Raw genomic sequence first — 142,994 nt, forward strand, 5'->3', positions numbered from 1 at the left:
AGCTTTGCTATACTTAAAGTAAATTTCTTGTCTTGTAGAAGTACATGTTACAGGTCATTTATACCTCAGCAAAAAGCTGTAGTATTAGTACCTGTATGGGCATGTAATGCTCATGCCTACCTCGTGTAAACTGAAAATACTTACTATACTTTTCCTGTAAACATTGTCTCAAACAGTTGAATTTTGCACAATTGAATGTTTTCATTATTCAGATATGCTGTGGGAGGGGAGGTGGGGTAGACGTTCTAACTGCACCATACTGCCAGACACCATTTTTAGCTGACAAATGAAATTGGGGTTTCATCAGGCAGGACAGATGTGGGGAGGGGAAAAGAAAATAGATAGATGGGTGTGGTGGTATGTGTAGTGGTGTGGGCTTGAAAACAGCCACTGGCTGGGCCTTTAGCATGACACAGAAGTAGTTTGCCCAGCCATAGCTGCCATTTGAAAACCTATATAGGAGAGGGGGCAAATAGACAATGTAGGTCAAGGTAGGGAGATGGGAGATCGAGATTCCAAAAGGCTCCCAGCTTGCATCTGCCAAAAATGGCAGAGGCCATAGGATACCCAGAACAGAAGCTAGCATGGCAGTATAGCATAATAGTAAAGATAGATACTTACATGTTGGGGTTCTTTCAATAGGATCTGCCTCCTCAGTCCTGGCCTGGTTTCTGGCTAGGAATTGGACTCTTCTACACAGGCGCCGTCAGGGTCCTGAGTCTCAAAGTAATCCTGGCTTTCCCAGGACAGTTAGTTTGTTGACCTCCTTGTGTTCCTTCTCTGATGACTCTTGCTGGTTGTTTTTTGGGATGGGGATGGGGGGAGGGGAAGCAGGGTCAGCCTCCTTGGGTTCACTAGTAGTACAATTGCTCAAAATCCTGTCCAGGTCCTCAAAAAAAAAAAAAAAAAAAAAAAAAAAAAAAAAGAGGGGGACAGGTTACAGTCCACTGCCAAACTGTTTTTGCTTGTAATCCTTGGTTTAAAAGTAAGTCCTCCAGAACTGTTTGCTCTTTATCTGGCACTGGTCAGAGTCCTGACTGAGGCCCCTCGCAGACATTTTGTAAGGCTGCTGGAGTAATATAGCAATGCTGATATATTCCAAGCCAGGAACAAATGGGTAAATTTTAGCCTCATGCCATTTTTTAAACAGGCAGGGGAAATCTGGTCAACTTGACCCCAGTGCAGTGGAGGGCACAGGTAAACAGATAGGTCAGTAATGGACACCTACCAAGCAGTGTGGGATAGCAGATGGAGGACTGCTAAAGTAGTGTGCAGCAGCATTGAATGCACACTAACAATAGACCAAATTAACTCCATTTGCATCAAACTTAGTAAACTTGGAAAGAGGATTCCCAAGTTCACAATAGATGCAAAATTAGTGCACTGTAATGAACTGTCAGGTGTATGCAGGCATTTTCACACTGAACTAAACTCCCCAGGTATCCAGGCCCACAGGGAATTAGCCAGGTGACTTGCCAGCAGAGGAAGGCAGGGACACAGGGGTTGTTTTTTGGCTCATAACTTGCAGATACTCTACATGGATGAACCCTCAATGGGAGGAAAATGGCACATTACCAACACCATTACCAACTCTTCCTCTGCCTCCTTGTGTGGGGCCTCTGGCCAAACAGGCATCTTGATCCTGGAGGCTTCTACCCAGGTCCTGGACTTGACTTGGTAGGAATGCAGCCTGTGTGTCTCTGCTGAAGAAAGACAGGTAGGGGAAACCATCTGGTGTGAGAGGTGTCTGTTGGGGGAGTCCCCCAGAAAGCAGGTAAGAGCTTTAGGAGGAGGTTGCTTGTCTGCATAGTTTCTGGAAGCCATGAACTTTGATGGGCTGCACATAGAGATGTCCAGAATGAATGCTAGCTAGCTGGAAAAAACTACAGCAGAACCAAAGGAGGCATGAGAACCAGCTGCTCTGCAGGGAGATGACTGGCTGCTGGTCACCTTGGGTAGTAGACAGTGCTTGACCCCACACCCAGGTCAAGAACTGGTACACTGTACTGACAACAGAAGGACAGGCGCAGACCCCAATGGCTGAGGAAGAGGAGTCACTTGCCCCCAAGGCTGGGAGGCTCACAGCCACCACATCCAAGAGGAGGAAAGGTAGGTGCTCAGGGACTCCCATCTGAGGGGGGCAGAGGCATCCATCTGTTTACCTGACATGTCCCAGGAGAAGTGCTGCCTGCCTGGAACCCACATCTGAGATGTCACAGAAAGGTTGTCAAGACTCATCCATCCCTCTGACCACTACCTCATACTGCTCATCCACATGGGCACCAGTGATATTGCCAGGGATAATCCTGAGCAGATCAGCAGTGATTACATGGTCCTGGGAGTGAGGGTGAAGGAGTCAGGGACACAAGTGGTGTTCTTGTCCATCCTGTCAGTTGAGGGTAAGGGCCCAGGCAGGGACATGCGCATCCTGGAGATGAATGTATGCCTGTGCAGACTGTGTCAATGGGAGGACTTTGGCTTCCTTGACCATGGGATTCTGTTCTGGGAAGGAGGACTGCTGGGAAGAGATGGGTCCACCTGACCAAGGAGGGGAAGAGCATCTTCACACACTGACTCGCCAATCTAGGAAAGAGAGCTTTAAACTAGGCTCAAAGAGGGCAGGCAGCAAAAGCCTATGCATAGGAATAACAAACAAATAAATTAAAAGGTGACTAAGTGCTAGATGTTAGGGGAAAATGGAAAATTACAATAAGCTTACAGGAGCAACAAGAGGAAAAGCAGTGGGAGAATCTGCTCAACATCTGATGTCTATAAACAAATGCAAGAAGTATTAGCACATAAGTTATTACTTAATTGGCATCACAGAGACTTGGTGGGATAAATCTTATTACTGTAATATTGGTATAGAGGACCATAGCATGGCCGGTGGGTAGAAGAGGCTTGAGGAGGTTAGGCCTACCCAAACAGGGCAAGAAATGCTGGATGCAGTGCAACTCCAAAGTATGGTGACCAGATGTTATGTGGAAAATATCGGGACCGCCACAGGGGGGGGGGGGGGCCTTTTAATTGTTACACTCACCTGTCCGGGTCTTCGGCGGCAATTCGGCAGAGGGTCCTTCAATTGCTGACGGTCTTCAGCGGCGGGTAATAAACCTTGCGCCAAAGGCAGAAGCATCCACTGCCGAAATGCCACCGAAGACAGTCAGCGACTGAAGGTCCTCCACCAAATTGCCGCCAAAGACCCAGACGGGTGAGTGTAACAATGAAAAGGGCGCCCCCCACCCCCCCGTGGCGGTCCCGATATTTTCAGGTATTAACAGGTGAGTTAAAAAAACAAAACAAAAAAAAACCACACACACACGGCGTCCTGACCGTACTTCAGTTGGGATGCAGGACAAACTCCTCAAAATCGGGACAGTCCCGATTTTATCGGGACGTCTGGTCACCCTACTCCAAAGCCCCACCACTTTTGGAGCACCATCGCCGAAAGCCTGCACCAGCGCCCCATTTGCACTCCGTTCTGAGGCCCCGCGCTCACTAGGCCTCCTCCCCGAGCCCCCCCCACCCCGAGGCCCTTCCCTTGCTCCACCTCTTCATGCCCCTCCTCCACCTCTTTCCCCCAAAGCCATCCCTCACCTGCTGCTCAGAGAGGAGGGGAGGGGGCAGAGAGGTAGGGTTGCCAACTTTTTAACTGCACAAAACTGAACACCCCGTGGCCCCCCCCCACCTAGGATCCGGACCTGCTGGTCACTTATGGGGCGCAGCACAATGCCAGAACAGGTAGGAACTAGCCTGCCTTAGCCCAGCAGCACTGCCAACCGGGCTTTTAACGGCATGGTCAGTGGTGTTGACTGGAGCCACCAGGGTCCCTTTTCGACTGGGTGTTCTGGTCGAAAACCAGGGCATCTCGTCACCTTATGGAGAGGAGCGGGCGGAGGGGCCTCAGGGGAGGGGAGAGAGGAATGAGCAGCGGGTTGGTGAGGGCCTCTGGGGAAGAGGCACAGTCAGGCTGGGGCAGGGTACAGGGCCACAGTCTGGGGCCCCCCCCACTTCTAGGGAGCTTCTGGCGCTCGCACCCAGCCTCCCCAGACGCAAGAATCACATGCCACCTATGGACCATAGCTTGTTCAGGAAGGACAGGTTGGGGGGGGTGGGGGAAGGAGGTGTTGCATGGCTAAAGAGCAGAGTAAAAGATGGTAAATGGCAAGAATGCCTTTAATAATAGAAAGTCAAATCCTACTGAGGAAAATAGAAAGGAACATAAACTGACAAGTCAAGTACTTTTTTAGCCTGCCTAATTATATTTGAAGAGCAGCAAGCAAAAGACAAAAAATGGAATAAAATAAAATTAAGTACATCAGAAGCGGGAATCCTTCCAAACAATCAGTAGGGCCACTGAACGATCAGGATGCTAAAGGAGCACTCAAGGAAGACAAGGCCATTGCAGAGAAGCTAAATTAATTTTTTGCATCTATCTTCACTGCAGAGGATGTGAGAGATTCCTACACCTGAGCCATTCTTTTTAGGTGACAAATCTGAGAAACTGTCCCAGATGGAGGTTTTAATGAAGGAGGTTTGGGAACAAATTGATATATTAAATAGTATACCCAAGAGTTCTGAAGAAACTCAAATACGAAAATGCAGAATCACTAACTGTGGTATGTAACCTATTGCTTAAATCAGCCTCTGTACCAGATGACTGGCGGATAGCTAACATGACACTGATTTTTAGTAAAGGCTCCAGAGGCAATCCTGGCAATTAAAGTCTGGTAAGCCTGAAGTCAATACTAGGCAAATTGTCTGAAACTATAGTAAAGAATAGAATTATCAGAAACAGATGAATATGATATGTTAGGTAAAAGCCAACATAGCTTTTGTAAAGGGAAATCATGCTTCACCAGTCTATTAGAAGTCTTTGAGGGTGTTGACAAATGTGGACAAGGTTGATCCAGTGGATACAGTGTACTGGAACTTTCAGAAAGCCTTTGACAAGGTCCCTCACCAAAGGCTCTTAAGCAAAGTAGGCAATCATAGGATAAGAGGGAAGGTCCTTTTATGGATCAGTAACTGGTAAAAAATAGGAAACAAAAGTATAAATATAAAATGGTCATTTTTCACACTAGAGCGGTAAGTAGCAGAGTCCCCCAAGGATCTGTGCTGTTTAACATATTAGTAAGTGATCAGGAAAAGGGGGTAAAGAGTGAGGTTGCGAAGTTTGCAGAGGATACTAAATTACTCAAGATAGCAAACTGCAAAGAGTTACAAATGGATCTGACAAAACTGTGACTGGGCAACACAATGGCAGATGAAATTCAATATTGATAGGTGCAAAATAACGCACATTAGAAAAGATAATCCACAGCTATCCATACAAAAAGATTGGTTCTAAATTAGCCGCTACCACTCAAGAATGATCTTGGAGTCATTGTGCATGGTTCTCCGAAAACATATGCTCAATGTGCACTGGCAGTCAAAAAAGCTAACAATGTTAGGAACCATTAAGAAAGGGATGTATCAGTGATTCTCGAACTGAGGGTTGGGACCCCAAAGTGGGTCACAAACCCATTTTAATGGGGTCACCAGGGCCAGCATTAGACTTGCTGGTACACAGGGCTGAAGCTGACTCCCAAACTCCTCCTGCAGGCCCCTCCACCCGAAGCTCGGTCTCCACCCTCCTCTTGGGGTCACGTAGTAATTTTGTTGTCAGAAGGGGGTTGCAGTGCAATGAAGTTTGAGAACCCCTGGGATAGAGAATAAGGCAGAAAATATCATGTCACTGTAAAGCCATGGGACTCCCACACCTGGAATACCATGTGCAGTTCTGGTCACCCCATCTCAAAAAAGGTATTAGAATTAGAAGAGAGAGAGACGGGCAACAAAGATGATTGTGTTATGGAACAACTTCCATAGGAGTAGAGATTAAAAAGAATGGAACTGTTCAGCTTAGAAAAGAGATGACTAAGGGAGCTTTCACCATCTCTTGGTATGGTCTTTTGAGGGGTCTCAGTTTCTCTTGACTGACCATCCTTAGTTTGGTCTCAGGTCTCAGTTCCTGGACCCTCAACTCCAACTAAGTCTATCAGCTGGTACATTTTTGGGCTTGCAGTCTCCTGGCTGTTTTCTTGGAGGCAGCCTGTTGCAGGGCTGTTACTCCTTTGATCTCTCAGGCCTTTTTGCCTCCCTCTCCATCTCTGTACTCATCTTTATAGCAGGTCTTGTTTTCTCTGTTGGTTGCAGCTGTGGGTGAACTGATTGGCAGTTCTGGCAGCTGTGGGGAGTGTGATCAAGCTGCTTGCTTGTAAATGGAAGACACTCTGACTGAATGCACCCCTGTATTCACACCCAACACTCTACTGTAATAATCTTTGTACAAACTATGCCTTGAAAAGTATCACTTGAAAACTAATAACTCCCTGGTCAATAATATAGTGAAATGTATGTAACACCACTATATGTACAGTTATGAACATAAGCTGAAATAATGACTTGAATGGGTTTACCAGAAAAGTCTTTGGAGGGGGTCAACCTGTTCCCCAAGGACAAAGGACAAGCTGATGCCTCTAGCCAGGTGTCAAAGTTGATTGTCAATCACATATCAAGTGGCTATTCTCTGCCAGAGAAGGGGGGCAGGAACAGATTGATCTGCATTTTAACAAATAACATGGAACCTCTTTCACCAGGAGACTCCTTGTCTCCATTCTCACAACTGGAAGGAACTTTATCTAGGGGTAACATTAGGAAAATGCCTTTCAAAGGGTGACTGAACTATAAAAGTGAGGGAGAGAGCCTGGAGTGTTTTTGCCAGTCTCTCTCTCTCTCTCTCTCTCCCTTTCACCTACGACGACAAAGAAACCAGCCCTTGGACTTTGGGAGAGATCCTGACCTGAAATTTGGTCAGCAATACAGCTGGAAACCTGTGATAAGGGATTTTTACCTTGAACCAAGTCTAGTTTGGTAAGTCTTAACTACTAGGAAGCATTTTTCATCTTTATTTCTCTTGAAACCATTGTACTTGTTCTTACTTAAAACCTCTCTGTAGTTAAATAAACTTGTTTTATTCTTTAATCAAAACTAATCCAGTATTGTGTTTAAACTGAATTGTTTGGTAATGTCAATTAAAGTAGCAAGCGGTCATACATTGACCCCAACAGACCTGTAATATCTGAACTGTCCAAGAGAGGACTGGACAGTGCAGAACACATCTGTGGGAAATTTGAGAATGGGAGTGTTACACTACAAGTGGTAACCGAGACTGGTGGAATCCAGAATGTGACTGGAGTGTGGCTGGCAGGCTGCAGCTATACTCAGATGCTCAGGGTGTGGTGTGATTTACTCCTTCACATAACACAAGAACGAGGGTCACTCAATGAAATTAATAAGCAACAGGTTTAAAAAAAACAAACATAAGGAAGTGCCTCTTCACAAAACACAGTGTCAACCTGTGGAACTCATTGCCAGGGGGTGTTGTGAAGGCCAAAAGTATAACTGCATTAAAAAAAGAATTAGATAAATTCAGCCATTTATGGACCCATCCTGGATATCAGCCAAGGCAGTTGGGGCACAACATGCCCTGGTGTGATGTTATTGACATGAACTGTGACCATGTAGATCATTGTTGCAACCAAGGTCCTATAGTGGAACCAAATTGTGTACAAAGGAGATCAAATAAGTTATCTATGGAAAGGTTGTAATTTGCTGGTTATGATTATGCTGTCTGTATGTGTGTATCATTTTTGTATTTGAAGTTATGAATATTGGCTATGTACTTGTATCTCAATGTGTTTGATTCTAAGTAGCATCAGTAAAGCATTTAGTCAGCTTCTTGAGAAAGGACTATTCTGAGTAAGTGCCCAATCAAGAAACACTTAAGTGACAATGGACCTTGGGAGACTCCAATCCACATCTGCGGAGCCTTCCTGGGAACATTCAAGGTAGCACATGAGCAATGGCTGCCGCCTGCAAACTGAGTCATGCATGGACATGTGACTTGCCCATGTGACTCCAAACTCCATCTTGTTGCTGTGATTTTCCACAGTAAGAACAAAGGGGTCCTTCCACATGGCAGAGGATATAAAAGGCCCTGGAAAACCCTCCATTTTGTCTTCAGTCCTGCTTCTGACCTTTGGAGGAACGTTGCTTGAAACTGAAGCTCTGAACAAAGGACTGAATGACCCATCCAGGCTGGGATGTTTGTAGTCCAGAGACTTGATTGGTTTAAATCAGTAGTAATCCCATCAAGCATGAACTAAGAACTTTGCAATTGTTGTATGTATTTAATTCCATTTAACCAATTTTAACTCACATTTATATTTCTTTTTATGAATAAACATTTAGATTCTAAAGGATTGGCAACAGCATGATTTGTGGGTAAGATCTGACTTGTACATTGACCTGGGTCTGGGGCTTGGTCCTTTGGTATTGTAGCGGGCCTGGCACCGCAGCACCCCTTTGTGGCAGGGGCCGGAAGGGTGCTGGGGCCTCACCTCTCTCTAGTCTCAGTGTTTGCCTCTCTATGGGCCGTCTGTTACTGTGACTCGGTCGTACACTCTTCTCTCCCCCGGTAGGTGCGGTAGCACAACCTGGCAGGCGGAGTCTATATAACCCCTCTTATGGGTGGGGTGGCACAACCTAGCAGCCAAAGTCCATATAATCCCCTTTGCAGGCAGGGTGGCATGGCCTAGCAGCCAGAGTCCATATAATCCCCCTTTGCAGGTGGGGTAGCACAGCCTAGCAGCCAGAGTCCATATAATCCCTCACGGTTCAGGGTGTGGGGGTAGGAGAACTCAGGCCCGCCCTCTCCACCGAGCCCCAACCCAGGGCCCTGGTAGCAGCAAGCTCTACTTGCCGCTCGCTCGGCAGGGATCCACCCGCAACACACCAAGCGGTAATACAGCTTTAACACCATTTATCTCTACTTTTCCCCTGGGTCACTTCCTACCAGGAATGGCAGTGCTTCTGCAGAAAAGGGTCCTCTGGTCTGTTCCTCCCCTGAGTCATCCTCCATCAGGGTCTCCGGTGGTGCCTCGGCAGGGCTGACTCCCAGATCCTGGCTCACAGGCCTTCTCTCTGCAGGAGCTAGCAGCAGCAGCATGCATTCTTCCCCTCCAGCAGTCAGCCCAGACTGAGCTGATCTGCGAGCTTTTATATCTGAGCTCCAGTTGGCGCATGCCCAGCAGAACTTCCGGGGCGGGGCTTCCTCTGCCAGGAAGAAAGGGTTAACCCCTGCTATACCAGTTCGGGGCCGCTCTGCCCCATCACAGGGATCGGGAGAATCTTTTTTCTTTTTCTGGGGTAGTGGTTTTCATAACCATTCATCCCCATAATAAGTGGTGCTGGTGGTGATTGGAAAACTGGAGTGTCTGAGGGAATTGCTTGTATGACTTCTGGTTAGCCAATGGGGTAAAACTGAGGTCCTCTCTGTTTGGCTGGTTTGGTGTGCCTTAGTAGTGAAGGACCCCAGTCTTAGGCTGTGACTGCCCTGCTCTAAGCAATTTGTCCTGAATTGATACTCTCAGTTATGTCCCACCAAAGGCTGCTTTGTTACACCTGGGTATCCCTAAACCTCTACCTGCCAGAAGCTGAGACTGCACGATGGGGGATGGATCATTCGACAATTGCCCTGTTCTGTTCATTCCCTCTGAAGCATCTGGTACTGGCCACTGTTGTAAGACAGGGTACAAGACTAAATGGACTATTGGTTTGACCCAATATGAACATTATGTTCTTAATATACACTAAGAATATATATACACTTGTTCTGAGATCCAGAATGAGGTGAGAGGCAGACCACTTGAAAGTCTGAGTAAAGGTAAAAGGGGAAAAAACAGGGGGAACGTTATGGATCACCAAATCAAGAGGACGAGGTAAACGAGGCATTTCTAGGACAAATAACACAAATATCCAAACACAAGACGCTGTGGCACTGGGGAACTTTAGCTACTGAGGCATCTGTTGGAAAAGTAACATGGCAAAAGACAAAATTTCCAATAAGTTCTTGGAATATATTGGAGACCAATTTTTGTTTCAGAAGGTGGAGGTGGAAATAAAATGGGGCAGTCATTTTAGACTTGATTCTGACTAACAGGGAGGAATTGGTTCTGAATCTGAAGGCTGAGGGCAATTTGGATGAAAGTGAACATGAAATGATAGATTTCATGATTCTAAAGAAAGCTAGGAGTGAGAGCAATAGAATAAGGATAATGGACTTCAAAGAAGCAAACTTTAACAAACTCAGAGAACAGGTAGATAAGGTCCCATGTGACGAAAGTTTAAGGGAAAAACGAGTTCAGGACAGCTGAGTTTCTCAAAGAGACAATATTAAAGGCACAACACACTATTTCATGCTAAAGAAAAATAGGAAGAAAAGTAAGAGGCCCATATGGCTCAATCAAGAGCTCTTTAATGATCTGAAAATCAAAAAGGAATCCTACAAAAGTGGAAATATAGACAAATTGTTAAGGATGAGTACAAAAGAATAGCACAAGCACGTAGGGACAATCTCAGAAAGGCAAGATACAAAATCAGTTACACCTAGCAAGAGACATAAAAGGTAAGGCTGCCTGTCTGTCACGGAAGTCATGAATTCCGTGACTTCCTGTGACGTCTGCAGTGGCCGGTGCTGGCTCAAGGGCTGCCCGAGCTCAGCAGCCCCTGGGCCAGCAGCAGCAGCTTGGGTGTGTGGGAGGAGGCTCAGGGCTGGAGCTCAGGGCTGAGGTTGGGTGTCTCTTGCCGGTGGGAGCCGGGGAGCCCCCCACCCCCGGTATGTCCCTCCAGCTCCTAGGCGGAGGGGCCAGGGGACTCCGCACGCTGCCCACACCCACAGACTCCGCCCCTGCAGCTCCCATTGGCTGCAGTCCCCAGCCAGTGGGAGCTGCGGAGCCAGCGCTTGTGGCAGGAGCAGTGCACGGAGCCCCCCTGGCCGCCCCTCCCCCTAGGAGCTGCCGGGACATACCGGTCAGAGCCGGGTAAGGAGCCTGCCAGCCCAGCCAATCCTCCTTCCCTCCCCTCCCCCCCCCCCCCCCCAGCACCAGATACTGGAACAAATTATTAAACAATCAATTTGTAAGCACCTAGAGGACAATAGGGTTATAAGGAATAGTCAGCAAGGATTTGTCAAGAACAAATCATGCCAAACCAACCTAATTTCCTTCTTTGACAGAGTTAGTGGCCTAGTGGATAGTAGAGAAACTGTAGATTTGATTTTAGTAAGGCTTTTGGCACAGTCCGACATGACAGTCTCATAAACAAACTAGAGAAATGTGGTGTAGATGGAGTTACTATGAAGTGGATGCACAACTGGGTGAAAGACTGTACTCAAAGAGTAGTTATCAATGGTTCACTGTCAAACTGGGAGGACATATGTACTGGGGTCCCACAGGGATATGTCCTGGGTCTGATACTCTTCAATGTTTCCATTAATGCCTTGGATAAGGGAGCAGAGACAATGATTATGAAATTTGTGGATGGCACCAAGCCAGGAGGTATGGCAAGCACTGTGGAGGACAGGAGTAGAATTCAAAACGATCTGGACAAATTGGAGAGTTGGTCTGAAATCAACAAGATGAAATTCAATAAAGACAAGTGAAAAACACTACACTTTGGAAGGAAACATCAAATGCAAAAATAAAAATGGAGAATAACTGGCTAGTAGTACTGCTGGGATCTAGGAGTTATAGTGGATTACAAACAAACTGAATACGAGTCAACAATGTGATTCAGTTGCAAAAAAGGCTAATATTCTAGCGTGTGTTAATAGGTGTGTTGTACATAAGACACAGGTGGTAACTGTTCTGCTCTAGCTGGTACTGGTGAGGCCTCCGCTGGAGTACTGTGTCCAGTTCTGGACACCACACTTTAGGAAAGATGTGGATCAACTGGAGAAAGTCCAAGGAAAGCAACGAAAAGAATAAACAGTTTAGAAAACTTGACCTATGAGGAAGTGTTAAAAAACTGGGGTGTTTAGTCTTGAGAAAAAAAGACTGAGGGGGACCTAATAACAGTCTTCAGATATATTAAGGGTTGTTATAGAAAGGACAGTGATCAATTGTTCACCATGTCACCTCAAGGTAAGACAAGTAGTAATGGGCTTAATCTGTACCCATCATATAAAAATCAACATGACCTTGCACAGAGGTTCTTAAACTGGGAGTTATTACGTGGGGGTCGTGAGCTCTCTCTGTCAGCTATGTGAGGGGCTGACAGCCCCAGCCCCCGTTAAATTAAATTAAAACCCCCATTTTTAATTTATATTCAGAGACTTACCATGTGAAAGGGGTCACCAATATAAAAAGTTTGAGAACCACTGCTCTACTGCATTGCCACCAGCTGGCAGTCACAGTATATTTTTCCAGTGTCAGATTCTCAGTTAGTGTAAATCAATGCAGCTCTATTGACTTCAGTGGAGGTATTCCAATTTACACCAACTGCTGATCTCAGTACCTGTGTCTTCCTTAGCCTTTGACATCCAAATGGCTCCCTAAATCAAAATGTAACATGCCACTTCTGTGCTCCCTGCAACTACATATGAGCATCTACTCAGCCTAGAATTTTAACTCAACCCTATATAAGAAAACAACCTGAATCCTCAGGTTATATACTAAGATGATGCGTGCTAAACTAGTAGATTAGAAAGGTCCTGAACATCCTCCAGAGGACTGAATATGGGGCTGCAACATTAGAACTCTGGGACCCAAGAATCTCTTAATGCCAACTGGCAAGGGAGTGCAGAGACTATGAGAGATACTGTCTTCTTAAACTCTGTGTATGAGGGTTGGTCACCAGCAAAGGTGAAAAATTAGGTTTCTGTCAGACAAGAGCTGTTTAGCCATGTATCTGTTTACATGTAAAGTGAAACCAACATGACATTTGCTCTTATCACATTGTTCACCCTGCTTGTATGTTATACCTCTTCCCCTACTCTGTATCTGTCTTGTCAATTTAGATTATAAACTCTTTGGGATAGAGACAGACTGCTATAAAGTTTGTCCAGTACAATGGAGCATTATTCTTGGTTGGCCCTTAGGCACTATTGTAACAAATGTGATTGATAATAATTCTAATGATGGCTTTGACACTACTGCTTTGTGTTCTTGAGCAAGTCACTTAAACGCTGACCGGGATTTTCAAAGGAACCTACAGGAATTAGGTACCCAAATCCCATTGAAATTCATTTGGAGGTGGGGACATGACTCCCATAGTCTCCTTTGAAAATCCCAGCCTCTGTATGCTAGGTTCCTCATCTATCACCTAGGGATAATAGTACTTATCCACCTACCTCACTGGAGTGTTGTGAGAATTCATTAGTCAATGCTACTGCAATGCTTTTAAAATGTAAAGAGCCTTATCTTTTTTTTTTTAATTCTTCAAAAAATTTATGTTTACTGATTTAGTCAGTTGGTATTTTCATAGCATTGAAATCCAAAAATTCCTTTGACTTTCAAAAGGCTACCAATTCACATCATAAAGTAGTTTAAGGGACACAATCTCAGAATGAGATTCTGCCCTCTCAAAAGTCTAACCTATTACTTCATTCATTTTTTGTGTTTCTAAAACAAGCTGCTATTGAATGGGCAAAATCATTTTCAACGGATCCATGTTGCTTGCAGGTACCATGACTGTGCCATGTGCAAGTACAGTGCTCCTTACTACACAGCCAACAAATCAAATTATTATACTGTGGGTCAGATTCACCAGTACTTTCTGGCTGCTTTGTGCCTCTTCAGGAACACTAAGGAGCAGTAAATCTAATGTACCCATCTGTTTAAATTATGTTTACAACTACTTTGTATTGCTGGAATGGTGGAAAAGGACTAAATGCACTGGTTAATCTAGTCCAAAGTTCTTGGATTTGAATGCTGTCCGCTGTTTTTTGCAGAACTTTCAATAAAACAATATCCTGCAGTTCTTTAATATCTTCCAGCTTCCTTGACAGGAATGAATTAAATCTTGCAACATCCCAGTGAGGCACAGTAACACTGAACATTATTATGCCCATTTTACAGGATGAAAAGGAGGCATTATTGAAGAAATTGAGGATTCCTAGACCCCTGTTCTAACTATTAAACTATGCTCCCCCTTTCTATGTTACTCAATTTTATTTGTTGGTTGCTACATTCTGAAGTGCAAAACATAACGTGCTATTTCACTGTTATACATGAAGAAGCCAAGGGGTATAATAATTAACTAATCAATAAAAGCTCCCAAATTAAGCATAGCCATCTATACTTCTGAGTCATATTTAGTAACAATTAGAGGAGTTTTATGTGTGCAGTACAACATATTACCATAAATTATGTAAGACTTGACAGAGGGCTTTTTAGTCCTACAACATGCTCTCAGTAAAAATTAGGATTGTGTGAGTTTAGGGCCGTCCTTAGCCATAGGCAGAACAGGCAGCCGCCTAGGGCACCACTCTACCTGGGGGCACCGCTCTGCTGGGAGCCCAGACAGACGAAGCAGTGAAGCATGTAAGAGCAGGGCTGCTGGGTCCTAGAGAGAGCCGGATGCAGCACAGTCTGAGGGAGGGGATTGGCTGCTGGGGTCTCAGGGAAGGGAAGGGAAGGGGAGGGGTGGGGGAAGGAACTCACCTGTGAGTGTGACTCTTTTCCCGGCGTGAGGTGAGGCAGGCTCGGCGGCTCTGGCACCAGTATCCTTTGTTGTCCCCCATAACGTCCATTCTTCTCCCCCCCGCCCCATGCAGCACCCCCTTCCCTCCCCCCCCCCCCAAGGAGCACGCCTCTCTCTCTCTCCCCTCCCCTCCAGCAGGGCTGGGTTGGGTGAGCTGCTGGGGGCGAGGGGGGAGGCTGGCTGGCTGCCTGCTGAGGAATGAAAGTGAAAGTGAAAGTAACTCACTTCCTCGGCAGCCAGCCAGGATTGGAATGGTCACACGTGGCTGGGCAGGTGATAGCCAGATAACATGTGTGAAAAATCAGGATACGGGGTTGGGGTAGGGTGAGCAGATGTCCCACTTTTATAGGGACAGTCCCAATTTTGGGGTCTTTTTCTTATATAGGCTCCTATTACCCCCCCACCCCCTGTACTGATTTTTCACACTTGCTGTCTGGTCACCCTAGGTGGGGGTAATTGGTGCATATATAAGACAAAGCCCCAAATATCGGGACTGGCCCTATAAAATCAGGACATCTGGATCTGGTCACCCTAGCTGGGGAGCGCGTCTCTCCCCCGGGCTAGCAGCGATCCATCTCATCCGGGGGAGCTGCTGTGGATCCATGGGTGCCCCGAGATCAGATGCTGTGCTAACTTCACCATGGTCCATGGTGCTGGCGGTGGTGCTCATTGGTGTGTGATCGGACCTGAGGGTTTTCTGCTGCTGTTGCCACTCTGCACCCCAAGAGGTGGATTTTAGGGTCCTGCAGTTTTCCACCTATCTCCTCCTCTACTGCAGCTGTTGGACCAGCAGGCTGGGGGTGAGCCAAGCATGAAAGCAGTACTGTGTTGCCATTTAGACTGTCATTTAACAACTTTGTTTGCCAAAAATGCTTGCTAACAATCCTGAATTCAATTTCAATATTTTTTTTTTAAAAATCAATATCTTAGCCAAAAACAGAAAATTAAGTTGTTGACAATGATTTGTGACAAGTTTGGTATGGGGCAGGGAGTGGGCCAGTTTTCATCAGAGAAACAAAAAATGTTGACTGACTTTCCTATAGCCCTGTTACTGCTAAATAGAGCCCTCCAACAACTGTAATATGCTCATCTCCTTACTAGTGTATAGAGCAGGGGTCGGCAACCTACGGCATATGTGCCAAAGGTGGCATGCGAGCTGATTTTTGATGGCACGTGGCGGCGGGCTGAGTGGCTCAGACCACCGCCGCTCTGGGGTTCCGGCTGCTGCCCCATTGCCAGCCGGGGTCCCGGCCGCCGGCCCCACTCAGCACCCGCTGCTGGCCTGGGAACCCCCAAGGAACCCCAGGCTGGCAGCGGGCTGAGCAGGCCGGCGGCTGAGACCCCGGCTGAGCCACTCAACCCGCTGCCGGCCTGGGGTTCCATTCACTCAGCCGGCAGCGGGCTGAGCGGGGCCGGTGGGGGGCTGAGCGGGGCCGGCGGCCGGAACCCCAGTGCGGCAGCAGGCTGAGCCACTCAGCCCCCCGCCAGCCCCGCTCAGCCCGCCACCGGCCCTCTCAGCCCGCTGCCGGCTGAGTGAATGGAATCCCAGAGCAGCAGTGGGCTGAGCAGAGCCAGTGGCTGAACCCCAGTCCAGCAGTGCGCTGAGCGGGGCTGGTGGCTGGAACCCCAGACAAGGATCCCAGGCAAGGATCACACTAAATTGATAAGATCTGCATTTTAATTTTATTTTAAATGAAGCTTCTTAAATAATTTAAAAACCTTATTTACTTTAAATACAACAATAGTTTATTTATATAATATAGACAGAGAGAGACCTTCTACAAACGTTAAAATGTATTACTGGCATGGGGAACCTTAAATTACAGTGAACTTGGCACACCACTTCTGAAAGTTTGCCGACCCCTGGTATAGAGTGACCATATGTTGTACTAAGATTCTCTTGCTTTTTTTTCCAGTGAGTCAGTATAGCTTTTGCCAGCCCAGAGGTTGGGCAGCCAATGTCTTACGTTTTCACAATGTTTTGTCCAACTTTCATAAAGTAAATACATGGTTAATATGAGTTAAAAAGGCCAGGGACATTTCCTTGTGAAGAATCTGTTCAGCAGATCATGCTAAAGCTGTGAAAATGTCAGTTTTTGATGGAACTTTAGAGGCAGTGATTTATCATGTATTTCTGGCAGTGCCCAAAATATGCTGCTATTGCTAATGTCTTTCCAAACAAAAATAAGGCACAATAGGACTTCTGTAACATTTCTGTGCTACCTTAATCTAGATGAGATGATTCTGTGCTGACTTCATTTTGGTCACTTTGTGCTTTACCTAGGAGTAAAACTAGGGTTATTTTTTCCCACTGCTTGGAAACCCAGCTTATTAAACTGGATAATGCCATTGATCTATTATTCACAGTATAAGGTTGATACAGAGTTGTAACTAACATTAAGACTGATGCCCACAATACATTTAAAACTAAAAAGTGGCTTTGTAAAAATGACATGGGTTTCCAACTCTACTGTGTCTCAGTCAGGGCGGAGCGCCTTGTGAGGTGTCTTCACACTAGCTCAAGGTCACAGTGCAAGAACCTAGAGAGCCTCCTGAAGCACGGTGATAGTTTTGATTTAAATGGACTTGAACTGAACAAAGATTTGAGTACACTGTCACCAGTGTTGCCACATGCAAAATCGGTGATGGACATTGTACAGTTTATTCATACCAGCAAACTTGTTGACATATATCCTAATGTGTACATTGCCACTCGTATGCTACTGACAATTCCTGTAACAGTAGCATCAGGAGAACGGAGTTTCTCAAAACTAAAGCTCATTAAAAACTATCTCCGCTCTACAATGAGTCAGGAAAGCTTGACTGGTCTTGCTATTCTTGCAATCGAACAAGACATCACTTTGTCTTTGTCATACAATGACATTATTACTGATTTTGCAGCCAAAAAAGCCAGAAAGATTGCTTTTAATTAAAAACAAATCCTTGTTTCAATACCTCTTCATATAAATTTCCAATAAAATGTTGACAAATTAAAAAAATTATATTATGTGCATCATTCTGTCAAATCAGAATTTTTTCTATAGTGCTACTTCTTTAGTGCTAGTCCATCAGCATTACACTGTGCTTAATTAAGTTAAACTGGGTTTAATAACGTGCATGTGGCAAGTTTTTCAATACTGTAAGCTTATGTTTGTGCTGCTAAGAGCAAGTCAGGCACAGGGGCACCAGTTTAATAATCCCGCCTAGGGCACCATAAATCCTAAGGACGGCCCTGGCTGCCCATTATCTGGTGGCACACTCATTCTCACAGGGGAAGTTCGTTGACCTTTGCTGTGACCTTCCCTGAGCGGAGCTCTTGTTCTCTATCATGCTTTTCTTGTCACTCTCTAGCTGGCTGGCCTCCTGTCACATAGACAAACACTCACAGAGGCAGATATTAATCAGAAACTTTATAGTTCATTCATGGTCCCTGATTTATGTCAATGCTCCATTCCTGCTCTGCTCCTAGTTTCTCTAAAGCAATGCAGGAGGTGGGAATGAGATTAGCAAAAAAGGCCTGAAGGAGGGGTCATCTGTGTATCAAGGGTCAGTAAACTGCTGTGGGAAAGACTAGTGCAGCTGGCAGCCAAGACAGCTTCTGGATACAATGAAAAAGGCCTCTATAAACACGATGGTACTTTTTCAAGAGAGCTCCTTAAACGTTCATGTCCTATGCAGCTATATATTGTTATGCTTGGAAGCTCAGCAACCATGCCACCTTGTTGAAATTGTTGAGTATGACAGCTGCCTTCATTTCAGGTTAACTGAAGGAACAATTAAATGCCCTTTGTTTAGTGATAGATGAAACAATGGAAAACCTCTGCCTAAGATCTAGACTGCAAGCAAGTCTGGGTAGTGGGTAGGCTATGCAGTCCAAGGACTTTTCCAAGCGATCGATAACAAATGCAGGGGTGGGGGATTGATCTGATTGGAGCTCTGTGTGTGAGACAAAGGGTATGTCTACACTACGAGAGTACTTCGATTTTAGTTAATTCGACTATGTGGAATCGATATTACAAAGTCGAACGTGTGTGTCCACACTAAGGACAGTAATTCGACTTTGTGAGACTTTGTGAGTCCACACTAACGGGGCAAGCGTCGACATTGGAAGCGGTGCACTGTGGGCAGCTATCCCACAGTTCCCGCAGTCCCCGCTGCCCATTGGAATTCTGGGTCGAGCCCCAAATGCCTTCTGGGTAAAAAAATGTGTCGAGGGTGCTTTTGGGCGCCTGTCGTCATCCGTCCGTCACTCACGCCCTCCCTCCCTCCCTCCCTGAAAGCGCCGGCGGGAAATCAGTTCGCGCGCTTTTCTGATTACTGACAGCGCGGACGCCACAGCAGTGCGAGCATGGATCCCGCTGCGACCATCGCTGCAGTTGTGGCAGTTCTCAACGCCTCGCAGCTTCTCATCCACCTTTACCAGAGGCAGCTGCAGATAAATCAGGAGAGGAGGCTACGGCACCACCGTGACGGCATGAAGTCGGACACTAGCTCCGACCTCTCAGAAAACATGAGACCCAGCGCCCAGGACATCTCGGTGTCACTGGGTCTTGTGGATACTGTGGAACGGCGATTCTGGGCCCGTGAAACAAGCACGGACTGGTGGGACCGCATAGTGCTGCAGGTCTGGGATGAATCCCAGTGGCTGCGCAACTTTCGCATGCGGAAGGGGACTTTCCTCGAACTGTGTGAGTTGCTGTCCCCTGCCCTGAAGCGAAAGGACACCCGGATGCAGGCAGCCCTGACTGTCCAGAAGCGAGTGGCCATAGCCCTCTGGAAGCTCGCAACGCCAGACAGCTACCGGTCAGTCGCTAACCACTTTGGTGTGGGCAAGTCTACCGGGGGGTTGCTGTCATGCAAGTAGCCAAGGCAATCGTCAAGCTACTGCTATCAAAGGTAGTGACCCTGGGAAACGTGGAGCTCATCATAGATGGCTTTGCCGAGATGGGATTCCCAAACTGCGGTGGGGCTATAGATGGGACTCACATCCCTATCCTGGGACCGGACCACCAGGCCAGCCAGTACATAAACAGAAAGGGATACTTTTCCATGGTGCTGCAAGCACTGGTGGACCATCGGGGACGTTTTACTAATATCAACGTTGGATGGCCTGGCAAGGTTCATGACGCTCGGGTTTTCAGGAACTCTGGTCTGTTTAGACGGCTACAGGAAGGTCTTTACTTCCCGGACCACAAAGTAACTGTTGGGGATGTGGAGATGCCTACAGTCATCCTCGGGGACCCTGCATACCCGCTCATGCCCTGGCTCATGAAGCCCTACACTGGCGCACTGGACTCAGGGAAAGAACTCTTCAACTACCGGCTCAGCAAGTGCAGAATGGTGGTGGAGTGTGCTTTTGGCCGTCTCAAGGGGAGATGGAGAAGCTTACTCACTCGCTGTGATCTCAGCGAGACCAATATCCCCATTGTGATAGCTGCTTGCTGTGTGCTCCACAATCTGTGTGAGAGCAAGGGGGAGACCTTTATGGTGGGGTGGGAGGTTGAGGCAAATAGCCTGGCTTCTGATTACGCCCAGCCAGACAGCCGGGCGATTAGAAGATCCCAGCGGGACGCGCTGTGCATCAGGGAGGCTTTGAAAGCCAGGTTCCTGACTGAGCAGGGTCTCCAGTGACTGTTTACTTTGTGGACACAGATGCTGAACCTGCCCCCGTTTCTTTACCCAGTTACTGTTCACTATCCTTCCAAGTTACATACCCCCTTCACCACCTTCCCAACAAATAAAATCTGTTCCGTTTTGTTAATGAACAAGGTTCTCTTTCTTACTGTTTTCGCGGGAATGTTTTAAACCGGGGACGCAGACTGTGGCGGGGGGCGGGTTTAGTGTTTTGATGCAAATGATGCTTCTAAACTCCTGGAATGACAGGCTCCGCAGTGCTGGATTGGTTGTTTCAACGGAGCCTGCCAGCAGTCCTGGGCGGGACTGCGTGTATGTGTCGGCCAAGTGACTTTCTGGCAGGGGGCGGAGGGTTACAGACCCCCTGCTGCGTGGCTCTGTGATCCAGGATAAGGACCGCGGCATAAGATCTCTAACTGCCCTCCCCCGCCACAAAGTCACAGATCAACCCCCCCACACCCCAGAACATGAAAACCGCCTCCCAGACTGACCAGGGTAACTGTTGACTGCACTGTGTATGTGTCCTGATGCTGGACCTGCACCCGCCTCTGTAGCCTGCTAAAGGTGACTGTCCTGTCCAAGTAACAAACCCCTTCCCCCCCTTCAGACAGAATCCCCTCTAAAAGACACTCTCGGAAACAGTACTTAACAGAAACAGATGTTTTATTATGAACCGCACATGAAAAGGGGGGGGAGGAAACTTGGACGGGGGCTTGTGTGAGATGGGTAGGAAAGGACTTTTCAAACTTTGTGGAACGAGAGCCTTACATTGCTGCAGCAGTGTGCAGGGGCTGACTGAAAGTTTTAACGGCCCTTGCCGCCCCTCCTTCTTTGGACTTTTGGTGAGGGGGGTGTGGGACTTGGTGGCGGGGGAGGGCGGTTAGAGATAGACAGCAGCAGGGCTCTGTCCTCCTGCCTCCGGTCTTGCAGAACATCCACTAGGCGCCGGAGCGTCTCCGTTTGCTCCCTCATTAGTCCAAGCAGGGTTTGAGTAGCCTGCTGGTCCTCCTGGCGCCACCTCTCCTCCCGTTCCATGACTGCTCTGTGCATTTGTGACAAGTTCTCCCTCCACTGTGTCGTCTGGGCTGCCTGCTCTTGTGAGCAGTCCATAAGTTCATAAAACATGTCCTCACGCGTCTTCTTCTTCCTTCTCCTAATCTGCGCTAGCCTCTGGGAGTGTGATGCCAGGCTGGGTTGGGAGACAGTCGCAGATGTGTCTGTGGGAATGGGAAAAAGGGAGTGAATTCCTGAGACAGATAAATGAAGTTGCTAACAAAGAACATAGTCTTTCTCTGTGAACAACACCATGCACTGCACCTTTCACATGCGCACTCAGGACAAGGTCGAATTTTCGGCCCTCGCCTTCAGTGCCTGGGGTCTTGCAGTTGCGATCAGAGAAGCATTGCAGGACACCTCTACTTTTGTTGCAGGAAAACATGGTAAGCCGTAGACTTGTGGCAGCTTAAAAATATAATAGTAGCACTGGGCTCCTTTCGCACTGAAAGCAAGGCCACTCTCTGCTGGCAGCAATCAGGGAAGCATGAGCTCTGCCCCTGTCCCACCACCTCGCGGCTGTCCCCGGGAAAGATCCCTGTATGCTGCCCCTCTGCCGCCTCCACCGCGTGGCTGTAAAGCAGTCCCAATACTAACATTCCCCTCCCTAATTTAAAGCAGGGCGTCATGTGCGATATAACTCTGATGAGGATCTCGGAGAGCGAGAGGGGACGGATGCTTCAGGAGAGCATGCAGAGGCCAGGGCCGTATGCCGCCATGCTGTGCCGTGCCATGATCCCGGACTACTTAATAGACTCATGGCGTGGGAACGTGTGTTACCACGGTGGACCGAACAAGATCGCCCTGCCACGGAACCTGATGCGCATGCTTGAGCGGTACCTCCAGGAGAGCTATGCAGAGCTATCCCAGGAGGACTCTCTGTCAATTCCCGGGCATATTGACCGTCTTTTCGTTTAACTGCAGTAGAAGGGACTACAGAGTGGAGCGTCCTGTGGTGGCCTAATCATGAAAATCCGGACATTATTTGATTTTTTATACATAGTTGGGACTAAATAGTTGAATAAGCCAAAGAAATCATGAACACCCAATTGCTGATAGAGTTAATATTCCTGTTTTGTTATAAATAAAAGTTTCTATGTTTACATGAGTGAATGAAAAGCCCATTCTTAACAATATAAATATTCCAGTTATGTTAAAATTAAATGTTTAGATGTTTAAAGCACTCACTGCTTGATCCTTCCCCTGATTCGGTGTCCGGGGTAACGGCTGTGGACGGTTGGTAGGGGATCTCGGTAAGGGTGATGAAGAGCTCCTGGCTGTCGGGGAAATCAGCGGTGCAAGCGCTGTCGACTGCCTCGTCCTCCTCATCTCCTTCCTCATCTTCCCCGTCCGCTAACATTTCCGACGAGGAACCGGCCGTGGACAATATCCCATCCTCAGAGTCCACGGTCAGTGGTGGGGTAGTGGTGGCGGCCGCACCTAGGATGGAATGCAGTGCCTCGTAGAAACGTGATGTGTGGGGCTGGGATCCGGAGCGTCGGTTTGCCTCTTTGGTTTTTTGGTAGCCTTGTCTCAGCTCCTTGATTTTCACGCGGCACTGCGTTGCATCCCGGCTGTATCCTCTCTCTGCCATGGCTTTAGAGATCTTCTCGTAGATCTTTGCATTCCTTCTTTTGGAGCGCAGCTCTGAAAGCACGGACTCATCGCCCCACACAGCGATGAGATCCAAGACTTCCCGATCAGTCCATGTTGGGGCCCTCTTTCTATTAGATTGCACGGCCATCTCTGCTGGAGAGCTCTGCATCGTTGCCAGTGCTGCTGAGCTCTCCACGCTGTCCAAACAGAAAATGAGATTCAAACTGCCCAGACAGGAAAAGGAATTCAAATTTTCCCGGGGCTTTTCCTGTGTGGCTGGTCAGAGCATCCGAGCTCGGACTGCTGTCCAGAGCGTCAACAGAGTGGTGCACTGTGGGATAGCTCCCGGAGCTATTACCGTCGATTTCCATCCACACCTAGCCTAATTCGATATTGCCATTTCGAATTTAGCGCTACTCCTCTCGTTTTCGAGGAGTACAGAAGTCGAATTTAAGAGAGTTCTATGTCGAACTAAATAGCTTCGTGGTGTGGACGGGTGCAGGGTTAATTCGATGTAACGGCGCTAAATTCGACATAAACTCCTAGTGTAGACCACGCCAAAGAAGCAGCCGAAATACCACAGAAGCACACAGTGACAGAAGGGAGCAAGGAAGCCCCGGAGACAGCCAGACACTTGTAGGGTGACTCTGAGAAAGAGCTAAGAAAGAGGGCTTTTGGGTAGAGCACTGACTGGAAAGAGACTTGGAACTGTGAGCACAGAAACTGTCTCCTGTTGTGTTCAGGGAAACATTCTTTCTAAATATCCAGGATTGCATATAAGAAATACCCGACTCCATCATCAATTCTCGCCTAACAGAAACAATGTGCAAGACCCCATTTTATAATAAAAGTATTTTAAACTATTTATGAATATTTAACTGACACATTAAAAGATACAAACTTCCCTGCACAGGACGATGCATTTGTAAGAATTAATGGATTAGTCTCTGCCTGGGTGTGGTGGCCTGGGTGAGAAAGATCATGATTATTTTATTAATATGCCCTAGAAGTTAGGGGGTGAAAAATCCTGGCTCCTTTGAACTCAATGGGAGTTTTGCCATTGATTTTAGTGGAGCCAGGATTTCAGGCATAGTTTTTGTCTTTAAATTTGTAGGCATGACAAACATACAGCCTTAACCATAGTACCATATTAACTATATCCTTTTTCACTCTACCTTAGAGATAACAGATAAAGCTGTGTAAAGATAAGTTGTCAACATTTTAAAGTTGAACAGTTTATTTTCTTGTAATTTGTTTTTAAAACAGAATGGTACTAGATAGAACTGATATTAACAGATTTTAGTTACCGTATATACTCGTTCATAAGCTGAATATTTTTGGTAAAAAAGTGACGCATCAAAGAGCAGGGGTCAGTTTATAAATGGGTCTACACCAAAATTTGATGATTTTAAACTCTATGGAATCATTGAATTGAATATCTAATACAGGGATCGGCAACCTTTGGCCCGCGGCCCGCCAGGGTAAGCACCCTGGCGGGCCGGGCCTATTTGTTTACCTGCCGCGTCCGCAGGTTCGGCCGATGGCGGCTCCCATTGGCTGCGGTTTGCCGCTCCAGGCCAATGGGGGCGGCAGGAAGTGGCAGCCAGCACATCCCTTGGCCCGCGCCGCTTCCCGCCGCCCCCATTGGCCTGGAGCGACAAACCACGGCCAATGGGAGCCGCGATCGGCCGAACCTGCGGACGCAGCAGGTAAACAAACTGGTCCAGCTCGCCAGGGTGCTTACCCTGGCGGGCCGTGTGCCAAAGGTTGCTGATCCCTGATCTAATACATTTTCATTTTGTTTACCTGGAGCGTCTGCAGGCATAGAGCCCCTCAGCTCCCTGTGGCCGTGGTTTGCCGTTCCCAGCCACAGCGAACCATGGCCACAGGGAGCGGAGGGGCTCCATGCCTGCAGATACTCCAGGTAAACAAAACGTCCCGACCCGCCAGCAGCTTACCCTGATTGACCAGGAGCCAAAGTTTTCCAACCCCTGAAATATAGGGTCGGCCTATGAAAGGGTCATACAGTTTGTGTTATTTTTACCTATCCATTTTGGGAGGTCAGCTTATAAACGAACAGGCTAATGAACGAGTATATATAGTATGTAAAATTAAACACATAGAAATACTCTGATCCAAATGGGGTCTATACACTCACTGATGTTATGATTTACTGATGCTAACTGTAGTTAGTAGCCAGATCTGGAAGTGTACAGATTGATTTAAAGCTTACCTTTGCATGCCCCTAATTCTGGTGCTTCTCAATTTTCTCTAATGGCTATTCCAATTTACACTGAATGTGAGAGGAGCACTAAAGTCAGCAGAGGACTGTGTTGCACAAGGGTGTCTCAGTCACATACTCTTTCCTTCAGAATCCCTCCTTCTCTCCCCCTTTATTTTGCTACACCACCAACAGGGAGTAAATGGTGTAAAATTCCTATGTTGTGTTCTACATTACTGTAGGATCACCTTCCCTAGGCCATTTAAATCAGTTTTAGGCCAGATGGGTGGTGGTGTACAAAGTGGCTACACTGTTTCAGAGGATCTGGCTCTACATGTGTCTCCACTACAAGAGTCAGAGAAAAGATTAATAATACTCAATCTTCTCTGTCCATAAGAGCTGTTAAATATTTTTAAGAAAGCATTTAAACCTTTTCAGAGGAGTGATTATGCCAAAATGCAATTAATTCATAGATTCACAGATTCTAGGACTGGAAGGGACCTCGAGAGGTCATCGAGTCCAGTCCCCTGCCCTCATGGCAGGACCAAATACTGTCTAGACCATCCCTGATAAACATTTATCTAACCTACTCTTAAATATCTCCAGAGATGGAGATTCCACAACCTCCCTAGGCAATTTATTCCAGTGTTTAACCACCCTGACAGTTAGGAACTTTTTCCTAATGTCCAACCTAAACCTCCCTTGCTGCAGTTTAAGCCCATTGCTTCTTGTTCTATCCTTAGAGACTAAGGTGAACAAGTTTTCTCCCTCCTCCTTATGACACCCTTTTAGATACCTGAAAACTGCTATCATGTCCCCTCTCAGTCTTCTCTTTTTCAAACTAAACAAACCCAATTCTTTCAGCCTTCCTTCATAGGTCATGTTCTCAAGACCTTTAATCATTCTTGTTGCTCTTCTCTGGACCCTTTCCAATTTCTCCACATCTTTCTTGAAATGCGGTGCCCAGAACTGGACACAATACTCCAGTTGAGGCCTAACCAGCGCAGAGTAGAGCGGAAGAATGACTTCTCGTGTCTTGCTCACAACACACCTGTTAATACATCCCAGAATCACGTTTGCTTTTTTTGCAACAGCATCACACTGTTGACTCATATTTAGCTTGTGGTCCACTATAACCCCTAGATCCCTTTCTGCCATACTCCTTCCTAGACAGTCTCTTCCCATGCTGTATGTGTCAAACTGATTTTTCCTTCCTAAGTGGAGCACTTTGCATTTGTCTTTATTAAAGTTCATCCTGTTTACCTCAGACCATTTCTCCAATTTGTCCAGATCATTTTGAATTATGACCCTGTCCTCCAAAGCAGTTGCAATCCCTCCCAGTTTGGTATCATCTGCAAACTTAATAAGCTTACTTTCTATGCCAATATCTAAGTCTTTAATGAAGATATTGAACAGAGCCGGTCCCAAAACAGATCCCTGCGGAACCCCACTTGTTATGCCTTTCCAGCAGGATTGGGAACCATTAATAACAACTCTCTGAGTATGGTTATCCAGCCAGTTATGCACCCACCTTATAGTAGCTTCATCTAAATTGTATTTGCCTAGTTTATCGATAAGAATATCATGCGAGACTGTATCAAATGCCTTACTAAAGTCTAGGTATACCACATCCACAGCTTCTCCCTTATCCACAAGACTCGTTATCCTATCAAAGAAAGCTATCAGATTGGTTTGACACGATTTGTTCTTTACAAATCCATGCTGGCTATTCCCTATCACCTTACCACCTTCCAAGTATCAGAGGGGTAGTCGTGTTAGTCCGAATCTGTAAAAAGCAACAGAGGGTCCTGTGGCACCTTTAAGACTAACAGACCTTCCAATGATTGCAGATGATTTCCTTAATTACTTGCTCCATTATCTTCCCTGGCACAGAAGTTAAACTAACTGGTCTGTAGTTTCCTGGATTGTTTTTATTTCCCTTTTTATAGATGGGCACTATATTTGCCCTTTTCCAGTCTTCTGGAATCTCTCCCGTCTCCCATGATTTTCCAAAGATAATAGCTAGAGGCTCAGATACCTGGTGACTTGCAGGCATCTAATTTTTCTAAGTGATTTTTAACTTGTTCTTTTTTTATTTTATCTGCTAAACCTACCCCCTTCCCATTAGCATTCACTATGTTAGGCATTCCTTCAGACTTCTCGGTGAAGACCGAAACAAAGTAGTCATTAAGCATCTCTGCCATTTCCAAGTTTCCTGTTACTGTTTCTCCCTCTTCTCTGAGCAGTGGGCCTACCCTGTCTTTGGTCTTCCTCTTACTTCTAATGTATTGATAAAAAGTCTTCTTGTTTCCCTTTATTCCCGTAGCTAGTTTGAGCTCATTTTGTGCCTTTGCCTTTCTAATCTTGCCCCTGCATTCCTGTGTTGTTTGCCTATATTCATCCTTTGTAATCTGTCCTAGTTTCCATTTTTTATGAGAGTCCTTTTTATTTTTTAGATCATGCAAGATCTCGTGGTTAAGCCAAGGTGGTCTTTTGCCACATTTTCTATCTTTCCTAACCAGCAGAATAGCTTGCTTTTGGGCCCTTAATAGTGTCCCTTTGAAAAACTGCCAACTCTCCTCAGTTGTTTTTCCCCTCAGTCTTGATTCCCATGGGACCTTACCTATCAGCTCTCTGAGCTTACCAAAATCCGCCTTCCTGAAATCCATTGTCTCTATTTTGCTGTACTCCCTTCTACCCTTCCTTAGAATTGCAAACTCTATGATTTCATGATCACTTTCACACAAGCTGCCTTCTACTTTCAAATTCTCAATGAGTTCCTCCCTATTTGTTAAAATCAAATCTAGAACAGCTTCCCCCCTAGTAGCTTTTTCAACCTTCTGAAATAAAAAGTTGTCTGCAATGCAGTCCAAGAACTTATTGGATAGTCTGTGCCCCGCTGTGTTATTTTCCCAACATATATCTGGATAGTTGAAGTCCCCCATCACCACCAAATCTTGGGCTTTGGATGATTTTGTTAGTTGTTTAAAAAAAGCCTCATCCACCTCTTCCACCTGGTTCGGTGGCCTGTAGTAGACTCCTAGCATGACATCACCCTTGTTTTTTACCCCTTTTAGCCTAACCCAGAGACTCTCAACACTTCCGTCTCCTATGTCCATCTCCACCTCAGTCCAAGTGTGTACATTTTTAATATATAAGGCAACACCTCCTCCCTTTTCCCCCTGTCTATCCTTCCTGAGCAAGCTGTACCCATCCACACCAACATTCCAATCATGTGTATTATTCCACCAAGTTTCAGTGATGCCAACAATGTCATAGTTGTATTTATTTATTAGCACTTCCAGTTCTTCCTGCTTATTACCCATACTTCTCGCATTTGTATATAGGCATCTAAGATACTGGTTCAATCTTGCCTCACAGTTTTGCCCTGACCCTCCTTTCTCTCTGCCATTATAGCCCACACTCCCTCTTGTTTCCGACCCATCTCCCAGGTCTCCATGTTCCCCACTTACCTGCAGGCTTTGCTCACCTGTCCCCGTCGAACCTAGTTTAAAGCCCTCCTCACTAGGTTAGCCAGTCTGTGTCCAAATAGGGTCTTTCCCCTCTCGAAAGGTGAACGCCATCTCTGCCTAGCAGTCCTTCCTCGAATAGCATCCCGTAGTCGAGGAAGCCAAAGCCCTCCTGGCGACACCATCTTCGCAGCCAGGCATTCACCTCCATGATGCATCTGTCTCTGCCCGGGCCCCTACCTTTGACAGGAAGAATTGAAGAGAATACCACCTGCGCTCCAAACTCCTTCACCCGTACTCCCAGAGACCTGTAGTCACTCTTGATCCGCTCAGTGTCACACCTCGCAGTATCATTTGTGCCCACATGGATGAGTAGCATGGGGTAGTAGTCAGAGGGCTGGATAATCCTCGACAATGCCTCCGTAACATTTCGGATACGGGCCCCCGGCAGGCAGCATACCTCCCGAGATGAAATGTCAGGGCGACAGATGGGCGCCTCCATCCCCCTCAGCAGAGAGTCTCCGACCACCACTACCCTACGTTTCCTATTCGCAGTGGTGGCAGCAGACCTCCCAGCCTTAGGGGTACGAGGCTTCTCCTCCTTTACTGCAGGGGGTGATTCCTTCTCTCCTGTATCAAGAAGAGCATAACGGTTACCTATTACCACAGCGGGAGGGTTCGGAGCAGGGGTGGAGCACTGCCTGCTGCCAGAAGTAACCAGCTACCAGTGTCCACCCTGAGCCATCTCCTCCTCCACCAGTGGTGTATCAGCAGCAATTATTTAAGGAGAAAGCTTTCAGGTAAGGTAGGCTTTCAGAATCACTATCATACACTGGACATAACTATATAAATGTTTTGGGAAATTGTCACAAGTTCATAGAATACAAGAAGAAAGAACAGGAGGCATGGATCAATCATAGTATCTCATGGAAGTTGACTTAAGAAGATATGGCTAAACCCAAACTGAATGAGGTAAACGGGAATGGATGAATAACATGGAGATATGCTCACAAGAAGATTTTCTTTAAAACATAAGAGTCCCATAGGTATATACTGTAACATAGTACACAGAGATTAATTCACATATCTCCAGATGCATCAAGATGATAATACATCCCTGTGTTAAACTAGCTAATCATATTTAAAAGGATGCTGTCAGCTTTTAGACCCACAGTGTTACTTACCTTTAAAGTTGTTTGTGTCTCAGCAGCCAGAGACTTGTCAGGTACTTCTAGTTCAAATCAATATTGCAAGTCACAAGAAATATAAAAAGTAAAAATAAAAAAAAACTGTGACTGGGAGTTTGTTCTCGACACAGGATCCCGGTTCTTATACTCTTACTCATGTTGAATATTGTAGTAGTCTATGCATAATCCCATTGATGTCAACAGGACTACTTGTAGATTAAAGTACTATTCAATTTAGGCCTGATCTACACCTAATACATAGGTCAACCTGGCTACATCACTCAAGGCTGTGAAAAATGTTATGCCCTGTGAGACATATTTAAGTCAACCTAACCCCAACTGTAGATGCAGCTAGGTCAATTCTTCCATCTCCCTAAATACTGCATCTCAAGGGGGTGGATTTCTACAATGATGGGGAAAAAAACCCTTCTATTGCTGCAGTAATTGTCTATGCCAACAGTTCTCTAAATTTAGCAACCCAAGGACCCCCATTTTGATTTAAAATTTTTCCAGACCCCCTAAATCCCCCTGCTCAGTCCCAGGCCCCTCCCCCACGCCACCCCCCTTCACACCCCTGGTCCACTCTTGCCCCTCCTCTTCCCCCCCTCTTTCCACCCCTCCCCCAAGCGTGCCTCATCCCCGCTTCTCCCCCTCCCTCCCAGAGCCTCCTGCACGCCGCTGAACAGTTATTTCCCAGCGTGCAGGAGGTGCTGGGAGGGAGGAGGAGGAGGAGTTGAGAGAGGGAGGGGGAGGAGTTGATCAGCAAGACCAGCGGTCCCCCGGGAGTATCCTTGCAGACCCATAGGGGTCCGCGGACCCCCGTTTGAGAAATGCTGGTCTATGCTGCAGCAGTGTAGCTGCAGCTGTGCTAATTTAGTGCTTTGTGAAAGCCCTGGTGCCTCCTTGTGGCTAGGCATGTCATAGCAGCTCTCTCCCCACTGGAAGTCTCTTGTCGACAGCTGCTCTGTTTCTGCAGTGACTTGCCTCTTCCTGTGACTTGGCCTTCCAGCCAGGTCACTTTAAATCCTCTTTCCTTCCAGGGTAGTCCATGAACAAAAAGCAAGGGGAATTAACACCAATCAACTGAGTTAATAAGAAGTAGAGGGAAATGAGTCCCTCTCAATGGGCATAAGAATCTGGCCCTCTCTTCCTTCAGGGAGGGGCCGTCAGCCTGTGGTTATCTGGGAAGCTCCTCTCTTCAGTAAGCCCTTTCCTCTTGTCTTTGAGCACAAGCTCATAAAAATTCACCCTCTCCCTCAATGTGAAGAGAGATATGCAGAGCTTCTTGCCCCTCCCCAGATATGGATTGCACAAACTGGGTTATGTTATAAACAAGAAATAAGAATATTACAAGACAGTTTTTAAGTGATTATAAGGGGTAGCAAACAGAACAAAACAGATTACTAAGCAAATAAAACAAAACACACATACTAAATTTAAGTTCTTAAAGAGACTGGTTTCAAGAAGTAATTTCTCACCCTAAATGATGTTTTAGGCAAGTTGCAGAGATTCTGTAGCTTAGAGTTGCAGTTATTTCTTCTTATAGACTGGACCCCTGTCTCAGTCCCTGTCTACACTGGCAAGTTTCTGTGCAGTAAAGCATCTTTCTGCGCTGTAACTCCCGAGGTGTACACACTGCCAAGCCATTTAGTGTGCAGAAACTGTGCAGTTGTAGCGCTTTAAAAATAACACCCCAACGAGAGACATAGAGCTTTCTGTGCCAAGGCTACAGCGCTGCGGTGCCAGTGTAGACACCGTGGCGATTACAGCACTGCGACTGGCCTCTGGGAGGTGTCCCACAATGGCTGTTCTCACCTCTCTGGTCATTGGTTAGAACGCTACTGCCCTGCCCTCAGGTGACCAACTGTCAGCCCCACCCCGTAAATTCCTTTGGAAATTTTAAAGTCCCCTTCCTGTTTGCTCGGTGATGCGTGCAGTGGTCTCAGCGCATCTTTCCAGGTGGACATGCCTGCTCCACGCCCCAGGCGATCCCCTGCTTGGAGCAATGCCTCATCTGCATTTGGGGAGAGGAGGCTGTGCAGCTGGGCCCCATCTGCATTTGGGGAGAGGAGGCTGTGCAGTCCCAGCTGCATTCCAGCCGTAGGAATTATGATACCTATGGACAGATTTCACGATGCACGATAGAAAGGGGCCATGACCGGGAACACATTGCAATGTAGGGTAAAAGTGAAGGAGCTGCAAAACGCCTACCAGAAGGTGCAGGAGAAAAACCGCAGCTTCTGTGCTGGGCCCACGAGGCGCCGGTTCTACAAAGAGCGATACTCGGTGGCGACCCTACCTCCACTGCAAAGGCCCCTGTGGAAACTTCGTTGGCTCGCGTGCCAGTCAAAAGTGGACCGAGCCAGGAGGAGGAAATCTTGGATGAAGAGGGGGAGGGGGACCCAGAGGCAGAGGATGACTCGGAGGCCAGAGATGCATGCAGCCAGGAGCTCTTTTCTACCCCGGAGGAGCCTGGGCAGTCACAGCAGTCGGATCTTGGCAAAGTGCAAACAGGGAGAGGAGACTCCTGGTAAGTGGATCTTATTTTGGGAATTGCTGAAGCGAGTTGTTGGGGGCAGGAGGGTTGCAGAAAGCAGGCTTGTCTCCCACCGCATGCCTATTCTGAGCGGTGAAACAGGCTGTTGATTGACTCCCTCACTTCACAGGAATCTCCCTCAGAGATCTCCAGGAAACTCTCGTGGAGATTCTGGGCAATCTGCTGCCGCAGGTTCTTCGGCAGAGCTGCTTTGTTTCTTGCCCCATTAACGGTAGCTTTCCGGCGCCACTCTGCTGTCATGGGGAGGGACCATTGCTGCACACAGGTGAGAAGCCAGGGCGGAAGCCGCAGGCTTGGAGAAGACCCTCCCTTGATTCCCTGCTCACCCTCAGCAGCGAGATACCTTCCATTATGATCACATCCTTTGGAAAGTGTGGGGACAGGAATGATTATCAGGCCACTGCTACAGTGCTGGCTGTCTCCAAGAGCCACATGTCCAGTGTACAGCAGGGTCCAGGAAGAGTAATTTACCCTGCCCTTGCGGCTACTCACCATTTTCGAGGGGAGTTCGGGGTGATGGTCAGGGGGCAGGGGTGTGGATAGGGGGTGGGGCGGTCAGAGGGCAGGGGAACAGGGTTGAATGGGGGCAGGGGTCCTGGGGGGGCAGTCAGGAAGGAGTGGGGGGGTTGGATGGGGTGGCGGGGGGGAAGTCAGGGGCAGGGGTTCCGGGGGCGCTCAGGGGACAGAGAGAAGGGGTGATTGAATGGGGCAGAGGTCCCGGGGGGGCAGTCAGGAATGAGAGGAGGGGTTGGATAGGGCAGTGGGGGGCAGTCAGGAGCAAAGGGTCTGGGGGAGGTCAGGGGACAGGGAGGGGTGGATGGGGCAGGAGTCCCAGGGGGGCCGACAGGGGACAGGGAACAGGGGGGGTTGGATGGGGCAGGAGTCCCGGGGGGGCCGTCAAGGGGTGAGAAGCAGGGAGGGACGGATAGGGGGCGGGGGTCCGGGTCAGGCCTGGCTGTTTGGGGAGGCACAGCCTCCCCTAACCAGCCGTCCATACAATTTCGGAAACCCGATGTGGCCCTCAGCCCAAAAAGTTTGCCCGCCCCTGTCCTAGACTGTAGCTTTTATGTTAGATTTAAGGAGAAACATGCTTCTAATTTTTCCCTTGCCTTGCACCTGCTGAACATAACTCTTGACTTCCCAGAGTTTGAGCACCAAGTTAACTAAATCAATTTAGAATCAATAAGAAATCAACTTAAACAACATTGAAATAGGATACGCAATCCAAAATAAGTGTCCATGGCAGAAGGCAGCACTGATTTACTTAAATCAGGGCTCATATTGTATGTAAACCAGCCCTAAGGAACTGTAATTAAATATGGAGAGAGGACACCTAATGTCACTTCCCTCAAAGCATGCTACTGTCCCCATCATGTATGGATCAGAGAGATAAATGTTAGTCCTGAGAACTGATAAAAAATAACTTAAGAGTTATATACTGGTAGCCTATTCATTTGGGTCTGTAGGAAACTTCTGTGACATTTGTCATAACTTCTTTTGTCATCATGCCAACATATACAGATGTAATTATTTTATTCTTTCCTAAAAAGTTGGTACTTCCAACCTCATCTTTCTTTTTGTTGGTCTACTCTGTATTGCCTCCAATCTGTCAACATCTTTCTGGTACTCAGAACTGTAGTATTCTAGGTGCAGTCTCATCAGTGCTATAGAAAGAAGGATGTTTCTGGTGACATGATGCCATTGTGTATTTAATCTAAAATTTCATTGGCTTTTTTTGGCTGCCATACCATTTATTGCTAAACCTATGTTTGGAAATAATTGAATAATACCTGGAAATATGACTTTTTCTGGTGAATAAAATAGCCTTATAAAATTCTCATTTGTCCAATTCTCCACTGAAAAATGTTGTTCTTACTGAAGTGATTTGTTCATGCCCAGTCTCAAGCACATGATAGATGTCAAAAGTGGACTTGTTTTTTTCAAATCACCCAATATGTGACCGATTGCCATGAACAACAAGCATTTTATTTATTTCATGTAACTTGCATGATTAAGAGTTCTCTTCACAAAATAATGCAAATGACATTTAGAAAGTGGCATTTTTTAGTTTTTATTTCCTTATTTTGAGCAAAGCAGTTGCATTTGATTTTCTTGCCATTAATAATAAGTTAAGAGCAACAACGCTTAAACTGGCCCTGAGGAAGTGGGAAGGCACATCAGCTAAACACCCAAATACTCTGCAACTGTCTGGACACAGAAGTGTAGAAATATAATTTGATGAACATGACTTATTGATGAAACACACACATAATAATATAATAAATGTAATAAAACATGATCTTGTTGAATTACATTATTTCCAGTATGAGACAAAGTATAATGGTTGAATTTGATATGGGGTTTAAATTCTTACTATATTAATTGCATGCAGTAAATTTGGAAGATAGCAGTGTTAGCTGAAATATTGTCTTTACATTCTTCTGTACTCAGTTCTTTCATATACATAAACGTAGCTACTTAGGGCTTGTCTACACTGGCACTTTACAGCGCTGCAACTTTCTCCCTCAACACCCCCCTGAGCGCTGCAAGTTTCAGCGCTGTAAAGTGCCAGTGTAGACACCTCGTGGAGGAGGCTCTCTCCCAGCGCTATGCCACGACAACACAAGCCATGTTAAAGCGCTCCCATGGCAGCACTGCTACAGCAGCACTTTAACGTTGCCAATGAAGACGTGCCCTTACATTTCTTCCAAAAGATCACAAGAGTGCTTTGAGGATTTGCATGTCTGCATCCTCTGAGCACCAGGCATATACTTTAAGGTGGGGTTTAAAAATCTTCTATAAACATATTATTATTCTTTCAATCCTGATATAATTGCAATAGAACCATCCCCATAATTCTACTGAGATTACACATACAAAACATGAGATAATCTGAAATACTTCAAAACAGTGTACTGTATGATTTAATAAGGCCTCATCCTCTGGAAAACCACAAAAGCATTCTCCTTGTTGAGTTTCCACTCGATTATCTGTTTGAGGAAGGTGGGGTTTGTCCATCTGTGAAATAACCAGGAGATTCTGCCCCAAAATCCACACATTTGTCAGAAGCCAGGATTTTCTATGCCGCAACACAGTGTCTCCTCTCCCCACTTCCTCCAGGCTCTTCCGGGCTCTGTACCAGCATGCCCCCACCCTCCAGCTTCATCCACAGAAGCCATGCTGTCTGGTGTTCCTCTACCTGCTGCTGGTCCCAGATACACCCCTTCAGGAACATAACATAAGAACGGCCGTACCGGGTCAGACCAAAGGTCCATCTAGCCCAGTATCCTGTCTACTGACAGTGGCCAATGCCAGGTGCCCCAGAGGGAGTGAACCTAACAGGCAATGATCAAATGATCTCTCTCCTGCCATCCATCTCCACCCTCTGACAAACAGAGGCTAGGGACACCCTTCCTTACCCATCCTGGCTAATAGCCATTAATGGACTTAACCACCATGAATTTATCCAATTCTCTTTTAAACACTGTTATAGTCCTAGCCTTCACAACCTCCTCAGGTAAGGAGTTCCACAAGTTGACTGTGCGCTGCGTGAAGAAGAACTTCCTTGTATTTGTTTTAAACCTGCTGCCTATTAATTTCATTTGGTGACCCCTAGTTCTTGTATTATGGGAATAAGTAAATAACTTTTCCTTATCCACTTTCTCCACATCACTCATGATTTTATCCCCCCTTAGTCTCCTCTTTTCCAAGCTGAAGAGTCCTAGCCTCTTTAATCTCTCCTCATAGGGGACCCGTTCCAAACCCCTAATCATTTTAGTTGCCCTTTTCTGAACCTTTTCTAGTGCCAGTATATCTTTTTTGAGATGAGGAGACCACATCTGTACGCAGTATTCGAGATGTGGGCGTACCATTGATTTATATAAGGGCAATAATATATTCTCAGTCTTATTCTCTATCCCCTTTTTAATGATTCCTAACATCCTGTTTGCTTTTTTGACCGCCTCTGCACACTGCGTGGACATCTTCAGAGAACTATCCACGATGACTCCAAGATCTTTTTCCTGACTCGTTGTAGCTAAATTAGCCCCCATCATATTGTATATATGGTTGGGGTTATTTTTTCCAATGTGCATTACTTTACATTTATCCACATTAAATTTCGTTTGCCATTTTGTTGCCCAATCGCTTAGTTTTGTGAGATCTTTTTGAAGTTCTTCACAGTCTGCTTTGGTCTTAACTATCTTGAGCAGTTTAGTATCATCTGCAAACTTTGCCACCTCACTGTTTACCCCTTTCTCCAGACCATTTATGAATAAATTGAATAGGATTGGTCCGAGGACTGACCCTTGGGGAACACCACTAGTTACCCCTCTCCATTCTGAGGAGGAGCTCAATAGCACAATATTTTACCAAAATCTTCACAGGCCTAGTTAGGGGATGATGAGGGAAATGCAGAAAACTTTGAGATATAAAGGGTGATGGTTTAGCCTCAACCAAATTCTTACACAGCCAGCCACTATGTAATCCTTGAAAATAGGGATTTTGTGTGGGGCGGGGATGCAGCATCACTAGCCACAGCAACAATATATATGTGAAGAGATTTAAAAAATCAAATTCTGAGTTAGCTTCTAAGTATTTCCCAGTGAAGCACAGAAAGCAAAATCCTTCCCCATCCCAGAGAGAAGAGAAACTAACATACTGAGAAGAGATTATTCCCTTCTATTGGTGACAGGGCCGGCTCCAGGGTTTTTGCCACCCCAAGCGGCAGGGGAAAAAAAAAAAAAAAAAAAAGCCGCAATCCGAGAGGGACCGAGGGACCCGCCGCCGAAGAGCCGGACATGCCGCCCCTTCCCCTTGGCCGCCCCAAGCACCTGCTTGCTGCGCTGGTGCCTGGAGCCGGCCCTGATTGGTGATAAGTAATATCATAGTTGGATAGAGAGAAAGTGAGACAGACAGATATGATAGACAGACTGTCTAAATTTACATAGATTGTCTATCTGATTTTACACAAATAGATTAGATCAGTGGTTCTCAACCAAGGGATGTTTTCTGTGGGTCCATCAACTCATCTAGATATTTGCTTAGTTTTACAACAGGCTACATAAAAAGCACTAGTGAAGTCAGTACAAACTAAAATTTCATACAGACCATGACTTGTTTAAACTGCTTTATATACTATACACTGAAATGTAAGTACAATATATATATTCCAATTGATTTATTTTATTATTACATGGTAAAAATAATAAAGTGAGCAATTTTTCAGTAGTAGTGTGCTGTGACACTTCTGTATTTTTATGTCTGATTTTGTAAACAAGTAGTTTTTAAGTGAGGTGAAACCTGGGAGTACGCAAGACAAGTCAGACTCCAGAAAGGAGTACAGTAGTCTGGAAAGGTTGAGAGCCACTGGGTTAGATAGACTGTCGGTCTAAGGGTATGCAATACAATTGTAGCCGTGTCAGTCCCAGGATATGAGAGAGACAAGGTGGGCGAGGTAATATCTTTTATTGGACCAACTTCTGTTCGTGAGAGAGTCAGGGCTAGGAATGGTCCCTTACAACTATTTATGCTGAACAATCTGTTCCACTTGCATTTTGCTGTGATGCTAGGAGTAGCCTCTCCAGACCTGAAGAAGAGCTCTGTGTGGCTCAACAGTTTGTCTGTCTCACCAACAGTTGCTGCAGTAAAAGATATTACCTGACCCACCGTGTCTCTCTAAGGGTACATCTACACTTAAAACGCTACAGCAGTGCCGCTGCAGCACTTCAGTACAAACACGACCCACACCAATGGGAGGGGTTCTCCCCTTAGCACAGGTAATCCCCCTCCCTGAGATTTTTCACACCCCTGAGTAACACAGTTAATCTGACTTTATTTTCTAATGCAGACCAGGCCTAACCTGGCACGCAGAGTGTTAGCTTAGACCAGGGGTCGGCAACCTTTCAGAAGTGATGTGCCGAGTCTTCATTTATTCACTCTAATTTAAGGTTTTGCATGCCAGTAATACATTTTAAAGTTTTTAGAAGGTCTCTTTCTATAAATCTATAATATATAACTAAATTATTGTTGTACGTAAAGTAAATAAGGTTTTTTAAATGTTTAAGAAGCTTCATTTAAAATTAAATTAAAATGCAGAGCCTCCCGGACCAGTGGCCAGGACCCAGGCAGTGTGAGTGCCCCTGAAAATCAGCTTGTGTGCTGCCTTTGCCTACCCCTGGCTTAGACAGACGCTGTGTGTAAAACAGACAGACCAAGTGCCCACTGAGAAGGGAGTCTCAGTCTCCCCTTGACTGAGGGTGCCTGTCGTGCAGCGGGGCGGCTTGCATCATGCATTATGAGTGCAGACATCCCCCTGACAGGGGGCAGTGTCAGGCCAGACAGCACCGCAGTGCCTAACAGGGATTCAGACAGAGGAGGCTTCCAAGCTCCTGCAGTGACTGTGTCTGGCCGCGAGGGGTCCTTCCCTTCGGACACAGCCTGGCACGCCCCTGTCTGCCTCCCCCTCCCCCACGTGACTGTCTCTCTCCTGTGAGAGGAAGGCAGGGAGGGGGAGGGGCACCGGCCTCCTCCACTCTCATCCCCCACCCCAGCGACTACAGTTCCCAGAAGGCACCGCTCTCTCACCTTTCCCCGCCTTGCGCAGGCGCCGAGAACCTTCAAACGGCCGTGAGCCTCACGTGACCCGCTGGTAGCCAATCGGGTTTGAATCTGATTTTTTATCCGCCCCCTCCCCTCCCCGCAGCGCTTGTGTGCGATCAGATCGATCTAAGATGGCGACTGTGGAACCGGTGAGTGTTTCATTCCCTCTCCCTCGCGCCCTGATCCCCGCTCCCCTGAGCCCGGGCAGAGAAGGAGGCGGTGGGGAAGGAGGGAGCGCTCCCCCAGGGGTGGCGGAGAGGGGTGATCCCCGCTGGGGCGGGATGGGGTGAGACTGGATCGGCAAAGCTTTGAGTAGCGCACGCGCGTGGAGAGGGACGAGCCGGCCTGTATGGGGGGGGAGGGGATGTGTGGATTCCGAGCCCGTGAGTTAGGCGCGTGGTGGGGATTGTGCCGTCACCACCTGAGGCCCGCCCGGCGTGAGGCCTGGAAAGTGTGTGTGTGGGGGGGTGGACGCGAGGGGCGGCGCGTGCGTGAGGTGGGAGGGAAGAGGGGGAAGCCGGCGCGTGATGAAGAGGGGGCGCACGCGGCCTGGGCTTGGGGCGGGGGGGCTGCTGTGCTGGGGCCAGACACCGGGTGCCTGCGGTTCCTATTGTGCCAGCAGCTGCACGGTGCGTGCGGGGGAGGCCCGGCGCGTCTCCCACGCGTGCTTCCGCGCCGACTGACACAGCGGAAACGGAGAGACCCCCGTGCGCGCGCGCGCTTGGCCGCCGCACCCCGCTGGGAGCCAACCTCCCTGTCTCCCGGCGGGGTCGTGATGCGCCCGGACAGGACCGGGAGCTTCTGGTGCGCCCCTTGCGAGTGACCTTGGCGACCCTCTCCCGGTCTGCGCTCTCGTAGTCGAGGGGGGGGCGGAGGGCGGCGGCGCCGGAATGTGACCCACAGAAGAGTCTAGTGCCACCATGACTGTGGCCGGCCGGACTAGCCGCTGGCGGCGGTGGGGGAGGTACTGTCTGGTGAAATGTCCGTATTGCTGACCACCCTGGTGCGGCCAGGTAGGAAATACATTTCCTGGCCGCTGAGGTGCGGGACTAACAGGCTCCCTACTTCCTCCATCGATTTCTCTGTCTCTACCAAACTGCTCTGACATCTGGGCAGTTTAGCCCTGGATTGACCGCATGGCAGCCTACATTCAAATGTCGGGTAGGGATGGAGTGCTGAGCCATCCGCCGCATTGAAGTTACTCTTGTAAAGTGATCACTGTTCCCTTTCGGGTTTGAAGCATCCAAACTTAATATGGCTTGTTCCCTGACAAACCCTGGCACATACGTTTCACTTACCAAGCTGTTGCCACATTACTGGGGTAAATTCACGACGACTCTTGCGACATCCTGTGGCTTTGCACATATTTACTAAATATTTTTGATGTCCTTGTTTCAATTTTAAGTAGCAGAACTCCACGGAATATTATTTCTTAGATATTCTTTCAGCCTGCCTTTTCTTTATTTCTGTGTGCCACCTCCAGCCATTCTCCATGATTCATGTGATGCCATCTTTGATATACATGCTGATGTATCTCAGGGGATGGTCATCTGCAAGATTGGGTATTGGGGTCTGGAAAAGAAGGTGGGGAAGAGGTAAATAAGGCTTTTTTTTTTTTTTTTTTTTTTTTTTTTGAGATTTGTGATTTATTCTATTAAGTATTGAAAATATAATTTGAAAGTTGCTAAACTTACCTATTATCTCTTAAAAATCAAATAAATATTTTTTTTAAAGTACAACAATCAGTTTGTCTCATTTGACCTAATTGTAAATAAACTGATTTTCATAGAGAAACAGAAATAGTACTGCGTACAACAATTCGCTGAAGTTTTCTTACTGTTTTATGGTGAAGTAAATGTAGCTGAAAACATTATAGACATCCATTTCCAATTAATGGCTCTCTGCAAAGACCCAAATTACTTAAAATATAAGCAAAAGATGAGTGAATTTGATGTTTTTAAACAGTGTCTAACAGCCCTAGTAAATGATGTCATTGACTTATCCAAAGAACAGGAACAGACTAAGCAGCAACAGCATCAGTTTCCCCTTGTTGTTCACACAGTTTCTTCATGACTTGAGTTTGGGAGCAACCATTTCTAGGGTGAGAGGATCAGTGTCTCCATGTTCATTCACTTTTTTGGGAGGGCCACCAAGATCACTAATTGCTGTGATGTGGGCAGCTGTCCGCTAGTGACTGAACTGATACTAAAAGCATGCTTTCCTGAAGGATCCAAATAGCTATCAAATGGTAACCACTCTTGGTTACAACTGAACTTGAAGGTAATTTAAAGGTTCCATGCCTCGTCATAAGTCTCCTGCCTGTCCTCAATTTTTTTCTATTTGCTAAGCCTGGCCAGCATATTTCTGTACATAATACATAAAGTTTATAAAATGACTAGGGTGACACTTGTATGTAGTTGTGTTGTAGCTGTGTTGGTGCAAGGATATTAGAGACAAGTGGATGAGATAATACCTTTTATTGGACCAACTTCTGTTGGTGAGAGAGAAGCTTTCAAGCTCTTCTTCAGGTCTGTGCCCGCATAAGCTTCGTGTAAGCTTGAAAGCTTGTCTCACCAACACAAGTTGGCCCCTAAAAGATATTACTTCACCCACCATGACTTTCTAGGGTGATACTTGGCTATTTGTACAGAATTAAAACACTATTTACTGTTGTACAGTTAAAGAGGGAAAACTTCTTGTTGAGCAGATAAGCACTTCTGGCATTGGGGTTTCAAAATCTGGGACTACAGGCATATAAATCCTTCATTTTTCTGTAGTTCCTGTATCTCCCTTTCCAGTGTAACACAGAAGCATTTTATGGAGCTTGCAGTACCACCTTACTTTCCTCTGAGTGTCTTCTGCAGTTGAGGCAGGGAAGGTCTTATGAGATGGGAAGGGTGATGCCCTGTAGGGGGAAAGGGTGTTAAAGGAAAATCAAATCAAAGCTAAAGCAATTGTTGCTATTTGGTTTAATAAAAAAATCTGTGGACACCTTTCTTCAGGGTGAAAGCATGTGAGGTACAATGCAAAACATTAAAGCTTATTCAGTGAAAACATCTGTTACCAATGCAAGTATAATTCTACGAAATAACATCTGTAATGTTAGTGTTGAAACAACTAATTTCCAAAACATTTTTGTTTATAAATTTTCAAATGTCCAGAAAATCACTTTTCAGTAAGGATCTCTTCCCCCTGCCATGTTTGCTATTGAAAAGGGAAGAAAAAGAAGAAAACAAGGGCGTTAAAAAGCAAGTTTTTCCACACAACTTTAATTTAGGCCTCTTCTTGTTTGAAAATTATCAGCCAGTTCTAGTAGACATTAAAACACAAATACTCGGATGACATAGATTTCTCTGAAAATATTTAAAGAACTTAATATAATGCTTAAAATGCCTTTCTTGCTAACTGTAAAGATAATTTCAAAGCTGCATGCATCCGTGCAAGCTACATTTTGTAATGGAACTGAGTATATTTACTTTAGAGTTGTGCACTTGTACATTTTATTTTAGGGTTAGTCAACATATATGAATTTGTATTCATTTTACAGGCATTGTAAGTTCATAGTCAGAGTTGTAGTAAAGATTCAAACCCTAGCATATGTACTTCGTTTCATACTGATATGGGCGATTTCTCATTTACCTTGCTCTTCTTGCTCCAAAATCCATTGAATTTAGTGGTAACTTAAATATCAAACAAGGGCAATATATTGCATCTCGTGAAATGTAGAAATACTGTTTTGGTATGTCCCTCAAGCACCTCAAGAAAATGTAGTCTCGTTTTGGAACTTACTGTTAAATTGTATCTATAAGAAAAATATGGATCTATCAAACCTATGTACTTTTGATCATCTTATATGGATCTGAAGCATGGGTATTGCTTAAATAGGACATCAGGTGGCTGAAGGCACTTCATATGCATTGCCAGTAGCTACTGTTGGTCATAAGATAGTTTGGTTTGTTTGTTTTTAAATCAGTAATAGGGGATGTATTATTGAGAATTGACTTCTAAGAGGATTGAAGTCCTCCTTGGTCACCTCTGGCTGGCTCTTTGTGGTCATATGGCCTGCCTCGGAGACTAAGTCCACACACATCAAGTCCTGAAGATCGGACTTAATGATCCCTGCTGACCTTGCCTGGCCATGGACTGCTGGCAGCCACATGGTCATCTGCAGTTAACCTGGCTACATCAGATCAGTAATAACCCAGTGGCACTTTTAGTCGCCTGGAATACATTATAATGTGGTCATGGACATTCGGCTCTGCGGACACTCACTGTATCTGAATGTTCTTCTTTTTAATAAGAAAAGGACTGTTTGTACAAAACACTAAAGAAAAAGAAAGTCCCAATGTTAATGCTTTGGCAATATTTCAGGGGTTTCAACAACAGCCTACAGAAAATAACTTTAAAAATAAAATTCTGCCATGCTAAACCTATGAATGGTTTGGATAAATAACGTAAGAAGATAACTTACGTAACCTTGTACTCTTCCATCTCCCAAATTGCAAGCAGGTTTCAGTGTGGGATTTTGCTTTTATCATTTTGTTCTTATTCAGTGCTCTTAAATATATGTATTTTCTTAACAGTTGCATTTGTATAGTTAATTAATTCCACATTCAAAAGATCCTATCTTGAGCTGAAACTCTGTGTCTTAGCTGAAACTTTCATATCTGTTCTGCCATTTTTAAGTTGGCTAGTTGCATGCTATGAGTCAGCTTTGGTAAGGGTCCCAAGAGAGGTGGGGGAATCCCTGTCATTGGAGGTTTTTAAAAACAGGTTGGACAAATATCTGCTAGGGATGGTTTAGATTTATTTTGTCCTACTTCAGCTCAGTGGGGTGGACTTGATGACTTTTTGAGGTTCCTTCCAGCCCTACACTTCTGATTCTGTGCATAATTAAACACTAGTCTGTAGGATCTTGGCCCTTTCTAATGGAAATGGCAGACCTTGTAATGATTTATTTAAATTAAAAAATATGCAGCTGAATTATGGCTTGGAGTTTGTTAGTGTGTATGCTGTTATCAAAGCAGCTTCTAATTTAAGGATACATTTAAAGCTTTTTTGTAATTTTGACACTCCCTTTATTCTATGGAAAAGAAAATTAAACGGCAAAAGAAGCTTTGACTTTTGTTCTTAAACCTGAACTGCTTTAGGGCAGTAATTGGCCTTAATCTCTCTGTGACTAGGAATTTCTAGTGTCATTGTATCCGCTATTGGCAGAGTCCCACAGTATTAAGCCATCGTGTGATGAATTAGGCCACTGGTTCTCAACCAGGGGTAAACACAGATTTTCTAGGGGTACATCAACTCATCTAGATATTTGCCTAGATAAAATTCACTAGCAAAGTCAGTACATAGTAAAATTTCATACAGGCAATGACTTTATTCTATATACTATACCCTGAAATGTAAGTACAATATTTATCTTCCAGTTAATTTATTTTATAATTATATGGTAAAAATTAGAAGGTAAGCAATTTTTCAGTAATAGTCTGCTGTGACACTTTTTTTAACATCTGATTTTTGTAAGCGGGTAGTTTTTAAGTGAAGTGGAACTTGGGGGTACGCAAGACAAATCAGACACCTGAAATGGGTATAGTAGTGTGGAAAGGTTGAGAGCCACTGAATTAAGCAGTTTTGTTCATTATATTTTGCTTAAATATATTGCTGGTATTTCCCAACTGGGGATCAGTCTCAAGTGCAGTTGTTTAATAATGGAGAGATACTATAGTTGTAAAAGAGTTTAAGAACATAAGAACGGCCATATTGGGTCAGACCAAAGGTCCATCTAGCCCAGAATCCTGTCTTCCGACAGTGGCCAATGCCAGGTGTCCCAGAGGGAATGAACAGAATAGGTAATCCTCATGTGATCCATCCCTTGTCGCCCATTCCCAGCTTCTGGCAAACAGAGGCTAGGGATACCATCCCTGCCCATCCTGGCGAATAGCCTTTGATGGACCTATCCTCCATGAACTTACCTAGTTCTTTTTTGAACCCTGTTATAGTTTCCATCATAAGCTCACTTAAAAAAAAACAAAAAAAATCCACGCTAACTTTCTGAAAAAGTTTAGTCAGAAACGTACCTATATCATACTTCTCTTTTAGACCAGAGGAAAAGTTCTGGTCCATTTTAGATAATCACCCAAGTGATTTGAGTTAGTTATAGAACCTTGGAAAGAATTCAGATGTTTTTAATGTTAAGTCTTCTGAAGAGTTTTGTAAAAGGGTGTCCCGGACTGCGTGGTCTAAAACTTCAAATATCCATTAATCCTCAGTGAGAAGCAGTGCATAGGACCACCTATCTATGTTGGGTTTTAACAGCACTTTACATGTTATGTAAGTGCTATTGTAAACATTGAGTGCAAAACTTTGAAGTTATTAGATTAAAAAAAATAGGAACTTCTGCAGAGCTTCATGAAGATCTCTGTAAACATCATAAGTTCTAGGAGAGATGTAGTGAAAATTGTAAGAAATTTAAGTGTTTGTAGAGAGGATTACATTGTGAGAGAGAAATCATCTTACTTTCATGCCCTAGCTATTTTAAGGTTTTCTACTTACACATTTAAACAAAAACCTGTTTTTATTCCTGAATCATTTTCTCTCTTAGAAAGGAAAAACTTCTAAATAGAATTTTTTCATTTCTTGAAACTTTCAACTTTTTAAACATATTAATACAGAAGTTATTGTTTTAGAAATCCAAAATGTGCATTATTCATCTCTTGTCACATCCTAGTGCATAGGACTATTTGTTTTTAAGTTTGAGTTTCTACCTTTGGAGAAACTTGGTAAGAACTTGAAGTTCCATATGGTCTCTGCACACTTGATAAAGTTCCTTAGGTCTTGCAGTGTTTAAAAGCTGTTAAATAGTCCTGATTCCAAGGCACTTACAAATGGCTGCAGTCTTAGATTTTAAATAGTATGTATAGTGCAAAATTATACAAAGGCACAGGAGGTAGATTTGTTCAAATGTTAAACATTTTAAAAAAACTTTTTGTATCACGTCTTTTATGTATAAATCACAGAGCTTGTTTTTGTTTTTAACTTTAAACTAATAACATTATGATGTTAGTTAATAAACAGCGTGCTGACTTCATTTTCATGTGGTGAAAATGTAGCATCAACTTTCATTTATCAGTTCTATTTAAATATTTCAGCCTCATGATAATTAGAGATGCTTTATTTTATGTTCTTGGTAACTTTAGATTAGTGAGTCAACAAAGAAGAGATTTAACACATGGATGAAATTTTTGGGTATTGGTTGGAATGTTACATTATCTAATTGTTTAATTGCTAGCTTTAATAATTTAATCAAATTATTGAATTTACATCCATTTGGAAACTCATCAGAAGTTCACGACACGAAATACCATTATGTTGGCAGTGGCTTGAATCTATAATATCTAAAGTGAAGCCCTCCGTAATCCTGGTCCTCCAACTCATGAGACTTCCAGCAGACACCAGGGGCTATCTTGTTACTAGTAAACAAGATCATTTGGAACCCTCTTACATATTGACTATTGAAGAAACTTGCCTTATCCCCATATGCAGATTCCATGTTCCAGTATTAAAGGCACCAGCACATCACATGCTGGCACGTCTCGTGTAAGCAGGAAGTTTGGTATCACAGGGCAACCACTTTGTGCAACTAGAAACATCCACAAAGGTATTAACTTTAAAACAATTCTAAATACTTTGTAACTTGCCTCTTTTAGCCCTATGAAGATTGCAGCTTCAGTATTGGAAAAAGTGCTGCTCACTTTCAGGTAGACATAATCCCTTTTTAAAAAAGCTGTTATAACTGTTGCTGGATGGAAGCCAACAATAGTTGGTTTCTTAACTTCTTGAGGAAAATGTGTTAATCTTCATTTAGACGCTTTATTTATTCCTGGAAGGTATACTAAAAGCCTTCTTTCTGTTTATGCGCTTCCTTGCTACATAACCTTGTAACATCTCACTTGGGCTTCAGGTAATGTGTCATATTCCTGTTGTTACTGCTAGTCGCTTTCCTAAGATCTTTGGTTTAAGAAAATGTATACGGTTAGGATAGCCATTCCCTTGTACACATAGTTCAGTAGCTTCAAGTCACTACCTCTTTTCTTCCTAGAGCTTGATTAATTGCACAACTTTTCTTGATTTTTTTTTTTTTCAGCGTATCACGGTTAAACTACTAGACTATCCAATTAATTTAAACATTTTAATAAGATTTTGCCTGTGATGGTATTAGTTCAAGCTTTAGTGTCCAAACGAATAGCTACGGAAAGTTGCTGAATGATCATATAATATAATTAGATCAGAACCAGCAATTCTAGTTAACAGCTAGCTTTAAAATAGAATAATTCCATTTCTGAAAGTTCTGATCCTTTCATTTTAAAGGATTCTAACACTGTCAACACAACAGCTTAAAATATTGGTTGTATTTCTTGTCTGCCAGTCTTGGTGTTTTGCTTTGTTTTGTTTTTTTTCCAGGAAGAAGGCCCCAAGAAGTAATTAAAATGGAAACTTAAATATGTTGCATTGTCTGCTTAGTCAGGCCTCACCTATACTTAAAAATCTAGTACTGACATCTGTTCTAATCCAATGAATACGTAGTTGAATCTTGGTTCTTTTAACCTCAGCATAGCGCCTTTTGCTGTGCATGGGTTTAAGTGAATTATTTATATTGAGAGAGTTATTTTATTTTATTTTTTTTTGAGCTAGGTAGTTTTTAACTGTACTTTTTGGGAGTTGGCAATTGTGACTCTTGCAAACTATCTTACAAATCTGGTTGTTTGTCTTCCCATTTTGTTACGGTAAAAGCTTTTGTTGATGTCTATGTTCTAATATGCGTCTCATTACATTGGAAGCTACTCAGCAGCTGTTCTCTGGGTCAGAGGGCTGTGTGGGCACGTAGCTGTAGGTTTTGCAAGTGATGGTAGCAACCCCGATGAAGATGATTGAATCCAGTAGACAAAGCCTGTTTTAATCAGATGCTGTACACTTAACTAGAAAATCCACTTAATGTGAGAAATTCCTAGGCCACCTGTTTATTCCCAGAGATGTGTAATAGGGATCGTAATTATGGCCTCTTGGGATAAAAGTTACAGTTGAATATATCTAGTGGATTTCTCTCTCCTGCTATGGAGCTCTTAATTGCCAGAGTGTGGTCCCTGCGAATCTTTGTGACATCTGTACTAAGAAGAGTAGTAGATGCAGAAGAAATTCCCAAGATACAGAATCCTGTTACCATGTATATGTACTTGATATCTTTTTAAAACTGTGAATGGGATCGTTCTGCCAAGTTTTCCAGGAGATGTCGATATATCTGATTCTGTTCAGAAACTGTAATACACCTCTACCCCGATATAACGCTGTCTTGGGGAGCCAAAAAATCTTACGGCGTTATAGGTGAAACCGCGTTATATCGAAATTGCTTTGATCCGCTGGAGTGCGCAGCCCCCCCCCCCCCCCTCGGAGCACTGTTTTACCGCGTTATATTCAAATTAGTGTTATTTTGGGTCGCGTTGTATTGGGGTAGAGGTGTATATGTAGTGAGTACATTGAGCTGTCTGCTACAATGCATATAAGAGGAACAGGGTTGACCCTACAAAGGCTTCCAATTTAGCAGGTAACCAGGTTTGGATTTACTATGCTACCCTATTTGTATATCTGTGGGAAAAAAACTAACAAAACTAGAGAAGGCAGATCTTTAAAAGCAAGCTTGTACCCACTTGCTCATCCTAAAACAAATCCAGGTTTGAGAAATGCATTTAGTAATTGATAACAGTAAAATGTTTAGAAAATCTCATTTTAAATATGGTATTTTAAAAACTACTACTGCTAATGGTAATTTTACTAATAAAATATTTTAGGGCACTAGCAGTATGGGGATTATAAGAGTTTATACTAATCAATAACTGGCTTTAACAATCCAGCTGAAAGCTTTAAGCAACTTTTACTAACTGGATTTAATACACTGCACATTTGATTAATAATGAGAAATGTTTCACTGTGTAAACATTTGGTCTGATGGTCTGAGCAAAGGGTGGAATGTGAAAGATCAAAAGAAACTGTAACAAGTAGCATTAACAAGCAAAAACTAAAATTTTGTTTTACCCCAGCGTAGCTCACTCTGTTTTGCTCAACTTGATAGCATTTGTACTGAGCATAAACTGCTCTAGTTGAAAGTTAAACTTCTGTGTACCTGAAACTTATCCTCAACTCTGTTTTGAAGCAGAAAACTCCAGTTTCATGGAATAGATTAACTTTTGCAAGTGATAGCATACATAGCAGTGCTTAGACCCGATGGCATGTCTTGTATTGCATAACTATCTCATAACTTGATTAGTTTTTGAGGGAGTCATGTCATCCTGTGCCAAAAGGATCATAGTTGGCTATTGCAGGGCCTTTGAAGTGAGTGAGTCATTAGGACACTTGTGAATGACATCTTGAAAATGAACTTTTTTAAATGTTCACGTAAGTTACTTGGTATCAGAATTGCTCTAACTAGATGTAATTTGATGGGCTGTGGGGTGGAGTGGGATGTTTTCTATTCAGTTTTGGTCCATGCATGTGGTATCCATAAATACAACAAGCAAGTAAAAGATTTCTAGCACATGCATACCTAATATATTTTTCTAAAACTATTTAAAACTTGCACTTGCTTGTTATCACTTTCCTATTCCATTCCTAGTTAGTCTTGTACTCATCCTTCTAGCCTAGGTTGCACTGGACAACTAGAAAAGTAGGTGACTAGTCTAGTGGATTTAAAAAAAAAAATCTTAGATGTTGTTCTTTAGCTATTTAAAGAGCTGATTACTTAGTGGATCTGAGTAGGCTGCTCAATAGAAATAGCTACAGGAAAAACAGCAATTTTCAAAACTTCCCATTCGTACACTAAGTATTAAAACAGTCTTGATGAAGACTTCATTAGTGTTTGCAGAATTCTGTGTGGTCCTAATCTATTTGTGTTTAATAAAACAGCAGTGAAGTACTGTGAACAAAAGTCAGCATTATTTCAAAATATGAATACCTCCTCCAACCCCCAATTCTAGATGATAGACAAGATTTTGTTGCTAAAGTATAAAACCTAAGACTATATCAGATTATGAGAGGACATTTATTTTTTTAAGCTTGTTTACTTTGTGTATTTGACAGCATTTGTGTGTTGGCCATTTCATTTTTTTTTCTTTCACTCGGGGGGGGGGGTCTTTCACATGGCTTCAGGAGGGATAGTTCAATTTAAAAAAAATTTAAATGTGATTGGTCAACTACAAAATGATCAGGAGGCTAACGGGGGGAGATGGGAGGTAGCAGGGTACAGTTCCTGAAACTACTAACACTTGAATTTGGACATGATTTAATGGAGTGCCCCTTTTTAAAAGAAATTGTCATGTGAACCAGATCTGGCAACAGAATCTAAAATAGAATACTACTTTTGGATATTGTAGGGAAGTCTATTAGTATATTAATAATTTCTTAGTAAAATATTTCCGCAATTAAGGCAGGAGGCTGTGCTATCTGTATTGTATTTGAATTAGCAGTGAAGTCCTAAATATCAGTGCCTCAACAATGTTTTTCTGTGTAATCCATGTTGTTATTTGAAGAGCATTCTAGGTAAGATATGGTACAATATAATCTCATACTTCTTTAAACATCACAAAATGCTGCCACTTCATCTTCATGTTATCCCTTCAGGTCCACTCCACTTCTCCTCAGTTTTCCAGTAGCTCAGAAGCTGCAGGGCTATGAATAACTTTGAGAGGTGGGAAATCCATGTTCAAATCACTTCCCTTCAGGTGGGGTGGAGGGATTGAACCAATGTGTGCCTCATCCTGAGTAAGTACCCTAACCACTGGGCTAAAGGTTATAATGGAGGCTACTGCCTCCTCCTCCACCCTCCAGCTGTTTTGTGTGAAGTGTGCTTTGAGAACGCATATGGGGGTCTGTCCCCACAGGCAAGTTGGCAGTGGAATGGAACACCTACTTTCGCATGCTTTGGGGGATTGTACTGGGACTTGTGCATTGTGTGCATACCCAGAGGCAGAAATTTAGGGTCACAGGGGACTTTTACAGTGAAAGTTTAGGCACCTAGGGATTATAGGTGCCTTCAGGGTTACACTTAGCAGGGATTTTGAGGATCTTGGTGGTGCGTAACTCCCACTTCAGGTGCTGAAGTCCTTTTGACTTGTCATGGCTGAACTTAATCTACTTCTGCACTACTTCTCTTTGATCAAGACCGCAAAGTCTAAAATTTTACCTAGTTTTTAAATCCTTTTTTGTGACACTGGATTTAGGAGTGTCTAGAATATTTTTACATTTGGGTAGGTTTTGTTTTGTGTGGGGGGTGTAACTAAGTGCTGGTTATTGTGCAGAATCAGCTGTACACAGCTTTGTTTGCCCTAAATGTAGAATGAGCTGTCTTTCATCCCCTGTCTCTTGAATGTTACAGCAAGGATTGCAAATTGGAGTGGGATGGAGAGATGGCAGTAGCTGCTGGAAATGCTTTATTATGCTTTCTAAAGTTCTGAGGGAATGACTTTAATAGCCACAGTGTCATGTTTGAAATTGTAGAATTAAATGACAAGCTTGAAGAGCAACACACATCCTGAATTCTTTCTTCTCTACTCATGTTTTTTCCATATTCTGTTTTAAATGTAATAAATTCAGTGTATATTTGAGGTCTGTAGCACTTTCTCTAAAGCAAGTGTAGGATGATATTTTGAATCAAGGTGTATTGTAGTAGCAGGTGCTAATGGGTAACTTAAACTCATTGGGAAAGGTAAACTTCATATCTGAGAATTACTTTTAGTTAACACTACACTGCCATTTAGGGCACATATTTCAGCTCATACTTGCTTACGTTGGGAGTACAGGCATTGGAAATTACCCTGTTTGAAGTTCAATACTTGTAGTGTTTAGTCTTGGCTGCAGTAGTTTTGGAGTCAAGTATCTCTCAAACCCTTAGGGCTTAGAAACAAGTTATGCAAATGCATTGAAAGGCTGGCAATCTCTACTTTCCAGGGATAGTTCATTAGATTCCAGACCTTAAAATCAAATCATTCTAATTATCATCTTCCTCCTTGCAATTCTGACATTCAATGGCTGCCTCCTCAGGAAGCACTGATTATGGAAATCAGTGTTGTACGCTAATGGTTCTAAAACTAAAGTGCACAGAGCTCATTCCTGGAACTCCCAATTCTTAAAGATCGCAAGCAGGCTTTTGTGCCTTCTGGTACTTGGTAAAATAAGCTGTATAAACCACATTGAAATCAAAGTGGAGCTGGGGGAAACCCAACAGCAAGCAAAATTACATGAATTTTTGTGGTCCGATATCTTGTGACCTGCTAGGGTTTACGAGCATGTTGCATAGATGAGCACAAATACTTGCAGGGCCATATGTGTTTTTATGCTGTGATCCTGGACTGCTAATCAGAAAAAAGGTAGGGGAAGCTAATTCTCTGAAGTAAACTTAAGAGGGTGGTAGCTAAGTGTTTGCAGAATACAGTTGAAGACACACAATAATAATTTTGCTTTTCTTTATACAGGAAACCACTCCCAATCCTCAGACTTCAGAAGAAGAGAAAACTGAAACAGCACCAACTCAGGAGGTTGCCAGCCCTGAACAGTACATTAAGCATCCACTACAAAATAGGTGAGCCATGTTGTTCTGCCACCAGGCTTTGTGATTCTACAGGTAAATACGCCACCTCAAAATTCTCATAGTTGCTATTTTGTCAAATTATTGTGTTTTACAGAGAAAAGCTTCGTTTTTTCACTTTTTCTTCATAAACTTTCAGCCTATTCTAACAAGTTTTTTCAGTGACCTCATGAAGAAATAAAAACCCAATTGTACTGGTTCTGAGTTCTTCTTCTATTGTAATTGAAACCTTTTGTTTGTATTAATAATAGTGATAGAGTAGCTGAGATCTCTTCCCTCTGTATATTTTCTTATTGCAGCCAAGAGGCTCTGAAGGTGGTGGGGAGAGGCAAAGTTCTTTCTTCTATCAGTCAGAGGCAGGTAGAGCTTCACATGTATCAGACATACGAAAGTGGCTGATATCAAAAATTGAGCCCCTACCAAGCAGGGTCCAGAAATCTACTTAGATAGAAACCATAGTGTACTATTCGATCCCAGCAACGAAGTGCTACGGATCTGGGCATCACATGGGATGTTAGCCCTAGATGTCATTAGGGAGTTATACACCCTCATCTTTCATGTATTTTTCTTAAAGTTTTCATGGTTGTACTACACTGATGGAAGCAGTAGTGGTAGACCAACTGAGGAGCTGTTTTCATCGGGGTTGGCCAACAAGTTGGTAAAACTCTACTGGCCAGTTTGTATTAGTGTTTCCACTTTGCTATTACCAGTGGCAATGCAATGGTGCAAAATTCTAAGAAAAATGTGTAGCTCCTCACTTAACGTTGTCGTTGTTCCTGAAAAATGCGACTTTAAGTGAAACGATGTTAAGGTAATCCAATTTCCCCATAAGAATTAATGTAAATGGCGGGGGAGGGGGTGTGTTAGGTTCCTGGGGGACATTTTTTTGCCAGACAAAAGGCATTACATACATTTAAAACAATTTTTAAACAAGCAATTTAATGCTACGCGGGGGGGGTGGGGGGAATAATGTGCACGTGCTGTGTGTTTACAAACATACTGTACATACAGTACAGCACTATAGTTGGGAGGTGCTCCTGCCTTACCCTACACAGGCACAGCCCACTGGCACTGGAGATGAGGCAGGCAAGGAGGCTGAAGGTGCTGTAGGCTAGGAGAAGCACATTGCGCAGCAGCGGCAGCTTCCCCTACTCTGCAAGCACCAGGGGCGGGGAGGGGGCTCAACCCTCACCCTGCCCACTCCCCCCTTCCCCCAAGCCCCCATCCTTGACCTGCCTCTTCTCCTCCCCCACCTCCTCCCCCTTTACTTCCCACGCTGCATCCTCGCTCCTCCCCCCTCCCTCCTAAACTCCACAAGCCAGCTGATTGCCGCTGGGAGGGGGGAGGCATGCCGAGTCTTCGCTCCTCCCCCCTGCCGGGGCAATCAGCTGACTTGCGGTGTTTAGGAGGCAGGAGGGAGGGGGGAGGAGCGAGGACTCGGCACGCAGGCTCCCCCTCCCTCCCCCCGGCCTTCTGCCCAGGGCAATCAGCTGGCTTGCGGCGTTTGGGAGGGAGGGGGAGCCTGCGCGCTGAGTCCTTGCTCCTCCCCCCTCCCTCTTGCCCCCGAAATGCCGCAAGCCAGCTGATTGCCGTGGGGGGGAAGGCGCTGATCCGCGGGGTCTGCTGGCGGGCGGGGGGGCGCTGTAGGGAGGCGGGGGTGTAGGGAGGCTGCCAGCTGTGGAGAAAGGCAGCCAAACAACGCAAGAGTGGAGCATTGCACAACTTTAAATGAGCATGTTCCCTAATTGATCAGCAACGAAACAACGTTAACCGGGATGACTTAAAGTGAGGAGTTATTGTATAGGTGTTTTCTTAGGCTAAATTTCTCAAGCACTGCGAGCAACAATTACAATGCTGTTTGTAGTTATTAAATATTTTAAAACAATATTCACAAGACCACTTATGAAAATGTTAGTTTTGAGTAAAATATTCGGAACCTAGGATATCAATTTGGGGAATTGATTTAAATCATCAATTTTTAGTCAACTTTTCCATTTGTACTACAGTTATTTTTGAGAGGTGCATTCGCATTGGTTGATATGACCATTAAATCATGTTGATTTACAATTAAATACACCAAATTTAGTGTAAATGCTCTATCTTTTTGCTACATAGGAGGGTACACTATAACTATATACATATATTTAAGCAATTGTATAGCTTAAAATTTTCAGATTCTTATTAATTAGACATTTTACTGTTAGAAAATGGTGAATGATGTATTTATTTACTAGGTAAGTAACTTTTTGCTCTTGATTTGTGTCAGGCTGCATTAGGATAGTAACTGGAATTTAAAGAAACACAAAACAGCATATACAATTTTTTTTTTGGGGGGGTGGGGAAACAATATTAAATGTTTTGGATACATAAACTTGTATTATCAGAACATGTTTCACATTTACAACTAAATGATTTATTAACAGAATAGAGGGATTAACTGTAGACAGCGAATTAAACTGATTATTTCAGATCAGCCTGGGCAATTTTTCAAATATGCAGAAGTGAAAATGACTGGAGTTTGTTAGTTAGGCTGTCCTTCAAACTTTTAGAACTAGTAGATCTGATCTCCCTCCTCATTTGTATTTGTGAACTAGAAGAGAGACAAGTGTTCATGCTTTTTCAGTTCCCAGTCAGTTTCTAGACTTTGAATGAATTAGTTCAAATGAAGAAAATACTCCTGTGCTTGCAGAAGGTTACTATTGTCAAACAAACTCTGTTTCCCAGGATTTAGCTAATGACTTCCTCCAGTTCAGTTGTGACCACCTTCATACTTTTATTGATGATTTACTGCTTGAATGGTTCACATATCGCATGATTGATTGGGTGATTATTAGATGCCCACATCACAGCAGCACCATCTTTAGCAGTTAGGCATCTACCCCGGTTCATTGGATTGAGAATATTGGCAAGAAAATGTTTAGAGTAAGTGCTTCATCCATCTGCTTCTTTACTGCTTGAAGTTTAACTTTGTGGTAGGTATTTCTTTCTTCGGCATCTCTTGAAGTTCTTTGCAGATTTCAGCAGCATCAGCAATGCAGCAGCAATCTTTCTGCTGTTTGTCCCAGGGTATGGAAATAGCTTTCAGTAAATTCAGCATGGATTCTAAATTTCTTCCTAGTCTGATGTTGAATACTTTAGCTGTGATAGTTCCATCTGTTTTGTCACGATTTTCTTCACAAATTATAAGAATAGGCCAATTCTTAATATAGCCCAGAACATTCAACAACTGACTTCTATCATACATCTTGGGGGAGAATTGGTTTGGCTCCTCCTGCTCTCTGCAGTGCAGCTAAATTGAAGTGGTTGTCACGGTTTACAGGATTGGTGCTATATGCCCAGCTTTGGAACATCCTCTTGGAGGAACCCCTTCTATGTCCCTGACCCCCAAGGAGTTGGTCTCCCTTTCATGATAGGCTACATGGCCTCACCCTCTCCTTAGATTGAACCTCTGGGCTGCAGCACTCCTGCTTCAAACTAGGATCTCTGCTCAGTCAGTCTAACTGAGATAGACTCCTGTTTAGAGACTTGTACACTCTTCAGGGACTATTGGACTTCACCCAGTATTTGCAAAGACACTCAAAAAGCGTTTTAAATAGTATGGTTTATTAGTCAATTGGAACATAGTATTGGAAGTCCTTAGGTTAGAATAGAGAAATAAAGGTTAAAGCATAGAGGTCAGCTCAGAGCAGTTCACCAGCCAAGCTGTAGTGAAGTCCATTTTTCAGGCTCTGTGTCTCCTTGACCGTAGTCAGTTCCCAGGTGAGAGCCCACTCTTATTCTCCCACCTCACTTCTCGGTCCTTTCTTCTTGTGATGGGGTATCTCCTCAGCTTCCCTCCTGAGAGGTGGGGAAATCCTCTTCTCTTCCCCTTCCCCCCCCCCCCCCGGGTCTCTTTGGTTGCTCGATGTCAGTGTCCTGATGATTGGGCTTTCCAGTGTCTTTCTCAGTTGATATGGATCGGCATAGGCCAGTTCTTTTTAATGAACCCTTCATTTTGCTCAGACAGTTAGGCGGCACACACAAACCTGTCTTTTAGCCTGCCCTGAGACACACATAGGATTCATAAAAATAGTGTCAAAAAAATTCCCGCTTTGTCACAGTTATTACCAAAATATTTTGCAATTTCAACATTTTGCTTTATTCCTGGAGTTGTATTTGGCTAAAAGATGCATCAGATGAGCACTGCACCCATATAAGTTTCAGATTCCCTTAATTATTTTCTTCCAAATGTGGTCTCATCTTTGCTACATTTGTAGCGTTTTCTGTAACATAGCTACATGCGTCAAGCTTGAATTTTTGTTCAGTTTGTTACAGCTTTTATTGCTACTTTTAAGTATTCTGATGTATGGGTATATCCTGATGTATCAATTAGTTCTGTAAGATAGACAACTCCAACTTCTGTTGACACAGACTCTCTCTACTTGATCATTGTGTACATTGTTCCACCAATCAAGACTCAGTTAACAAATTTCCTATCAATGTTTTTTGCACACTGTTCAATTTCCTCCTCAAACGTTGTATCCAGCAATGTCTGTTCTGCTGGGTGGAATCTAGCCTGGTCATAATGATTGAACCATGTAAATGAAATTTGTGTTCTGAACAAGACGAGAGGGGGAATGTGTTGCATAAATGAACCAAGTAATTTTTTCATCTATGATGTCTTGCTGGAATTGGCTGGTCCTGATTATGAACTCATCCATGGTTTTACTGGATGCTGAAGAGCTTCTCTTTTTTGATGCAGGTAATTTACTGTCTGACGTAGATTTAGCTGCAGCACTGCTGGTGGTACCAGCATATGACTATGAAGTGGTAGATGTTGCAGATTGACATTCATAACTCCTTATGTCTAAGTTGGACACTGAAACAAAATGGTAAAAAAGTCACTCTTTCAGTGCGCTGCTTGGAAAAAATGAGGTTGTAAATGAGATTACTCCTATTGCAGCTGTTTGCACCACTGTTTAAATTATATAATTTATTCTAAACCCAGTTTTATAGGGAAAGTAATTAACAAATTATAAGGATTATCTAAATCTATTTAATCCCTTATCTCTAGTCATATACTAGTGAGCTTGAAAAACATTTTAATGTTAAAATTCATAAATGTACTTTTAAACCGGAAGTCTTCACCTATGCTGTTTGATTATACTGAGCAATAAAAAATAATTCAGTAGTCCAGTAGTAACTTAAAAAAATGTAATTGATAAATACTCTCAAAACAAACATACCAATTACATTTTGAATACAAACATTTTGAAATTCATAAGTAATCTACCCAAAACACAAATTTGACAATCTAAGTTGTCATTTCCTAGCATAGTAAGACATGGTAGGAAGTCCATAAGGATGGTGCAGAAATAAGTTTGCTAACCAGTTGATTCAGATTTTTCAGACATCTCCACATCCTGTTAAAAGTCATTGCCTTCTGAGGAGCATTTTTCATGTTTGTCTGATAACCGGGCACTGCTTCTCTTTTTTTTTTTACACTTTTTACATGTGGCATGTTTGTTTTTTTTACCCAAAGATATAGGAATTTCTTGAAAATATTCCCGAATATGGACTTTTTTGTGACCTGTAGCCATGGCAATTTTTCCCCCTGCAGTTCCTGGGTCTTGAAATGAACCCCAGAGGCTGCACTCTGAAGAGTGTTATCTGTTCTTCCCATAGTGTCCTGCTTAGACACCAGTGTTGCTCCTTTCTGGTTGTGAGATTGCACTCACCAGAGTAGAGCTGTGATGAAATGTTTCATATTAATGTGCCTTTAAGTTTTAATCTGAGCAAACAATGAGAAGTTAAGTACAATAAGATAAGGCAAATATTTACAGATTACCTTTAAGATTTCTCATTAAAGCTTGTTGTCATCAATAAGTTTAAATGTCAGCTTCATTTTTAATCTCTAATCATTCCAATATATACATGATGGGGGAAGTGCTTCTTGGCATGTGTGCTGAGACGAAATCTTTCTTCTAATCTTTCATCAGAATCTATCTGAAAGAGATGCCTAGGTGAAGGGGACAAAGGACTTTAATCACATAGAGAAGAGGTTCCCAAACTATATCTAACCTTGATATTCCATCACTTCATGGCAGTTTTAAAAGAAGGTGGTACGGGAACCGCTGACATAGCGTACTCCTAACATGAACAGTCAGCAGTCTTTCGCAGATTACAGCCAAGAGTCCGCTTCGATGTACAAGGCTGCAGTTTACCTATAAGCACAACTAAATCCTTGTTGTGAAGCTCAAGCAAATGGTCATTCAGTCATGAATGTAACACTGATCACTTACATAAAACCTTTCAAAAAGGATTTTAAATAGCTGCACATAAATGATTGGTTAGGCCTCCTAACACTTCTCTATGGGCTGGTCCACACTAACCCCCCAGTTCGAACTAAGATACGCAACCTCAGCTACGTGAATAACGTAGCTGAAGTCGAAGTACCTTAGTTCGAACTTAAAGGTACTTACCAAAGGTCCACACGCGGCAGGCAGGCTCCCCCGTCGACTCCGCGTACTCCTCTCGCGGAGCAGGAGTACTGGCGTCGACGGCAAGCACTTCCGGGATCGATTTATCGCGTCTAGACAAGACGCAATAGATCGATTGCTTACCGCCGAACCCGGAGGTAAGTATAGACGTACCCCATGTTGAGACTCAGAGGCTGTCACTTTCCCAAGATCCAGAATTAGAATTCAAGCCTGTTTCTCTTCTGAATTTCTCCTGCCACCTAGGAACTGGTACTGAGTTTCATGCTGTTACCTCAGTGGCAGTGTCTCTCTTCTCTGTACTTGTTATCCAATAAGTGTACTCAAATCTCTTCATTTCTGACTTATTTTTAATGTACAGTACATCATTTTATCTTTAGGTGGGCACTCTGGTTCTTCAAAAATGACAAAAGCAAAACCTGGCAAGCAAACCTTCGTCTGATCTCAAAGTTTGATACCGTTGAAGATTTTTGGGCGTAAGTAAAACTTTTAATCCACATACTAATCCTGTGGAATATTGGGGAAGTAGCTTGACGTTCCTCTCTGTATTAGCAAAAAGGTACTCATTAGCTACTAACTAAATGTTAGTTTCTGGAGTGTAAATTGGAATTTGTCTCAACTGTTTGGGGTGGACGTCTTAATCTTCAGAATGAGAAGCTTTTTCAAAAAAACAAACTTGTATATAAACTATTTCTTGGGTTTTTTGGTGGTTTAAATCCATCAAATATTACTTTACTGTTTGCGTGGATGGGATGGAATTGTAATTGTGTTGATAATAAACAGATTGTTCTGTCTTGCAGTCTGATATTGCAATGTATATAGGCCTGAAGGTTCAAACATGGCTTATTACACGTAGACTAGATTTTAGACTAGATTTTTTTCAGGGTCATAAACAGAATTAAATTGAAGCCTGAACTCTGCTTTTGGTGTAATAATTTCCTGTGCACAATATCCTGTATCTGAAAACTTTAGCCAGAAATTATTAGTGACTTTTGGTGCCCAACTTGAGGAACCTTAGAGGGGCCAGTTTTTCAGAGGTCAGGTGCTTGTTTGTTTTCTGAAAAACAGGCCCCCTTTAAGGTGCCTCAGGTTGGACACCCAAAAATCACTAGTCACTTCTGAATATCTTGGCCTTCTTATGCACGTTTTGAAAACACCTTTCCTGTTTATCAAGCAGAGTGAGTAGAAATAACCAGGCAAGTTGTATGTACAGTATTCTCGAGGGCCTGGGATATTGGTGAATTGAAGATATATTAAAGTTCTAATTTGTATAACAGACAGATACTGGGCAGAGTACCGTAGATCTCAAAGATACTGGGGAAACCAGACATTTGGAAACCAAATAAAACCTTCCCACTGCGCCACACTTCACCTCCCTTGTGAAATTGTCTTGGCCATCCAAGGATATAGATTCTGTCACATGATTGGTACTATGAGTCCCATAGGAATTAAGCAAAACAGGAAGTTTCAGAGCATTTCAGAAGAGGGTAGAAGGGAAAATCATTTCTCCCCCATGTCTGTTGGAGCCCGGCCACTAACAGCAGCACCTGAGCCATAGGCATGAGCTCTTTAATGATTTTGGTTCCTGTGGGTTGCTTTTACTGAAATTAAAGAGGCTGTCTTTAAGTGTCTTGCATATTGTGATATAAATGGGGACAGTGCATTGGGAAAATGGAGGAAAAAAGTACGTGTGTTTGAAGGTGGGATATGGTTGACGGAGGGAAGACATATTGGTGCTTAACCTTTTTAAAACACTGACTCTCCACCTTCTGAGTAGCAAGGTCACTGAGGATTTTGTTGGCGTCTGCCCTCTGGATGTGAGAGCTGAGAACTGGAAAGTGGTAACATGAGGTGGAAAAGGTGTTTTTTATGTTGGTGTGGGACACCCATGGGAATAACAAGTGGCAATAATAGTTACTGGGATGCTAGAGGGATTGTGTTATAACATGATTGTTGGACAGGAGAGTTTTTGTGTGGATAGTGTGGGAAAAATCAGTGTGTGCAGGTGGCCTACTCTGGGGTTTGTTCAGGCAATCGGCTTTGGCAGGTGCATCATAGGATGGTTGTCAAGTTGAGTGAACATGCTTGAAACTTGGAGATCTTGGATGAGGTGTGTGGGTCAGTTGTGTGAGCTTTGGCTTTTCAGCACTGTTGTGGTGGACAGGGAAAGACAACGATCCCACTGGTCTCGCCATTTCTGGGGAAGCAGTTTTTGGCAGATATAAACCTTGTCCTGATTCGTGCTGTTAATGCGTGGTTTTATGCTAATAAAGTTGATCGTGGATGAGTTTGGGCATGCATGTTACCAAGACCTGGTTGCATGAACTAGCAGAATACTTACTAACCCGGATGGCTCCAGTCAGAGTTGGCTACAGCATCAGTTATAGCAGGGGCAGGCAAACTTTTTGGCCTGAGGGCCTCATGAGGTTTCGTAAATTGTATGGAGGGCCGGTTAGGGGAGGGAGTCATTGCCCGGCCCCCACCTCCTATCTGCCCTCCCCCCCCCGGGACTCCTGCCCCATCCAACCTCCCCTGTTTCCTAATGGCCCCTCTGGGACCCCTGCCCCATCCACATGCTGCAGCCCCATCCAACCCCTACACTCATTCCTGACGGCCCGCCTGGGACCCCTGCCCCATCCAACCATCCCTTCTCCCTGTCCCCGGAACCCCTGTCCCCGGAACCCCTGCCCCTTGCCGCCCCATCCAATCCTCCTCCTTCCTGCTCCCCCTGTTCCCCCCCGCCCACCACCCTGAACTCCCCTGTCCTTTATCCAACCCCCTCTTTCTCCCCCCCCCCGCTCCCTGCCCCCTTACCGCGCTGCCTGGAGCACCGGTGGCTGGCGGCGCTGGAGCCAGGCCACGCCGCCACCACGCAGCACAGAGCACTGGGTCAGACCGGGAGCTCACAGCCCCACCGCCCAGAGCATTGTGCCAGCAGCGGAGCGAGCGAGGTGAGGCTGCAGGGGAGAGGGGACAGCAGGGGAGGGGCCGGGGGCTAGCCTCCCGGGCCAGGAGCTCAGGCCAGGCAGGACGGTACCGCGGGCCATAGTTTGCCCATCTCTGAATTACAGGGTATTAAACTGAAAGATATTTTGCGCTCTTCATCCACTGTATGAACCTGCGTCAAACTCCGTGGTAGTTTGAGAGCAGCTACTAAAATAAAGGTCCAGTTGAAGCAGCAGGTGGAGAGCGCAATCTAGCAGTGCTTTCTGGTGATGAACCAGAACCTAATATAGATAGTCATGGACCACAAATTAGTGAAGTCTTCATTCCTTGTTCTAACCTCTGCACTGGTCCCAACAGTAGAGAATATGGAGACAGCTGTCACAGTTTCAGGGATTTCTCCCCCAAGCTGCACTCAGGAGTTCCCAGTCAGGTCTCCAGCCATCACCTGTCTCTGGATAGGAACCAGGGGTTTTAAGGCTACACAGCTGCCTGCCTTAGACTTTGATATCCTCAGCAAACCAGTCTGCGTAAAGGCCAGCGTGTTTCTTCCTTTCTCTAGGGGCTATGAACAGTGTATTGCGAGCAGTTAAGTTACCCCACAGCTTTTTCTAAGCAAGCACCTTTATTAAGGTAAAAGCATTACAGAGAAAACATGTTCAAAACAATAAAAATTCTTCAAGTGCTTGCTCATGTCAACTCCATTGTAGGGGTGTGTGCTTGCCACATGCACCAGTGCTGGAAATTTTTCCCTCCGTGATATCCGTCGGGGACCAGCTCTGGTGCCCTCTTGAGTGGCACACGTATGCACCAGTATATGGGGCATCGCCGGCTCCTCTCCCTCAGTTCCTTCTTACCACCAGTGACAGTGCTGGAATGTTTCCTTGCCTCGGCAAGCTTACCTTTCTCAACTGTGCCTAGTTGTGAATCTCTTGTGTATATAGTTCTTAGGAAGTTTGTATAGTTTTAGTTCCCTTAGTGCATAAAATGGTAATAGCTAGTCCCCTACAGGATTTAGCCTAGGGATGGGGCATGCCCTGATCCTGGGCTTCAAGCCTTGTTACTGCTGCAAAAAACCCCTATGCCAGTCAGTGATCCCCATCAAAACGGTCTGAAGTGCTTGGGGGGGGACCCATATGAGCGACAAGTGTCGCATTTTTAAGAATTTCAAGCCGCAAACCAAAAAGGAGCGGGACATTTGACTTAGAGCGCTCCTTATGGAGTCGGCCCTTGGAGCCAGCCCCATCGGACTCCGCTGCAAGCACTGCAACATCTCGGTATGCTGCAAACGCAGGGGTTATGGTCGCAAGAGGCGCTCGCGCTACATATAAACGTCAGGGAGCTCAGACCCATCCGTCTGGCTTGCGCAGTGTTCCTTCCCCACCCGTCCAGTTGGGTGGTGCAGGTGTTGACTGACAAAACATGTTCCTCCATGTTCTATGTCAGCTTGCAAGGGGGAGCTCATTTGTCGGCTTTGTCCCAGGAAGCCCTTTGTCCGTGGGACTTCTGCATCCAGCATGCAATCCACCTGGAGGCCTTGCATCTCCTTGGTGTCTGGAACAAACTAGTGGATCACCTTAGCAGGTTCTTCTTTCACCACAAGTGGTCCCTCCATTTGGAGGTGGTCAAGATGCTCTTCCAGAAGTGGGGAGCTCCCCAAATGGACCTGTTCACCACTAGACAGAACAGAAGGTGTCATCGGTTCTGCTCTCTGCAAGGTCTCTGCAAAGGCTCGCTTTCTGATGCTTTTCTCCTGTCTTGGTCAGGAGGCCTAATGTACCAGGGTGGATTTGATTTAAATCATGGTTTAAATAACTAGTCAGGAAGACTCGATTGATTTAAATCACTAGTCAGGAAGACTCTATTTTAATCATGGATTTCTACATAAAAGTGCATTCTTCTGGATTGTTATGACCTTAATACATATTCTTCATATCTCAGAGATAGATATAGGTTTCATTTTTAGAAGGTACACACTATACATCTTTAAAGTGATTTATTTTGAAAACTTTTCAGATTAGTTTTACAGCTATATCAGAAAATGAATGATTGTTTGGTTATTTCATTTACCAAAGGTAATTGAAGCAGATAGTTCACCTCCCAATGACTTCATAAATATCTCCAATTCAACAGGTTAATCATTAATATGTGGAGGATTTTCTTGCCATGCTGTTTTGGGAGGAGAACATCACCCAGACAAACATTTAAATTGTTTTATTTAACTAAAACAACAACGTTATGTATTCTGGATTTTTTTTCTTCAACAGCAAACATAATATTTTAACAAAACAAGCATATGAATTTTTGAATTTAGTTAAAATTCAAGTTTTTTAAAATCGGGTTTTTTTGTTTAAAATTGTTTTAACTAAAATAGTTAAATGAAACATGGTCTGTAACATGGTCTTCGGTATACACGTTCACAACGCATTATGCTATCACTCAGCAGGCCAGAGATGATGATGGTTTTGGCAGAGCTGTGTTGCAATCAACGTGTCCATGAACTCCTACCCGCTTCCGGAGGTATTGCTTGGGAGTCACCTACAGTGGAATGGACATGAGCAAGCACTTGAAGAAGAAAAAACAGTTACTAACCTTTCATAATGGTTGCTCTTCGAGATATGTGGCTCATGTCCATTCCATGACCCACCCTCCTTCCCCTCTGTTGGAGTTCTGGCAAGAAGGAACTGAGGGAGGGGGGTGCTGGTGGAGCCCCTTACACCAGCACATACGCGCACCACTCCAGAGGGCTCCAGAGTTGGTCCCCTATGGATACCACAGAGTGAAAACTTCCAGCACCGGTGCATATTGCGAGTGCACACACCTATAATGGAATGGACATGAGCAACACATCTTGAAGAACAACAGTTACAAGAAGTTAGCAGCCAATTTTTCATACATGTATGCTAAAAGCTGACTAGAGGTCACCTGTCAGTGTTATGGGGCCCTAGTAAGCCAAAGTCTTTCAAATCCTTCTGCAAGGATTGGGGCCCCCATTGGACAGAAGGTTCTGTCCATTTGCTGGATCAGAAAAAGGACCCTGTGTCAGTTAAGTTCATCCTTTTATACCAAAAGCCCTTTCTTTGTCTCTCAGTCTCTGGAAAACCCAGCTTGAATCAGTATATGCCCAACCACTCCAGGGTATGTTACTTGCCTAGAGTGATTTGCCTGAATAACCCCCTCCCTCTCCCCACTCTTTTTAGTTCCTATAGGAGCTGTGGTAACTCTCCACCATGGAGTAAATCAGTCATACATAAACGATTTATATATTTATGATCCCCAAAGATATTGCATGTGATTGCAATATCTGTTACAACAGCATCCTTTCCTCCTCACACTCCTCCTCCAATTTTGTGCATTAAGCCCCTCGCCCCACTCCATTTTCAAAATTTGTTTTTTTCCTGTGCATTGCTTGGTGGTGAGCACTTCCTTTTGGCTCAGTATAGACTTCACTTCTGAGTCTTTCATGCTTGTCTCTTTTTAATCCTTATTTGGTTGTCAAATATTCTGCCTACAGGTCTCCACCCTTGGAGTAATGTAATAGATGTTCATGAGGTAGAATATAAACACATCTTCTGGATAGAAGAGCCGCCTAAGTCTTTATCTTTCTATTACAATATACAAAACAAATTAATTTTGTTCAGTGAGTTGTCCCGAATGTTAATGTGATAAACTTGTATGAAATATTAACTCACGTTATCTTAAGTCAAGACTTGGGTTTAGGTGGTGAAAATGGCAATATTTTTGAAAAATGATAGTTGGTAGCATGGATCCCAGTGAGAGAATGTAAACCAGTTTCTGTCCTGTTTGATAGAATTCAGTACTTTTTAAAGAGCTAAATAAGTAACATCTCTACTAAAAACTGGTTTGACATCAGAATATAAATTGATATGCATTTTTATATTGGGTTTCTATACAGCTGAAGTTGGGGTAGCTTCAGAAAAGTTTTAATAACTTGATTTTAATGTACCATTCAGTTTGTTTTAAGCATGTTTTGTCAGTCAAACTCCAAGCTGTATGGATTCGGCTTTCTTAAGCCTTTCAAGAACAATATTGTACCTTCAGAAGCTGCTGGACTTTTTAAATGTATTTCTTATAATTATGTGTTTTTCTTTGTTTTCAAATAGTTTATACAACCATATCCAGCTTTCTAGTAATTTAATGCCTGGCTGTGACTACTCACTTTTTAAGGTATGCCCAGTAAGCTTTTTAAAATTATTGATGTAAATCACAATCTTATATAACTGTTTTCTTGAATAAGTAAAGATACCATGATCAAAAATTTTTAAGTGACTAGTGATATTGGGAGCCCAGCTGGTGGAGATGTGTTAAAGGGGCCTAACTTTCAGAAAGTGCTGAGCACCTGCCCTCTGAAAATCAGACTCTTTTAAAATGACTAAAGTTGGGCACTCAGAATCACTAGTTGCTTTGAAAATTCAGTCCCATGACCCTACTGATGCATTGGTTTTCATCACCCTGTATCTTGTTTGTGCCTGCATTGTAAGAATTTTACAAGATATGAGCCCAAGTACTTGATATGATCAAGTTTCAAAGTTGTTTTTAATAGTGCAAAAGATCTTCCATTCATTACTTTATAACGTGGTTTTTGGTATGCAACAAAGGGGGTCACATGGCTGTTTAACTAGTACTTTATACATAATAAAACTTTCCCATATTTTAAGAGAACGTAGTGTTTATGAAAGTTATCAAACAAAGCAAGTTTTATAGAGGTTTTCATGCTTGCTGGCAACAGGCACATCACTGACAACAGCTTTATAAGCTTTCCCTGGTAATCCTGCCAGTGGCCTTCTATCTTGACCTAGAGGAATTGCTTCTCAGGGCGATGAAGTAGTTTGATCTCTCTGTGGCTACCAATAAGAGTGCCAAATGTGGGAAAGTGACCTAACATCATTAACTGACTTTCCACTTTCATCCAAAGTTCTGTGAAGCACAGATATTGAATTGTAGCTCTTCTCTGAAAACTTACTATTAAAGATATTCTTTTATATATCAAACACTGCAATGTTAACAGCACTGAGAGTGGGAGCTGGGTTCTTTTCTGACTAGTGCAGCAAGTGTTAAGTAAGTTCCAATTGCAAAGCCTTCATTGCTGGCAATGCATGAATCAGAAAACACAGTTTGCCTTTTAAATGATAGGTTGACTTTTTTTGAAAGGATAGCAGTTTAAAAAAAATTATTTGTAAACCCTGCATATTTTGCTCTGGAATTCATTGAGGCAGTAAACAGTGAGTGCCATGATGCCACTTTGACTAAGTCACTCTTTGACTGTAAGCAACTTTCCCACTTCGCACCTGAGTAAACCATAGCACAAAGATTCAGTAACCTGGCCAGAATCACACAATCTTGGTGGTCAAACTGAAGACTATAACTCAGGAGTCCTTGGTAAAAAGAAAAGGCTGTGGTAGTAAGTCTGAGATCTTGGGGGTCAGTTGACCCAGGCTTGGACTGTGGGGCTAAAAATAACTGTGTGCATGTTCCTCCTTGGGCTGGGGGCTGGCCACAGTAGCCTCTTTCCTTGCCAGGTTTCAGAGTCTGGACTCCAGCCCAAACCCAAATATATATACTGCTATTTTTAGCTCTGCAGCCCACCCCCACCCCCGCAAGCTGTAGTCAGTTGACCTGGATCTTAAACTCAGTGCCACAGGTTTTCGCTTGCAGTGTAGGCATACCCCCTTGTTTTAATTACTGGTTATGTTGCCCAGTTTCATACAGGACTAAACAAATGTCTCACCTGGGCTGTATTTGAACCAGTTTACATACAGCATTCTGTAGCAGACTTCAAGTTACTTATTCATGACTTTGCTATACAAATAAGAATTCAGCTGTCTGAGAAATATTACATTTTTAGTTCCTAAATTTCTCCATTACTATTTAGCATGAAACTGGTGTTGCTCTTAGTATTCAGTGTTCCTAACCTAGAATAAGGTACTCTGTGGGGAAAAATCATTACTATTCTTAAACTGTAAATTCTGTTCTTGTGTTGCAATTTAAATGTTACTTCCCCTTTTATGTTGTATAATAAAATACAAATGAGATATTTTGCCATTTACTGTCTTACTGTACGTTTTGTAGGATGGGATTGAACCTATGTGGGAAGATGAGAAAAATAAGCGAGGAGGACGATGGCTAATTACACTAACTAAACAGCAGAGACGAAATGATCTTGATCGCTTCTGGCTAGAGACAGTAAGCTCTATGACATTTCATATTATAACTTAAGATTCTTACGTTGAATAGCTAACTACAAAGGGCTTTTCTATTTGGCAGTACTAAAATCTTTCATGACTTTTTCCTTACAAAAATAGATTGTCATGAAACACGAGGTACCCTAATGATGCTCAGACATATCATTTGAAGTAAGACAAGCATACAAATATTAGGCTACATATTACATTTAAAGTAGGACTGTCAAGCGATTAAAAAAATTAATAGCACTGTTAAACAATAATAGAATGCTATTTATTTAAATAGTTTTGGATATTTTCTACATTTTTAAATGTACGGATTTCAGTTACAACACAGAATACAAAGTGTACAGTTCTCACTTCATTTTTGATTACAAATATTTGCACTGTAAAAAAACAAAAGAAATAGTATTTTTCAATTCACCTAATGAGCGTACTATAGTGAATCTCTTTATCATGAAATTTAAACTTACAAATGTAGAGTTGTGTACAAAAAACCTGCATTCAAAAATAAAACAATGTAAAACTTTAGAGCCTACTGGTCCACTCAGTGCTACGTCTTGTTCAGCCAATCACTCAGACAAACAAGTTTGTGCACATTTGCAGGAGATAATGCTGCCTGCTTCTTGTTTACAATATCACCTGAAAGGTGAGAACAGGCGTTCTGTAGAAATCTCACATTGGTATCTTCTTTGTGTTCTGTCAAATCTGCAGTGAAAGTGTTCTTAAAATGAGCAGCGTGTGCTGGGTCATCATCCGAGACTGCTATAACATGAAATATGTGGCATAATGTGTGTAAAACAGAGTAGGAGACATACAATTCTCCTCCAAGGAGTTCAGTCACAAATTTAATTAATGCATTATTTTTTAACAAGCATCATCAACATGGAAGCATGTCCTCTGGAATGGTGGCCGAAGCATAAAGGGGCATATGAATGTTTAGCATAACTGGCATGTAGATACCTTGCAGTGCTAGCTACAAAAGTGCCATGCGAACACCTGTTCTCACTTTCAGATGATGTTGTAAATAAGAAGTGGGCAGCATTATCTCCTGTAAATGTAAACAAACTTGTTTGTTTTAGCGATTGGCTGAACAAGAAGTAGGACTGAATGGACGTGTAGGCTCTAAAGTTTTACATTATTTTGTTTTTGAGTGCAGTTATGTAACCAAAAAAATCTACATTTGTGATTTGCACTTACACGTTAAAGAGATTGCAGTATTGTATGAGGTGAATTGAAAAATACTATTTCTTTTGTTTGCCATTTTTGCAGTGCAAATATTTGTAATGAAAAATAATATAAAATGAGCACTGTCAACTTTGTATACTGTGTAATTGAAATCAATATATTTGAAAATGTAGAAAAACATCCCCCCAAAAAATATTTAATAAAATTCAATTGGTATTTTATTGTTTAACACTTAATCGTGTGAGTTAACTGCAATTAATCGACAGCCCTAGTTTAAAGGTGACTTGCAAATGTTTGTTAAAAAGCCAACTGGTAGTTGTCTCTTCAATGCCCCTGATAGAGGTAATTCTGCACACAGCTGATTAGCCCTCTTACCCTAATGATGTAGAGTATTAGTCATACGTTTCAGCTACTGGTGAAGTTTAATTATTTGCATGTTGTCTCTAACATTATGTTTGTTAAGAGTATCTATGTTTTATTTACGTTTTATTTTCTTAATAGTTTATACATACAGTGGAATTGATGTAAGCATTGTCAATAAGATTCCCTTTATACTTACCTTCTTTCATTTCATGTAGTGGATACTGAATATTATGCGTTCAAAAACGGTGCTGGGCTAGTACAATTGTCTAGTGCATTACACAAGATTCCATTTTCCTCTCTCCAGGTTCTCCTGTTGTTTTGTAGACTATTTTAGAATCTTAAATGCAAAAAGCTGTAGCTGCCAAATACTCCTAGAAAATCGTAGGATAATGTATGTATGTTCACAAAATGTATCACATGGAAAAGGCTAAAGTTTACTTTGTCCTAAGAACTGAATAGATTCTTCAGCATCTAGTGGAGTCAGATGTTTGACAGAATGTCCTGGTATTAAATTGTGGTTAGTACATTGCAAAACTGTCACCCTGCATAAGCAATCATATAACAGTAAATCTTAATACAACACCAAAGTGACGTGTCAGAATTATTTTGTGATTGAAAATACAATATTGGCCCATATTTTCTGCTACAGCTGAGGAGAGCACAATGCAATTTGGTGAGGAACCAGTGCCTAGTATAATTTAGGGCAATCTAAAGGCTAAATTATGCTGATTGCCTATGGCTCAAGGAATGCTATGGCTGCTTGGCATAAGATGGAGCAGAAGGGAGCCCTGGCTATACAACAGCAGCAAAGCAGGGGATTGCATAAGAATTGTTATACTAGCTCTTCTGCTGGACTGTTCTACACTGGGATCTGGTGACCAGCTTTGGCTTTAGAGGGGGTAATCAATTATTTTTTGCCAAGGTCCAGATTTCTTGATCAAAGTCCAGACTCCAGAGAAAATAATACAAAAATAACAATAAGTAAATAAAAAGTTCACAGTCCATTCAAAAGCCTCTGGTGGTCTGGATTTGGCCCACAGTCTGCCTATTGACTACTTCTGCTTTAGGGTGTGATATGGCTGCTGACACAAGGCAGCCTCACTGCACCCCAGAATCTGTTGCTGTCACTTCTTCCTTCTGCCTGGAAGGACACGAAGAGATCCAAGTGGCTTTGGTGCATATACTCCATTTCGCATGCAACTTTGAGTGAAACTCAGAGTGGTGGTGGAGAGGGTGTTGCATCTATCAGATCCATGGGCACCATAAGAGCCTTGTGATGTGTCCCAAAGACATAATACAGTTTGCAGAGTCACAAGATGAGTATTTTCAGGCTAATTGCTATTTCTCATACGCCATAATAAATATTGCATAAAAGAACTTTCAAGTCCCAAGAGTTATAGTTTAAAAACTACAGGGAGGTAGTATACTGTTTCTCGATGTAATGTAATCACACCATCCTGATCAACCTAAACTACACTTGGTTTACTTCTCTGCTACCTAAACATTATGAAAAATCCAAGAAACATGGCATTGCTTTCAAACATTTTATAAACAGAAAATACAAAATATTTAACTTTTCTGTTTCAACATGAAAACAAAGGTTAGGAAAGTGAACTGTTCAGTTGCTTGTAACTTATTGCACATGTCCTAACCGCACAGGCAGATAGATGCGTGATTATGCAGTCACACATCAGGGAGCAGCTCCATTAATCGTTTCAATAATTTTTCACAACTAGTTCAATCAAAACAAAATCAGAACCCTTTCCTTTTCCTTCTGTCCTCTTGATTTGTCAACATGTTACACAAACTTCTGTTAGGTTGGCCAAGTTTGGAATATAACTACAAACTATTTTACTTAAGATAGAGATACAACAGCATTTAATTTTTTCCCTTGTCTAATAGAAATAACATGTCTATAAATCGTATATTTGTCACATCTTATCTGTCCTTGGTAGCATTTTATGGCCAAATACTAAGAGACCATGCTGTTGGTTAAATAATACTTCGGATGTTTTGTGTGGCATGAGCCTAAAAGTTTAGAGCTTCCACTACTCAAGTGAATATAATGTGTTCCCCTTGCAGTTGTGTGCAGCTTCTATAAAATGTGTGTGTGTGGGGGGGGGGTGTTATGTTTGATTTATTTACTAGCACGTTATGGCCATTAGATTTCCTTTGCAGTTGCCAATTAATCTTTAAGAATTGGTTTAGTTCTCACACTGCTTTGAACAGTGTTTTTAAGTCTAAAACTTTTAAATGATTTTGAAATTTTTTATTCAAGATAATGATCAGTACATAATGTCTAAGATGCAAATGAAGCAAACAAACTTCCATTGATTGGCTGCATTCATCTGCACAGATGAACTTCTCCAGCCCATTTTGTAATATAACACAGGCCATAGAACTTCCCCCAAAATAATTCCTAGAATTTACCTTTCAGGAAAACATCCAATCTTGATTTTAAAATTCTCAGTGAAGGAGAATAACCATGACTATTGGTAAATTGTTTCAATAGTTAATTATGCTCACTGTTAAAAATGTATGCATTATTTCCAGTCTGAACTTGGCTAGCTTTAACTTCCAGCCATTGGGTCATGTTATACCTTTCTATGCTAGATTGAAGAGCCCATTATTAAACATTTGTTCCCCATGTATGTACTTAGTATGTAACCAAGTCACCCCTTAACCTTCTTTTTGTTAAGCTAAATATATTGAGCTCCTTGATTCTGTAACTATAAAGCATGTTTTCTAATCCTTTAATCATTCTTGTGGCTCTTCTGTGAACTCTCTCCAATTTTTCATTGCCCTTTTTTAATTACGGCAGAACTGGATGTAGTATTCCAGCAGTGGCTGCTTCAGTGCCAAATACAGAGGTGAAATAACCTCTCTACTCCTACTTCATTCTCATATTTAAACATCCAAGGATAGCTTCAGCCCTTTTGGCCATAGCATCTCACTAAGAGCTCATGTTTAGTTGATTATCCACCATGACCACCAAATCTTTTTCAATGTCTCTGTTTCAGAGAGAGTCCTCCATCCTGTAAGTATGGCCTACTTTTTTGTTCCTAGATGTACACGTTTACATTTAGCAATATTAAAGTTCATATTGTTTGCTTGAGCCCAGCTTACCAAACAATCCAGATCAGTCTAAATCAGTGACCTGTCCTCTGAGTTATTTATCGCTCCCCACCAAATCCTTATTTACAAACTTTCAGTAATGATTTTGTTTTCTTCCAGGTCATCCATAAAAATGTTACGGTAGGCCAAGAAGTGATCCCTGCGGGCTCCACTAGAAACACCCGCTTGATGATGATGATTCCCCGTATACAATTTTATTTTGAGACCTATCAGTTAGCCAGCTTTTAATCCATTTAATGTGTGCCATGTTAATTTTATATCATTCTAGTTTTAATCAAAATGTTGTGCCAGTACCAAGTAAAATGCCTCAAAGGAGTCTAAGCATATTACATAAACACAATTACCTTTTATCAACTGAACTTGTAATTTTCTCCCCAAAAAAAAAAAAAAATCAAGTTATTTTGACAGGATCTGTTTTCCATAAACCCATGTTGATTGCCACTAATTTTATTACCCTCGTTTTAATTCTTTATTAATTGAGTCCTGTATCAGGCACTCCACTGTCTTGCCTGGGACCAGTGTCAGACTGACAGGTGTATCATTACCCAGGTTGTCCTGTTTACTCTTTCTAAATACTGGTACATCACTAGCTTTCGTCCAGTCTTCTAGAACTTCCTCAGTGTTCCAGGACTTCAAGAAAATTGACATGAATGGTCCAGTGAACTCCTCACACAGCTCTTTTAAAATGATGTAATTTTAAAATTAAAATTGGATGTAAATTATCCAGACCTGCTGATTTAAAATGTCTAATTTTAGTAGCTGTTTTAACATTTTCCAGAGATCCTAGTGGAAAGCATTATCACCATATCATGAGGTTACTCCATCTGTTCTCCCCCCCCCCAATACAGAACAGAAATATTAAACACTTCTGCCTTTTCGACATTATTATTGATAATTGTACCATTTCCATCTAGTAACGGACCAATACCATTGTCGGGATTCTTTGTTCCTAGTGTACTAAAGAAAACTCTTTATTGTCCTTAACTCTGCTGGTCATAGATTTTTTCTTATGTCCCTTTGCTTCTTATTAGTTTTCTACAATTCCTAGCTTCTGATTTTATATTCATTACTATCAGCTTCCTCTTCCTACGCCAAGAGAAGAGATTTAACCTTTCCATTCCAACTCTGAGGGGTCTCCACGTTGGTCCATCATAGCAAGTAAACATCTCTGTGCAGTACCTGCATTTGTGTAAACATTGTGCACGGGGAGCATTATCATGTGCACTTGTGTTTCAGGGTACAGTCACAACATGGGTTGGCGCAGTGAGCTGTTTGCAGTGCCTTGGAGTTTGATCCAAGCTTGATCCATTGCTCCTCATGCATTGAAGCTGAGTGTGCAGCAAAGGTGGTGCACTCAGCCCCTGGGGAAAGAATATATGTTGCATATCTCCGTCGCAACCGCACATGAATCCTCAGCCAAAACACTTCTAAAATGTATAGTTGGTGGGGCTGCGTGGCGCAAAAGGGATCCTCCAAATACCTGAAAAGATGTATAGAGAAGAAGCAGAAAGAGCATTTGGGAGGATGATGGGAATTTCAAAATGACAGGCTATGTAGAGAAACCGTTCTGGAGATTTGGGAGGAGATGGAGGGCATGACTGTGGCATGTGTGGAGGGCTTGGCAGAGGAGAGTGTACTATAAAGGTTTCAGCTATGAAGCCTGTAGATAGATGGAAAACCTCAAACAAAACATCCCACCTAAAAAGAAATAAGGGAACTCCACTGCTATGCAACTAAACCTTTCTTATTCTAATTTTAACATAAATTTAGACATTAATATTTAGTGTTTTGATCATTCAGAATGAAAATGGTTTGTCTCCATGTGTAAGAGGTTTTCAGTACACCAAAAATTTAATACAATAATGTCTAATATAAAACTGCTTTATAAAAATGGAAGATTCCACTATAAAACACAATTTTATTTCAGGTTGTTTACCTCCCTTTAATAGTTGGTCTTTATTTTGTAGCTGCTGTGCCTTATCGGAGAGTCCTTTGATGACTACAGCGATGATGTATGTGGAGCTGTTGTTAATGTTAGAGCTAAGGGCGATAAAATAGCAATATGGACAACTGAATGTGAAAACAAGGATGCTGTTACGCATATAGGGTAAGTTATGTTTGCTATTCAGTGCCTTAGACTTGATACACATGACCGTATTCTTTAATACTAAATACCTTTTAAATTTGGGTAATTCAGTCAGAGATATCATGCTAATGCTGATCTTCTTCATTTTGAGATCAGTGGGTACAGTCTGGAAAATGTATTTTGGGGGAACAGTAAATTCTTCTGTAGTATGGCCTACTGATCAATATGTCTTAAGTTTAAAAAAAAAAAAAAAAAAAAGTACAAAATAAGTTATGCACACATTGTCACGTGCACTTACAGACTGAATCTTGCATGGATTTGAAGGATAGACCTACAGTAGGTTGTCTGAACTACTTGAGTGTCCCTCGTACCTTTTGGAAATAAAACATGAATAAATGGGAAGCAGATCCATGGTGAAAGCTTCATTGGCTCTTCTGAGTGGGGCATTGTAGCTAGCTAACTCAAGCTCCACTGCAATACACCAGCATGCACTAGGCTGATGATGTCCTGGCCATCACAGAGCATAGAGTAAGCCTATCCTGAAGCGGGTGTCTAAGGGTCACTTTCAATAAAACAAGTATAAACATATCTGATTACGTCTGGTGGGGGTGTGTGCTTTTTTTTAAAAAACACACTCTGAAAAACTGCATATATTCTATTACTTTAAAGCTGCTTTCTCATCCTCTCACCCTTTTACATAACCTCAAAAGAGAAAACTAGCTGTGTGTTTCAGTAATGTCATCTACCTTGCATCATTCTGGGCAAGGGACATAACAGCAGGCTGAGAGCTAAAATCATGGCAGGAATAAATATCCTGGAGCTCAAAGCGTTGACTTTTAGGTAATGTGCTGAATGTTGCCTCATCTTATTAGCAAATATTGGTGGAATTCTTATAGCTTCTTGCAGTTTAAATTTAAAGTACAAATTGTTTTTATTACTGGTCAGCTTAAAAAAAACTAGACGTGATTAAAATTGTCTTCTCTTCTGAAAGAAAACTAATTGCAGTATTTCCAGTAAAGGAAATTGCATATCTTTCCAGCCTGGTTAGATACCCCTTTTTTTTTTTTTTTTTTTTTTCTTCTTTAGTGGACTCAAGAAAATTCAAATGGAGTGATGATCTTAGAATAACAGAACTGACTCTTTTGTTGTTGAAGTCAAAATAAATGAGGCTACTTGAATATTTCCGTGGTCTACGTTTGTTGCCTTGATGGACAAGCATTTTTTTTTCTCGGCTAGATTTTTATAACTACAAATAGTGCATGGTTGCATGTTGACTTATGTTCGGTTTTGCATTCTGACTGCCTGTTCTGTGACTAGCAGAACAGTTTACCATATTAAGTCCAGTGAGATCTGCCTTACATGTAGCAGTCACTTCACTACTATGCCATCTCTTTCATTTAATGTTGGGGGCAAGTCTTCAGTGATAGACACAGTGAGTTACTGAACTTTGGTGCAGATGTTTTGGTACTCCAGGACACCATCCCAAGTATGCATCAGAATGGTATTAACAAACACTAAGGGTATGTCTACACTAGCAGAGTTACAGCACTGACAGTTACAGCGCCACTCAGAGAGCACTGAAGGGAAACCACTGTTGTGTCTTCACACTGTCAGCTGCCTGCGCAATAGCGTGTTCACACTTGCGGCACTTGCAGCAGTATTTGGAGCAGTGCACTCTGGGCAGCTATCCCACAGAGCATCTTTTCCTCTTCTGCCACGGCGGAGGGGGCCATGGGGCATCCTGGGTCCTGTCCCAGTGGCCCGTGATGCATTGCTTCGCATCCCAGCAATCCCTGTGCTTCTGTCCACATTTGGCGCCATCTTTCAACGGTTTATGTACTGCATGCTCTGCCTCTTCAGGTTGCAGGAATGGATCCCGAACTGTTGACCGCTATGCTGCTCGCTCTGACTAACATGTCACAAGTGGCAGTGGAGTTATTCCTTAAACTATGAAGGCAAGAGGAGTGCCAAATTGATCTCACCACGCATACTATCTACAACACGAGTTTGCTTGTGGCATTCACGCAGGTGCTGACCACAGTGGAACGCCGCTTTTGGGATCGGGAAACAAGCACTGAGTGGTGGGATCACATCGTCATGCACGTCTGGGATAACAAGCACTGGCTGCAGAACTTTCGCATGAGGAAAGCCACATTCATGGGACTGTGTGATGAGCTCGCCCCAGCCCTGCGGCGCAAGGACATGAGAATGAGAGCTGCTCTGCTGTTGGAGAAGCACGTGGCGATTGCGTTGTGGAAGCTGGCTATTCCAGACTGCTACCTATTGGTCGCTAACCAGTTCGGAGTGGGAAAGTCAACCATTGGACTCGTGTTGACGGAAGTGTGAAGGGCCATTAATTGCACCCTGCTCGGAAAGACCGTGACTCTGGGCAATGTGTGTGTGACATTGTGGATGGCTTTGCACAAATCACCGTGGGCATTTCACAGACATTAACACAGGTTGGTCCAGAAAGGTGCATGATGCACGCATCTTTCAGAACACTGGCCTGTTCAGGAAGCTGCAAGCAGGGACTTTCTTTCCGGACCAGAAGATCACCCTAGGGAAATCGAAATGCCCATTGTGATCCTGGGAGACCCCGCCTACCCCTTAATGCTGTGGCTTATGAAGCCATACACTGGACACCTTGACAGCAGCAAGGAGCGGTTCAGCAACAGGCTAAACAAGTGCAGAATGACTGTTGAGTGTGCTTTTGGCCGTTTAAAAGCCCGCTGGCGCTGCCTCTATGGAAAGCTGGACCTGGCTGTTGACAATATTCCTATGCTTATAGCGGCGTGTATGCTCCATATTTGTGAAGAGAAGGGTGAAAGCTTCACTCAGGGATGGACCACTGGTGCTCAGCTCCTGGAGGCTGAATTTGAACAGCCAGAGACAAGGGCTATTAGAGGGGCGCAGCGTGGGACCATAAGGATCAGGGATGCCTTGAGGCAGCAATTTGAAGCTGAAAACCACTAATATTTGTTGCTATGCTCAGGAGTCATTACTGAGTGCTTGTAATGCTAGTGATTGTGATTGGTGCAGACGATGCAATATGAAGATTTAAGATAATTGTTGCTTTGCAAGGCTCTGTTTGCTTTCAATTAATAGAATAAAGATTGCTTTCAAACCAACACAATTCTTTTATTAAAAACCAACAACTGGAGAAGAGAGTCAAACAAAAAAAACACATCAGCACTGAAGGGGTTGGGGGAAGGGAAGGTCCCAGGAGGAGGTGGGGTCTCGGGACGGTTAAAGATTTGTGTATGTCCAGGGATAATGTCAACCTTCTCCTTTGGAGTACAGTGCAGCAAGCACTGTACTTCAGCAGGGCCAAACTGCTGAGGGATGAGTGTTGAGTGCAGTGGGTAGTGGGAGTCCGCAGTTTTGGACTGTGATGGGGGAGGAGTGGAATGCCCTGGGTACAGACTGGAGCCAGGAGGTTGATAAGTGTGTGTTGGCGGTGTCTGGGGGCACATGGGAAAGAGTTTTGCGACAGCGGCTGCAGGGGAGGGCAGGCGTGGAGCTGATCAGTTTGCAGTGCTAGTGTCGCCTGGCGCTCCATAAAGTTTAAGAGCTGCTCCGTGGCTTCATTCTGGCGTGCCGCGTTCTCCTTTCGGACCCTCTTCTCGCTGTCCTGCCACTCCTTCAGTTCCTGTTTTTCAGCCGCAGAGTGCATCATAACATCAAGCAGAAAGTCCTCCTTGGTTCTTCTTGGCCGCTTTCTAATTCTGCACAGCTGTTCAGCTGGCGATAACAAAGAGGGAGGCTGGATTCCCAAGGTCAACTCTGTGAAGCTAAAACTCAACATTTTACAGAAACAGTATTGTTTGCAACACACAGAACACTGATTAAGTGATTTAAAACACAGCCAGTACTCTCACACCTGCCACTAACTGGCTGACCCCAGGCAAGCACACATGAGTCACAAGACCGCCAAAATGGTGAGTAGCACAGAGGCAGGGTAAATCGGTGTTCCTGGACCCTATGGTACACTGGGGAGAGCCAGCACTGTGGCAGAGGGGGCTGGTAATCATTCCTGTCCCCATATTTTCCTCAGGCTGTGTTCATTATGGAAGATAGCTCGTGGCTGAGGGTGAGCAGGGAATCGAGGGAGGGTCTTCTCCAAGCCTGCGGCTTCCGCCCTGGCCCCTATGCGGCTCACCTGTGTGCAGCAATGCCCCCCCACACCCAGTGATGGCAGAGTGGCTCGGGAAAGTTACAGTTAATGGGGCAAGAAACAAAGCACCTCTGCCAAAGAACTTGCAGCAGAGGATTGCCCAGAATCTCCATGAGTTTCCTGGAAATCTCTGAGGGAGATTCCTGTGAAGTGAGGGAGTCAATCAACAGCCTGTTCCGCCGCTCAGACTAGGCATGTGGTGGTATGCGGATCATACAGACACAAGCCTGCTTTCTGCAACCCTACTGCCCCCAACAACTCGCTTCAGCAATTTCCAAAATCAAATCCACTTACCAGGGGCCTCCTCTCCTGTTTGCGCTTCGCCAAGATCCGACAGCTGTGACTGGCTAGCCTCCTCCGGGGTAGAAAAGACCTCCTGGCTGTATGCATCTCTGACCTCCGAGTCATCCTCTGCCTCTGGGTCCCCCTCCACATCCTCGTCCAAAATTTCCTCCTCCTGGCTCGGTTCACTCTCGACTGGCACGCGAGCCACCGAAGTATCCACAGTGGCCTTCACAGTGGAGGTGGGGTCACCACCAAGTATCGCGTCCCGCACTTCGTAGAATCGGCTGCTTGTTTGCTTCCCGTGCCTTGTGGTAGGCGTTCCACAGCACCTTCACTTTGACCCTGCACTGCAGTGTCTCCCGGTCATGGCCCCTTTCTGTCATGCATCATGAAATCTGTCTGTAGGCGGCATAATTCCTACAGCTGGAGCGCAGCTGGGACTGGACCGCCTCCTCTTCCCAAATGCTGAAGAGGTCCAGCAGCTTGGCATTGCTCCAGGTGGGGGATCGCCTGGTGTGTGGAGCAGGGATGTCCACCTGGAAAGATGTGCTGAAACCACTGCATGCATCACCAAGCAAACAGGAAGTGGACTTTAAAAATTCCAAAGGAATTTATAGGGTGGGGATGACGGTTGGTCACCTGAGGGCAGGGCAGTAGAGGTCAAATTGACGACGAGAGGCAAGAACAGGCAGTGTGGGACACCTCCCGGAGGCTAGTCGCAGTGTTGTAATCGACAAGGGTGTCTACACTGGCACTGTGGCGCTGTATGCCTCTTGTCAGGGTGGCTTGTTTTGGTTTTTTTAGCAGTGCTGCAACTGCGCAGTTTCTGTGCACTAAGTTGCTTCGCAGTGTGTACACCTCGGAAGTTACAATGCAGAAAGCTGCTTTACTGCACAGAAACTTGCCAGGGTAGACAGGGCCTAAGTTAAATTTAAAAATGTTTAAGATCACCAAAATGGAAAACTAGCCACAAGGTAGCAGTGAAGATGGCACAAAGTACCCCAATGATTTTACGTGACTTCATTTATATTGCCTGTATTTCCCATCCAGTAACAGTCTAACATATTGCTGCCACTGAAAATGTATTTAACTCTCAAGTTTAAAGAAGTCAGAATAAAATTGGCTAGTTATATTCCATTAATCACTTACTCTAAATATCAGTTGAAGTTGCAATTTGTACCAATAGAATTTCATATAGTTTCTAATAATAGCCTGCAGTTCTATCACTTTGTTTTATGATCTGGTCAGAGCTCACAAGTTAAAGGCAGTTAGTATTTGAATTGGATACTTCCTGTCAAGGAATGTTTAGGAGAGTGTATTTAGGTAGTAGTCGTCCCTCTTAGCTAGAACTGAACCAAAGTTCTAGGATCAATGTCTTCCCTTGTGCCCCCAAAACTGTTGTCAGTGGGCTCATTGACTAGTTTTGCCATAACATTATAGCTTTTAGAAAACCTGTTCAAAGGAAAATACATGAAGTTCCTGTGGCAGTGACTAAGTTGATACAATTTATTTCTTGAGCTTTTGATCACATTTTGTTCAATATTTTAATCAATTTCAGATGATATCAAATCAAATACTCTACCCATTCTGAAACTAGTAACAGAAATTCTGATACATGCTTCATGGAAATCTTAAACTTTAAAAAAAACTGTTTATATTTTTGCCAGTATATCAGCATGATAGGGTGGATCTTTGATCTCTGAAATGTATCTGGGCCTGCTGCTTATTTTTCCAAGTCCTCCTTATCCTGGCGAAGATAACTTATCTCTGCAATAAATTATATAATTTAGACTTGAAATGAGAAATAGAAGTAGCAGGAGCAGTTGAACTTTGTACAAAAACAGGATATTGTTTTAAAAAGTATACATACGTACAGAAATATTTAAGCAGAATTGTTTTCTAAATAGAAATTTGTCTTTGTGCATTAAGATGTCAGCAGGTCTGAAAGGAAATAACTTGATATACTATACCCTTCTAAAGAGTGTTACTTAAAAACTTTTGGTGTTTTTTGTTTCTTCAGGAGAGTATACAAGGAAAGATTAGGACTTCCTCCAAAGATAGTGCTTGGCTATCAGTCCCATGCAGACACAGCTACTAAGAGCGGCTCCACCACTAAAAATAGGTTTGTTGTTTAAGAAGACACCTTCTGCGTATTCTTTCATAGGAGACTGCGTCAAGCAATCGAGATTTGGGAGCTGAACCAAAGCCTCTTCAAAAGCAGAGTGGACTGCGTTTAAATTTGATTTCCATCTAAATGTTGCTAAGATTTGTGAGAAGTCTCATTCGCCTTTGTCTTGTACTTCTGTGTTCAGTTTTTTTTTTTCTATTTTGGCTGAAGTAACCATTATTCAATCAAAGGATTTCAGTACACATTACCCCCAGAATCCATAAAGGTTTTCCTGGCCCACTCTGTAATAGCTTAGTAGGACATTACTATTACAAAAACATTTGTTTATCCACAATATTCAGAAAAGAAAATGCATCTCTATACCTTACAGAAAAATTTACTTCTGTTTTATATTTGCATTGTATGCAGTAACATATTTTGCTGGTTTGGAAAAAAAAGTATGGTGCATAGAATTTTCTAGCAATTTTCTTAATACAGCATTGTCTTTGCTGTAACCTATGCTGATGGCTGCTAGACTTAATTTATTTGTTTCCCTAATTGATAACATTAGTGATACTCTGATTTCAGTTGTTCTTGCTCATGTAACATTGGTGAAGGATCTGGGAATATGACAAAGGTGGAATAAACATTAATTTTGTGCATTCTTTGGTAACTTTTTGTTTTTTGTAACATCAAAGCTTTGCTACAGACTTATGCATTTCAGTCAAATCAGTGATCTATGTTTGTGTGATTTCCTAAACATAATTGTGGATTTTTTTAAATGTAACACCATAATTTACATTCCTTACTAGAAATAGTATGTCTGTTTTTGTATCTTATGCTGTATTTTAACACTTTGTATTACTTAGGTTATATTCTTTGGTTAAAAATGGCTCAAGTAGACAAGCAGTCCCATTCATATTAAGACAGTGTACAAAACTGTAAATAAAATGTGTACAGTTAATTGTCTTTTAGACAACTAGATTTGTCCTTTTATTTCCTCCATCTTTACAGCAAATATTTGTACTTGTGACAAGGCAGTCTCTACTGTGGCTTCAATTGTAGTGTGTCTTCCAAGAGAGACTAATCTGGAACTATAGTTTATTACTATGGTTATTAAAAAATTTTAATAAATCTAATAGATAGCACCATCTTCCAAAGTGGAATTACACTGATTTGGCTATTGTTTTTCTTAAAATGGTCAGTCTAACTGATCATAGTGTGTTGTGCAGCTTCTTGGTCAGCGTACACAGAATTCAAGGGAAAAGTTGCAAGGGACGCAGGGCAAAAGCCATCTGGATTCAGGTGGCAGCTACAGCAACATACCTACCTCTGGTATAGCACTTTTCATCAGTAGATCTCAGAGCACATTACCAAAGGATGGTGGTATTCTCCCATTTTACAGATTGGGGTGGGGAACTTGTCCACAGCCACTCAACAGGCCAGTGGCAGAGCCAAGAATAGATCCTAGAACACCAGAGTGGGACTCTGGAGACCTATCTATTACGCCATGTTGTGCGTCTCGAGCACTGAAGTGAAAGATTCTATGTAAAATCATGTAGCTACTGTATGAGAAATATCAATAAAACCCATTAAAGAAAAATGGTATAAGGGGATAAAATGTAACAATCTGCTATCATGTCTTCCATACCAATGACAAATTTCCTTCTGGCTGGGGCAGTTGATGCAGATGGGCAGGGGTGCTGGAGGTTGAACTGACTTCATAGGGCCAGTGAGAGAAAATCTTAGAGGCGGCTAGTATATAAAGTTGTACAACCATTTAAAGGAGTACTTCCTAACAAACTTCTTTTCATCATTCCCAAAATACAACATAATATCTTAAGGCTAATGAGTGGTGTGCAGTTAGACTAGTCTCTTAAATTGTTACCATTTATTAAATGGTATGTGAAGATCCTGCGGAGCTATGTATGTGGTCTCGGTAAGGAAATTGAAAATGAGGCAAACTTACTCTGCAGTTTGTCAGTTTCACATTCTCACTAAGGGTTCTCTGCATTTTCGTCTCATTGTGGAACTTGTTACATTAAGACTGAAATCTGCCTCCTGGCAAAATGCTATCAGAATGGGGAACAATGCTTACCCACACTCGCATTTCACCAGTATAGCACCAGTTACGGTGAACTCAAACTCTACATAATTTACAAGAAATGGGGTCGTCTTCATAATATGGACCATTTTCCTCTTAAATGGAAATTATAGAATTACTACTTGTATTAAAATCAATAATGACTGGACATAGCTTGATTTATTTTAGTGTTATGGCAATAAAAACTAATGTACCTTTAACAGAGCAGACACATCTCTAATGAAATTGTGAACTGTCAATGTACTGACAATCTACCTGTAATGTCACTAAGTAGGGGCCATGTCTTAAGTGGGGAGGACTATCCCCTCACATTTGTACAGGACTGTAGTGTGACTACACATTTGTAATTTGATTTTATAGTACAAATGTTAAGGGGGGGTCTAATAGCCCTCTTTTGTGGAACTAGTTGCATTTAAATTGTCATTCCGTTGACAACGTTTTATTATAGTACATGCTGCTTCATATTCAATTTCTCTGCTCAGTTATTCAGGTCTGCTTATTAGTTTGCTGCTCCTTTGTTTCCTTTATTTATATTCAAGATGGATGCTGTTTAATGCTAATTTGACCATAAACTGTCCTAGATGGTTCATTGAGCTTTTTACTAAATGTGCTTTGTCATCTAAATATGCGCCCTGTACCTAGTAAATCTTATACTTAGGGAATAGTTCTAACTTAAAAGCTCTCCACCCCACTGTACCCTTCCCTAGGTAGAAATATACAGTATTGGATTTTATTTTGGAAAACGTGCTGTTAAGTGTGAGGTGTCAGAGCCGGGTTTACTAAAGGGAGGAAGGTAAATGTGAAAGTGTAGATAATCTGTACTGCCTTTGTAGAGTGCTTTGAGGTCTACTGATAAGTGCTGTACAAGAGTTGGGTAGTATTACTTGTTTTTAAATGTTTTAAAAGCTTCTAAACTAAAACTTGTGATGTTATGGTGCACAAACCCTAGGACAGTGTGACAATTTACTGTTTTTATTCAAAGTAGACTGTAAAAATTCCCAATTTGGTGTTTGGATTTATATGCTGGATAGGGAAAGGGACGGGGGAGTACTGAAAGATTGTATCGCTGTAGCAGAGTGGAGTGTATTACTGTGGGAATCTTTCAAGATTTCTTAAAGGATAGTAAAGCATACCTTTCTAAATAAGATGCATAAATATCTATGCTGCTTCGGCAATAGTTGAGCAATAACTATCTCATCAATCCTTAATGTTGGTTAGGATTAGTCAGTAAATCAGATAGGTTAGGTTAGGCCCAAAATTTAATTAAAAGTCCTCACTGAAAATGTTTGGGTCTTAAATATTACCAGCAGTTTTTATGTGCCATGCCTCCAGCATTGTTCTAGCAGGTTGAGTAGTCAAATTAAGATTTCCATCCTAGTCTTTGAAACCCTCAGTGAAATTTTTGTGAGCATTCTAAGGCTCTACTTCACTCTGTGACCATGACCTTGCACAACTGTTAAATTCATCTGGAGCAACTGAACTTCCTCCTCAAGAATGAAACTTAGGAATGCAAGAAATGGGTTTTTTTCCCTCAACTGTTCTATGAGTTGAACTTGCTGCCAGAAGAAACAAGTAACCATGAACCTTATCTCCAACTGGGAATGTAAAATTCTTCCTTGTATTCCTGTTAATACCCATGATATGGTACATGCTTTCCAGACATACAGGAGCAGTCCCTGCCACAAGGAATTTAGTCTGAATATTTAACTGAGCCATTCTGCAATAACAATTTTTTATTTTAAGTATTTCTGTAACCTGCCAAGTTTGTCAAATATCCTGGTGTTTTGTGAACCAAAAGGTGTGAGTAATTAAAAACTTAGTCACCTTTCATTGTAAAGTAAATCTGATTTTAACTCCTTTGGGGAAAAAAAATACTTTTAAACTACTAGCAATGAAAAATGTTGCTGTCTGTCACTTAATTTCCAAAATTGTAATTTAAGACCAACAATACCTACTATTCTAGCTTTGCACCATCTTCTTTAAGAGTGGTAGAGTGCTTCTAAAATGTTTTTAAAAAACAGTATTTAAACATTACTTCCTTCATTATAGGCTTCCTGAAAAATGTCACTTAAAAAAAAAAAAAGCAGCCTCTTCAGTCTTCCATCTCCCATCATGGAATCTTCTGTGAGAAAATAATTTTGGGGATTGCAACTTTGACCTTGGAAAACTGATCACAACATAAACTGAGTGTCTCCATAGAAAAGATTGCATTGATGGGGAGAGATGATTAAGATGACCTAAAAAGTGGGCATGTGGGGCAGGGGGGGGGAGACAGAATCACAGGAGGATACATATGGTGCTTGGCGGTCTCATTTAAAAGAGAAGGGGAGAGGTAAGGTGCATGATGGGAATGTTTAATTTTCATTATCTACCTTACAGAGCTGAATGACTTCGTCTTAAAAAGTGTCCATCCTATTCTATGCGAAGAGAAAATCCAGTTCCATAACTTGGATTCTGCCTTACCTGTATGACATGACTTGTGTTTGTCTAAAATGTGCGCTCAATTATGTTGGAAAAACCTTGATACTTTCATATATTGAATAACATTCAACTCACTGAAAATAGCTTGCTTAAAGTAAACAGTAAAATTGTCCCTCGTCACCAAATGTCAGGATTGTTTGAGGAACTACATCTGAAAGTGTATGTTAGTTTGGAAGAGATTCTAAAACTCTCTTCTTCCTCATGGGAGGAGAGCTTTGTCTCTTCAAAAGAGGCTGTTCGCCAATGTCAGCAATTGACAGCTAAGCCTTAATATGTGCTGCAAAAAAGGTGGTCTCTGTTCTTTCTGATTTCTCATTGATATGTGGTATTTATTGCAGTCTCCCTGGAGCATGTATTTGCTTTTGTGAATTGTTAAATATGTCTAACACTTGTTTAGGCATCTCTGCTTATCAATATTGAAAAGTCATTTTAAAAGATGTTCTGACATGGTTGAACCTCAAGGTGTGGATAAGAAATCAACTGTCGAGACACTCCTAAATCTTAAGATTTTCTTCATGTTGTGAAGGGCTTTCCTGTTCTCAGTGGCATGGGGACTGAGGATGATAGATATGATGAATGGGTGAGATTTTCAGCTTGTGGATCTTGTCAATTTCAGGAAGGGGAAGGGAGAAGGTCTTCTGACTTGTCAAAGGAAAGAGGAATTCTTTGCAGATAGATTTTTGCATCATTCCATGGAAGTCCTAAATATGGAACCAAGCTATAATGGCTGTGCCAATTCTGCAGTCAAATTAGCAGCTGAGAAAGTTGAGCAGTGCTTCTATGAGCTGGGGTTAGAGAGGCCCAGTATCACTGCCTCCTCCAAGATCAACCTTGATGTATAGATGCCCTGTGACAAAGAAACTATATGGAAAAAAGGTATGGGTGTCTAACGAAAACCACTGAGTTGCAGATTCTAAAATTCTAAGCCATGAGCTTTTGCCACTCATCTGTGCAGTCTAGTTCCCTATGGGTGTTCCACTTCAGGTGCGCATGCGCTTCTCAATCCACTGATTGGAGATTTTCCATTAGCAGTGTCAGTTTGGCCTGTGCATGGACTCTATACAGCCTCATGCCACACTCTGAGAATATATAGGGCTGTACAGGCGAACTGCACTCAGTTCCTTCTCTAACACTTCTGCCTGAGACAGAGCTCTAGTATGTTCACCTCATGTATGCATCAGTGTGTTTTGTAGTTCTTGTTCAGTTTGGTTTTGGTATAGAATTAGGCCTTCTCTACACTGCCACTTACAACTATTCCCCTTGTGAAGGTGGTTTTATTACAGCTCTGGGAGAGCGCTCTCCCAGCACTGGAGCCGCGACTACACAGCCATGTTAAAGCGCTGCCACAGCAGCATTTTAATGTTGGCTGTGTAGACATACCCTAAGATAGTTGTGAGAGGTTTCCGTTTTTCCTGTTTTCTCCCCCCATTTTTTCTGGGGAGATTATTTGGCCTGACAGGGCATGCTGTCTGGCTTGCCAGACTCCAAATGCTACCATCCTTGGCAGGAGGCTATCCGAATCAGCGATGGCCATTCTAAGTTTTATCCTTTGCTTGAGAGAGTCCCATATCTCCCAGAAGTTTAACTTTTGCCTGGCTTTAAAATCTGGAGCTTAGAAGAATCCAGAGACCAAACTGAAGCTGCTGATGATGGAGTGCTCTCTTCGACCCACTTCCAAGTCACATCAAGAAACTCCCCCACTGTACATCTGTCTCCAGACAGAGCCCACATCCCTTCAACTTTGGCTAAGGTCTCACCTAAGAAAGGGAAGGCTCTGAAGAAGAGCTTAGTCTCCAGTCACAAGGAGCTAGCTCCCAAGAAGACCCAATCTCCTGCTAGGTCTACAGTGTCTGAGACCTCAACCTCTTCACTCAATACCATAGAGGTGACACTCTTCCTCCAGTACCAGCAGAGCAGGGAGATCTCCGAGCACTTTGGAGAAACACTGAGCCAGCAGGGCCACAGTATTTTGCGCATCCAGATGGACACAGTCTACTTCAGACTTACCAACAAAATCGAAGCACACACCTTTGGTCTTGGTGCCTACATGCCCCAAACCAGTGGTACCACTGAAGTCAATTGCTGCGTCAATACTATCTTGCTTGGTGTACCACAGGAATTCCATTACTCGAGGGACTTGTCAGTGTTAAATCAGCCAGAGTCCCCACTGCTTATGGGTACCAAACAACACTCTCAGTACTAAGACAACAGTCTCCAGACTACTATTGCTTTCTGGTACGACAGGATTCTCTGCCCTTTTCGACTGGTGCTGCTTCATTGGAGGACACTGAGAAGGGGGATGAAGGAGACATTCAGTCAGTCTCATCATCAGTGTGGGGTCCCCCTTCACATCATTACACAAACCCATACTTTGACAGAGACCTCACCCACATCAGGGTTGGTGGGGTCAGTCCTGGGTACCACTCCATCTTCCATATGGGTGTCTCCAATGGCCATCCTGGGGTCCTTAGGTGGCGTTAGCAGCAGCAATTTTGCTAGACCTCCAGCTTAACTGCACAAGGAAACTAGGGTCACACAGTCTCCTCCACCAAACCCCCAACTCAAGGAGACCTTTGAGGAACTGGAGGATAGGGCAGATAAAGAGGCTACCCCCTCTAACCTCTATTTCATCTTGCCTCTGAGGCAGTCATGCCTCCACCACTATCGGTGGTCGACTATTTTTGTCAATTCCAGGACCTTATGAAGAAGGTGGCAGACGCCCTCCAGATACCTCTTGAGGAGGTTAAAGGCTCATCACAAACTCATTGCAGTTGGTGACACCCACCAAGGTTACGCTAACCATTAATCAAGTGCTCCTGGATCCAGCAAAGACACTTAGGCCAACTCCTGCCATTGCATGGCCAACTTTTATAAACAAGTGAATTAAAAATATTATGTTCCAGTCCATGAACTCAGTTTTTTTGTTTTCCCAGAGTTAATTTTTAACTTTGTGGCTATGATGCATGGTAATTTAGCATTAATCAACTCGATATAATGTATTATTTGCTGAAGGTGTTGACTGGCTTTTTGTATTAACCTTTAAAAAAGCTGTCAGTAAGTAAATCTTGAAAATAAAGTGTGTAGGTGATTGATTCCTACGTTGTCTTGTTTTATGGTCTTGCAAGGCATAAGGGAAAAAATCCTAAATCCAGCTGTGTAAATGAGTACTGAAGATTATGATTTTCTGTTCAAAATTGTTTTAATTGGCAACACTGGCATGGGGAAAACCTGCTTAGTCTGACAATTTGCTTTCACTTTTCCCACCAGGTCAAGGAGACGCTATCAGGGTTGACTTTATGATTAAGACTGTGAAGATAAATGGTGGAAAAGTGAAGCTGCAGATCTAGGACACAGCAGGATAGAGATTCTGATCCATTACGCAGAGTTACTGTTGCTGAACTAATGCATTAATATTGCCCTATAACATAACCTGTGAAGAATCCTTCCAATGCCTTCCTGAATGGCTGAAAGAAATAGAACAGAATGCCAGCAATAAAATCATAACTGCTAGTGGGTAAATGGTTGATTTAGCTGAAAAAAGAGAAGTCTCCCCACAAAGAGCTGAAGGATTTCCAGAGGCCCAAAACATATACTATCTGGTTACCTAATTTTTTAGCAGAGGTTATGTGGAAAAACTCTGTGTACTTAGCGTGTCATTTGATCAGCAAGGCAAGACAGAACACACTTGTAAACAATGTGGCATCCCCGGTACCAGGACCGGGGGAAAGTATCCGCTGTTTGACTTGCTGTAATTTGAATTAAGAGCTGGCCTGAGATCCACCCCAAATGAGCCAAGAGGCTTATTGCTGAGATTTCTTAGTTGGAGATAATTTCTGCCACTTGGACCCATCTGACTCTCACCTAAGTCTGGTGCCCGATCTTAAAGCAGGCTGGCCGCTCTGCCTACAGGTTAACATAGCAGAATATAATATGGTTTAATCTTCTTTGCAGTCTCTGGAGTTGGTGAGGGGGAAAAGTTTGCACAAGGTTCTTGATAAAATCCAGAGCATGGGCTGTTGCGTCACTTTCTGTCGCTGACCAGAACAGCGTCCCTTCATGTTGAAGAATGCATGATCTCTTGTGCAGCACATGTTTGATCCTTTTTTTTAAAGATGAACTTTAACCTTTGAACTATACTGGCATTCTTCCAGGCAGCCAGCCAAATGAATGCTTCGAATGTGTATATAATGTGTGCCCATAGCATCCCAATTCAGGACTCAATTGTATGTTTTGAAATAGTGTGTTATATCTCTCATCTGCAGGCACTTTCATGAAGTTGGAATTTAAAAACAATATATATCAACATTTCCAAGCAAACAACAATTTGGAAAAAGATATGGATACCGGCTCTATCACTCTTTTTTTTTTTTTTTTTTTTTTTTTTTTTGGTGCTAGCAGTTCACCTGAATATTTCAGAGACAAAACATAGTTTGATTACATTACTGTCCTCTGAATGTGTAACTTTGAGTAATTAATGAAAGTTCACTAACAAGCACTATCCATAAAATATTACCTATTTTTCTCAGCCACACAAAATAGTTGGGGACTATGCTGCTTTGATGTCGGTTGTGGAGTGAAGAGATTTTTTCTTCCTTGAGTCAAAAAAGCTCTGTAAGCAATAATTCCCTAATTTAATGAACTAGTTTTGAGAGTACTTATTGATGGAGTGTGACGGGGTGCACTCACCCCATACTGGATGGGGAAAGGTTAACTCCTCGTTGTGGGCTGAAGAAGCCACGCCCCTACAGGACACGCTGCAAGTGTAGCACTAGTATAAAAGGGAGCAGCCCAACTCAGTCCGAGTTGACCGCCAAGGAGGAAGGATGCACCTCACAGGCCCAGCCTGGGATCAGCTGGAACACCTGACTGTGGAAGCCAGAGGTGCTGAGACCCAGACAGATGCTCAGGTACCTACAGACACCCAAGAGGGATCGGAGTCACCGGGAACCGCACACGCCAAGAAGCCCAGAGACCCAGACGACACCCCAACTATTGCTCCGAGAGACATGGTAGGAAGTGGTCTGGGTGGGAGCTAGCTATGGTCCTGTGGGTAGTGGGTGTGTTTCAGTTGGAGCCCTGCTGACTCAGTGACGGTGTTAAAGCCCTGGGCTGGGACTTGGTGGAGCAGGATGGGCTTGGGTACCCTACTGCAGCTGCCATCCCCCACCCAAGGTGACAGTCCGTTGGCTCAGGCCGCAAATCTTCACCACTCTGCAGATTAGGGCAACCCCTTTGGCTCTGGCTGCAAGCCCTTACTGCTCTGTGGATAGGGGCAACTCTGCTGACTCGAAGTGGCAGGGCAGTCCTGTTGCCTTTGGCTGTTGGGCCACACATCCCTGAGGGAGAGAGCATCTGTATCGATTCTGACCAGTAGGCCATATCGTCCCGGAGGTGAAGGCAATTATATAGACTCTAGCCATTTGGCCTCGCTGCCCTGAGGTAGAGGACGGCTCGGAGGACAGGGTATACTCGCCCCTCACTGGATGGGGTTCCCCCACCCTGTTACATGAAGTTAAAAGCAAATCGAATCTGACCAAAATATTGTGCTTGCATTGATCATGTATCTGGGTTCAAAGCGAGAGCATAGTTTTAGATGGCAGTCCAATGTATTTGAGAAACAAGGTGTAGTTAGAGTTCTTGCTGGAGAAGCTAGCATACAAATGTGAGTGAAAATGGCAACAAGTGTTATGAATCTTTTTTGTCTGTTTATGCAATGATCACCCCAACCTAATTCCCTGTTGGTGGATGCCATAAAGGAGCAGGGTAGACAGCATTACTCCAGGTCTGCTCCTTATGACAAGGTTAGATCTTTTAGGAGAGAAGACCAACTCATCTGTGACCCTCCCGATTTCAGATCGTAAACTATCACATGATCATGGTCAAGTATGACTACATGATTTACAAGTTTGCATCCTTTATTGAACATCTTTTACAGAAGCATAAATAACACTTCCCAGACATTAAGGAGAGTAATGTGTCCCTAACCAGTGCTCAAGCCTCCAACCATCCCTCATCTCCTCTCCCAGGATGCAGGTGGTGTGCTTCACCTCAACCTAGGGGTCCTCCATTTCTAAACATGGCTCCTGGATCATTCACAGAATTAGAATCCACCTACTCAACAGGAGCATAGGTATTATTAGACAGTAAAAAAGAGTCAATTTGAATTACTTACCTTCAGAAATTGTGAAGAGGTTCAACCACTGGTGTCACTGGCAGCACCTTGTGCCTGAATCTTTTCTGCTGTCAGCCATCTTGGATTAACTGCTGGATTAAAAAAAGGGGTGTATTAATTTAGCTCCATTAAGGCTCCTCTTGCTGTGATATCAGCTTTTCATTCCCTATTGGGGGCGGGTTCTGTTTTGCACACCCTGTGCCCTCAAGATTTATTAAGGGTCTGTGGAATCTTATCTTGGGGATAAAGGATTCTGCTGCAATTTGGCATTTCGACCTGGTACTTAGATGCCTTATGGCACCTCCATTTGAACCTATGGCAACCTGCTCTTTCACTTATCTATTAAGGCATCCTTTCTAATAGCTATCACTATTAGAAATTGGAGCATTGATGGCAGACCTCCTATTTACAATGTTTTCAAGGACAAGATCTCCCGATGCCCGCGAACCCAAGTTTTTTACCTAAGGTGCTATCAGATTTGCATCTTAACTAGTCTATTCATCTACTGGTATTTTTTCCTAAACCACAAATCTCTGTGGGGGACTTCGCTTCATATGTTCGATGTATGATGGCATTGACCTTCTATGTGGATAGGAATAAACAATTTCAAAAATCACCTAGACTCTGTCTCCATCACAGAAAGATTAAAGGGGTCCACAGTCTCTTCACAGAGATTGTTGAGATGGATCGCTGGGTGTATTACTGCTTGCTATAATGCAGCTGGTGCTTTGCCTCCCCAAAGGATTATAGCACTCTTCCAGTTCACAAGCAACTTCTACGGTGTTTCTCAAAAACATTGTAGAGTCTGAGATATGCAGGGCAGATGCATGGCCTTCAGTGCAGTGTTTCCTTTGAGGTTTGCAGTGTGTGTCGGGGGGGGGGGGGGGCGGAGGGGAAAGGGGAGCTTTTGGAGCTGTGGTTTGTTCCTGGATTCTCAGGTGACAGTGGTTACCAAAAGCACTGTCTTTCCCTCACCCCTTTTAGAACCTAGCAGACGACTGCAATCTTTCTTCAGACCTGACCTTGCCAAAGAGGGTGGGGGCGTGTAAGAGACACCTTTAAATTGAATTACTGAAGTGGGCTCTACGATGCAGGAGTAGGTTACTTTTTTTTTTTTTTTTTTTTTTTTTTTTTTTTTGAGTCCATTTGGAAATTAGTTTGTGTAGGATCCAGCTGCATGGAGCATACTACCCCAGGCCTTCAACACCTGCTTCCTTGTTAAGTGCAATGCATACTTTCATAGCCTTGAAGGCTAGAAGGACCCCTTAGACAGGGCCGGCTCCAGGGTTTTTGCCGCCCCAAGCAGCCACCCCCACCCTCACAAAACAAAAAACAAACAAAAAAGCCGCGATCGCGACTTCGGCAGGAGGTCCTTCGCTCCGAGTGGGAGTGAGGGATCCACTGCTGAATTGCCGCCGAAGAGCCGGACGTGCCGCCCCTCTCTGGTGTGGCCGCCCCAAGCACCTGCTTGGTAAGCTGGTGCCTGGAGCCGGTCCTGCCCTTAGATAATCTATTCTGACTTCCTGTATATCACAGGCCATTACATGTCGTCCAGATACCCCTCTGTTAAGCCCAATGACTGATTTGATTAAAGCATTTCAGACCTTAGGAGACTATGAACCTCTGTTTGCCATAGGCAGAGAACAGGAGAGACCAAGGTGCCACAGGCCGTTGCAATGACTGGGAATTGATTAGGTAAAATATGCCCAGGTAATCCTAGGCAATTCATGCCTTACACTGCAGAGGATGATGAAGAAAAACCAAGGTCCCTGCCAGAGACATCTAAGGAAAAATTCCTTCCTAATCCCAAATCTGGCCAACAGTTTGACCCTGAGTATGTGAGCAAGTCAGGCATCTTAGGCCTGGTCTACACTGGGGGGTGGGGGGGAGATCGATCTAAGTTACGCAAGTTCACCTACATGAATAACGTAGCTGAAGTTGATTGTACTTAGACCTACTCACTGCAGTGTCTTCACTACGGTGAGTCAACTGCTGCCGCTCCCCCGTCGACTCTGGTTATGCCTCTCACCAGGGCCGGTGCAAGGAAGTTTCGCGCCCTAGGCGAAACTTCCACCTTGCGCCCCCCCCCCCCTTGCAGCCCTGCAGCAGCTCCCCGCTCTCCCCCCCCCGCCCTGAGGCGCCCCCCCCATGGCGGCGCCCCCCCCCGTGGCAGCTCCCCCCCCCCCCGGGAGCCGTGCGGCAGCTCCCCACCCCAGCTCACCTCTGCTCCGCCTCCTCCCCGAGCACGCGGCCCCCCCTCTAATTCTCCTTCCAGGCTTGCGGCGCCAAACAGCTGATTGGCGCTGCAAGCCTGGGAGGTGGGAGAAGTGGAGCGGCGACTGCATGCTCGGGGAGGAACGCTGTAAAAAAAAATTGGGGGCACCGCTTTTTGGTGCCCCCAAATCTTGGCACCCTAGGCAACCGCCTAGTTCGCCTTAATGGTAGCACCGGCCCTGCCTCTCGCGGCAGTGGAGTACAGGAATCGACGGGAATGCGCTCGGGGGTCAATTTATCATGTCTAGACTAAACGCGATAAATCGACCCCCGCTGGATCGATTGCTGCCCGCCAATCTGGTGGGTAGTGTAGACATACCCTAAGGAAGATGTGTACTTCCTCAGATCACTGGTCCACAGTGGACCAGTGATCTGAGGAAGTACACATCTTTCTTAGATGCCTGACTTGTTCACATACTCATCTCCTGGTGTCCCATCTCCAGCTGTGGCCACTATCTGATGCTTCAGAGGAAGGTTGAAAAAAACAAACCCACAATACATTTTGCCAGTTGTGCATTGGAAGGGGTGGGGAGGCAGATGGTTTTCTTCCTGACTCCTGCAGGCAACTAGTTAAAGCTCTGAACACGAGATATGCTTGTCGTAAATGTCTTAATGCAGAGATGCAATTGTTTATTAATATGTTGAGGGCAATGCAAGCAATCCCGTTCTCCCTGTGGCACATGAATCCCGCGCTTCCTTCACAGATTCCAAGGCCAGAAGAGACCACTAGGACCATTCAGCCTGACCTCTGCTCTCCCAGGCTGTAGCATTTCTCTTTGAAGCTGGATGGAAAGGTATCTAGTCTCATTCTAAAAACTCCAAGTGATGGTGAGTCCACCACCTCCCCTGGTAAACTGTTTAAATGTTTAATTGCCCTCGCTACTAGAAGCTGCTTTTTATTTCAAGGTTAAATTTGTCTTAACTTCATCTTCTACCTATTGGATCTCGTTATGCCTTCGCCAGCAAGACTGAAAAGCCCTTCTATTCAGATCAGTAATGTTGATCTATTAAGGCCTATATGGTTTGGGTTCTGGTTACCTAAGAATCTAAACAGCCATGTCAGTTGAGATCACTTAGGGCACTTGAGCCTAGTGCTCTGAATGTTTGGGGAGCCTAGTGATCTAAATGTTCTCCGTGTAGAACTCTCTACTCTTTGGTTTTCTTCCCCCCACTGGTCACACAGAAACAGAAGTCCATCTGTAGGGCATAATGGAGGACTCATCACTTTTCTCAGGGAAATAGACTGTTTTTGTTTATCTCCACAGAGGATGTGTTGGGTTCATTTTATGACCTCAAAATGGATGTTTTATTTTTAGTGAGTGGAGAAAGAGATGACACTGCTTTTAGTCTACTTCAGCTTACCTTTTCTTTTCTCTACTCAGCTTCTTTATTTGCTTTGTGTGACTGAGTACCAGGAGGCTGCACTTACTTGCATTACACAGATAGAGGTGATCTAAGGTCTCATTGCAGAGGCTCTAAGCAGTGATGATGGTGGACTCGGGCAGCTGGCACTAGATATCCAATGGGAAGGGAAAAGCAGAGCAACTGTATGGGAGTAAAGGAGAATGAATCATGTATGGAAGTGGGTGATTTATATTTTCTTGGATCCTCTTCCTGGGTGAGAAAGGACAGCTGAATTTTAAAGGCTTGACTTAAACAGGTGAAGGGATGAATTTCAGGCCAGTTCTGATTTTTAATCTCAGAAGAGCAATTAACTTCCACCATTTAATTGCTCCTGGGGAGCCATTTATTCAGCTTCCTTCCGTTGGAATAAGTATTTCTTGCAGGAAATCATGGTCTTTTTGTGTTCACATATTTATAAGGAGACCAGATAATATTGCACTTGCTGTGAACATAATGACACATGATTTTCTTGAATTGCAATACTAAGTAGTTGTTTTTTCTCTGGTTAGTAAATGGACACTTTAATATTTAAAAGTACATAAACGTTCTTCGCAGCTCTAGGTGCTATAACCTTACGTACTTTATGTGGAGGACTAGTTCTGAAACTAAGGGATCTGGTTTTAGGGTCAAACCTGAAAACCCTGATTTCTATCCTTTCCCTAAGACCTACATTTAAAAATTAAAGTTAAATTAAACCTGAATGAAAAATGTTGAAACATTTCCCCATTGTGGCCAAATCTGGTTTCTTTAGCTTGGCTTGTTTACTGGTGACATTGCACCACTGTTCATCCAGAAGGTCAGTAATTCACATTTTCAGTGCTGGTTATGATTCAGATAGTAAATAGTGGGGAATTTCTGAAATCCTTTGAGAACACATTATAACCAATGCTTAACATTATTAAAGCCTCTTCCGGAAACACTTGCATGTCCTTATAGCAGTGGTCCCCAACCTTTTTCGTCTGGCGCCACGGAGGACCGTGGCAGCGGACGAGCATCCGCCGAAATGCCACTGACAAGTGGCAACGTCAATAGGCGTTGCCGCCAAAATGCCGCCGACAAGCAGCGTCATCCAGAGGCATCGCCGCCGAAAATCGGCGGCATTTCAGCGGCGGCACCTCCGGCTGACGCTGTTTCTCGGTGGCATTTTGGCGGATATTCATCCGCCAGCCAGTACGCAGGCGCACTTAAACGTCATGGCGCCCGCGGGCACCGCATTGGGGACCCCTGCCTTATAGGCTTGGAGTAAACTAACTATTTGTTGATGAAAGTAATTGATATGCCTTCTTTTCAATATTTTCATTCCTTATTTTTCTTTTCACTTTTCATTCCACATGGGGCTTAGTCGACAATTTATTGGAGATGGGAGGAGAGAGAGTGGTGTTAGGAAGAATAGATGGGAAAGCAATATTCTATTGAAAGTTTTTGGATTTGGTTCAGAACGAATGGCCTTCTAATTGTCCCTTATTCTGCAAGCCCTCCCTGCATCAAACTCTCAGTAAGTTCAATGTGAAGAGGGCTTGCAAGAGTGGAGCCTTGAATTGCAAATCCTTTAACTCATCCTCCCTTTCAATTTTTTTTTCATAACTCTGCCTTGTTAGGGCTTGTCTACTGCTAATGCAATTATGCAGTTTGAATACCCACCTGATAAGATGAGGTAGCTGATTATGAAATCTTGTTTCAAAAGATTGCACACTTCTGAGTGCTATTGTATGCATGAGATTATGCTACATTTTAAGGTAGTTGCAAAAGGGATTTTAAAGAAACCCATGTAATTTACAGGCCAGTTCCATCTGCAAAGATGCATGCAGTTATTGGCTCTTTGACAGAAAAACTAGTTTGGTCTGCATGGCTGTATTATACAAGATGTGATGGGGAGAGAACAGCTCCTATGCCATTTAACACTTCCTATACATATCTGTAGCGTTAACTTCTGTCTCCCACGCTAATCTGCTTTGCTAATAATATTGCATCCATCTGGCACTTGCTACTGCAGTAGAAATTCTGTAAGTGGTTTTAAAGCAAGGGAATTGCTCAAACAGAGAGATGATGCACAGGGCAGATGCTCTGATTACAGCTATATAAGTATCATTTGACACCATCAGTTTTACTGAATGTTCTTACCATACCTATATGAAGATAACTAACTAATCTCCAAGGTTTAAACTGCTCTCATGTTTCATTCCCCCCATATTTCTTTCTTTCTTGTTTCAATCCTGCAGCCCTGTTAGTTCATAATAATGTAAAATTATTTATCAAATTTAATTTATGAAAATATTTTATTTACTAATGATACCATCTGTGCAGAATTCTAATTCCTGGGTCTCAACTCTGTTAGAACTCCCCAAGTTCTGAAGGTTTCTAGACCTTAGAAGTTAAAGTAGTAGGGTTATATTAATAGCTAGTGGAGTCCAAATTGGCTTCTCATTAGAGTCCAAATTCTGCCACTCTTATTCACATTGAGTAGTACCTTGCTCTGAAGGTAGTTTAACTCATCTCAATGGGACTATGTGCATAGTCAATTATTTTAAAATACAGTAACTCCTCACTTAACGTTGTAGTTATGTTCCTGAAAAATGCTACTTTAAGTGAAACTATGTTAAGCGAATCCAATTTCCCCATAAGAATTAATGTAAATAGGGGGGGTTAGGTTCCAGGGCAGCTTCCCCTACTCTGCAAGCACCAGGGGCGGGGGGCTAAACCCTCAGCCCACCCACTCCATCCCTTCCCCCAAACTCCCATCCTTGACCCGCCTCTTCTCCCTCCCCCACCTTCTCCCCCTTTACTTTGCACGCTGCGTCCTGGCTCCTCCCCCCTCCCTTCCTTCCCTTCTAAACGCCGCAAGCCAGCTGATTGCCGCGGGCAGGAGGCAGGGGGAGGAGAGGGAAGGCACTGATCCACAGGGTCTGCCGGCGGGCGGGAGGCGCTGGGCAGGGGGCATAGGGAGGCTGCCAGCTGTGGAGAAACCAGGCAGCCAAACAACATAAGAATGGAGCATTGCACAACTTTAAATGAGTATATTCCCTAATTCATCAGCAACAAAACAACGTTAAGCAGGACGACTTTAAGTGAGGAGTTACTGTAGTAAAATAAATATCAGCAGTGTCCTCATTCTAAAACTTGAATAAAGCATCAAGGCTATAAATTGTCATTTGCAGAAGGCTAAGTAGGGGGAAAACTTGCAACAAAATGTTAATTCTATAGCTGTATCACTTAAAAGCTAAAAATCTTAAGTAACATACAAATAAAAGAGAGAAAGCAATGACATAATATAGAGCAATGGCTTCTATTATAAAGAACAGGAGTACTTGTGGCACCTTTGGAGGGAATGGTTTGATGGGATAACGTGATTTTAGACAATTAGGCATTAACGTGCCATCGCGGGTAAAATGAGGGTCCGGCTGTAGAATCTTGCCTGTATGCTCGGGGTTCTACTGATCGCCATATTTGGGGTCGGGAAGGAATTTTCCTCCAGGGTAGATTGGCAGAGGCCCTGGAGGTTTTTCGCCTTCCTCCGCAGCATAGGGCAGGGGTCGCAGGCTGGAGGATTCTGTTGTGGGTGGGTCAGCTTTTGTGGCCTGCATTATGCGGGAGGTCAGACTAGATGACCATATTGGTCCCTTCTGACCTTAAAGTCTATGAGTCTATAACCTTAGAGACTAACATTCATTTGAGCATAAGTTTTCGTGGGCTATTATAGTAGCACCTAGCTGCTCTGTAACTTGAGACAACCACCTGGCATACAAATGGTGTCAAGAGGTAGTAAGCCATACATCACTAGTTACAGTCATTAAGAATGCCACTGTGCCTCAAAATAACGACTTGTAAAGAAGGGCAGTTTTTGGTGGGAGAGAAGTAGTTTGGCATTTGGATTTTAAAAAGGTGAAATAAAGAAATTATAACTTAGGCTATGTCTACACTACCGCTTATGTTGGTATAACTTATGTCGCTCAGGAGTGTGAATAAGCCATCCCCTGAGCAACATAAGTTACACCCACCTAAGTGCCAGCGTGGACAGTGCTATGTCAGTGAGAGAGATTCTCCCACTGACATAACTACCCCCGCTCTTTGGGGCCGGATTTATTATTATGCCACTGGCTACACTAGCGAGCTTACAGCGGCACAGCTGCATCAGTGTTAGATCTGTCTCTACAAGGACCTGAACTACAATCCTGGTGCTAAATGTCACACTGCAGGGCAACTGCACCTTTTTTTCCTGTCAGTAGTCCAGCAAGGGCACTTACTCTCAGGTTTTGGCTCCCTACCCATTGCCTTTCTTGGGTGGAGATGCATGTTTCATTCCCTTCCGGTGATGATATTGCCTTGCCTTCACTGTGTTATTCCTGGCAAAGAGCAACTGCCTAAGCACGCTTGCTTTTCTCTTCAGAGACTGATAGCAGAGTGGCTGTCAACCGTTAATACCACACAGTTCTTTCTATAGAAGCCTATTGTATTCTTAAGGTAAAAAGCACTGCAACAAATATTAACAATAGAAACCTACATGCATGTTAATAAGCTTACAAATGCCATCCTAACTCCAACAGAGGCAAGTTCATCACAGGTTCAGCTTAGAGCAAGCACAGTCTGTTGGGGCCTCAGCAGACTTACTTGTTCCAACCCTTCCCAAAGGGTTGGGGCCTTCTGCGGACCTGGGCCTATGTCTGTTTACCAGATCAGGAAGAAGGCCCTGAGTCAGTTTAAAATGAGGCTATTTAAAAACACACAAATTCTGTTGGTGCCTGGAAAGTCAACTTTGAACTAATACATCCATACCTCTCTGGGGGTTGGCTTCAAGGGGCTGATGCCAGAGGAAGTACGCTAGTATCTGCCCCCTTACTAGAGGATGTACATACAATGGCACAATTGCATTTTAATACAATGTACCCCAAAGCTATTAGCCCTAATTCAATAAGGTTTAATTTAATTCAATAAAATTTGTTCAGGATCATGTCAGTTTGTCACACTGATCACCTCTGAATTTTGGGAAAGTTCAGAGCTAGAGCTCAAGTATCCTCCTTGGACACACTTCTAATAATAAATTAATTCCAAAGACAAGTTACTGTAACTGGGTATTTGAACAGCGATGAGTGAAGAAACGAAAGCATATCGCTCTGTCCCATGTTTTCAATTGGCAACACACCTGGCTACATACTCATTGTAAGTATCTGGAGGACATTTCCCCCCCCCAGTACTGCACTGATGTAGACATAATTTATGTGTAGTGAAAGGGCTCTGGGCTCCTAACCGTATAGAACTAAAACTGACCATTAAAAAAAGGTAATATACCCCCAAAAGTCCATTACTGGTAAACAGACGTCTTTGATAGCCAGCTCTGCAACATCTAATCAATAAAACAGCCATATAAACTCTAAAAGGAGAAAAGTAATAAAACATTTTTAAGTTTAAAATTGCTTCTGAATTCCTCAGTCAGCCTTAATTAAAAGTCTTAAATGTATTTAGACATCACTTCCAAACAATAAATGCATCTAAATTGTTATCCAGTGTGAAATATAGAGCTGCCTTACTTTAGTAAGTCTGAACAAAATAAAATACAATAAAAATGTATTTATCTACTTTATCTTTCAATGTTTAAAATGCCACAGAACAAAAAACAGCAACAGAACATAGAAACACTTTACTGCTCTCAAACATACATACAAGAAGCAGCTTCAGGGAGCATATCCATCACTACATAAACGTCAGAACATTATCACCCATGAGGAAGGAGAAAGGGAGATAAAGCCGACAGCATAGATCGCATAACAGACAATCCCATAAATGTTATAAGCCCCAGGAATCCAGACTACACAATGCTTAATATTCTGTCCCTGGGGCATCTTTTCCTACTGCACATCTGCTTCATTTGAGTGTCTCAGATCAGTGTGGCAGGCTTTAGATCAGAAAACATACTGCGCGGTACTGACCAGAGTCGCCAGGGTCCCTTTTCAACCGGGCGTGTGTGTGTTTGGGGAGGGGATGTCACAAGTGTTCACAGACACAGGGGGAAAAAAGAGCTGTGCAGCTGAGGGGACACTCTAAGTATTGTTTTACCAAAACTGCTGCTCCCATATTATGATAGACCTGCCACTTTTTTCAGACCACTTTAAGCACTAAATCCAGTACTATATTTAACTAAATATTTAAGTCCCTCCTGCATTTTTGAAGGGACTAAATTACAGCTGCACTTAAGCTTCAGTTAAAGCCATGTATTTCTCAGTCTGCTTTGCCTACTGACTCCGATTTTAGATGCTTTTGATGTTAATTCATGTTCTCTACTTTGTTTTCAACAGGAGTCACTGGTGCCTGCAATTTATCAAGTTTTGAGTGGCTATATTCAAATAAGCTTCTAAATGAAAACTTAGGGATGACTGCAGGGTATATTATTTTTGATGTCTGGCAAGATGGCTTGTGGTCTGAGATGTAGCAAAAATATTGTTTATTTGAATTTCTTTTCCTTTTAGGTATATTTTCTTTATACCAAAAGCCCCAGGCACCAATCCAGACTTGAAGACAGGCAAACCGAAAGCAAGAAAGCAGTTTTAAAACAGATTTTAACTATTGCTTTGGAGCTACAAAGCAAAAGGCCAGATTCCCAGCTGATGGAAATCAGCATCATTCCATTGAGGCCGATGTGTCTGCTCCAGTTCCTATCAAAAGCCAATTTTCTGTCCTTGTTATTAATCCAAGGCTGTTGAAGTTGTTGCATTGGAGCAGTTACTTTATTCCCTTTTTCTCCTCCCGAGCAGAACAGTTTGTCAATGTAGCTGACTGGGTAAAACTCTTGTCTTTGGGTTGGGAAGTTGTGGTTTCATATATATTTGGTATTGACACTGCAGTGAAGCAAGTGAGGGAGGATTCTGCATCCTTAGTAGTGCTGGCCCAGATCCGCAAACAGACTTGGGTATTGCAGTGCTCGGCATTGTAATGCCTAGAAAATCGCAAGAACAGCATTGTGATTTACAAAGCCTAAATTAGGGGGCTAGGCTCCCTATAAAACAAATGGGGAGACATAGCACCTTAGAATGTGATTCACAAAAGCGAGTATGCTAAGTGGTAAGCTGCCTAAGGTAGCCAGTGGGAGATCCCAATGAGATGGGCGTGTCCTAAGTCCTGCCCCCCATGGAGTTAAGGCCCTAAAACCAGGCTACAGGAAGGTGCCTATCTCTGCTAGTGGTTCACAACTGGAATCAAGGAGACTTAGGTACCTGCCTCATTTACATAAATCGGAGGAGGAGGAGGTGGTGATGCTCACCTTATAACTTTTAGCCCAGTAGTTAGGTCACTCACCTGGGATGTGTGTGACCTTGGTTCAGTTCCCTCTGCTGTCTGATGGGAGAAAGGATTTGAAGAGGGGTCTCCCTCAATCTCTGCTCTTTGAGTTGTGTTGTGATGATTGGGCTGACAAAATATATAAGATGATACAATAACCTGTAATAGGGTTGCCAACTGTCTAATCACACAAACCCAAACACCCTTGCCCCGCCCCTGCCCTGCCCCACCCCACTCACTCCATCCCCCCTCCCTCCATTGCTCGCTCTTCCCCACCCTCACTCACTTTCACTGGGCTGGGGAAGGGGGTTGGGTTGCGGGAGGGGGGTGTGGGCTCTGGGCTCGGGCTGAGGGGTTGAGTGTGTGGGAGGGAGCTCCAGGCTGAGCCTGGGGTAGGGGATTGGGTTGTAGGTGGGAGTGAAGGGTGCAGGTCTGTGAGGGAGTTTGGGTGCAGGAGGGGGCTCCAGACTGGGGTGCAGAAGGGGGTTGGGGTGCTGGCTCTGGTTTGGGGCTCAGGGCTGGGGCAAGGGGTTGGGGTGCAGGCTCTGGGAGGGAGTTTGGGTACAGGAGAGGGTTGGGGTGCAGGAGGGGGTGAGGGGTGCAGGCTTCAGCCCGGCAGCGCTTACCTCGGGTGGCTCCTGGGTGGCGGTACAGCAGGGCTAAGGCAGGCTAGCTGCCTGCCTTGTCCCCGGCGCTGCTCCTGGAAACAGACGGTGTCCCTGCGGGGGAGGGAGGGCAGGGAGGCTCTGTGTGCTGCCCCTGCCTGCAAGCACCGCCCCTGCAGCTCCCATTGGCCACAGTTCCCAGCCAATGGGAACTGCGGGCGGTGCTTGCAGACAGGGGTACGGGGCAACGCACCGAGACCCTCTGCCCCCAGAGGCCACAGGGATGTGCTGGCCACGTCCCTGAGTGGCACGGGGCCAGAGCAGGTAGGGAGCCTGCCTTAGCCCCACTGCGCCGCTGGATTTTAAGTGGGCTAAAATCTCTCGGATTGGCTTCAGCAGCCTTCGGGAGATAGAGCCCGATTCCGGGAGACTCCCGGCAAAACCGGGAGGGTTGGCAACCCTAACCTGTAATAAATGTTTTGGAAAATCAGTCAAGTTGTTTTCAATAATTGTTATAAGCAGGTGCAAGAAAACTGGGCAGAGACTAAATTAGTCCAAACAAAAAGGCCACACTGCTATAATTCAAGGACTATGTTGAAATCATGCTTGATTAAAAACAGAAGATGTAGAACTGGAAATTAGTGAACCAAAACTAGTATGTCGGATATTAGGCCTAATTGGTGGACAAAGTGATGAGGGGATGGGCTGTTCCACCCACCATTCCCTTTGTGGATCCTTAAAGAAACTTGGGGGTGGGGAGGTGGAATAAAGAAGAACAGACAGAGGGCTACTGGAGTGAGCTGTGCCATCAAGGATGTGACCCCCACGTTTCCTGGGTCTTCATCATCCTGATCCTGAGGGATGTTCTGGCCAGAGAAAGGGATCAAGATGATAATATCACCCTCCCACCAGCTCCAGCTAAATCCCAACCATCACCTAAGATGAAACAGGCCTGGACTTCCTCCAGCTCATTTCAACCAACTTCTTCTCTTTTCCAGAAAAGGGCAGTTATTACTATCTTTGATACCATCTAAGGCACTGTCAGACAAGGGGGGTTTCCTTCTGAAATCCCTCTTGAGCTCTTGTTCCTGCTGTCTCTTCCTATAAGACTTTAAACTGTGGTCACTTCTGCTCAGCCGTGGTGGCTGTCTTGTTGATATTTAAAGCTCTTCTGGCACTTTCCCAAAAGAATAGGGGATACCCAATGCCTTGGTCAGCATTCATGCTCTAAATAAAGCAGATCCATGTCCAAGGTGAAATGTAGCTGGTAACATTTTTGTCACCGCTCCATCTAGCCCCGCTGAGAACAAGGTCTACACAACATACAAAACACCAGTGGCTGCTGATATGTTCTTTATACTAGTGCTCTGACCATTGCTCTCATGGGTGGAGCTGCACTGGTGCCAACAGAGAAATCTTTGGCCAAAAAAAAAATCACTTATAGACCAGGACCAGGCGTGCTTGCAAAAATGGTATCAGTTCACAGCTGCTTGCAGTTGGCTTCTTAATCAGGGTCAGCCTCTTCCTTTGCTGCACAGCTGGCACCAGAAAGTGAGTCATATCACAGTCTGTTGAAGAGAAATGTTAATTGTGCCATGGTCTTATTGTGCAAAACAATAGTAAAAATCAAAGCCAAGGGTCTAAGTGCTGCCCGATTGACATCAAACAGCTGGAATCAATATGGCTACATAGGTTTAACTGAGAAGAATTTGGCACATACTAAGCCCATACATATTAACTGCCCAGGGCTAGGAAGCTATTTCTTCCATCAGCACAGTATTGTATAATTGGCCATGGTGTGGGGTTTATGCCCTCCTCTATCGCATCCAGATGACCACTGGATATGTATTTTACTTATTGGGATTTTGTAGTAAAAGAGCAAAAAGTAACTTGTTATAAAGTACACAGGGCCGGCTCCAGGCACCAGCTTCTCAAGCAGGTGCTTGGGGCGGCGGCTCCGGAGAGGGGCGGCACGTCCAGGTATTCGGCGGCAATTCGGCGGACGGTCCTTCACTCCGCCTGGGAGCGAAGGACCTCCCGCCGAATTGCCGCCGCAGATCGCGATCGCGGCTTTTTGTTTTTGTTTTTGTTTTGGCTGCTTGGGGCGGTCAAAACCCTGGAGCCGGCCCTGAAAGTACAGCATACTGTATTGCAGTGGTTCTCAACAAGTGGCCCAAGGGCCCCTGGGGGGCTGCGAGCAGATTTCAGGGGGTCTGCCAAGCAGGGCCGGCATTAGACTTGCTGGGACCCAGGGTAGAAAGCAGAAACCCCACTGCATGGGACTGAAGCCCGTGGCCCCAAGCCCCGCCACCCGGGGCTGAAGCCAAAGTCTGAGGAACTTAGCTTCATGGGGCCCCCTGTGGAGTGGGGCCCCAGGCAACTGCCCTGTTTGCTACCCCCTAATGCCAGCCCTGGCTTTTATAGGCAGAAAAACATTTGTTGTGGCACAGCTGGGCCATGGAGTTTTTATAGCATGTTGTGGGGGCCTCAGAAAGAAAAAGGTTGAGAACCCCAGCTGTATTGTATATCAGACAATATCAAATGTGATTTTTTTTTAAACTGGGAAATGTTCTAGGTAGCAGATTCAAGATCTTTTGATGTCATTTGTATGTGAATAGTGAGGGGATCTGGAGGGAGAAGTAGGAATGGTGTTTTATGGGAGTTTTTGGGTTTTGTCTTTGCTTGTGTTTTTTAATAGAAATGTTGTAGCACTGTGCTCACTTTTGTTCAGCTGTTCTGCAGCAGTGTGTGGTGTGACTCACTGCCTGATGATAGCAGAGGGATTGCTCTGATTAAGACATCAGCTGCCTGCAGCTGTGAGCTGAAGTCATTTTTTTAAGCTCGTTTTATGGATGCTGTGCACTGCTGTGCCCTCTTACATTAAGCTTCAGGATTGAAACATTGTTTCCTTTTGTTCTCTACAACCAAAAAACCATACCCACCAACTGTATCTGTATTGCAGGGTAAAACCCTATTTTTCAGGTCCAATATACTGTGTACATTAGTAAATGTACTCAATTCTTTGCAGGTTTTTTAGAATCTTGACATAAATGTGCTTTTTGAATTGTAGGACATATTATGTTCATTATTAACCATATTCTGGGAAAACATAGCCCCTGATTCCCCTACCTCTTCCACACTTGCACGATTGTGGAATGCATGATAAAATGTATTAAGCCAAGTGCATGTTTAAAACGTTGTTTTAAGGCCTTCTCTAGCTCAGCACAGATGTACTTTGGAGTTTGGACAAACTACAGGTGTCAATTCTGCCACTTTGCATAACAGCAGCAGATCCTTACAGCTTCTTTACACCGGGGGGCCCAGCTATAACTTGGTTTCCCTGAAACAAATAAGACATCATCATTGTCTATATTGCAAAGTAGTTGAAACCAAACTATGGCCTAGATCAGGGGTTCTCAAAATGGGGGTCGGGACCCCTCAGGGGGTTGCGAGGTTATTACATGGGGGGTTGCGAGCTGTCAGCCTCCATCCCAAACCCTGCTTTGCCGCCAGCATTTATAATAGTGTTAAATATATTTTTAAGTGTTTTTAATTTATAAGGGGGGTCGCACTCAAAGGCTTGCTATGTGAAAGGGGTCGCCAGAACAAAAGTTTGAGAATCACTGGCCTAGATTATTGTCTCCTGCATCCACAGAGAGGAGTTCTGCTTTTCTGTTCAGAAAGGAAGGACAACCCCTGATTGTGCAGCAGAATTAAGTGTGTGCCAGGAAAGATTTAAAAGCTCTGGCAGCCAATGTGAGTACTTGTTGCTTGTGTGCTCTGAAGTCACTCATTGGTTGCCTGAGTTATTGGCTGCGTGAAGTGCCTTACAACATTGGGCCCTGATTCTGCAAAGACTTAACTCAGTGAAATTACACACACAGGTAAATCTTTTGCAGGATCAAGGTATTAAAAATAATAAATACTGTATTATTCCGAACTCAGGTCTCCGGAATGCAAGTTGTGTGTCTCAACCACAGAATCACCCTTCTTTCCATCTCTTATAACAACCTTTAATCTTAAAAAAGAGATGTTTTGCTCTTGTCTATATTAAGGGAATTTTGCAAACATTTCTCACCACCTCTAATCCTGATCCAACTCTATCTGTGTTGGCAACACTGAGCACTAAAGTTGATGCTTTAAAGCACTATTTCAATTAAACCTGAAACAATAGCAAGATTTTTTTTTGTTTTGTTTGTTTGTTTTTACTATGTGCAGGCTTGAGCAAATCATAGGAGTGACAGAAAAGCAGCAGATATTGCAGAAGCAGAGGCATGCAGGAGCATGCCAGAGCAATATGAAACCGTGACTCAGCACTAAGTGAACAGCCTGAACTGCAGAACATCTGCAGGATTTATTAATTCATACCAAAAGGTTAATAGAGAAATGGATCATTTTGCTAACTTGCAATGCTATTTCAAGTATCGTACTTCCTCCTGTTGTGTGTCTCACTAAATATCAGAGACACATAGAACAATCTTTTGTTGTCGAATCTTTCTTATCGCTTGCACTGTGTGCTTCTGCAACAGTGCTAGCTGTGCTTTTGTGATAGCCCCCATTTTGCTAAAGCAGGGGAACAGCTGGTTGATGTTTGACAGTGGATACCACGGAAGTGTCCTCTTGTGCATGAAGGGAATTCTGCATGGAACATGAATTAATGCCAACTCCTGCATTAATGCCAACTTCTCTAGTAATAGCTCTCAGAACACAGCTCTTTCCCTGCAATTCCAATGTGTATGTTCTCTTCTCTGTAGTTAGAGCGCATAATTCTGTAGATTAAGTTAGTTAAGTTATTGTTGCTAGGCTGTAAGTAATAGGTAGGTCTTTATGGGGAGTAAAATTTCAAAATGGCTCACAGGCCTATCCGTGCTGTAACTGTTCCAGACCTTGTAAAGGCATTAGGGTATGACTCATAGACGATTCTGTGCCAGGGCATTCAGAAAATGACTATAAGCCTAATGATATCCCCGGTGAGGAAATCATTGTTAATGGGGTGAAAAAGACAGTTGAGCCAAAGTGTTTCCCAGAGTGTTGTGGAGATGCTAACCCTGAACTCAAGAAAGATGAAGATTCAAGTGGTGTGAATCTTTATTACTGAACTGGCTCAAATAATGTCTGACCACTGATTACTGCTTTCTAACACAGCACAATCTTGTCACTCATTTTATCCTCAGGCAGCATTCTCAGTTTTCCTGATGATCTCCCCTCCCCTCCTCCTCCCCCCCGCATTTAGTGGCTTGCCCAAGAAGCTGGTCTGTTGGCTTTTGTAAAGTAGCCTATGCCATCATTTGCAGTCAGTCCATAATTAGTAGTCTGAGTTCCTCCTTGGTCTGAGGACATTTATGTATAGTGATTTCCCACAGCTACTGAACGTGAAGGGGAAACTCAAGAGGGCTCACATGTCTAAAATGAACAGTGCTTGAATCAGGTAGGTCACAGAAGTGTTAGCCAAATAGGGCCCGTTCTCCCCCCGGAGCTTACCCAATTACACCGAGGAGGCACGGAGAGACAAGAAGACGGGTACCAAGTTCTTTATTGATCGATCAGCTGAGCGGGCGCTCTCATCGGCTAGTGCCAGAAGAGAGAGACACCTTACATGGCCGAACAGGCCCTTTTTATAACCAGTAACAAACAACTTAGCCTTTATCCTTTTGCGTCATTACATTGACCTATAGATAATAGGTTACACAGAATACATATATTACTTTTTGGGGAGGGGGATACAAGAGACATCTGTGGCGGATACATTTATCATTTTGAAGGGAAAACAAGGTACATTTGTTGACCCTTTGCACTAAAAACCTTGGGTAGATATGGGGAAGCAGCTGCATATACTTGTGAGCCAAGTGAGCCAATTAAATTGATTAACAAATAGCTAACATGATTAAATGCAAGGTTGAATGCACGTCCTTAGTTCTACTGCAAGGTCTTTAGGCCTTTTCCATCAGATCTTTAGGCCTTTTCTATCAGAAGGATGCCTTTTTTGCAGCCTGTTATACCAAGGAATACCAGCACACAGCCAGGACACAAAGGGGCAATGCTCCATCTGCACTCCCATTCCCGGTCGCAAACTACGCTACAGTCCTAGCACTATAATCTGCTCATCAGAGGTTGCCAGAGGGATCTCAGATTAGATGGAGGGAGGTAAAACAAGGAGAGGTAAGGGTCTACTCTCTCCAGAGGCCTGGAGAAAGGCTGGTCAAGCTCTTCACATGCTGCACGCCTGTTTGGCAGCGGAGCAGTGAGAGATACAGCCCATTGGTTCCTTCCCCAACTCTGATCTGTTTACTATTGGTAGTCGTAGTGAAAGAATTCTGTTAGAATTTTTAAGGTTTTTTTATGCAGGATCGAAACAAATCAGGACAAGTTTCTTCTTATATACATAATCGGTTCCAATAGATGAGCAAAACACAAATAGGTATTCTCTCATTGCAACTATCAATAGGAAGAGCTCAGTATTAGAACTGAGACAAGTGTCCTCTGTTTTTGAATCAGTTCTATCCACTGGCTTAAGTCCACCTTGTACCTACCTGCTCCTCTTTCTACTGAAATATGGTAGATTGATATTTGTTTTTCTTTCAGCTTAGTAGGAATTAAGCTCTTCCCAGACACCATCCACATGGAGCAGCTTTTCAAGCTCCATCCAGTCTTCCTGCTGTTTTCTGAACCAACCTAGTAAATTTGGCTGCTGATCAAAACACTTCTGGGGAGGAGTCCCTCATGATAAATAGCTAAATGCTATTGCATTATTAAACAATATGGGCCAGATCTCTCCTGAGATCCAGACTTTTTGTGGTTCCCAAGCAAGGCAAAGGGCCTTGATTCTGGCCTTAATTGGAAAATAGGGAATTTCCCTTGCATAAGGGAACTGCTCACTAGGGTAAAGCTGGCAGAGGCCAGAGAAATGTGCTGGTGGGGCAGAGTGGAGCAACCCTTATCCATTGGCACTGCATCCATTAGAGACCTAGTGAAACTGGCATGCGTTAGAGCAGCCCTAGTGCAGCAGCAGCTAGGTTGGCACTGTCTGACAGTAGGATCAGAGAGCCATAGCAGACTCTGACACTCTTCCTTCCCTGCACTAAGCACAGCTGAAATGTAGGAGAGAATCTGGCCCTACATTTCTGTGCAGCATGCCTGGGACCACATGTTAAAGGAGTATTTGAGAACTTCACCAGGTGCATATAACACTCCCAGATATATTCTGAAAAGACTTAACAGCTGGACCCAATTCCCACCCACTTCCTGGCCTAAATATACAGACTCTTATAGAAATAATAGCATGGGAACACATTTTCCTGTTACTGGCCTCTGGACACCACTTCCATATAGACACTTTCATTTTAGCTAAAATGTTATTAAGTTTAAAGTTACAAACACAGAGGATTAAATTCTACAGTAAAAGGCAATATTTATTATTTATTAAGATTTCAGTTTTACACAGACTCCATACCCAATTGCAAATGAGAAGAACATTGGAGATACAAAGTAAAAACCAACTAATGCAGCAGCTCTTCTTCCTCCCACCTGATCATACATAATTTGTTCACTAGTCGTGTGCCCTACAATTTAAAAATGCCATCACGCTTCTCCACTAGACAAATCCTATCTTCATCCGACTCAGCTAGATGGATTTTGCAGCATGCCCTAAAAGCCAATAAATTCCTAAGGAAAGGGGTCCTTCCAGAAAATTGTCTGCCAACAGTCCCCCCCCCTTTTTATATATTCACCTGAGGTGTGTAATACAGTTCAAGAGAAACATCATTACCCACAACATGGAAAATGTTCCTATTCCCTTTTATTGTCAAAGCGTCCAAAGCAGGTGAGGAATGCCATAGCTAGAAGAGTTTATTCCATGCCTGTCATGATCATATAATTCTATTGTGTTAGGAGAGCAAAAGGGAAATCTCTTTGGTCATGTCACTAATTATTAACAAATGCTATTGGCTGAAGTCCAACTGGGTTAAATACATTATATTTAAATATATCCCAGTGGACCAGGGTGACAGGTATTTTCTCCCACTGGGTCCATAGTCTACACAGCCTTAGATTCCACTGTGGCATTTCTGATGAGAATGAACCTGCGCTTTCACCCCTTCCCCAACAGTCCCTAGATTGCCTTCTCAGAGGACAAAGTACTTTTAAAAAATAACCAGCTACTGCTGATACTGCTATTATTTCTAGAAAAACAATGTTTCATTACAAGGAATATTAAGGGGAGAAACCTTGTGGTTCAGGTACGGAACTGGGCCTCGGGACATGTGTGTTCTATTTCTGGGTTAGCCATAGACATTCTGTGCCAGGCACAGGTGGGAACTTGGATCCTCCGTTTAGATATTTTTTTTATTTATTTGTAATAATTATTTTTTTATTATTTTGTAAGTGGAAATAAATGTTTAGTTAAAGGGCTTGAATTTGTTCCACCTCTTTCTCTATCAATTCTGTTTATGACCTTCTCCAACGATTGTCTCCCCCTGTCTCTGGCTTTTTCACTCTGACACTGGGAGCATTGCTATGATAGCATAATGACAAATTAAGTGAGTGCAGCCATGAAAAAAGAGAAAATTAAACTTCTTAATGCCACGCATATAGCTCTGAAAAATCAATGCTAACCAGCTCAACTTTGTTACCAAACTCAGAAGAAAATATGAGATGAGACAGAAATTACCCTGTAAACTAATTATGATGCTCTGACCCTTCCAGCAAGCCAGCTCTGTTCTTTGGCTTCTCGATGTGGAAACTCTACCAACACGAATGTCAGGCTCCTAAATGTAGGTCAGGTTTCCTTTGAAGCAGGATTAATACCTTTGGGGGTGTATTCATACAGACTTTTAACAGTGCTTTCTTCCTGAGTTCAACCTCTCCCATAAAAGAACTTCACAAGGATGTGAGGCAGATACTGATGACTCTTTCCTTTAAAAGTGACCTACAAAGGAATAACTAAATTGGGCGGGATCCCTTTTTGGCTTTTTTATGATGTATAAACAAGGTCAGAAAAGGTGCTGGTGGCTGTGGATGTTTTGGTTTTTAATGTATTTGCATGTTTTTTACATTAGAAAATCAGGTTTTGTCTACCCTCCCCTATGGTGACTGGAGAGCTAGTGAGCCTGACATCACAAGAGTTCAAGAGTGAAAAATTGAGCACCTGAATGGGGAAGGAATTTTTAATCAGGCCGTTTAGTAGTATTTTTGTTTGTTTTGGTTAATGCCTACTTTACTTCAATGACTAATGTCCTTTTCTCCAAAATGTTCATCTTTGCTGAAGATTCCACACCCCCTGAGCAGGCCTATAAAGTACAGTGGTGAAAATGCTTAATTTCTATCTAGACTACAGCCTTCATCATTGTTACCACTGATGGAAAATTATGGGTCCTAATTTTTGTAACATATATATACCAGGTGTCGGTTGCTGCCTGGATTATCAGAGGCTCAGGCAATGAATATCCCTTAAGGAAAAGAGTCATCCCTAACTACTTTAAATGCCTGCTAATTTATAGTAGTAGTAGAGGTTGAATACAGGAAGGAAGCGCTGTTAAAAATAAATGTCAATATGTACAGGGATCCCCCCCCCATCAAGGTATTCATCCTACTTCATAGGATACCTGATCTGCATCTCTGAGCCTGAATTTCAGGTTGGTAGAATTTCCATGTTGGGAAGCCAAAGCCGTCTGAAGAATCTGAGCAGGATAATGAGTTTACAGGGTAATTTCTAATCTGAGTAGGGTTAGATGACATGGTGGTAAAAATATGTGAATCCTGTTTACACTATTGCTCCCATCATGGAGCTGCATTGGTGATTAATTAACAGGTCCTAATTTTCTTAGTGTACGTGCAACCCAGAGTGTTAGTCAAGGTTGAGAGATTTAGACACTTCCTTCTTTCTCTTTGCATATTCTCACTGCTTAATTATCTCCAGCTAAGAAATGGGCTGGTGTACCTGGATATATCAGCATGACTCTGGGCTTACAGCTTCCCAGATCCTGATTTAACATGTAAATACTTCCAGGAAGACTATTCACCTTTAATTTTATTGGGCCCTGGGTTTTACTAACAACGAAGTGCAATGAATATTTCACATTTTTGTCTCCAAAAAACTAACCCAGCTCTTTTACAAATGCCTATCATATAATCTCTTAAACAAACAAAAAGTGTCCTTAAAGTTATACAAACACACACACACTTACAAGTCTAAAGTGGGCATCCAACTTGTTCTGGTGTTTTGTACAAATGATTTATATCCCCAAAGTAATCTTTCAGAGAGAGGTAGCAGACCAACAGGAGTAGAGAATTTTAGAAAACTGCTTAAGGGTCCTAGACACAATTTGACCCTTCCTCTCTCCATGGTACAATAAAAGAGCTAATTTAGACTCAGTTGAGAGTCTTCTTACATGCTACAGAGCTGCAATCACTGATACCTAGCTCTAAATATTAGACCTACTTCGGGACAGTGTCTCTATTGCAAGAGACTGCCCAGTGTGCATAGCAGTGAGGCTGCCCCACTAACAGCTGAAATCACTGAGAGCTGTGTTAAGTGTGGGGGCGGCTGGCGGAGAGGCATGGCAAGCAGCTAGCAGGGTGGCTGGCGGAGAGGCATGGCAAGTGGCCAGCAGGGAGGCTGGTGGAAAGGTGTGGCCAGCAGGGTGGCTGGTGGAGAAGCGTGGCAAGTGGCCAGCAGGGTGGCTGGCAGAGAGACATGGCAAGCAGCCAGCAGCGAAGCTGGTGGAGAGGGCCAGAGCGGAGCCCCACAGAGGCCTGGCAATCGGCTGTTGGGGCGACGAGCGAGTGCCCGAGCAGTGCAGCGTGTAAGGTTCCTCCTCACTCACCCCTGCCTTCCACACAGGGTGGGAGGTAAACTCTGCAGATCAACCTCTGAACTCCGGGGCTGCACTGGCCAAGGACAGCAACTGTGAGTGGGGTACAGAGAAGGGACGGGCACGTTAAAAGGACTTTGGGGTTGCTGGACTTAAGACCCTGAGGGGAAAAGGACACTGCCCAACTTACTTGGGGGTGGGTCTTTTGCTCATGGTTTGTGTTTATGAACCCTACTTGTGGTGTTTTCCCAAATTAATGCTGAGTTAATTCCCTCCTTTTATTAAAAGTTTTTGCTACACTCAGACTCTGTGCTTGCGAGAGGGAAAGTATTGCCTCTTAGAGGCGCCCAGGGGGTGGTGTGTAATTGTCCCAGGTCGCTGGGCGGGGGCTCGAGACGGTTTTGTGTTGTATTATTGAAAAGGAACCCCTAGACACTGAACCCGGCCCTTGTTGCTGCTGGCTTCACTTGGCAGAAGGGTTACAGAGGTAAAGACTATGGGCGAGTCTAGTGTTTACCTTGACCTATTAATTCATGTTAAAACTACGGTGGTGTATTGAAAGCTGTACTGAAATTATAGAGCTATCACTTTAAATGCTCAGAGGCTTTTCCTGGTCTTTCTTGCAGGTTGGGGGGCTCTGTGTGAGAACTGGGTCTCCGGGCAGTCAATCTGTAACCACATAGCCAGCCTAAACTAAGGTTGGGAGTGCTTCTCTGTTTTAGGGAGCGGCCTGCTTGGCGCGCTCTGTTTTTGGGTTCCTGGGTGGTGGTGGTGGTGGTCTGAATTGTAAGAAGTAATGTAGTATTACATTACTGCAATCTTCCAGCAAGAATATTTGTCTTTATCTAATTTCTCAGTGTGTAGACTGTCGTCAGCTGCAAACTGCCTTGTCTTCACTAGGATTTTACCTTGTGTTAGTTACTCACATGCTCACTAACAAGTTAAGAGCACAACTTTTTTCTAGCAAAGACAAGGCCTACACATGCTGCTTCTACTGTGCTCAAGGTTTTTGTCAGTCTGTGACCTAGCAACAGATAAGGGGCCCAGCCTTCAGCAGGTATAAATTGACATTGTTTCATTGAAGTCAGTGTGTTATGCTGAAGATCAGGCCCAAGGTCTGGAACTCACCTGCCTGTGTGGTGCTGGACTGCACAGCCAGGCTTTACCTTCATTTATTTATCTGATTGATTAATTTTATTTTACTTTTTTTGTTTTGCTTTTGGGAGTAAAGGGTTAGTTCACAGCTAGAGTAGCACAAAGGGATTTTTGTCTTCAAGGGACAGCTGTAATGTAGCCAGATGAGCAGACCACTCTGAGGACTACAGATGCTCTGCAGGCCATATTGATAAGAGTAAAATGACTGAACTCGGAATGATCAGAAAGCATGTTGATGTCTGTATATCGCCAAGACTCTCAGAGGCAGACTAACACCAGCCCTGCATCAGATTACTCTTAAAAAAAAAAAAAAAAAAAAAAAAAAAACACAGACAAGCCCCTGGTCTGCCTCCATTGCACTAATAAGCATGTCCAGGCTCTGAATCTTGATCACCGTATCCAGCTGTGTAATCTTCTCCAGAAATGGCCAGACTTAATGAAACAGATAAAAGCATGTGCCCTGGGGCATGATACCTTATCTTTCACAATGTTCCCTCCCCTTCACAGGCACTTTGAGTGAAACAAGCACGCAAAAATCTGTTGTTTGCCTTTGCAGCAAACAAACAAAATCCAGCACCATCTTCTAGATCAATCTGGGCTGCTGACATAAACCTTGTCTGCACTAGGAACTTTATCTATTGGTTACAACAGGCAATAGCAAGCAATGGACGCAGCTGAAACTATTTAACTTCCAGTGTTAAGGGGATCAAACCACGTTCAGTCCCATTTCAGGAATTGTGGTTAAACATTGCAGGATTAATTTACCCTTATTGCTAACGCTTTTTGGAAGCTGTAATGTAGACAAGGCTCAGAGAGGCTTGGGCATTTTTACCATTATTTAACCCTGTGTGGACAAGGCCTTACTTGTGATTATTAAATGTTGTGTGTGAACCTGTGGTAAAAGGGCTGAGGAGAAGGAGTACAGTCAGAATACTGGACTGGACAGGCTGTGGCTACAGAAACTTTGGAGCAGGCTATACCTCTGAGAGGGAGGTGAAGGAAGAAACATTAGGGAACTGACCCGCAGCAGGAGCTGGCAGTGCTGCTTTTAGAGGGACCTGGATCTGAGCAGGAGAGAGCTCAGAACAGGAAGTGAAATGGAAAATTGCTGGATGTCCTGCAAATATTTTGGGTGAATTATACACACCAGAGTCAGAGACTATGGTCAGTCTTACAATTTCAGGAGTCCCAAACTTCCAGAAGAAAGGCATAGGGGAAATCAGGCCACCTGTGGTTGCCTCCCCCTCCTGTCCTGTCATCAGAGGGTTGAGACCAGTGGCGGAGCTTGTGGAGGGTAGCTGCCTCCGCCGGTGGCTTTGGGTGTACGTGTGGTTCCTTTCCATGCATATTATGCACAGAGGCCACTCCGGGCATATAGAAAAGCAAGGCAGCTGCCTAGCATGGCAAACTGTTGGCAAGCTGGGGTGTGATCACTATCTTGCTGTGGTGCAGACAGTCTGTGCCCCCTGACACTCGCTAACCGTTCCTTAATGTGCTTTGATCTAGTCCTGGTTCAGAGAGAACTACATCAAAGTGCACTAACGAACTGTTGATGTGTATCACCATGCATTAACACATGTGCAGAGGCCTCCACGCAGACCATGCAGCAGAAGGTCCTGCATGCAGCTCCAGGGAAGCCCACATCCTGGCCTCCAAGGGCCTCTCCCTAGACAAGCCTATGGATGAGGGGACCCCTGGAGTGGACAATAACCAGGTAAGTGGCACCCCCTGGCCCCCTCTGCCCTAGTCCTCCTGCTCATCTCTGCCCCCCCATGTCCTATCCCCATCCCAGTTTCCTGCCCTCCTGCCACTCTCCACCCCATGTCCTTCTCCCACCACATTCGCCCCTGCCCCCCCGGGGGCCCTGTCCCCTATTTTCCCCCATGTCCTAGACTCTATGCCCTAAGCTTCCTCTCCTCCATCTCTTCCTGCCATGTTCTAGCCCATCTGTCACCTGGGGTCCTGTCCCACCATCTGTCTCCACCTCATCTGACCCATCGAGGTCTGCCCCTTCCCCAGGCATCCTAACCTCCAGGGTCCTGTCCCCCCCCCCCCCCCATATGCCCTGGTGTCCTGCCCCATGATATTGGTCACATCCTCTAGCATCCTGCCCTATCTGCCCTCATGTCCTATCCTCCCACCCTGCCCCCCATTTTCCTAGCCGTCCCCACCCGTTCCCCATGTCCTAGTCCTCCCCACCCCATCTGTCCCCTGTATCCTGGTCTTCCTTTAAGTCCTGGCCCCTGTATCCAGACTCTAATGCCTCTGTATTATCCCCCCCATTGTTCCATCCATGTATTGTATTGCCTGGACCTACCACCAGCCTCATGTCGGGGACCCTCTCCCCCAGCTAGTGCAGCTCTCCCTTTGTCCTACGGTGCACTTTGGGTTCACACTCAGAGGGGTTCTATTGGTGGGGGGGCAGATGCAGCCCCACACTGAGAGTCCCAGCACATGGTGCTCTTAGGGACAGATCCCTAATGCGGGGCTGGGCAAGACTGCTGGCTCCTCAGGGCGGGGGGACCGTAGTGTGGGTTTTTGCAGAGAAGCCCGTTTGTGGAAGAGCATGCTGCTATATTTGGTGCTGTGACCTGGGAGGAGGGTGGTCAGGAGCCGCAGGGGGTCACTCCTGTCTCTATGGGGCATCCTCTTTGGTGCTGTTTAAAAGGTCACATACACCTTTATACCACAGTGGGGGTCATAATACACAGGCCTGATGGCATGTGAAATTAGAAAACTGATTGGCACCATTGAAGGTGGCTCCACCATCATCCCTGGGTTACAAAACCTGGTTGAGGCAGGCCAGGGGCTCAAGGCACAAATTAGGCTGTAAATTGTGTTCCCTTTGCTGGAAAGTAAGACCGGGCTGCCCTGTGGGTTGTAGAGGCTGTATAGGATGTAGACAGCCCAAGCCTCTACTTGCTTTGCTTGTATTTCAGTCCCTTTCTGATCTTTGCATGGAAATCTCTATACAAGTGCAGAAGAGTTTCTTATCCCGTCTTGCCTCCTCTTGTGTCTTTTCCACAAGAGAAAACAAACTGCCAGTTTCACTTGAGAACAGGGTCAGACGTTACTCTGGCATTCGGTGCATCCGAACCATTTTCAGTTCTCCATGCACTACAGTGGTAGTAGGGGTGGGGACCCTGTAACTGTGACGTGCCCAAGGAGGTGAACACATGGCAGAATGCCATTCAACAGTGGTGACAGAAAATAGAGCTTTGGGAGGAAGCCATTAGCTGAGTGGCTAATGTACCTCACGGTGAGGAAATGAGAGTTGCTGTCAGAGCACATGGGTCGGGTCGTTAATGTTTTGGTGCAGTAGGTATGACACGCAAGGCTGGACCTTTGTCCCCAATGTCATGGAAGTCCTGGATTCCATGATTTTCATGCCGCTGGGGTTGGTTTTTTTTTTTTAATGAGTGGATGGGTGCATGCGTGGTTTGGTTGATGATAATACACAGCTGAACAATCTTCATTTAGAGCTTTAATTGCTGTAAAGGTTAAAGTCCAAGCTGCCTGACATTGGTGGCTAATAGAGTGTAGGAAAAAGGATCAGACCGCTCTAAGCAAGAGCTCTAATTTCTCAAAAATACTTAATGGGACTTGCCTTCTTTGTTGCTTCCCTCCCCACCCCCAAAGCCCTATCTACACAGCAGGGTGGGGAAAAAAACACATCCTTTTTCGTTTGTATTTAGAGAGCCAGGCTAGGGCTACACAGGGGGCTCTGGTACGTAATTTCCTTGTTCTGAACTGTTTTTGCAGCACTATTGTAACTTGCACCAAAAGAGAGAGGAGGAGGAAAAGGTTATTTTGAGTTTTTTTAAAAAAGCCACTTGTGATGTTTTTAAAACTGTTTCTAGGATTTTTTTGCCCTTTTCACCATGGCCACCCACTGACAGTTTAAAAACTGCCATAACCAAAATCATAGCCCTTGGCCTGAGTGTAGGCACCCAAGAGGAAATGCTTGTGCATCAAGTGACTTTGCAGAGGGCAGTATTCCCAGCTACTAATCTTTTACCCACTGTCTGAAGCCTGTATGTGTCTGAGTAAGGATGCATGGGTATGTGCCATCACCACTAATCCAGCTTTACATAGCAGTTACTTTCAGAAATTAAAATGAGCCTAGCTTTTGCTACAGGATAAAGGAAACACTTGGCCTGTTTGATTTAGGTGGAATGGGGGAAAGAGTAAAAGGTAGGAAGTCTTCTGCCCTATTTCTGCAATAAGCCCCTGATCCAATGGGAGCTTTGCCCTAAATCCCCCAGGCCCATGGAATAAGCTAAAACAGAGTTTTGCACTTTGGCCTACTTCCTAATAAATAACTCTGTGGAACACAGCACCTGGGAGGTGACCTTTCTTTCATGCAATGTTTACAGGTACCTTTTCAGCATGGTGAGCAGGAAATTAGACATTATTTTGCCATCTGTAATGAGGTTTGAGGATCAAATTCCCTTATGATATCTTGGTCTGACTGGAGCTGTCTAGAGCAGGTTCCATATACACATCCAGTCCCACTTCATACAGTTGTTTTCTTCAGTGAAATCCTCCTTTCATCCTAACAGGCACTATGGTAGAGTCTGTCTTTCTGAAATTACAGTTGGGATCAGTTTTGATTTTCATGGTAAGTGCCGCTCAAAAGTAGCAAAAAGCTGAACAAATTCTACTTTGCTACCCCAGCTACTAACAATTAGGCAAGCAGAGGAGTCCAAGGGTCCATGAGTGTTTGAGGCAAAAAGATGACATGTGATAACTGCTCTACAGACTAGCAGACATAATTGTATTTAAACCCCCCACTGTATATGTTAGCGGATGTCACTTCAAGCGAGAGACAGCTGTGTTTCTTATCCATGAGCAGTGGCCATCAGCAAGCAACACTCGGACTGAATAGTCTTTAGAAATCCCACACCTCACTGGAAGTGTCAGCCTTTGTGCTCTTTCCTGGGCTGATGGCTTCTGATAATGGGGCAAATGTGTATCACTTAATTGTCGCATTCAAGGACAGGAAGTTTGTCCGTGTGCCACACTTTACACATTGTCTTAACTATTTGGAGCCAGATCCTGCTCTCAGTTACACCAGTTCAAATTCAGAGTAATCACATCCACTTTAGTAGAGTTATTCCATATTTACACCAGTGTAACCAAGAGCAGAATTTGGCCCTTGATGGCTGACTGCTCAGTACAGCCTTCAGAATGCTGCTGGATAGATCTAATCTGAGGACAAAATGCACCTCAGATGTTACCCATTGTACATTTTGAGGCACGTCACTTCCAAAGAACACATTTTCCACTCCAAGTGCAAGGCACGTTTCTTTGACCTTGCCTTCTATAATACAAACACATAGTAACAGGTATATTTGTATTTTTTAAAAACCACTGACCCCTACATACTGCCAAAACTCAACCTCTGGGGAGAGGATAAGAGAACAAACACCACGTGACAGATGTGTAGTCACATTGCTTAATGCACCACTGCAAGGTGCTCAGATGCGACAGCAATAAGCATGGTATAAAAACGTATATAGAACAGAACAGAGTCTGCATTCAGCTGGAGTGGAATGCAACAAGGAGTTTAATATGCCCGTTCTATCTTAAGTATACAAAAATATATGGAAATCAATTGGCCACTCTGCACAAGGGACAATGTTTTAAAACTTGGATGTCTAAAGTGAGGCACATTTATCCATAGTAAGGTACCTAGATAACTGGCTTTATTTTAATTGGTGCTGAACCTGCAAGTCCCATTTAAATCTATGGGAGTTAGGTGTCTAACCCACTCAGGGACTTTTGAAAATTCTACTAGGTACCTATCTGCAGTTTTGGGCACCTAAATATATTTGAAAATCTGGCCTTTAGGAGCCTATGTCCTATTGATTTTCAATGAGACTTAGTCTCTGAAGTACCTAAGTCACTTTTGAAAACGGGACTTAGGTGCTTTCAAAAACGTTACCATTCTTTTAAGGGCCTGCCAATATTACAACTTTTAAATGAATTTGTAATCCGTTACTGGCACGGTTGGCTAAACAGCTGGCATATGTCCACGCACAATGTGGCTCTCACTCAGTAAGTATGTCATCTAAGTATTTCACCCTGGCCAGAGGCCCAGGCTGGCTACATGGGTTTCCTTCTATAACAGCTTTACCACAATTTGTTGCTGCTGCTGCTGCAATCTTGACAGGACTCCTGTTGCAACCAATTTACCGTGTACTCGTCTTTCTCTTTTGACTGTGTGGAGGAAAGCCTAAGAATATATTGTTCCATTGCTTATGTGAATATCTTTTGGGCAAGTTATTTTCTGCTAAGGAACTATGGGACAACAACTGCCCAGTTTTTCCCAGAATGCAATTACACGAAAAGAGGCAGTGTACTAGGTACAGGCTCACAGACATCGGGTACGTCTATACTTTGAGCTGGAGGTGTAAATTCCAGCTTGAGGAGACATACCCACGCTAGCTTTGATTGAGCTAATGCACAAAAATAGAGTGCAGTGGGGGCTAGTGACCCCGACTATGTAGCCGTCCAAGATGCTAGGCATGTGCTTAAATGTTTAGTGATTGTAAAGTTCAAGAGGGTTGGTCACCTGAGTTTGGTCTCCTGAGTCTTAATTATGTCATATCCTAGTAAAAGTTAATATTGCTTTTGGTGCTGTTACTTCTGCTGACAGCCTCTCTGATTTCAGCAGAAGGGTTCCCATGTGATCACACATCCATTTCCCCTCTTGTTCTTCTCTCTATTTAATCTGGAGCTCTGAGAACTTCTAGCTAACAGCTAGAATAAATTCCCACTGCAGCCCATCCATACCATTCCCAATGCTGGCAAGTGCAGAGGTTGGAGAAGAACTATGTGAAATGCTCCTTTCCTCACTTCCATCAAGTGCTCAGTCCCTCTAAGCTCATGAAAGCAGAGCAGAGCTCAATTGTCTTGCATTTCAGTGCAATCTGCCACTAGATGGCTGGACCTCCACTCTGTCCTTCTTTAATTTCTGTTCCTGGCTCAGTGTGACACTACTTAGTACAGAACAATGAACATGCTCAGTCTAAGCTGTCTCACTCCCCTCTTATAGATTGACATTTTAAAAAATGGCTCATATTTTCAACCTACTTGCTAGTAAGTTTTTTACACAGTTTTGTGAAATCCTGATTAACTTTACAGACTCTCCACACTAGAAATAGCAATGCTAACCTTTTGGCAACATTATGCATGTTCTGGGGGGAGGGGAAATATAAATGCACAATCCACCAAATCAGAATTTGTCAGCTTCCAATCCTTAACACTATTTTTGCTTTCTTTACATTCATCACACACAAACACCAATTTGGCCTTCTTCAAACCTCTTCTTTTGTAGGCTTATGCACGAGTTGCAAAGCTGACAACTTGCCCCTCAATTGTTTTATTATTATGGGTATTATAGTAGCACCTGGGAGCCCCAACCAGGGACTAGGACCCCATTGAGCCTGGCGCTATACAAACAGTCCACAAAAAGACAGTCCCTGGCCCAAAGAGCTTAAAATCTAAGTGTCAAAAGAACAGCAAAGTTTTAAGAAATTAATACAATGTAGCCAGCTAGCTTGGTTTTGTGGCAGAGACATAAACAGGTATCTGTGAGAAGCTGGCACATACGGTCATTATTTTGAACAGAGATGTCCCTCTTGAGCATAATTAGTGGTCCCTGTTAGGTGGCTTTGCCAAATTGGCAAATTTAAATAGGTCTAATAACTTTTGTTTTATTAACAGCTGGCTTATCAGCCAATAAGGCTAATATTTCAAAGGTGGGAAAACTTCAGGGTGCCATATTATTGCAGGCTGGTACACTCCACTGGGTGATTTATCATATTTCACAAGGAAAACATTCTATCAGGTTGGCAGACAAAAGGAGTGCACAAAGACTAGGTCTGTTCCTTGAAGTCCATGATTACTGTATTTTTAATTTGTTCTTGCTGTTTCTGGTCCTATTGTTTGACATCTTGTGGGTGTGCATATATTCTTATGCTTTATGTATACACTATAATAGTTTTTGAACAGCTAGATTGAGGGGAGCAGAAAATATTTTAAAATAAAAAACAAAATTAGCATATTTTGGTTGTTCCTAGAAGTGTGCTAGACAGTTCCCAGAAACAAGTAAAGACCGTTCCTGCCCAAAAGGATTAGAATCTAAGTAAGGCCTCAAACCTGCAAGTACTTGGGTGGGTGAGTAGTTATTTATTTATGTGAGCGTGACTTACTCATGCGCCTAAAGATCTAATTTATAAGCTCTTGAAAGATCAGGGCATAAGTTCAGACTTGACATGACATAAGGGAGGCCCAAACAGAGGGCTATGGAAGAGGAGGGTAAGGAAATGCTGCTAATTGCATTTGATTACTCAGTATATGGGCATATACCCATTTCAATGGTGCCGTTCAATTGGTTTGATTTAAACCTTCTGTAAGCAAAATGCAAAGAAGGTGGCTCACTGAGCAGGTCTGGGGAGGGCATTCCAAAAATTGGCATGAAAACAGTCACTCGTAGTTCCATTTTCCCCAAGGGCGGTAGCAGCAATAAATGCTGATTATATGGTGTTAAGTGTGTGCAGTAGAAGAGGTGCAGGAAGTTTAAAATGAAAGGCCCCATGTTCACAGCATAGCAGTGGTGCAAATGGAACCAGAAAGCTGAAAGTCTCTGAGAGAACAACATCTCAGAAGCAATTGTGCCAGTACCACACTTGAGAATTGGCAGCTCCTCAGGTCTTGGCCTGCAGGGAGGTTTGTGGTGCCATGCATACAAAATTACAGCGAGAACTCAACCATGGGCCTGGCCTGGCAAATCCACTTTGCTTACAGGTAAGTATAAGAATTCCTAAAGTGCTGTTCATCCACAAGTTATTGTGGCCTGCCTGTTATTAATAAAACAAGTGTAAATAATGCCATACCTTTGCATAGAAATGGTCCACAATCCAAATGCTGGAGCCAAGCAATCTGACCTTGGCTGTTCAAAATCTAAATCAGGATCCAAATTTTGCAGCTTTGGCCCATGCTTACTGCTCAGTGTTTTTAAAACCAGAAACTTCACAAGAGTGTGCTGAAGGGCCTAGAGACGTAGAGGAAGAGTGACATTTAGCACATTACTGACTTGAAACTTACCTTTCTGCTTCCATAGTTTAGAGCCTGATGACTAGTCCTGCTACAGATTACTGGCCCCTGCTGTATGTGGGGTGCCAGAGAACTGTCTGCAAGCATGTTACAATCGCCAGACTCCAGTACAGCGGTGGGCAACCTGTGGCCCGCAGCTCCCTTTGGCCAGGAACAGCGAACCGCGGCCGTGCCTGCAGACAGTCAATGTAAACAAACTGTCTCGTGGCCTGCCAGTGGATTACCCTGATGGCCCATCCATACCACGGGCTGCAGGTTGCCCAACAGCAGAAGGACAAGTAAAGGTTTAACAGTATTGCATGATTTTGCAAAGTTTTTAATATTGCTATTTCATGCCCTAATATGCATGTTTTTGCAAAACTCCTTATTTACCTTGTCCTTCTAAGGCAGCTCCAGTCTGTAGCAAAATTCTGTAGTGGTTATACAAGCCCTGTTAGTTGTTGCTGTTATGAAGTTTACATTTGCTAGCAAGTACCTCCTGCTCCACCTCCAGGGGGCACCAAACTACATGTATACCTGCTACTGTGCTGTAAAGTGCATATTAGGGCACCACAAGATAAGGATGTAACAATCTGTAGGACTGGACAATGGAAATTTAAAACAAAAAAGGGGGCAATTTTTAGGCTACTGATGTAGTATGTCCCTCTTATACTGATTGCTTGGGAGTATGCAGCATATAAGTTTAAACTTGCTATACATAAAATATAAATGTGATTTTTGTTTTATTTTTCCCTAGCTTCCTAACATAGGCTTGAGGACAGGCACCTTCTCCCCATCCTCCACAACCACAGCTGAGTGGAAATCCAGACAGTGTCTTGTTAAACCAGCAGACAAAATGTTTGCTGAGATCATGGAATTCTACAAAAATCATGCATCTTGAAAGCCATCAAATGCATTTCCACTTTTGTAAATGGAATAAAAAAGACAGTGAAACTATTTCTGAATGCGTGGCTGAATTATAGAAATTAGCAGAGCACTGCCAGTTTGGAGAGTGTTTAAATGATTCATTAATGCACTGGTTAGTGTGTGGTATGCAAAATGAACCAATTTAAAAAAAAAAAACAGTTCTTAACTGTGACAGTGTACCCCATAAGGCTTTATGGGGAGGGGGTGCTTATGGATGTATGTATGACATGACTGGAATATGTTTTGTGCTGCCTGTGCCAGGTAACATATCTCCGTAAAGGTTATGGTCTACTATATCTATTCATCCTATTTGTACATATATATATATCATTTTCTACTTGAGGTTAGGAATATGGGCTGTATGCTTGCTTGGTTTCTAAGTAAGCTTCGGGAGGCATTTGGCCAGCTTCCTTAGGAAGGAATTCGCCAGGTTAAGTACCTAATCAGGAAACACTTGGGGAACAATGCATCTTGGAATGCTCCAATCCACATAAGAAGTCTTCCTGGAGACATGCAAGATACCATGTGGACAATGGCTTCGGCCTGTGGGGACTGAGTCATGCAGGGACATGTGACTTGTCCAGGTGGCTCCGGAACTCCATCTTGGAGCTGGACTTTGCATAGGAGGGAGGAGGGGGGTCTCCTCCCACAGGAGAGAGTCTATTTAAGCCTGGGGGAGACCCCTCCATCTTGTCTTCAGCTGGCTAAAGAAGGAGCCTCTCCACCCCCCCAGGATACTTGAAAGAAACTGAAACAAAAGACAGACTACAGGGGTTGTGAGAGATTGCTGGACCCAGGCTAAAGGGAGAGTAGCCTGTAAAAGGGAGCATTCTGGAACTGGTGAGGAACTTATCTGTATTTAGTTTGATTAGGCATAGATTTGCGCATTTTATTTTATTTTGCTTGTGACTTACTTTGTTCTGTCTGTTACTACTTTGAACCACTTAAATCCTACTGTCTGTATTTAATAAAATCACTTTTTATTTAGTAATTTACTCAGAGTATGTATTAATACCTGAGGGAGCAAACAACTGTGCATATCTCTCTATCAGTGTTATAGAGGGCGAACAATTTATGAGTTTGCCCTGCATAAGCTTTATGCAGGGTAAAACGGATTTATCTGGGTTTAGACCCCATTGGGAGTTGGGCATCTGAGTGCTAAAGACAAGCACACTCCTGTGAGCTGGTTTTCAGGTAAACTTGCAGCTTTGGGACAAGTGATTCAGACCCTGAGTCTTTGTTAGAGCAGACAGGAGTGTCTGGCTCAGCGAGACGGGGTGCTGGAGTCCTGAGCTGGCAGGGAAAACAGAAGCAGGGGTAGTCTTTGCACATTGGGTGGCAGCTCCCAAGGGGGTTTCTGTGATCCAACCCGTCACAGTGGCGTAGTCGAGCAGGATCTGTGCACAGCTGATTGCTTTGAGATACTGGTAGTGATTTTAAGTGAGTTTTAAGTGTGGTGGCTGGAGAACAGACAAAGTGGTTACTGGTTTGTTATTTTCTGTTTGCTTATTTCGGGAAAGGGAAGTAGGGACAGAAAAGGAAGCAAAATAAGTAAGACGGAAGATCAGAAGAAACTAGAATTGCACAGGGTACAAATTGCCCAGAAAAGCTGAACGCTGGGCACTGTGAAAGTCTTGGTTAACTAAGAATCCCCTGAGCTAAGTGCATCTCAGTTTCAGTGAACTGCAGAGGGGTTGTGGCCCAGCCCAAGAAAGCAGGGCAATGAGTACTAGTGATCTCAGTTTCAGTGAACTGCAGAGGGATGGTAGCCCAGCACAAGGAAGCAGGACAATGAGTACTAGTGACGCCGCTAATAAACTAAAGCTGGCCAGGCTGGTAGCAAAAGAGAAAGAAAATGAACATAAGAGACAGTTGGAACTAAGACAATTAGAAATTAGTGCCAGGGAGGCAGAACATGCAAGGGAAGAGGCGGAGGCAGCGAGGGCAGCAGCGAGAGCGGAGGCAGAACATGCAAGGGAAGAGGCTGCCCACAAGAGAGCTATGGAGGCAGAGGCAGCGAGAGCGGAGGCAGAGAGAGCTGCCCACAAGAGGGCTATGGAGCTGGAGGCAGCGAGGGCGGAGGCAGAGGCAGCTGCCCAGGAGAGGGCTATGGAGGCCCAGAGGGAGGCCCAGAAACATGAACTGACTGTTATGGAGTCGAGGAGACAAAACCCTCCCCCTGCTGGCTCCACTTCCCCAAAAATCCACAAATGGGAGCGACTATGTCCACAGTATGACGAGTCCAGCGATATCGCCGAATATTTCATCACCTTTGAGAGACTGTGCACCCTCCATGCCATCCCTGAAGATCAGAAGATGACCACATTGATAGCAAAATTGTCTGGCAGAGCTCTGGACATATTCAATAAGATGCCCATTGATGATGCTTCAAACTATGGTAAATTTAAGGAACTGGTTTTGAAACAGTTTCAGGTTACACCTGAAACCTACAGGGTTAAATTCAGGAGCCTTAAGAGGGGATCTGGATTAAGTAATGTGGCTTATGCCAATGAAATGAGAGATTTGGTAGATAAATGGGTGCGGGGGAGAGGCATTACCAGCTTTGAAGGGATGTGTGATCTGGTTACTCAGGAACACTTCCTGAATATGTGCAGTGATGAGGTAAAACAGTATTTGTGGGACAAAAAGGTAAATGCAGTGGGTGAATTAGCTGAGTATGCTGACTCTTATGAGCAAGCACAAGCTGCAATCAAACATAAACCACTGGCGGAGGGGTATAGGGTTGTGGGAAAGCAGAATCACCGTTTTACCCCTGGGTCTGGGAAAAAGGAGGCTGGGCGGTCACCTCCCCATTCCCCTGGTACTCGTCCCAAATTTCCTGTGCAAGGAGAGGAGCCCAAGAGGTGCTATCATTGTAAGTCCACTGAGCACCTGAGGAATAAGTGTCCCTTGCTAAGTGGAAACAGGCAACAAGTAACACATGAAGCTGTGGCTCCTCAGAGCCAGGCTGTGGCCTCTTTCCACACAGGATTTGTAAAGCTTGCTTCCACACAACCAAGCAATGAACATATGCATGCTGTTAAATTAAATGGTCAAATGCTTCTTGGATTAAGGGACACGGGTGCTGAGATTTCTGTGGTCAGGAGGGACCTGATCCGGGAAAAGGATTTGTTGCCAGGTAAAATGGCAGAATTAGAGCTGGTAGGGGGTTACAAAGTTCTTGCACCTTTAGCTAAAGTACACATGCAAACTCAGGATTTGCAGGCTGAGCTGACTGTTGCAACGGTGGCACACAATTTTGCACCGTTTCTACTGGGGAATGATTTCTTTAGTGTGGCAGAATCTGTCCCAGGGTTGGTTAGCAGTGAGAAGGAATCTTGTGCTAAAAGCCCCAGAGGGGGGGGTGAAGTCACACGAACTGCTGGGGGAATAGGAGAGTGTCTCTTAGATTCCTCTGCAGCAGTAAAGGATGCAGCTTCGGGGGCAGGGCTGGTTGTAGCCAGTTCCTATAGCCCCGGGGCTCAAGGGCAGTTCCAGAGGGAGGAGCTGGATAGAGCTAGCTCCTGTCCCGTAATCATCTCCCCGGGGGAGGGGGATGTACCACCTTGTAGCAAGGAGGCCACCACAGCTGCTGACTGCCAGAAAGTTGCAGGTCAGCAGGGGGCCGGGCCTGCCCTGGGGCGCACAGAGGCGTGTGTCCCAAAGGTGGAAGTTGGGGTCCTGGGGACCGCTGCGGTGGGAACAGGCCCCAAGGACTCGGTAGCTGGGTGCCAGCCCAACCCGAGTGAAAGGGGGGGAATTTTGCTGGCCAGTAAGAGGTCTGTCATAGCTGGTAGCTGTAAGTCCACAGCTGGGGCAGGATCACCTTCCCTTTTGGGGAACACAAAAGTGTCGGACCCAGAGGGGAGCCCAAAGAGGGAAGCCCAAATGGAAGGTCAGGGGGGGCCAGAGAGTCCACCCACCTTTTGTAGGGAGGGGCTTTCCCAGGAGGGGGGTAAAAAGTCTGCATTCAAAAGGCCAGCCCCCTCTCCTGTGGATCAGGTTTTAAGGGAAACCTGGGGGTCAGGTCTCCGGGATGAGGGGGTCCATCCAGCTGACCCATTAAAAATAAAAAGTGGGGTGCCCAAAGGGGTCCAGAGCACCCCAGGGAAAGATGTTGTTCTTGCTACACTTGCAAGAGATAAAACTCTCTCTCCAAGACAGGAGGGGGGAAATCTCTGCATGGGAGGAACTTCACAAGGGAGTGGGGCCCAGCCCAGAGAAACTCCAGAGGGAGGGGCCGAGGGCAAGCATGGTCGTAGTACACCCTTTCCTGGCCAAAGACCCAAGCACATGCCCGAACTAGAAGTCTTCCCCAAAGAGGCAGAAGAATCTGCATCAGCGTGTCTACCAGAGGGCACAGAGAACTGGGAAAATGCAATAGGGGCTAAACAAGTCAAATTGAGTGAACGAAGCCTGTCCACCGTAGATTTGCTGTTAACCTTGTGTCTTTTGCTAATTCACCTATGGGATAAAATAAAAGAGTTCACACTAGTGGTAAACCCTTTAAAGACATGGAACATACCTAATTTGTGGAAGAAGCTGTTATACATGCTGGGGATGGTAACAAGACAGCCCTACCAGCACGTTACTTTACAGCCCATACCTGTAAAAAGCAGCAAAAGCATAACAGGCCCATGCTGCTGTGTAGAAGGGGAAACTGAGGCACACCGCCTCATGGCATTGGTGGCTAAATGCCAAGATACCCCCACTTTAACGGATATTGCTGCCTGCATTCTGTTAGCAATACTACATCCCTACCTGTTTGCAAGCATCTGGGGACCAGGAACCCCAAAACGGGCTAGAACCCCTAGGAGTGACATCATATGGTTTCAAGGTACTGAAAGGAAGTGTGACCAAAAACAAACAGAAATTTTACAGGTACTGCCTCCGCCATGGACAGTGTCCAAGTCTCTGGCAGTAAGTTCAGGGGGAGGGTGTGACAGTGTACCCCATAAGGCTTTATGGGGAGGGGGTGCTTATGGATGTATGTATGACATGACTGGAATATGTTTTGTGCTGCCTGTGCCAGGTAACATATCTCCGTAAAGGTTATGGTCTACTATATCTATTCATCCTATTTGTACATATATATATATCATTTTCTACTTGAGGTTAGGAATATGGGCTGTATGCTTGCTTGGTTTCTAAGTAAGCTTCGGGAGGCATTTGGCCAGCTTCCTTAGGAAGGAATTCGCCAGGTTAAGTACCTAATCAGGAAACACTTGGGGAACAATGCATCTTGGAATGCTCCAATCCACATAAGAAGTCTTCCTGGAGACATGCAAGATACCATGTGGACAATGGCTTCGGCCTGTGGGGACTGAGTCATGCAGGGACATGTGACTTGTCCAGGTGGCTCCGGAACTCCATCTTGGAGCTGGACTTTGCATAGGAGGGAGGAGGGGGGTCTCCTCCCACAGGAGAGAGTCTATTTAAGCCTGGGGGAGACCCCTCCATCTTGTCTTCAGCTGGCTAAAGAAGGAGCCTCTCCACCCCCCCAGGATACTTGAAAGAAACTGAAACAAAAGACAGACTACAGGGGTTGTGAGAGATTGCTGGACCCAGGCTAAAGGGAGAGTAGCCTGTAAAAGGGAGCATTCTGGAACTGGTGAGGAACTTATCTGTATTTAGTTTGATTAGGCATAGATTTGCGCATTTTATTTTATTTTGCTTGTGACTTACTTTGTTCTGTCTGTTACTACTTTGAACCACTTAAATCCTACTGTCTGTATTTAATAAAATCACTTTTTATTTAGTAATTTACTCAGAGTATGTATTAATACCTGAGGGAGCAAACAACTGTGCATATCTCTCTATCAGTGTTATAGAGGGCGAACAATTTATGAGTTTGCCCTGCATAAGCTTTATGCAGGGTAAAACGGATTTATCTGGGTTTAGACCCCATTGGGAGTTGGGCATCTGAGTGCTAAAGACAAGCACACTCCTGTGAGCTGGTTTTCAGGTAAACTTGCAGCTTTGGGACAAGTGATTCAGACCCTGAGTCTTTGTTAGAGCAGACAGGAGTGTCTGGCTCAGCGAGACGGGGTGCTGGAGTCCTGAGCTGGCAGGGAAAACAGAAGCAGGGGTAGTCTTTGCACATTGGGTGGCAGCTCCCAAGGGGGTGTCTGTGATCCAACCCGTCACATTAACTGAGGCTGATTTGGACTCTAAAATGTACATTAGAAATTCCTTTATCTGTGGAAACTGATACTAAAGATGCCAGGGAGCTGCAACAGCATCCTGGAATCTGTGCAACAAACAAACTGGGAGGTCAAGGAGAAAGCACAAAATTGACAACACCCAAAAGGCTGTGTGCTTTCACGGTGGGAAAATCTCACAATACAAGTGTTTGTTGGTTCAACCTGCAGAAAATGCAACAAATTGGGGCACATCCATAAAATGTGTGGTTCAGTGCAAAAAGCACAATCCCCACTTCATGAGGGCAATAACAGGATTTCAGATTCATCAACTTGCACATGGCAACATGGAGCCCACTGAAAATATTATAGCATTAATTTCTGCAATCACTTAACACTTTGCTTATTGTCTTCTAAGTTGTTTGGATTTCTTTACAAACAGAAGGAGCAAGACTTAAAATGGAGCTGGATACAGAGTCTGCTGTTCTGTTATTTTACAGCAGGATTATCAGACTACTTAGAGGAAAAGTTACAGAAGACCAGCCAGTGTTACTAAACACACATACAAAGGAAATCCTCACTCTCCTGTGTTGTGTTAGAGCGAAAGTAACAAATGTAAACAGCATATGCTAAATCTCTGTGTAGTGAAGTCAGTATGTCCTGCATTTTTTTGGTAGAGAGAGGCTGAGAGAGATCCAGCCGCACAGGCAGTGGTGCTGGAACAATTTTCTAGCGGGGGTGCTGAAGGCGTGAACCATGTATTTAGGTTGCACCCCTAGTTCCAACACCTATGCACACTGGCAAAGCTGAACATGCCTGCAGGTTTTTAAAAAAACAAACGAACTCTGTCTCTCAGCAATAATTAGCTGAACTTTTGGACAAGGCAATTTATTTTGTCAGGGTGGTATCAGAATCTTAAAACATAACGAACAATATTGTGCTTGAAGAGGGAGCAATTCCTATTTTTTGTTAAAGCTCATCCTATACTGTTTAATACTGGAATACAGTGTCCAGTTCTGATGTCCACATTTTAAACAGGATGTGGAAAAATTGGAGGGGATGCAGAGAAGAGCCAGAAAAGTTATTTGACAGCTGGAGAAAGTGTCTTACAGAGAGAGACTTAAAGAACGCCATCTGTTTAGTTTATCAAAACGAATATTGAGAAGTGACTTCCTTATGGTCTACAAGTACCTTCATGGGGAGAAAATACCATGTGCTAAAAGGCCCCTTTATCTAATGGAGGTAGGCATAACAAGAACCAATGGGTGGGAGTTGAAGCCAGACAAATTCCAGTTATAAATAAGGTACAATTTTTTTAAAATTTTTTTTAAACCAGTGAGGGAGATTTACCATTGGAATAAATTACCAAGGGAAGTTGTGACTTCTGTCTCTTGATGTCTTCAGGTCAGGACTTGATGTTTTTCTGGAAGATGTGCTTTAATCAAGTACAAGTTATTGGGCTCAATCCAGGGGAAACTCTGCTGAAATTCTATGGCCTGTGATATATACAGGAGGTCAGGTTAGATGATCTAATGGTCCCTTCTGGCATTTAAAACAAAAACAAAAAACAAAAAAAACCTATGGATTTCTAAGTGAACACAATGGACAGAAATGGTGTTGATCCACGGAGTTCACCAAAGCTTTTGATGTGGTCAAGAAGCTAATAGCATCTGAAAGGGTCCTTACACACTGCAATGCATCTTTTCCTGTAAAGGTAGTTTGTGACACTTCCCCAGATGGAATAAGAGCAGTATTTTCACATGTGATAGAAGATCATCCTGAAAGAACTATGGCCTGATTCTAGAGCTCTTACTTCTGCAGAATGTAACTATGCTCAAATTAGTAGAGGAGCTAAAAAGAGAGGTAAAATGTTTCACTAATATCTGTATGGTGACAATTTTTTACTGTGGTTATTGACCATCAACCATCAATTCTTTAACAGGAAGAAAAGATTGCTGGTAATGGCTGCAGCATGGTTACAGAAGCTGGTGATAATCCTAGGTACTCACCATTATGAGTTGAGTTCACTCCTGCCACTTCCAATGGCAAGTAAGAATACGACAGGGGAACCAGAGACAGACAGTATGTTCTTTATGGGAAACTGAACCCTTGACAGTGACAGAAGTCATGGTACAAGTTCTAGGGTTGCCAATTTTGGTTGGACGTATTCCTGGAGGTTTCATCACATGACATAATCTTTAATTAAAGATTAATGCCCGGAGACTCCATGACAATGCTGGAGGGTTGGCATTCCTAGGTACAAGATGAAACTAAATATTATCTAGTACTAGCTAAAGTGTATGACACTACAGTGAGCAAATAGGCTAATGTACATAAACAACTGTTTCCAGTTTTCTGTGCTTGAAGAGAACTTAAGTGTGTATCAAGGTTGACAAATGTGTGGCATGAGACTGGTGATTACTAGGAAGCTCAAGTCACACATACACCAAGAATTACCTAAAGGCCATTTGGGAATTGTAAACATCAAAGTCCTGGCCAGGAGTTGAGTGGAGGCCTGGGATTGATACACAAATAAAAGGAAATGGCAAAACAATCTCCAGGTACAAACACAACACATGCCTTAACAGGCTCTGTTGCATCCTGGGGAGTGTTCATCTATTCCATGGCAGCGGAGCCATTTATGGGACATATGTTTTTGATTGTAGTCTATGCCAGGAGTGGGCAAAGTTTTTAGCCCCAGGGCAACATCTGGGTCTGGAAATTGTATGGCGGGCCATGAATGCTCATTAAATTGGGGGTTGGGGTGCGGGAGGGCTCTGGCTGGGGGTGGGGGCTCTGGGGTGGGGCTGGGGATGAGGAGTTGGGGGTGCAGGAGGATCTCCGGGCTGGGACCGAGGGGTTTGGAGGATGGGAGGTGGATTAGGGCTGGGGCAGGGGCGTGGTCGGGGGGCACGCTCTGGGTGGCGCTTACCTCAAGCAGCTCCCAGAAACAGTGATATGTCCCCCCTTTAGCTCCTACACGGAGGTGCGGCCAGGAGGCTCTGCGCACTGCCCTGTCCGCAGGTGCCACCCCTGCAGCTCCCATTGGCTGTGGTTCCCGGCCAATGGGAGCTGCGGGGGTGGCACTTGGGGCAGGGGAAGCATGCAGAGCCCCCTGGCTGCCCCTATGCGTAGGAGCCAGAGGGGGGACATGCCACTACTTCTGGGAGCTATGCGGAGTGGGGCAAGACCCCCACCCCGCTCCCTGGCTGGAACACCGGAGCAGGGAAAGCCCCAGACACCGCTGATTAAAATGTCTGGAGGGCCTGGATGTGGCCCCTGGGCCGTAGTTTGCTCCACCTCTGGTCCATGCCCATTCTAAATGGAGTATTCTGTATGAATTCAACTAATTCAGTGCAGACAATGGAAGTGTTAAGACTATTGTTTTCACAAATGGCAGTTGCTCAGATTGTAAGTGATGATGGAGCTCAGTTCACATCTGAAAAATGTCAATTGTTTGTCAAAAGAAATGGTATCAAACATTTCACATCTCCATACCAACTTCCCACAAATGGATTAGGGGAAAGATTTATCTAGACATTAAAATGAACGATTTGAGCTATAGCTCCAGAGAAAAGTGTCTTACAATACAAGACTGAGAATTTTCTATTGGCCTAGAGGAATGCAGTACGTACCTACTACTAATTAGATGCCATCATCAATGCTGCTATTGGGGTGTAATTTAAGGTCTGGCCTGCCCTCATTAGAGCCTGATTGACTTACTGATGTTCTGAAGATACAGTGTGATCAAATGACAGTGCACTTTTCATCTGGGAGCAAAATGTCTTAGGAAGAGACTACTGAGAAAATGCACGGAAACCTGAAGTGATTACTTCACAGACCGGTCCTCTGTCTTATAGAATAGAAATGGCACCGAACGTCTCATGGAGAAGACATAGAAGAATAATAGAATCATAGAAGATTAGGGTTGGAAGAGACGTCAGGAGGTCATCAGCGTTCGAACACAAGTTCAGTGGGATGTTCTATACCAGTGATGCCTAGTGAAAATACCAAGCCTACAGTACAGTTGCAGACAGTGATGTGTGATAGTGCCTCATGTCCCTGTTTCTACTACAAGTGACCCTAACACTACACAGCTGGAGGATGTTGCTGATGTAGCCACTGTGATGTTGCAGTTTATATGGTTTTATAAAAATATGCTAATGAGTGAATATAATGTAACTGGAATATGCTTCATGCAAAAGGTCTCTTGTAAGGTATCATTACAAAGCTTATAATCTATTGAGTATGATCATCCTATTTGTATAAATGTACTACTCTTGTATCTGAAACTGGCAATATGAAATATAACTCTGTGGGCCTATTGTAATTATGCAAAGTGTGGGCCATTAATGGTGTTTTGGAATCTTGATGACTCCCATTAACCAGGACAATTGACTGCAGATGGCTATTTTACCTGTAAGTCTTCCAGTATACGTGTGTGCTGGCAAGTGGGCAATGAAGTCTTGCAGTGATATGTGATCATGTCACCTGAACTGGAATCCATCTTTAACCCGGTGTCTTTCCATTGAGAAGGAGGGGATGGGAACCCAGAGAAGGACAAAGGATTCCCGCCTTATGCAAAAGATATATAAAGGGGTGAAAGAGAACAAAGCAGGAGGAGCCATCATGAAGAATCCCCTAGCTACCACCTGAGCTGGAACAAGAGATGTACCAGGGGAAAGAATTGTGCCCAGGCCTGGAAGGTGTCCAGTCTGAGGAAAAAACTTACTGAAGCATCTCTGAGGGTGAAATTATCTGTATTCAGTTTGCTTAGACATAGATTTGCGCATTTTATTTTATTTTATTTTGCTTGGTGACTTACTTTGTTCTGTCTGTTACTACTTGGAACCACTTAAATCCTACTTTCTGTATTTAATAAAGTCACTTTTTACTTATTAGTTAACTCAGAGTATGTATTAATACCGGTGGGGGGGCAAACAACTGTGCATATCTCTCTATCAGTGTTATAGAGGGCGAACAATTTATGAGTTTACTCTGTATAAGCTTTATACAGGGTACAATGGATTTATTTGGGTTTAGATTCCATTGGGAGTTGGGCATCTGAGTGTTAAAGACAGGAACACTTCTGTTAGCTGCTTTCAGGTAAACCTGCAGCTTTGGGGCAAGTAATTCAGACCCTGGGTCTTTGTTGGAGCAGACGGGTGTGTCTGGCTCAGCAAGACAGGGTGCTGGAGTTCTAAGCTGGCAGGGAAAGCAGGAGCAGAGGTAGTCTTGGCACATCGGGTGGCAGTTCACAAGAGGGTTTCTGTGATCCAACCCGTCACAGCCACACCAGAAAGTACAGATACTTTTCCAGATGTTGTTGTGATACCTACCTGATCCTATCCAGAGAGAAACAGTTAACCACCTCTCAGTCATAATTGGTAGCCTGCAGTAGATTTAATTATAGTAATGCATTTGTAACTTTAAAAAAAGTGTCCTTTACATTAAAAGGAGAAGAATATGCAGTGTGTAGGTGGTATTATTAGTGGAATTAAAGTAGTATCCCTTTAAATAGTTTGTGAACCCCCAGTGGCCCTCACTGTCTCCTGTGTGCCAGAAACCAGACCACTGCCAGAGCAGTAGTGTATGTGCATAGCTAGGTCTTGAATGTGGTATATATTTATTAAACATGGTTATTCCGGACCCCTCTGTACCCAGCTGGTTCCTTCTTACTACTATTGTGGTTTAAAGGGCAAAAGACAAAACAGATACCTACGTCAAAACACAGCATTCAGTAACCAAAGATGAGCCATAGTTTCCACTTTTATGCAGAGAAAACGAGAACTCAGGGTGTGTATTGTTTCAGAGGAAGCAAAACAAGGCACACCCAGGAACAGGTCAGGTATTACGTATCCTCAGAGCTCCAGAACTTCGTTAATAGCTTATGTAGTGCTGATTGATTCTGCAAGCTGGGATTCTCAGGTTATGGCTTCATGGGGTAGCCTTAAGGGAAAACACTATTATACAGCATTGCAAGGACAGAAAGAGGCTAGGGTCGAGTGTGTGGGAGATCTTAGCAGCATGCTGGAAAAATACTTCCTACACCCTCTAGAAACTCGCTAAGAAGTATCAGCAAGAACATTAAATAGAAACGGTATCTGTCAATGGTTGGAGAAACATGAGTTCCTCTTGTGGAAAGCTTAGGTCAAATTTTGCCATTGGGATAATAACTGGACACAACTTCACTGAGGTCAATGGAGTTGCAACTATTTACATCAACAGTGAATTTGGCTCCACATCTCTCAGGATTATAGGTGTACCTGATTAAAAACAGGTGACATGGCAAGCTTGTTTGGAAAGTGGTTACACTGACATAAATGTTGACCTAATGCTGTAGTGTGGACCAGGCCTAAATCCACTGTCCCGGGCTACTTCCTATCTCAAGCTCTTCAGTTTGGGGTATGGCTGCTAAAGTCCAAACAGTCTGTAGTGGCTTAACTCAACAGCGTCCCCTTATGAACCTTTTGTGGCATCCTGCAGGTCCCTGTGGGCAGGGCTGCATAAGTAAGATTGGAGGGGACAACGTGTCTCTAGTTCAGTCACACAGTTCACTCGCTACGGGGTGCTCCTCGGTCTCCCCAGCAGTCTCCCTTGGTCAGGGACGCAGCACTTCTTCCCCAGTGGCTGCCCCGTCTCCTAGTGATGCTTCCCTAGCGTAGGGATGCAACTAGCTCCTGCCTTTTCACCAGTCGGCCCTGAATTGAGCCAGGTTCTCTCCTTTTTTCCCTCTGGCCTGGCCTGGCATTGGCTGCAGGTATAGCGAGGCATGCCTAGCTGGTCCCCAGGCTCTCTCTAACCCTTTTCATGCTGGTGTGGGGTTTCTCAGCTTCATCACAAGCCCATTAAAACAAAATGCATTTTAATATAGCCACATACCGTATACAGCTAGGAACAAAGAATGCAGGCCACATCCAGACTGGGGGGACGAGGGAGGAGGGGCACAGGACTGTAATCTGGAAATAATTTAGGGGTCATAGTGGACAAACAACTGAACATGAGCACCCAGTGCGTTGCTGTGACAAAAATGGCTAATGTGATCCTGAGATGTACAAATGGGAGAAGTTAGTAAGGGTCGGGAGGTGATTTTATCTCTGTATACGGCACTGGTGACATTGCTACTAGCATACTGCATTCAGTTCTAATGTCCACATTTTAGAAAGGATATTGAAACATTAGCAAGAGTGAAGAAAAGAGCCACAAACATGGTTTGAGAACTCAAAACCCACAAAACCTTACATTGAGAGATTTAAAGAACACAATTGGTTTATCTCATCAAAAAGAAGACTGAGAGATGACTTGATTGCAGTGTATAAATATCTTCTGTCAGAGATTCACAAGATCTCCGCTACGCCTCTGCTTTTAAGCAGTCCCTTGGAGGAGCCTCTTCCGTGTGCCAGAGCCCCAAGGCGTCCCACTCTTCCTTAAGGGTAGGCCAAGCAGCCTCAATGCCTCCAGAAATGAGCCCTGGGCTCCAGCACTCCTATTTCACACCATGCCCTCTTCCCAGAGAGTCCAACTGAGACAGACTCCTGGTCTGAGACTTTTACACTCTTCAGGGACCAATGCATCTCTGCAACTATTTGCAGTGACACCAGGCAGCCTTTTCAAAACAGGAGAGTTTATTAGTCAATTGGAACACAGCATTGGGAACATAGATGGTGGGTATAATTGGCTAGGGAAGGCTTAGCCTCCCCTGGTGGAGCCGCTGCTGCCGGACACCTGGTTGTGGGTTTTGGCAGTTTGCACAGGGGAAGTTTTTGCTTATTATTATGCCCCATGCAGGTTCCGGGGCGGCTGAGGAGGCGGTACGTGCTACTCAGCTTCCTGGATTCATCTGTAATCTCCCTGGACTCACATACCGCTGCCTCAGCCACCCCGGAACCTGCATGGCGCATATAAAAAGCTCAGGTTCTTCATGAAGAGACAAGAGCTTTTCCCCTGGGGTGGCTTGGGGTCTCAGGTGGGGAGGCGTGGCATGGCTGGGGGGAGGGGCTTGGGCAGAAGGGGTGGGGCTCGGGGGCTAGCTTCCCTGAAGGGGAACGCCACCTGCCACCCATGATTGGGAAGTTTCTTAGGTTAGCCAGCACTCCATATAAACAAGTGCTGTGGAATCCTCTTGTTGGCTCTTTCCCACCCGACGCTAGGGTTGTGGGGTTAAGATGGGCTCCCTGCCCGGAAGTGGTTGCCATGTCCCTCTGTCTCCTAGGCGCAGGGGCGGCTACTGGAGCTTCGCATGTGGCCCCCGCCCCAAGTGCTGGCTCCGCAGCTCCCATTGTCCGGAAACCCCCTCCCACACTCCAATTCCCATCCCAGAGCCCCCTCCCACACCCTGAACCCCTCATTTCTGGCCCCACCCCAGAGCCCTTACCCCCCTGCATCCCAACCCCCTGCCCCAGCCCAAAGTCCTCTCCCGCACTCCAAACCCCTCGGCCCCACCCCCCCAGCCCAGAGCCCCCTCCTACACCCCATATCCCTCATCCCCAGCCCCTCCCTAGAGCATGCACCCCCAACCCCTTGCCCCAGCTCACTGAAGATGAGCCAGTGAGAGAAGGTGGGGGACACTACACAAAAATGAGGAGGCTAGAGAAGGGGTGGGGCAGGGGTGTTCAGTTTTCTGCAATCAGAAAGTTGGCAACCCTACCTCACACCTATCTCTTTGTCAGTCCCAGGTGCGAGTTGCTGAGTCTCTCTGAAGGTCAGCTCTTATCCCTGCCACCTGACATCATTGTCCTCCTGCAGAGCCATGCTGAGTTCACATGTTCTGCCTGCCAGTGTGTCTCCTTGTTACATGTTGATTGTTTAGTCCTTGGGGCTCCCATTGACATGGGTGGGTTTCAGCCCTCCTTTTAACAATCCATTCATAGAACTCCAGACAGTTATGTGACACAAGCACTTCACTGTGATCTGTTCTGCCCCAAGAACAGCTTCTTAACTCTTTTGCACCATCTGAGTAGCAATCCCAAATCAAGTAAGTCCCTGTCTTGTATGTCATTCCTACAAGTATTGCAGACAGTTCCCACTTCCTCACACCTTCACACTAAAGGGCTCTTTAATCTAGCAGAGAAAGGCATAACAAAAACTAGTGATTGAAAGCTGAAGCCAGACAAATTAAAGTTAGAAATGAGTCAAACAATTTCAACAATTAGGGTGATTAACCATTGGAACAAACTACTAAGAGTGGGGTGGATTCTCCATCTCTTCTTGTCTTCAAATCATCAGTGGATGCCTTTCTGGAAGATATGTTTTAGCCAAAACCAAAGTTATGGTTTAGATAAACACAAGTTATTGAGCTCAATACAGGGGTAACTGGGTGAAATTTAATGGTCTGTGACATACAGGTCAGACTAAATGATCTCATATGGTCTCTTCTGATCTCGTCTGCTAGCTTAAAGAGAGTCTTAGTGCTGGATATCTTTTCTCTGTGTGAGTGAATATAGATACCGATCGAACCACCTCTTAACATTTTCTTTGATAAATAAACAGATTGAGCTACTGTAGCCTTTTACTGTAAGCCATATTTTCCAGATGTTAAATCATTCTTGAGGCTCTTGTCTGACCCAGCTCCAGTTTGTCGATATTCTTTTTAAAATGTGGACACCAAAAAGGGACATAATATTCCAATAACTGCCTCACTAAGGTAACAGCACTTCCTTGTTCCTGCTCAGTATTTTCCTGTTAATACATCCAAGTACTGTGTTTAGCCCTTTTTGTCACAGTATCACACTGAGAGCTCATGTTTAGTTGCTTATCTACAATCAGGGCCGGCTCCAGGCACCAGCGAACGAAACAGGTGCTTGGGGCGGCCAATGGGAAGGAGCGGCACGTCCGGGTCTTCGGCGGCAATTCGGCGGCAGGTCCCTCAGTCCCTCTCGGAGCGAAGGACCTGCCGCCGAATTGCCGCCGAGGGATGCACAGCAGTGCCACGTGAAAATTAAGGAGCTCAGGCAAGCCTATCAAAAGACAAAGGAGGCAACCGGTCACTTCAGGGCAGAGCCCCAGAGCCGCTTCTATGATCAGCTGCATGCCATTGTAGGGGGGGACCTACCAGTACCCCAACACTCTCCGTGAACACCTGCAAGGTGGCAGCCTCACACAACACGGATCAGGATTTTGTGGAGGAGGAGGAGAATGCGCAGCAGGCAAGCGGAGAATCCGTTCTCCCCGGCAGCCAGGACCTCACCCTGGAGCCAATACCCTCTCAGGGCCTATTGTTCCCAGACCCTGAAGGCGGAGAAGGCACCTCTGGTGAATGCACATTTGTAACGATTCTACAGGGGTTAAAAGCAATTGTGTTTTAATGTTTGATTTGCCCTGAACAATTGGGATGCATTCGCGGCCAGTACAGCTACTAGAAAAGTCTGTTAACGTGTCTGGGGATGGAGCAGGAAACCTCCAGGGACATCTCCGTGAAGCTCTCCCGGACGGTACTCTGAAAGCCTTTGCAGAAGGTTTCTGGGGAGGATTGCCTTATTTCGTCCTCCACAGTAGGACACTTTACCACACCAAGCCAGTAGCAAGTGGTCTGGAATCATTGCAGCACAAAGCATGGCAGCGAATGGTCCTGGGTTTTGGTCGCATTCATGCAACATTCGGTCTTTATCTTTCTGTGTTATCCTCAGGAGAGAGATATCATTCATGGTCACCTGGTTGAAATAGGGGAAGTTTTGTAAGGGAACAGTAATCCCCTCTGTTTGGTGAACCCCGAATATGTTGAACAGCACTGGTCTCAGAACAGATCCTTGGGAGGTGCTATTTACCCCTCCATTTATTCCTACCCTTTGTTTATTATCTTTTCACCAGTTACTGATCCATGAGAGGAGGATGGTCCCGCTTATCCCATGATTACTTAGTTTTCATAAGAGACTTTGGTGAGGGACCTTGTCAAAGGCTTTATGAAAATCCAAAGTACACTATATCCACTGGGATTAGCCTTGTCTATATGTTTGTTGACCCCCTCAAAGAATTCTAATAGATTGGTGAGATATGATTTCCCTTTACAAAAGCCATGTTGACTCTTCCTCAGCAAAGTATGTTTATTTATGTATCGGATCAT

General features: G+C 44.1%; 1 protein-coding gene and 1 pseudogene across 3 annotated transcripts; both read left to right on the forward strand.

The window, feature by feature from the left end:
- Positions 1 to 39,008: 39,008 nt before the first annotated feature.
- On the forward strand, positions 39,009 to 82,466 carry EIF4E (eukaryotic translation initiation factor 4E). Of its 3 annotated transcripts, none has more exons than XM_065404720.1 (8): positions 39,009 to 39,053; positions 52,425 to 52,531; positions 59,394 to 59,489; positions 66,081 to 66,144; positions 68,047 to 68,160; positions 72,945 to 72,965; positions 74,813 to 74,952; positions 81,411 to 82,466. In XM_065404720.1, exons 1-8 carry the CDS (start codon positions 39,036 to 39,038, stop codon positions 81,523 to 81,525), a joined length of 675 nt encoding a protein of 224 aa, XP_065260792.1. In that variant the 5' UTR covers positions 39,009 to 39,035; the 3' UTR covers positions 81,526 to 82,466. The 3 variants fall into 3 exon arrangements, with proteins under 3 accessions (XP_065260792.1, XP_065260794.1, XP_065260793.1); XM_065404722.1 differs by lacking the exon at positions 81,411 to 82,466 and adding an exon at positions 72,731 to 72,747 and having other exon boundaries at positions 74,813 to 74,906; XM_065404721.1 differs by lacking the exon at positions 72,945 to 72,965.
- A 6,776-nt stretch (positions 82,467 to 89,242) lies between these two features.
- On the forward strand, positions 89,243 to 89,844 carry LOC135879731 (ras-related protein Rab-30-like; annotated as a pseudogene).
- Positions 89,845 to 142,994: the final 53,150 nt, after the last annotated feature.

This window comes from Emys orbicularis, chromosome 5, assembly GCF_028017835.1.
Source record: "Emys orbicularis isolate rEmyOrb1 chromosome 5, rEmyOrb1.hap1, whole genome shotgun sequence".
Classification (NCBI taxonomy): Eukaryota; Metazoa; Chordata; order Testudines; family Emydidae; genus Emys; species Emys orbicularis.

Coding starts and splice junctions, on each gene's coding strand:
- EIF4E (XM_065404720.1), top strand. Junction 59,490..66,080: donor ACCGTTGAAGATTTTTGGGC/GTAAGTAAAACT, acceptor GTTTTCAAATAG/TTTATACAACCATATCCAGC. Junction 72,966..74,812: donor TCATCCATAAAAATGTTACG/GTAGGCCAAGAA, acceptor TTTATTTTGTAG/CTGCTGTGCCTTATCGGAGA.